Source organism: Cydia strobilella, chromosome 19, assembly GCF_947568885.1.
Source record: "Cydia strobilella chromosome 19, ilCydStro3.1, whole genome shotgun sequence".
NCBI classification, from domain to species: Eukaryota; Metazoa; Arthropoda; class Insecta; order Lepidoptera; family Tortricidae; genus Cydia; species Cydia strobilella.
Genome location: NC_086059.1, coordinates 3834712 through 3968290, shown reverse-complemented (window position 1 = coordinate 3968290; position 133579 = coordinate 3834712). Strand labels below are relative to the sequence as shown.

General features: G+C 39.9%; 8 protein-coding genes and 2 non-coding genes across 12 annotated transcripts; 7 read left to right on the top strand and 3 right to left on the bottom strand.

The window, feature by feature from the left end:
• The first annotated feature begins 2859 nt into the window (after positions 1-2859).
• On the top strand, positions 2860-12011 carry LOC134749998 (cyclin-dependent kinase 1). Its single transcript, XM_063685050.1, has 7 exons — positions 2860-3279; positions 6896-7040; positions 8974-9108; positions 9401-9510; positions 10384-10497; positions 11268-11370; positions 11509-12011. The coding sequence occupies exons 1-7, from the start codon at positions 3131-3133 to the stop codon at positions 11767-11769; spliced, it is 1017 nt and encodes a 338-aa protein (XP_063541120.1). The 5' UTR covers positions 2860-3130; the 3' UTR covers positions 11770-12011.
• An 11456-nt stretch (positions 12012-23467) lies between these two features.
• Positions 23468-44464, bottom strand: LOC134750036 (zinc finger and BTB domain-containing protein 24-like). Of its 2 annotated transcripts, none has more exons than XM_063685118.1 (11): positions 44350-44464; positions 43039-43216; positions 42225-42418; positions 41059-41207; positions 40260-40379; positions 39180-39398; positions 38504-38581; positions 37018-37083; positions 35420-35503; positions 32902-33020; positions 23468-26897 (listed from the first exon to the last, which is right to left on the bottom strand). In XM_063685118.1, exons 1-10 carry the CDS (start codon positions 44447-44449, stop codon positions 32904-32906), a joined length of 1305 nt encoding a protein of 434 aa, XP_063541188.1. In that variant the 5' UTR covers positions 44450-44464; the 3' UTR covers positions 23468-26897; positions 32902-32903. The 2 variants fall into 2 exon arrangements, with proteins under 2 accessions (XP_063541188.1, XP_063541189.1); XM_063685119.1 differs by lacking the exon at positions 44350-44464 and adding an exon at positions 44018-44126.
• Positions 44465-45638: 1174 nt separating this feature from the next.
• On the bottom strand, positions 45639-58889 carry LOC134750041 (zinc finger protein 664-like). 2 transcript variants are annotated; one of them, XM_063685126.1, is made up of 8 exons: positions 58842-58889; positions 58567-58741; positions 57499-57651; positions 56073-56213; positions 55306-55545; positions 54680-54846; positions 50037-50145; positions 45639-45863 (listed from the first exon to the last, which is right to left on the bottom strand). In XM_063685126.1, exons 2-8 carry the CDS (start codon positions 58693-58695, stop codon positions 45654-45656), a joined length of 1149 nt encoding a protein of 382 aa, XP_063541196.1. In that variant the 5' UTR covers positions 58696-58741; positions 58842-58889; the 3' UTR covers positions 45639-45653. The 2 variants fall into 2 exon arrangements, with proteins under 2 accessions (XP_063541196.1, XP_063541197.1); XM_063685127.1 differs by having other exon boundaries at positions 58861-58881.
• On the top strand, positions 47450-49330 carry LOC134749900 (dnaJ homolog subfamily B member 13-like). Its single transcript, XM_063684903.1, has 2 exons — positions 47450-47721; positions 48545-49330. Exons 1-2 carry the CDS (start codon positions 47478-47480, stop codon positions 49315-49317), a joined length of 1017 nt encoding a protein of 338 aa, XP_063540973.1. The 5' UTR covers positions 47450-47477; the 3' UTR covers positions 49318-49330.
• Positions 58890-59694: 805 nt separating the features above from the next.
• On the top strand, positions 59695-67287 carry LOC134749863 (Golgi SNAP receptor complex member 1). Its single transcript, XM_063684860.1, has 6 exons — positions 59695-59855; positions 61851-62026; positions 63260-63349; positions 63758-63903; positions 64629-64745; positions 64901-67287. The coding sequence occupies exons 1-6, from the start codon at positions 59825-59827 to the stop codon at positions 65019-65021; spliced, it is 681 nt and encodes a 226-aa protein (XP_063540930.1). The 5' UTR covers positions 59695-59824; the 3' UTR covers positions 65022-67287.
• Positions 67288-69305: 2018 nt separating this feature from the next.
• On the bottom strand, positions 69306-79719 carry LOC134749862 (zinc finger protein 184-like). Its single transcript, XM_063684859.1, has 6 exons — positions 79482-79719; positions 78638-78796; positions 77062-77187; positions 75831-75902; positions 74403-74534; positions 69306-71936 (listed from the first exon to the last, which is right to left on the bottom strand). The coding sequence occupies exons 1-6, from the start codon at positions 79611-79613 to the stop codon at positions 71670-71672; spliced, it is 888 nt and encodes a 295-aa protein (XP_063540929.1). The 5' UTR covers positions 79614-79719; the 3' UTR covers positions 69306-71669.
• A 5076-nt stretch (positions 79720-84795) lies between these two features.
• On the top strand, positions 84796-88260 carry LOC134750334 (uncharacterized). The gene is made up of 4 exons (XM_063685497.1): positions 84796-85009; positions 85276-85508; positions 86356-86422; positions 87080-88260. Exons 1-4 carry the CDS (start codon positions 84796-84798, stop codon positions 88246-88248), a joined length of 1683 nt encoding a protein of 560 aa, XP_063541567.1. The 3' UTR covers positions 88249-88260.
• Positions 88261-109038: 20778 nt separating this feature from the next.
• Positions 109039-128818, top strand: LOC134750061 (armadillo repeat-containing protein 2). Its single transcript, XM_063685150.1, has 20 exons — positions 109039-109159; positions 114247-114391; positions 114966-115077; positions 115915-116047; positions 116368-116466; positions 116666-116819; positions 117069-117276; positions 117643-117745; positions 118715-118887; positions 119289-119485; positions 119896-120064; positions 120382-120502; positions 120868-120917; positions 121021-121152; positions 121662-121806; positions 122825-122974; positions 124226-124459; positions 127081-127160; positions 127825-127973; positions 128668-128818. Exons 1-20 carry the CDS (start codon positions 109048-109050, stop codon positions 128816-128818), a joined length of 2817 nt encoding a protein of 938 aa, XP_063541220.1. The 5' UTR covers positions 109039-109047.
• On the top strand, positions 126385-126456 carry Trnaw-cca (transfer RNA tryptophan (anticodon CCA)). Its single transcript has one exon. It is a non-coding gene; the product is annotated as a tRNA-Trp (tRNA).
• On the top strand, positions 126826-126897 carry Trnat-cgu (transfer RNA threonine (anticodon CGU)). Its single transcript has one exon. It is a non-coding gene; the product is annotated as a tRNA-Thr (tRNA).
• Positions 128819-133579: the final 4761 nt, after the last annotated feature.

The window sequence follows — 133579 nt, the reverse complement described above, 5'->3', positions numbered from 1 at the left end:
TAAGTCTACATTTAAATCTATGTTAATAACATTACCACAACATATTGTAGTAATTGCACTACTATATAATTAAGTTAAATAAGTTAAGTACATATGAAACTACTAGAGACTAATGACCCCACAGTCAAAACTTTTTATTGAGTTTTGCGGGGCTATGATTATAGTAAGAATACTCTGTATTTTATTAAATAAGTAAATAGTATCTGATCTAGTAGGTAAGTAGGTATTTAACTGATCGCTAATCTTACTTCACTGCGATTCCACAGGGAGCAAGCGCGGAAGATCCGCGTGCAGCTGGGTGAGAAGCAGACCGTGATCGAGCTGGAGAAGGCCTCCATGACCACTATAGAGTTCCCGGCACATTTCTAATCCAACGTGGTGTTGACAATAAAGAACCTACCCTTCGCGCGCTTCGCGCCTACATTTTTTAAACTTGCCGCCTTTTTCTACCAACAAAGTGGCTGTGCCAGAGTATAATAATATTTTGTTCTTTTATACTTACATTTTTGTCTTGTTTTCGAAAATATATAAACAAACCAAAATATCCAAACCCGTATATTATTATTATAAGGAAAATTCGAGGAAAACGAGATGTGCCTCTTATATTTGCTTGCTATTTGTTATTTCAAAAGAGGCACGAACTGTAAAAATGTTAATTTATTAAAAATATTAAAATCTTGTTTTGTTTTCATTATACACATGATATTATATATTATAATAATATATATATTTATTGCTATATAATAATAATATATATATTTATTGCTTTCACATTGGTAAAATTACAGATGTTCTTAATCGATAATGTATCACAACATGACACCCTGTAAGGGTATTGCAATTTTATCTATCTACTCTAAACTAATACTAATGACTAAGGCCCTAAAGCCCCATTGGCACGAGAGCTTAAAAAGAGCGAGAAAGAGATATCGCTTTCTCGCTCTTACTTATGGGTGCATCACACACGCAACGCTTTTCAAGCTCTCGTGCGTATGGGGCCTTACACGATGGCGCTAGCGCTTTTTATCAAGCGTTGTTGGATTTTCAACTTTAAGCCTTGGTCTTTAAATCGAATTTAGCGTGCGGGCAGATTGAAGCGCTTTTTTAACGCGCGTTGAAAAAGCGCTCGTGAATATGAGGCCTAAGTCAAGACCAATAAGGCCTCTCCACACTCGTGCGCGAATCGCGGCGCGAAGCCGCGAATGCGAGTCTGTCAAAGGACTGTCTCATTTCAAACATAGACAGAGAGAATCATACTATCTTTGTCTTACACTAGTACTATCACCCAAAAAAGGATGAGTATAGTTTTTTTTGTTCTTATTTACTAACAATTTAATTTTGGTTTGACCAACTATATCTTTAGTATGGTATTTGTTAAGGGCCCTCCACACTCGTGCGCGAATCGCGGCGTGAAGCCGCGAATGCGAGTGTGGGGTCTAGGGGGTCTAGTTCGCTAATCAGCGAAATCGACTTCACACTCGCGTTCGGGGCTTCGCGCCGCGTAGTCTGTAGCGGCTTTACGGAGTTTACGGTTCATATGGTAACATTTAGGCGCAGTGTTTCCAACTTGGCATAAATGGTGCCAGATCTGGCATAATTTCATACCCTTTGGCATCGAAATTTTCCATTTGGCATGGCATAATTTTTAGCACAATTTAGTGAATGAAGTGAATTATGTCCCTAAGCCAAGTTTGAAACCTACTTGGCAATGATAGATATTCCATGACACAACCGTCAAAAGCCCGCTCCACACACGAGTGTGGATAGGGGCTAAGGGAAATTATATACATACGAGAAATAGGGAATATTACGCTAAACTGCGTAGGTGGCGCCAGTACCGCAATATGAGGGTCTATCGCGAAACAAGAAAATCGAAATTTCTTTATCTAACATCTCTTTCACTCTTGCATATTTGAACGATAAAAAGGCTGATAGCGAAATTTCCGATTCGTGTTTCCCGGTATGTATAAGTTTTGGTATGTAAGGTTTACAGTATGTATAAGTTACTCTATGGTTTACTATAAAGGCTAGTGCTGCACTCTGGTGGCAGAACATTTCAGTAATATCCCCTATTATAAACCGTAACAGACTAGCACACCGCACCGCGACCTTAGTGCCAGGTGGTGCTAGGTGATAGTCAACAGTTATTTAAAATCACATGACATTTGTTGTAAGGTAGGTCGGTACGTCGGTGCAGACTGACAGACCTTAACCACCTGGCTTTTGTATTTTTGTGTACGTGGACCTTAATAGTGACACAGTCAGAAATTTGCTTAAAACGGTGAAATATTGTTATTATGTTGTAGTTTTCGACGAGAAAACACAATTGTCACTTTGATAAGAAATTTAATTATAATACACAATTACATAGTGAAACCGGCAAGACAATGTCCTTGCGTTTCTTTTTTTCATACGCGTTAGCAATTAAATTGTCAATCTAATCAGATTGGTACGTAAAATTGTTTCGTCTAGACACTCACTAATCTGTTTTGTGTTATCTATGGTATGGTAATGCATCGACAGCTACAGTGTGGAGAGTCACTACAAACGTCACATTTCAAAGGCCCACTCCAAACTCGTGTGCGAAACGCGGCACGAAGCCGCGATTCGCGCACGAGTGTGGAGGGGGCTAAAGAAATTTGGCATTAGCTAACCAAGTCGGGGCAAAGTTAGCTTGGTTTGACTGTGTAAAATTTTTAGAAAGAGCATCGTTTGATTTATCTGGAAGATCCTCATTTTTTAGTTACGTACCAATATATTGTTTAGCATTTTTTTAGCACATTCCAAAATTATTTAGCATAATTCTGGCATAATTTAGAAATAAGTCTAGCATTTTTTCAAAATCCGAGTTGGCAACACTGTTAGGCGAACACAAACCAACTGCTCGTCAAGAGAATTTTAAAAAGTTTTCGTTTGAAGTCGTTATTCGAGTACGTTACGTTACCGCAATAATTATCAGAAACAAGAAGAATTGGCGGGATATTAACCATAAAAATAGAATTGCGGTTTTAGAAATCGAGTTTGTGTACTAAATTATCCATGTGCTCGTAAAATTAAAAGAGATCTATTGCTTTGTCTCTAGATCTGAAGCTGACGTTTTTTATAGGCTTAGAATTTTTTATTTAGCAAAATGGAAGATTTCATTAAGATAGAGAAAATTGGTGAAGGTACTTACGGTGTGGTTTACAAGGGAAAAAACAAATTGACCGGCCAGTTTGTGGCTATGAAGAAAATCAGGTTGGAAGCAGATGATGAGGGCATACCCTCTACCGCGATCAGGTTAGTTTACATCCCCTAATTACATAAAAAACATTCACAGAACTCTGTTACATTTCGAACGTCTACATATAAAACTAACCGTATAAAATTCGTGTTCTGTTTTCCTAACCTAACTCATTTCATTTCCTGTTCAACTCGAGCATTTATCTATCATTTTATCCAATGCAATTCAAACAAATATTTTAGTAATAAGCGTTAGAATTAGATCGTATTATAAGCAAAATATTTTTGTTTATGCTTAATTTGCAAAGTAAGCAAAATGAAATGATTAAGCTGACATAAGTATTGTTTTAATAGCTTATGAAATGACATGCAAGTTTGTTTATATGTTTACACAGCAATATTGATAAAACGTGGTTTAGAATTGCTTGGAAAGCTAGTAATGGAAGTGTTTCATCCAAGTACACTTAGTTACATGATGCATTCCTGTTATCCCTCATTAGGGACATAGGGCTCACAGAAGAATTCTCCATTTGTCGCAATCTTGAGCACCCACTTCCAGCTCTTTCCAGTCGAGTCCAGTTGATCGAGCCTCCTTCTCAACTGATCGCCTCCATGTAGAACAAGGCCTCCCCGACCGTCTACTGCCAGTGGTGACCCTGTTTGGCCAGGTTGTTGTCTGGCCTATGGAGCATGTGTCCGAATCAACATCATTTCCTTGCAAGGATTTCACTTAGACCATAGTCAAATAAAAAAAAACACTACTGTCTTTGCCATTATATTTGCCAGAAGTAGGACTGCTATCTAGACAAATGGTAGATGGACTGCCATCTAAATCAATGGGTGGGATGGTATCCTTGGATTTGTCCTAGTATAGTTTGTTCAGAGAATGTCTGAGGTGTAGGAAAACAAGGTATTAAAATCAACTGGGGAAAACTAGAACATGTGTAAAAGTAATAACTTATAGACAAAGTATGTAGTAGTAGTAGTAGTAAATCACTTTATTGTACAAAACAAAAATTGTTAACATGATTTCACATAAACATCCGACTTCATCTTTTTAACTGGCATTAGGTGGTTACTTCTACTTCTTTTAACCTTTAGCCACCGAGATGTCTCCCATTCCATTTTATTTTGAATTTTTATTTTGACAATTCAAAATTGCATTTGTCTTGGCAAGTTTTCATGTGGCTAGCAGTTAAAGGAACTTTACATTGTAAAAGCTTCGTAAAAGGTAACAGATGCCACCATTTAGACATGATTTAGTCTATGTGTATCAATGCATGCTATGCAACCTAAAAAAGTTCATAATTCTTCACATTTTTTTAAGATAATCTTTGTGCGCAATAATTGTAATTAGACATGATTACTTAAGTTCAGTGGCGGATTTGCAGTCTTGGCTGCCCTAGGCCCCGGGCCCTGTAGTAACTACTAGGCGCTCCTTTCTCAGCACCCATTATAATAAATCAATTTATTTGGCACTTCATTATAGAAGCTTCTTTTATTTTAACGTCCCGTTAATTATGTACATGCTCCAGACTAGGAAAGGCGTTTTGAGAATATAAGTCATGAGTTTCGGTCTTGGAATTAAATTTTTTAAAGATAGTGACCCCTCGAGTGGCATAAAATGCTCCTTGGTAAAAGGTTCAATCTTGTTTTAAAGAGAGATACGTTCTATTCCTTTCTTGGTCGTTAAAATGTAGACTAAAGTCGGAAGCGTGCGTATGTATCATTCGGATCGGTAGAAGAGTAGGACAAATGTACTACAAGCACAACTTCTACTTTCTTGTGAGGCAAGATTAACTGGTTGCGTTTTTGATTGTTTATTTTTAACATGACTGAACTTGTAAACTTATACTTTCAGAAATGTTCATTCTTTTGTTTGGTTTAAACACACACTACACACAGCCGCAACAAAAAAAAAAGGCACACACAGAAGGGAAGAATGTTAAAAAAGGTTCTTATTAGAGTCTAAATGCATTATTTTGAATACAATTATTTTTCTTGTTTTGATTTGTTTCGAAAATTTACTTTCGCAAATATATTGTTAATATATTTAAGCTACAGCAAATGTTGGGAGGCGATTGTAACATGTCAGAGGCTCCCTTTCCATGTTAGCATTATATGTAAACATAATATTGTTCTATTTTAAGTGGTTAAATTCCATTCTTGTGTCTCACGGTAATTCAAACAGCTTTATTTCTTTTCATATCTTAAGTGGACCTTGCTATTTGAAATTCTAGATACACCACTTGGAGAGTTTAGCTGATATAGTAAACCAATATATTAAGAAACTCATTTTTAAAATAATTTGAACTTTATTTCAATGTCATAAAGCTTTTTGCGTTATAAATTTTTGTGCAAAGTTAGTTTGGTTATTAATTTCAAGTGTTTGTTTAAAATACCAACTCGGATTTCACGGTAACGATAAAAGTTAAGTTATGACTGTAAAATATTCTATGCAAAATTGAACCATATTATTAAGAATTAAAAAAGGGCGTATCCCTACAATAGCCCCTAATGTCTTGCCGCTCTAGGCCTGGGCTCCCTGGGCCTTAGGGCAAATCTGCCACTGCTTAAGTTTGGCATTTATCAAAAATAATCTGGAGAATTCAAATAGAATGCTATTTAAAGAATTGGACTCTTTTTCTGTTGGGTGTGCTAGGAAGCCGATTATTGTTCAACACTTATGGATGCCCTTCTGCTTTCAAAGTCAAAGTCAAAATATTCTTTATTCAAATAGGCCTAGCAACAAGCACTTTTAAATTGTGTTATCATGCGAAGTTGTAAATGAATTGCATTTACAAGACTAGGTTCTATCCATCCTACTTTATGCAACATTTATGTATATTATGCTGCAAAAATCTGTCAATTTGTTTAGTAGGAATGCCAACTGCCAAGTAATGATATTTTTTTCATTTTAAAACAAAAGATTCCAGAATATTGTTCTCAGAACAATATCTTATGCACCCTGGTTTGCCCGAAATACGGAAATACATGACTACATATACCAACCATCAAAGAAGAAGTAAATAGCTTTTCAAAGAAATATAAAGAAAGGCTAACAATAATATTGTCTTCGGTTACCGCGATAGTTACTCATGAAATAAAACTATGAAAACACGCGATTCAATATACGCGATATAATTCGTTTTCATAATTTTATTTCAAAAGGCTAACAAATCATGAGAAAGAACTCGCCAGAGACCTACTAAACATCACCAATAACATCACAAGACTCAAAAGGTGGCAGATCTTGGAACTAGTCCAGAGAGAATAACCCACCCCCTCTCTTCACGTAAAAGGAATGGTGTCAATGGTGGTTAATGGACCACCATCTGGAAAAAGAAATTTATAGAAACATACAATCTGATTATGGCTAAGAAAGCCAATGGCAGATGAAAGTAAAAACAAACAATTTTTTTTTAATATTTTAGACATTCACTGTGTAACTTATGAGCTACTTCCACAGTGGCAGTCTATTAGTAAGTCTAGTTTAACCCTTAATTCGGCAACATCCAAAATACTGGACATAACCATCGACCCTGTGTTTGTATTTTTTCTTAACCAAAATCATTGCTACTATTGAGTGCGGAGGAGGTTTGAACACACCTTCCATGTTTTCTGTTGATTTAATGGTTAACTATTTATGGTGTTGTTTTTTTTTATATTACAGAGAAATATCCCTACTGAAAGAACTGAATCACCCGAACATTGTGAAACTGGAAGATGTGCTGATGGAGGAGTCGCGGCTGTTCCTCATCTTCGAGTTCCTCTCCATGGACCTCAAGAAATACATGGACTCCCTTGGCTCCGGGAGGGTAAGTACTGATGTTTTTTTTTTTTTGAGGCAAAAGGGGTAATAACGGGCCCTATTACTAAGACGCCGCTGTCCGTCTGTCTGTCACCAGGCTGTATCTCATGAACCTTGATAGTTAGACAGTGGAAATTTTCACAGATGATGTATTTCTGTAGCCGCTATAGCAGGGGGGTGTCACTGCGCAGTTTAGGTATATTTGGCCGGCGCACCGCCCGGGAAGGTGTATGGCAGTGGGCTGCCGCTCGGCTCGCACGATAGTCGTGTCACGTGGCGCTCGCGCAAAATTGAAAATACGCAATGGCTTCGAAACCTAAATCGCGATCTAATCTGTATAAAAGATAATGTTCTGTTTACGGATGTCTGAATAAACGGAAGAACAAGTAAGCAAAAAAAAACATATTTTTTCAATTCCGGACTATATTGACCGACATATTTTCAAAGGAATAAGTACTTCTGTGGCATACCTACTTCCGTGAGAATCAGACATACTATCTCTGGCTAAAAATTTTATATGTTTACAGAATCAACGTTTGTAATTCCTACATATTTATCTTAAAAATAATAAATCAGTAGGTATACCTATACCTAGCAAATTGTTATGTTCCAAAATATTATTTTAACCTCAAGATATTGTATACAAAAAAGAAAAAAATCATGTCCTAGTACAGAAAAGTGCTACTTTGATCCCCTCTAGCAGGGAAGAAAAGTGCTACTTTGATCCCTCCTAGCGGGGAAGAAAAAGCCCCTTTTCGAATAGGTGATGTGAAAATATATTAGAATTTCATTATTTTTTGCATTTCATACGACTTCACCATTTCAATTGCATTTGAATACTTGGAATAAAGGGGGTTCCAAAACAATTGAGGCTTATTCCAAATGCGGTCTAATAAGAGATCTGTGGCAAAGCGTCAATAAAACCTATTACCCATCAGACAAGGGGTGCGTTATTGCGCGTGAGTCCATACTTGTAGTCGCTTATGATGTATGGACTCACGCACGAGAATAATAGGTAAAAACTATATTCATTTTCAATTCAATTCAATTATTTATTCATAAAATTTTACATTTTATACGTCCGTCTGTTTACGATTACACATATTCATATTCATATTTATTAATAATATACACATACATTATACGTCAAAATACAAAATACAATTACAATTAGTGGAATAACAATTAAAATTTCAATTTATTTCAACATCGAAACAATAAAAGTAAAATTATTTACACATGTTCAAAAATGTAATTAACAAATAAATACTATCATATTATATTATATTCTACATTTCCAATAATTCTTGTAAGTCATAAAAGGCGTTTTCAATTAGCCATTTCTTCAATTTAATATAAAATACATTATCATGTGATATCACAGTTATATTTTCAGGGATAGAATTATATATTTTTGGGCCCATAGCATAGGTCGTTTTGGCATAGATTTGGTCAGTCTGAAGTTGGTAGTTTCGAGCGTCCCTCTGTTCCTGTTTCGTAAACATCTTAGGTTACCCGCCCTAAGAGGAAACAAGTTGAAGTTGGTTCTTCGAACGAACTTCACGATGTTAAAAATGTACTGCGATGGTAATGTCATTATTCGTAATGATTTAAAGTATTTAAACAGTTGTCGAGCCGGCGAGCCGGGAGGGGCGTTGGCTATAATAATAGAAACTATATAAACATTTCTAAGCACCTTTTATTCTGAGTTAGAGTATGTCTCGTAGCTCAGTGTGCCGCTTGGAAAAGGCCTCCTCTAGCTATTTCCATTGAGGTCTGTCGTGGTCCACTCTTCTTCAGTTCGGGCTCCTGTGAGTTTCGGAGCTTACCATCTAATTCATAGTTTGGTAACTAGTTTACAATAAACGAAGTTATAATTACACGAAATCATTCCCGCACCTATAAACGGATGGCATTATCATTATTTTTTGTGTAAACAGATGATGAGCCCTAACATAGTGAAGAGTTACCTGTATCAGATCAACAGTGCCATCCTGTACTGCCACCGTCGACGTATCCTGCATCGTGACTTGAAACCGCAGAATCTGCTTATTGACCAGACTGGCATCATAAAGGTATGCTTATTTTCGATATTGAAGGTATTGAATGAAACTGTAATGAAACCTAATTCGCTCCGTGCATGACAATGGTGCCGCCCACTAGGGTGTGGGAGATATTGCGATATTGATAGCGCGCAACGAGCGACTAGGCGGGCGGCGCGGGCAGTGCACGGAGTACAGCCGCCGCGGGCACGAGCGCCTGAGGAAGGACTCCCGACGAGTCCGAAACATAAATACTAGTGAATGTAACCGTAATCATCTAAATATAGCATTATGTGTTGTGATTGATTATGTGTTGTCCGTGCAGGTGGCAGACTTCGGTCTGGGGCGCGCGTTCGGCGTGCCGGTGCGCGTGTACACGCACGAGGTGGTCACGCTGTGGTACCGCGCGCCCGAGGTGCTGCTCGGCAGCCAGAGGTGAGCGTAACCCTACACTAACACTACACAGTACACTTCACCAGGGAGACTAAACACTAGAACACAGTGTGAACACGGGAGTCAAGACGTGACTCGTCCGAGGCAAACTCGCATACGGGCGCGATGTCGAGGACGAGACACGTCTTCACACGCTAATAGTTCATAAGGTTGATATCGGTTGTCTTAATCTGTCACATGTGTAAGAAAGAGATAAAACATAGATTAACTAATTGAGGCTTGTAAAGTTTTACAATAGCATTTAAATAACAAATAAAAATTATAGGTTAGACTCAGGCCCGATGATGACTTTATGAGCTTCAATACCCTGCCAAGACCAAAAATGCACCATTCCGGCCGAAATCGGACACTTGACTGTATCTTGCTGCGCCCCCTGATACCAAATTCCTGCTTATTTAGTATTTGCCTTTGCTGATGATAGGCGGGTCCACACAGAACGAGCCGCCTCACGAGGAAATTGCCACGCGAAGCAGCTCGGTCTGTGTAGACGTGCAGCGGCCGCATTGCCTCGGGAGAGGCACATCTCCGTCTCCACAGACCGAGCTGCTTCGCGCGGCAATTTCCTCGCGAGGCGGCTCGTTCTGTTCGCGCCTATTATCTAAAGGAAAGTTCATTTGAGAAAAGCCCGTGTCAGGCGTGGCTCACTCCGAAAACGCGTCTCTACAAGTACACGCGGCCCACACCAATTTTGGTGTCTAGCCATAGTAATTGCCGCGTACCGCTTGCGCCACCTTGCGGTCATATCTGTCGTAATAGACGCGTTTTGTTACAGTGAAACTTTTGTACATAATACGATTATTTATTCTGTGCGTGTTAAAATAGTTTTTTTTTACATTTCATGTGTTTTATTTCCAGGTACTCGTGTCCAGTGGACATGTGGTCTATCGGCTGCATCTTCTCCGAGATGTCCTCCAAGAAACCTCTGTTTCAGGGCGATTCTGAAATCGACCAGCTTTTCCGAATCTTTAGGTACATATGTCATTTTTGGCTATTTTCTATACCTATACGGCTACCACGAGTTTGGCACTGACATTCGCTAACGTCTGCGTAATTTACTTTCTATACATCTCGCTCGCACTAATATGCTAGTAAGAGCGAGATGCATAGAAAGTAAGTTACGCACACGCAAGCGAATATGTCAGTGTCAAGCTGGTAAGGCTGCTTGTCTGGCCTATCAACAGTAAAAAAGTGGCACATAAAAAAAAAATTGAAATATTTTATTAATTTAAATTTTATTGCACAATATCCAAAATGATGTACAAATGACGGATTTACGCAGCGTACTACGTAAGCGAACAACACGCGAACGCGATGCGGAGCGGGGTGAATCAATCCTTGTTGAGTTGTTCGCTTACGCAAAGATAGATATAACTCTATAAGTTACTCTATGGCTTACGTAAGACGCTGCGTTAATGCCTAATGGTATTCTCTACCGGTCAATCATCGGACTAAACAGAGACATGTAAAAATAGTGCAAGGAAAAAAGTAAGAAGATATTTTTTAGTAAATTATTACCCCCTTATTCATAAACGTCTACTAAAGTTGACAAGCCGCTAATAATCGTTTGTCCCTTTCCGACGTATTGGTACGATGGAAAGGGACAAACTATTATTAGCGGCTTGTCAACTTTAGTATACGTTTATGAATAAGGGGGTTAGTAGATATCGCGTCCGTGGGACTCGTGTTGTTAAATCAAACGACCTATAGGTATAACCTGAATGCATAATGTGTACTTGCAGGATGCTGCGGACACCGACGGAGGAGATCTGGCCGGGCGTGACGTCACTACCGGACTACAAGCCCTCCTTCCCCAACTGGAACACTTTCAACCTGCACAACCACGTGAGTATTAATTCGCTTCGCATCGCGTTCGCGTGTTTTTCGCCTACATAGGACGCTGCGTTATTGTAACTTAATATATTCGAGTAGTAATAATTTGATCCCTTATTCTTGTATCAGATTTTGAACCTTCATGTTCAGGTACAGAACCTGGACGAGCTGGGCCTGGATCTCCTCCGCAAGATGCTAGTGTACGACCCCATGAAGCGCATCAGCGCCAAGAACGCGCGCCTCCACCGCTACTTCCGCGACGTGCGCCTGCCGGCCGGCCTGCCGCGCGGTGTGGACGCGCCCCTGTCCGCCGTGCGCGGTGTGGACGCGCCCCGGTCCGACGCGCGCGGTGTGGACGCGCCAACCGCGCGCTTGGTGGAGGTGGACATCAGCCCCGCCGACACGCTGTGACCGAGATCTCTGTACTAGCAATCATATTGTACAGGAGTGGCTTAGTGTAGGAACAATTCGTGCTTCAAACACTTGATGTAGATGGCACTGTGCGTCGCCATGTGGTAGGTTACGGTCCCCCCACCTGTCGACGCGGAATTAAGTCAAATAGCGCAATGGCGTGGGCACTGATTTACCTAACTCATTATAGCGGTTTTTGTCATTTCATTTATTTTACATTAAAAGTCTCTTTATTTCACATACACATTGTCATTTCATTTATTTCACATTAAAAGTCACATTAAATGTCTCTTTATCTTATTAAATATTTTGATTTGTGTTTTTTTTTGTAAGTAGTCACACTACTATATATAAATTAAAAACTGTAATAGATGTCATATATTAAAGAAAAAGTGACGAAGCCCTCCAGTGGTGAAGGCCGGATTCGAACCGGCGTCTTTAGCTATCGCGGCTAACGCCATGAACCCCTAGGCCACCCCGCCACGGCGGTGCCCGTCCGAATTTCTCGACTATATGCCATCTTAGTAAGACTAGGCGTCTTTGTCTCTTTATCTCTTAATTTTGTAGTGAAGCTAAGATTCATTCGTTGAATTTGGACGTTAGGATGACAATTCTGGTTGATATTATGAATGCATCACGCTCTTGTGGAATATGGGCTTCGCGAAATTTCACGACCCGTCCGCAAAGCACTTACACGATGCGACGTCGCGACGTGGAAATCTACGATGCGCATTGACTTTGTTATTCTCTTTGTATAAACGGCTACATTTACTGAATTTACGCAACCCGGACAATCATTTTGCTAATAATAGTCTTTATTTTGTTAATTATTGTACTTATATACATTAAAAAAAGGTGTGCGAGTCAAAAAACTTTAGATTTCCACGACACGACGTCGCAAACCGCAACGTAACACGATGTCGCATCGTGTAATTGTGCTTTGGCCCATACGCAGTGTACAGTCAAGGGCATAAATATATATACATACATTCCCAAAGTTTCAAAAATATGTGTACGCTCTTACACCTTAGTCGTGTTTACATATTTTTGAGCCATTTGTCTGGATCAATATTTTTGCCTTCGACTGTACATGCACCATCTAAAATTGTGGTTGCTACGCAGTGATCTAGCAAAGAGTCCGTTGTAAAGAACTGTACGATTTTAAGCCGCATTTACATATTTGATGAGTCGCAAGACGAATGCAGGCGCAAGAAAAAAACCTGTCAATACTGTCACATTGTCATTCGCCTCTTTACTCATACGTACATGTAACATGTAACTCCAGCGGCGGTAGCATTTTTATTGCCTGCCACTATGTCTGCCACTTTCGCACACACGTACTTGTTAGAACGTGACAGGCGATAAAAATCCTACTATGCTACAACGCCAGTATAAGAAAAAATCGTGTTTTGACGGGTCCATACAGAACGAGCCGCCTCGCGAGCCGACCGAGCTGCTTCGCGCGGCAATTTCCTTGCCTTCTGAAGTTTGTCAAGTGTAGTCAGTAAAGTTACAGTTTCATAGGATAACGATTGTCAAAGTGGACGCATGACAATCCAGTCACAATAAAACATGGCGTCATACAGTGCCACCCAGAGTCGGATCACGCTAAGTTTTCATGCCAAGTGCTATGTCAAGTATGTTGTTAAAATGGGAGCACAATCTTTTTCTTATACTTTGCAACTCTTCTGCAATGGTGTTAGTAATAATGCCTTGGTCTCTAGGTGCTCTTGGTCTTCGCTGCGTACCAAGGCTCGGAACCGGCCTTTTTCTTCATACAAAAAATACCGGTATTATTACGTTTTTTTTTCGTTCTTTGGTTGATTATTTCATTTTTAATTGGACAATCTAATAATACGAAGTTGTTACCTAAACGCATGATTCAGTCCTACGTAAAGAGCATAAAATATTTAAAAATATTGCGATATTTCGGGTTTTTCAAAAAAACCGGTTCAAAGCCCTGCAGTGCGTACAGCGTCACACACGGGAATTTAGCAGTGTCTTTGAAACGTGACGCTACAAGCAGCGTACGACATCAAACGCATTCTCCGCGCTTGCGGTCCAGTTAGCGGCCTTATAGACCTGTACCAATAACTTCTGAGGTTATAAGAATATTAATGTTGCTTATTTTTTATATATAGTTTCCAGACCATATACTAAACCTAAAAATAATATTTTGTGTCATCCTAGGTATTTGCTTAGGTAGAAATTTAGGTATTTCTGTTTTTAATCAGCATTCTGTAAAAAAAATATTAGAGACAAAATTCTTTGTTTCCCTGTAAAGGCAAAGTGGCTTCCGACGTACACACGCATTTTGTGTCATTTTCATCCACGGGTATAATGGCATTTAATAAATACCTAATATTGATCCTAAAACGCCTAAAAAAATGTTAGAGTCGGTAAGTGAAGTGTTGTACTTTACAGAACATTGTTATATGTTATTCAAACAAATCTGTGTCAAATTCATCCACCGCTTTTATTTAAAAAAAATTTTTTTGTAATTAACACCCTGTATCTGCCACAAAAAAAAATTCATATTATTAAGTTTACGTCTACAATATTATAATACCACATTGAGACATCATTCATAATTTGGGTCATTTTGATCCACGGTTTTTTGACTATCTGGCAAAATAAAACTCAATTGAGCAAGAAGGGCGTGCGCGGGGAAGGGTACCTACGCGGGTGGGGTGCTTATTATACTTGCCGCAATATCAGCTGGCGACTGAGATCTTAATACTATCTCCTTTACCCTTGTTAAGACCAACCAAGAGATGGCATTATGAGCTGTCTCGCCACTTAGTTTTGCGATACAGTGTATTTATTTCATTCGGAGGCATAATTACATTGTCTTATCAATCTTACCGTAGTAGGTATATAAATATAATTAAAAATAAACTGTAGGCTGCACTCCTCATACTGACCAACATTTGTGACGTTCCTAATCAAAAGGTACCACTTTCTCTGACAGGTTATTTGTATAAAGATATAATCAAATTTCGTCTTTATAGTAAACGACAAAGTGGTACCTACCTTTTGATTGAGAATGTCACATCAGCGACTTAAAAATTACTTTTGTTTCGATTTTTAGTAGACTTTTTAAGTTTATTTTAAGACGCAATTTATTGTGATTTTTGTTATGTTTAAGCGTGGCAAGCAACATTAATTACATTGATGATGATGTTCATTAAATACAATATTTTTTCATACTATACTGAACTGTCACCCTATACATGAGAATGATATATTACTGGTCAGGCTTTAATATGTGTCATAATTTAGTAAAGTCCCCTTTGTGGATTCTAAGTTTCCGAGTTACAGCAGTTTAGTGAAAGCGTTTTTATTTTAAATATAAATTAAGGGTTGAATAAAGAGGAAAGAAAATTTGATTATTTTTGCGCTACGACGCACGGTTTAGGAGATACAGCCCTATAAAGTTTTTTTTATTGTTTCTGCTTTTTTTCTTTTTTACATTGTGTTTTTTGTATATTACTTTGAGGTTTCATAAAGGGGAACGAAAAAAATTTAATTATTTTTGCGCTACGACGCATGGTTTAGGAAATCAAGCCCTATAAAAAAAAACTCTTTTTTTTTGCGTTTTTTTTTGTATAAATTAATGGTTACATAAAGGGGACCGAAAAGTTGATTATTTTTGCGCTACGACACACGGTTTAGGAGATACAGCCCTATATAGATTTTTTTCTTTTTCTTTTTTACGTTTTTAAATCTTAATTAAGGGCTTCTTAAGGGGAACGAAAATTTGATTATTTTTCGCTACCATGCACGGTTTAGGAGATACATCCCTAAAGTTTTTTTTGTTGTTTTTTTTTTCTTTTTTTTGTCATCGCGTTTTTTGTTATTACTTTGGAGTTTCATAAAAGGGAACGAAAATTTTATTATTTTTGCGCTACGACGCACGGTTTAGGAGATACAGCCCTAAAATGATTTTTTTCTCTTTTTCTTTTTTTGCGTTTTTAAATCTTAATTAGGAGCTTCTTAAAGGGGAACGGATATTTATTATTTTTGCGCTACGATGCACGGTTTAGGAGATACAGCCCTATAAAGTTTTTTTGTTATTATTTTTTTCTTTCTTTTTCTTGTGTTTTTGTATATTATTTTGGGGCTTCATAAAGGGGAACGAAAATTTTATTATTTTTGCGCTACGACGCATGGTTTAGGAGATACAGCTCTATAAAGTTTTTTTTCCTGTTTTTTTTTTGTTTTTTTTTTAAGTATTAATTACGGGTTTCTTAAAGGGGTTTTTTAAATTATTTTTGCGCTACGACGCATGGTTTAAGAGATACAGCCCTATAATGATTTTTTTTTTAAATTTTGCGTTTTTTTTTAAATATAAATTATGGGTTGCATAAAGGGGAACGAAAATTTTATTATTTTTGCGCTACGACGCATGGTTTAGGAGATACAGCCCTATAAAGATTTTTTTATTGTTTTTTTTCTTTTTTTTTTTACATTGTGTTTTTTGTATATTACTTTGGGGTTTCATAAAGGGGAACGAAAATTTTATTATTTTTGCGCCACGACGCATGGTTTAGGAGATACAGCCCTATAAAGATTTTTTTTTAAATTTCGCGTTTTTTTTAAATATAAATTATGGGTTGCATAAAGGGGAACGAAAATTTTATTGTTTTTGCGGTACCACGCACGGTTTAGGAGATACAGCTCTATAAAGTTTTTTTTCCTGGTTTTTTTTTTAAGTATTAATTACGGGTTTCTTAAAGGGGTTTTTTAAATTATTTTTGCGCTACGACGCATGGTTTAAGAGATACAGCCCTATAATGTTTTTTTTTTTAAATTTTGCGTTTTTTTTTTAAATATAAATTATGGGTTGCATAAAGGGGAACGAAAATTTTATTATTTTTGCGCTACGACGCATGGTTTAGGAGATACAGCCCTATAAAGATTTTTTTTTTAATTTTGCGTTTTTTTTAAATATAAATTATGGGTTGCATAAAGGGGAACGAAAATTTTATTGTTTTTGCGGTACCACGCACGGTTTAGGAGATACAGCTCTATAAAGGGTTTTTTTCCTGGTTTTTTTTTTTTAAGTATTAATTACGGGTTTCTTAAAGGGGTTTTTTTAAATTATTTTTGCGCTACGACGCATGGTTTAAGAGATTATAGAGATATAATGATTTTTTTTTAAATTTTGCGTTTTTTTTTTAAATATAAATTATGGGTTGCATAAAGGGGAACGAAAATTTTATTATTTTTGCGCCACCACGCACGGTTTAGGAGATATTATATCTATATATATAGCTATAATAGCTCTATAAAGTTTTTTTTTCCTGGTTTTTTTTTTAAGTTTTAATTAAGGGTTTCTTAAAGGGGAACGAAAATTTGATTATTTTTGTGCTACGATGCACGGTTTAGGAGATGCAGCCCTATAAAGATTTTTTTTTGTTGTTTTTTTTTTCATTGTGTTTTTTGTATATTATTTTGGGGTTCCGTAAAGGGGAGCGAAAATTTTGTTCTTTTTGCGCTACCACGCACGGTTTAGGAGATACAGCCCTATAAAGTTTTTTTGTTATTTTTTTTCTTTTTTTTCATTGTGTTTTTAGTATATTACTTTGGGGCTTCATAAAGGGGAACGAAATTTTTATTATTTTTGCGCTACGACGCATGGTTTAAGAGATACAGCCCTATAATGATTTTTTTTAAATTTTTTGCGTTTTTTTTTTAAATATAAATTATGGGTTGCATAAAGGGGAACGAAACTTTTATTATTTTGCACCACCACGCACGGTTTAGGAGATATTATATCTATATATATAGCTATAATAGATCTATAAAGTTTTATTCCTGGTTTTTTTTTTAAGTTTTAATTAAGGGTTTCTTAAGGGGAACGAAAATTTGATCATTTTTGTGCTACGATGCACGGTTTAGGAGATGCAGCCCTATAATGTCGAAAGTTTAAAGGGCCATATGTACTGTAAAACGTACGATACACGTGCGAATAGGTAATTCGCAACTCGTGTCGATTTAAAACACTCCTTTTAATAATTAAACTTATTTATTTACTTATGTTTTTTTTATTTACTCGCACAATGCATAGTAAAACATTGTATGATACACGTGCGTAAAGATGATTTCCGCACTTGTTGCATAAATAGTTCCTGGTTTTTTTAAAGGTTTTAATTAAGGGTTTCTTAAGGGGAACGAAAATTTGATTATTTTTGTGCTACGATGCACGGTTTAGGAGATGCAGTCCTATAAAGATTTTTTCCTCTTTTTTTTCTTTTTTGCGTTTTTAAATCTTAATTAGGGGCTTCTTAAAGGGGAGCGAAAATTTGATTATTTTTGCGCTACGATGCACGATATAGGAGATACAGCTAATACAGCCCTATAAAGATTTTGTTTCTTTTTTTTTCATTGTATTTTTCATGTATTACTTTTGGGTTACATAAAGGGGAACGAAAATTTTATTATTTTTGCGCTACAACGCATGGTTTAGGAGATACAGTCCTATATATTTTTTTACAATGCATGTGCTCGAAAAGTGCGTTTCCTACGGAGCCATATCGTGCGGAAAGTACTGCTTTTCCGCACTAGTGCTTTTTGTTTTCAATTTTTTTTTTACAGTACATATGGTGCTACTTTCTCGCACTAGTGCGGAAAAGAGCACTTACCGTGCATATGTCGAAAGTTTAAAGGGCCATATGTACTGTAAAACGTACGATACACGTGCGAATAGGTAATTCGCAACTCGTGTCGATTTAAAACACTCCTTTTAATAATTAAACTTATTTATTTACTTATGTTTTTTTATTTACTCGCACAATGCATAGTAAAACATTGTATGATACACGTGCGTAAAGATGATTTCCGCACTTGTTGCATAAATAGCAATTTTTTTTTATCAAAGAATGAAAGAAAGTCACGGTATTAATAACCAAATTTTACTTTAGGGGTACCTTTTCCCTATCACTGTCACAAATGTATGTGGCGTTCACGTAAACGCGATATTTTTAAGATTTCCCTGCGCAATGTTGCCAGCTCGCTCGCAAATCAAACATGTACTTACAGTTCTTTTGCATAATGGTGACATTGTACAATACCTATGAGTTTTAAATAGGTAAAAGATAATTCGACGCATTCTTTGCTTGCTTGTTGCTTGTTGTTGTGTTGTTTGCGTAACTTCTTTGAATAAGTTGCGTTAATTTGGCGCACAGGCGAAGTAAACATGCGTTGCGTACGGCAAGGTCACGCCGCGGCCCCACCCTGCACGGCCTCCGTTGCCCATTCAGACCGCCCGCTAGCTTCGTTTGAACGCAAATAATATTTTTGTAATATTTGTTTATGCAGTGGATGCAAGTGACACAAATTCATACATCTTATTTATCCCGCATTTCAAATTAATAAGATGTAAACTCTAATATCTTTAATATTCTTTTGTAACGGTGACAGCCTGTTACAACAAAATCATCAAATATCTTATGAAGCTATGCCTTAATAAGACACAAAATCATTTAATGGACCTATTTAAACGATTAAATTCGACCTAAGTAATATTTTTTAACTCTAATTTTTTTTTGTGTCATTTAGAATATTATGACATAGTATCAGATTGCAGTGGACGTAATTGACACAAACTATGTTTTCACACTAAAAACACTATCCTAAATGCAACACAGTTACATGTTTTCTCTCGAATATTTTTTTCTCCAAAATAATTCAAAATAAAAAATAATTACCACAAAATAACAAATTACTAGAAAAGCAAATTATATATATGACACAAAACAAAATGTAAGATTTACATCTTAACAAAGTATTCATAAGCGAAAACAGAATTGACTTTAATATTTTTATAACCTAGGGGTCAAAATATAGCCAGCGGTACAGGTCTATTAACCATTTTATAAGACTTGGGAAATGTGTTCGGGCCCAAACCTTATCTTAATTTATAATTATAGTTAGGGTGGTTTTGTTAGCTGTATGCTCTATTTCTCGGTGCCTCGTGTCCGGTACGCAGGCGTGTGTGTAGCAGCGATCGGCAACATGTTATATCGAATTAGGGAACAAATCAAATTATTTTAAGAATTTATAAATTAAAAAAACTGACAGTGACAGTGAGTGGACTTGGTCACTTTTTCTTTAGTGTATGATATGTATTTCAATTTATGTTAATATATCTAATTATGTGCCAAAGTGTGAACGTGGTCAAGAGTCTGCACTAGAGATTTGAAAGTGCTTCTTGCTAGGCCTATTTGATTAAAGAATATTTTGACTTGACTTGATGCATTGGATAGTTGTTTGGGCGTATACCGAATGTTCGGCCTGACCTTCGGCCGAATATTCGGTATCCAATTTGTTTACTCCGAAATCAAGCAGTTACTATCCGGTATCCGGCCAGATAGCTATAGCATTCGTGTCCGCGAATGTGCCAAAATAAGAGCCTGATAGGCCGGATACCGGATAGTAACCGAATATCCGATGCATCTCTAGTCTACACTCGAGAGAAATGAAAACTGATCGGTTTGTATGGTATTGGCATAAAAAAGTGCCCTGTTTTAATTGTAATTTAATTGTAAAAGTGCTCTTGAGTGTAGGTATATTGTATATGTATAATTTTTGACAGTTACCCCCTAACGAAAATATTTTTGTTGAGATGTTAAAATGTCCGACGAGAGAATTTATTGTACCTATATAATGTTGTTTTTCTCCAATATGCTCGGAAATGTTTGCCTTATTGTATGAAAACTATGATGGAAAGATGTTCATTATGTCAAAATCAAATAAAAATAAAAACATTACTATACAGTATAACATTTAAAACTTACGCGTTTCGAACACGATCGATATTACACTTTAAACAATTTAAACAATATTAATGAGCAAAAAACAAAGGAATTAATCACGAGGCTACTATCAAGATGGCGTTCGAACCGGAAGTCCCGAGACAAGTTTCACTGGTCGTGGTCACGGCTAACTGACGTCCCAGCAAAATGTCAAAACAGAGATTTGTGTGACTACCCGACGAAAAGTGTATTTAAAGTTTGGGGTAGACATCACATTTTTAAACCACCCACTACACATAAATGTCAATTTTTGATGTAAAGGTTCGATTTGAGTTATGCTTGATGCTTAAATAATAATTATGTTACCTTATTTCCTCGCATGTTTGGAGAAAAGCACTAAATATGCCTCGGCAGGAATAGCAAATCTAAACTCATCCACGAATTGCCCTTTCCCGGCCTCTGCAATAATGTACTATTATTCCATAAGTCGCTCCAGACTACGCGGCGCGAAGCCGCGAACGCAAGTGTGGTCGATTTCGCTGATTAGCGAACTAGACTCCACACTCGCGTTCGCGGCTTCGCGCACGAGTGTGGAGGGTGATTTAGGAAAGTAAAGATAACTTATATTTACAGAAACACATAAAGACTGCTAATGTCCAGAAGGACATCAGCTTTTAGAGAAAATCTGTAAACACTGGCGTACCGGACCGCGACCTTGGTCCGGTCAGCATCTCTTTCGATGTCGATGATTTAGTATCACGATATTTAAGTTTTTTATTCGTTTTCTTATGTATTTTTGTAATTTTTTTTAACAGTGATTTGACAAGTTTAGTCTCGGCATACAAAAAAAATATATTTTTACATTTCCTCGAATTTAAATTTGTTCCTAGAATTAGAAAACTCGTAATGATAAGATAAATAATTGTATCCGGTCGCTGTATCTATTATATTATTGGAATTATGGAAGAAATGCAAATAAGATTGATTTAATTTGTCGGTACTTGTACTGTAATAATAATTGATATTTTTAGTAATCTGCTTTTTTATTTATATACCTATCACGTACATTTGGGGACATTCCCGGTGAAACACTTCAGATTTTTTTTACCTCGATCCTTACGATACGAGCTATACTCCGCCTCGCATAGAGATAACCAATTACGATGCATTTAGGATTCTTTGTTAACCCCTGTAGCGCCCCAGTTTCACAGTAGTATGGAACTCCTTTTTTTTTGACGGAGTGGTAAAATGCGTTACCCATTCCCCCGGCCTGGAGAGCCATTGGGGGATATGTGGGACTCCCTCCTGCAGCCATTCTCTCCTTTAGAGAGGAGGAAAGGAGGTATACCCACTAAAAGCCACTCCGGCGTCACCCGCCTTACCGTTTTGAAGGAGCCATGGGATGCCCGAGATTCTACCGTGACTCCTTCCGGCGGCCCTGGCTTATTGCGCCAGAGTACCCACACCGATGGAGTATGGAACTCCTATACTAACTACTGACACTGGTGACAATAGGGCGCTCCACGGGTTAATAATGAAAAGGGTAAAAACATGTAAGACACAATCGGTATAAGACAACAGACACCGATAGGACACCGATATCGGTATAAGGACAGTTAAGATAACTAATTAGGATGCATTTTGGATTCCTTATATTAGTTTGCAAATCCGTCACAGACAATGAACTGCAATAAACTTTACCTGAGCTAACCTTTTTCTTTCAAAACCCTCATTTTTAAGTGTCATTGGTCATCACTTTTATGACATCACCTGACCGTTTGCAAGACGTTAAAACGATTTTTGCCCTTAAGGTGGTTCACCAGGAATGCCCGATTGTACGTACAATGTATTGTACAATCAGCACCAGAATTTTTGAAGCAGGAGACATTAACAGTTTGACCGCCAAAGACGTCAACTATCAACTGACGCGCACAGCTACAGCCCAATCCGAATCCGACCTTCCTACCACAACCGTGGATTCCGACTTGAATTCAAGCTGGAATTGAATTATTAAAACAAGACGCGACGCGTGTCGAGACGATCACATTGTATTATTTTATATGAACAGATTTAATGAACACCCCACGTGATGTCGCGTTGGGTGTTCATAGTGTGATTCTGGTCATATAAAATAATACAATTTGATCGACTCAACACGGTGTCGCGTCACGTTTTAATAATGATTCCGGTTTCACGATGACGCGCCGCACACGATGGGCTGTTATAGTATAAAATAGTATATACACATGTCGATCTTCACAAATGATTTTTCGCCAAAGACCCTAATCTGTTAAACAAAAGCCTTTGTTCCTTTTTTGCGTGTGCCCATTGTTGGTGAGCGCGTAACCGTTGTGTATCAGCGAGTGGCATGCGCTCACCAACAATGGGCACACGCACGCTTAAAAGGAACAAAGGCTTTAGTTTAACAGATTAGGGTCTTTGGCGAAAAAATCATTTGAGAAGATGCAGACTATACAAGTAAAATTATGTGGCCCTAGTGAAAAAGGGTACACGTCTCGGGCAGTGTCGTGCGTCGGGCGGGTGTGAATAACACTTATGCCCTTTTACACCTATAAGTTGCGCGAGACTTGTACCCTTTTTCACTAGGGCCACAGAATTACACCTGTGTAGTGACCTAGGTTCTTTGCCACAGAATAATAAGTAATAGTATTATACAGAATGGCCCAGCACCGCCTCGCCCGACTTGAATCAACTCGCCCCGCGACAGAAATCTGGCGGACTTCTGGCGTACTCTCAGTACTATTTTTAAGCAACTTGCTCACACTATGACGCATGACGCGTGTACAGACGAGCCGTTCACACATAGAAACGCAAGTGATTTTTGATGTATAGCGTGTCCGCCCTGTGTCTGCCATTTGTAAATCCTGTATTTTTTTATTGCAGGTATTATTTAACGGTGTGTAATAAAACACACTGCATATTATAAAATATATTTATTGCTTAATGAACACTACGTTAAGTTATACTACATGACTATGTAAACAGGGCATTTGCTCTTAAGAGGCTCTTAACTTAAACTAATCACGACTTCACCTCGTGTTAAATAAAATGTTTCCTTGTACTGACAAATATATTCAATATTTCTTTAATAGAGTTGGACTAAACTAAGTTAGTTAGAAGACCGTGTAAGTGTTATTAAAACATCATAATTTGTGTCGTTTTCAAGCAAAAGGTACCACATTGTCGCTTGCCATAAGGATGCTCTAACAGGTTTTTCGTATGAAGATACAAGCAATTTTCGTCCTTATGGTAAGTTTTGATTGAAAACGTCACATTTCTATTCATAGAAGTTTGACGTTTAAAATAACACTTGCACAGTCTAAGCTATCAAAATCGTTGCGAACTTACCTTGGTCTAACTCTATTAGATTACAAAACTACTATAAACAAAATATCTAAGTACATTTTGGCAGTTTCCACTAGCTTTATTGACAGATTATAGAACAGCTAACATTTTCGTCACTGCTTGTAGAAATAGAATAGGTATAGTATGAATTTTCTCAAATGATTTTTACGCCTAAAACCCTTATCTGTTAAACAAAAGCCATTATTTATTTCATGCGAGCGGTTAACACCCGTATTAGCCACGTGGCAAAGCAACAATGTCCTTTAAAAAGCAACTGTATCGTTATAGTATTAAGGTTCAAATCTATGTAATAATATGAGCGCTCGCCTACATTGAGGTGGTCGATCGCCCTATATTACCAAAACATATATATAACATAAATTTAAACCTTAATACTACCACGATACAGTTGCTTTTTAAACGACGTTGCTTTGCCAACGGGAGCCGACCGCTTGCAAAAAAAAAACAATGGTGTTTAAACAACAGATTTCGTAACCGCATCGTACTGACTCGTGCTGACTCGCGTCTATGCAACTAGGGCATAAGCCGGCACTAGTTGCAATTTACACGGACAGTACACGAAAATAATTTACGTATGTGTGCTGTAGACGAAGATTGTATAAATAGATAGGAACATTGTAAATAAATCAGATACCAAATGTCCGTTGGTGTTTCACTACCTCCACACTCAAAACCTCTGCTAGCTCAGGGCGATTCTCTGAGAGTAGAGGATTCCTTCCCCCACATTTCTTAGTTCTTAGGTACCCTTGCTGTGGCATAAGACACCTTCAGCCTTAATCGGTCACTTGAGCCTGAGTGATCGGCAGCAAGTATCCATCCACTTACCCGATTCCTTCCCAATAGGAATCCGTCTGTTACCTTAGGTCTCACGGTAACAGACATCCTTGTCTTAGGATAAGTTAGGGCTAGGGACTTGGGCCATTAGGATCCCTTGCTATCGCTGCCTTCTTCGAGTTTTTCAATAAGGACTTTCGTAATAAATAAAAAATTATGTGTGTCATTGTGAAGAAAACATTTCTTGTGTTACGTTGAGTCTTCTCTAAAAAGGACTCAATAAGTTTTTACAGATGAAAATTTTAAAATAATGAGAGCAAGTCTTAATTTCTAACAAAAACTCTTTTTTTTTTATATATAAATTGTGTTTATAAGCCTGTTTTATTAATTATAAAGATAAGGTCTTAAGCGGTCTGTGCAGGCACACGCAGCGCAAGAGTACCATTTCATCCATTTTCCGGCTTTCCGGTAGGACAACCGTAGGCTCATGTTTTTCTTTTATCTCCTTTTTATCTCTGCTATTTAGTGTGTATGTTAACATTATGTACTTACTAATGAACCTCCAGGTCTGTTTTCTTAAGTATGTTAAGTACATTTGTACTTCAAACCCATTTGTATATGTGACTGTTTGTGTTCTAAATAAAGTAAAAAAAAAAAAAAAAAAAATTTAATCAGTCCACCATTGTCCAGGTACTCGGCCCTAGCCTGTGGCTGTACAAATGGCTTTTGTTTAACAGATTAGGGTCTTAGGCGTAAAAATCATTTGAGAAAATTCATACTATAGGAAAGTCCTTAACTCTATACAGTGGACTACGGGCTTTGTAATAACCATTAATGTGATATGGCTAATTATTACTACATTTATGTATATACTGATGTAAAAGGTATATTGTCTGTGCGTGTATGTGTACGGCTTTGTGGTATATCAGTAAACACAATATGGACTAACGACAACTGACATTCAGTTCTCCCACAACGAACTTCGCAATAGCCAATAACTGAACACGTGAATGTTGTGGAGTCGGACCAATCTAACTCTGCATGGCACTTGTAATTACAGTGTGGCAATGGCAATCAATGTCGAATTTCTATGAAAACATGACACCTCACTTTGTTCCGTTAAAATCGGTGCAAAGTTAGTTTAGACGGACTATGTAAATAGGCACAGAATAGTCTTGATTGAATTACTATTGTAATATAAAATTGTAATGCTGGTATCACCTCTATTTTATGATAATGTCACTGTTTATTGCATTAAAAAACTCTACGAACGGCTCTGTCGGATGCCATTTTTATATTGTATAATATCAAAACTGATCCCATGTAAAATGGTGTATCAAAAAGTGTTTAGACTAGCTTCTTAGGGGCCTAGCAAAAATGACAATCATTTGCAGAGAAACGATTTCGAAACGAAACGATTTCAGCAAATATTGAAAACCTGATTCTTTCAAATCTGGACATACTCAGAATCGAGAGCATTCTCCATCCTGCCATTAAAAAAGGATGTCCCAACATGTCCATTCCATTATGTCACGTTTTAGTGTTTTTTTTTTTTCATTTGTATGTGCGAGGTTGTTCCAAAAATATCACGTGAAACTGGCACTGCAGGTAGGACGCCCTAAGAGAAAACAAATCAATGTGCGTGGTGTAGTATGTAGTGGATATATGTACAATTTCCATACAAATTTTTGGGACATTTTTTTTAAATCATCTGGATTGAATATGCTTGTGATTCCGAGTCGAAATAACCCAAAAATACCAGGATCTGTGAGAATCAGGTGTTCAATATTTATTTTAGAAAACGCCCAGTCTAAGCGGAGCGTGAATCTCGCGACCTAAACGCGTAAGCGCCATGAATTTCACGGCGCTTGCGACGTTTTGGTCGCGTGATTCCTGGCCCGCTCCCCTCGCCTGCAGGTTGCGATTGCGGCAATTTCATTGTTTGGTATGGCTTCTCTATGTGAAGTAATAATAAGTGAACGATCCTCTAGCGGTCATCTTCTCTCGTGTCGAGGTTCCCCTAAACAGTGGATGCCCAGAAAGCGGCGGTGCTGATAGCCCGTCACCGTGACCGTGTCGTCTCTCAGGTCAGATTCAGAGCAGGAGTGCGAGCACGCGGGGCAGTCCAGCAGGTGGCGCATAGTTTGCGGTGCCGTGTCGCAAGCATATCGGGTAGAGTGGCCACGAAGCAGTCCCCGTTGAACCAACCTCTAGTGGTGCAGCGTGTAGACGGCGGGGTGCTGCGGCTGCTGCAGGATGATGCGGTGCGCGACGCCGCTAGACATTCACCTGCACCTCTAGTGGTGCAGCGTGTAGACGGCGGGGTGCTGCGGCTGCTGCAGGATGATGCGGTGCGCGACGCCACTAGACATTCACCTGCACCTCTAGTGGTGCAGCGTGTAGACGGCGGGGTGCTGCGGCTGCTGCAGGATGATGCGGTGCGCGACGCCGCTAGACATTCACCTGCACCTCTAGTGGTGCAGCGTGTAGACGGCGGGGTGCTGCGGCTGCTGCAGGATGATGCGGTGCGCGACGCCGCTAGACATTCACCTGCACCTCTAGTGGTGCAGCGTGTAGACGGCGGGGTGCTGCGGCTGCTGCAGGATGATGCGGTGCGCGACGCCACTAGACATTCACCTGCACCTCTAGTGGTGCAGCGTGTAGACGGCGGGGTGCTGCGGCTGCTGCAGGATGATGCGGTGCGCGACGCCGCTAGACATTCACCTGCACCTCTAGTGGTGCAGCGTGTAGACGGCGGGGTGCTGCGGCTGCTGCAGGATGATGCGGTGCGCGACGCCACTAGACATTCACCTGCACCTCTAGTGGTGCAGCGTGTAGACGGCGGGGTGCTGCGGCTGCTGCAGGATGATGCGGTGCGCGACGCCGCTAGACATTCACCTGCACCTCTAGTGGTGCAGCGTGTAGACGGCGGGGTGCTGCGGCTGCTGCAGGATGATGCGGTGCGCGACGCCGCTAGACATTCACCTGCACCTCTAGTGGTGCAGCGTGTAGACGGCGGGGTGCTGCGGCTGCTGCAGGATGATGCGGTGCGCGACGCCACTAGACATTCACCTGCACCTCTAGTGGTGCAGCGTGTAGACGGCGGGGTGCTGCGGCTGCTGCAGGATGATGCGGTGCGCGACGCCGCTAGACATTCACCTGCACCTCTAGTGGTGCAGCGTGTAGACGGCGGGGTGCTGCGGCTGCTGCAGGATGATGCGGTGCGCGACGCCACTAGACATTCACCTGCACCTCTAGTGGTGCAGCGTGTAGACGGCGGGGGTGCTGCGGCTGCTGCAGGATGATGCGGTGCGCGACGCCGCTAGACATTCACCTGCACCTCTAGTGGTGCAGCGTGTAGACGGCGGGGTGCTGCGGCTGCTGCAGGATGATGCGGTGCGCGACGCCACTAGACATTCACCTGCACCTCTAGTGGTGCAGCGTGTAGACGGCGGGGTGCTGCGGCTGCTGCAGGATGATGCGGTGCGCGACGCCGCTAGACATTCACCTGCACCTCTAGTGGTGCAGCGTGTAGACGGCGGGGTGCTGCGGCTGCTGCAGGATGATGCGGTGCGCGACGCCGCTAGACATTCACCTGCACCTCTAGTGGTGCAGCGTGTAGACGGCGGGGTGCTGCGGCTGCTGCAGGATGATGCGGTGCGCGACGCCGCTAGACATTCACCTGCACCTCTAGTGGTGCAGCGTGTAGACGGCGGGGTGCTGCGGCTGCTGCAGGATGATGCGGTGCGCGACGCCGCTAGACATTCACCTGCACCTCTAGTGGTGCAGCGTGTAGACGGCGGGGTGCTGCGGCTGCTGCAGGATGATGCGGTGCGCGACGCCGCTAGACATTCACCTGCACCTCTAGTGGTGCAGCGTGTAGACGGCGGGGTGCTGCGGCTGCTGCAGGATGATGCGGTGCGCGACGCCACTAGACATTCACCTGCACCTCTAGTGGTGCAGCGTGTAGACGGCGGGGTGCTGCGGCTGCTGCAGGATGATGCGGTGCGCGACGCCGCTAGACATTCACCTGCACCTCTAGTGGTGCAGCGTGTAGACGGCGGGGTGCTGCGGCTGCTGCAGGATGATGCGGTGCGCGACGCCGCTAGACATTCACCTGCACCTCTAGTGGTGCAGCGTGTAGACGGCGGGGTGCTGCGGCTGCTGCAGGATGATGCGGTGCGCGACGCCGCTAGACATTCACCTGCACCTCTAGTGGTGCAGCGTGTAGACGGCGGGGTGCTGCGGCTGCTGCAGGATGATGCGGTGCGCGACGCCGCTAGACATTCACCTGCACCTCTAGTGGTGCAGCGTGTAGACGGCGGGGTGCTGCGGCTGCTGCAGGATGATGCGGTGCGCGACGCCGCTAGACATTCACCTGCACCTCTAGTGGTGCAGCGTGTAGACGGCGGGGTGCTGCGGCTGCTGCAGGATGATGCGGTGCGCGACGCCGCTAGACATTCACCTGCACCTCTAGTGGTGCAGCGTGTAGACGGCGGGGTGCTGCGGCTGCTGCAGGATGATGCGGTGCGCGACGCCGCTAGACATTCACCTGCACCTCTAGTGGTGCAGCGTGTAGACGGCGGGGTGCTGCGGCTGCTGCAGGATGATGCGGTGCGCGACGCCGCTAGACATTCACCTGCACCTCTAGTGGTGCAGCGTGTAGACGGCGGGGTGCTGCGGCTGCTGCAGGATGATGCGGTGCGCGACGCCGCTAGACATTCACCTGCACCTCTAGTGGTGCAGCGTGTAGACGGCGGGGTGCTGCGGCTGCTGCAGGATGATGCGGTGCGCGACGCCACTAGACATTCACCTGCACCTCTAGTGGTGCAGCGTGTAGACGGCGGGGTGCTGCGGCTGCTGCAGGATGATGCGGTGCGCGACGCCGCTAGACATTCACCTGCACCTCTAGTGGTGCAGCGTGTAGACGGCGGGGTGCTGCGGCTGCTGCAGGATGATGCGGTGCGCGACGCCGCTAGACATTCACCTGCACCTCTAGTGGTGCAGCGTGTAGACGGCGGGGTGCTGCGGCTGCTGCAGGATGATGCGGTGCGCGACGCCGCTAGACATTCACCTGCACCTCTAGTGGTGCAGCGTGTAGACGGCGGGGTGCTGCGGCTGCTGCAGGATGATGCGGTGCGCGACGCCGCTAGACATTCACCTGCACCTCTAGTGGTGCAGCGTGTAGACGGCGGGGTGCTGCGGCTGCTGCAGGATGATGCGGTGCGCGACGCCGCTAGACATTCACCTGCACCTCTAGTGGTGCAGCGTGTAGACGGCGGGGTGCTGCGGCTGCTGCAGGATGATGCGGTGCGCGACGCCGCTAGACATTCACCTGCACCTCTAGTGGTGCAGCGTGTAGACGGCGGGGTGCTGCGGCTGCTGCAGGATGATGCGGTGCGCGACGCCGCTAGACATTCACCTGCACCTCTAGTGGTGCAGCGTGTAGACGGCGGGGTGCTGCGGCTGCTGCAGGATGATGCGGTGCGCGACGCCGCTAGACATTCACCTGCACCTCTAGTGGTGCAGCGTGTAGACGGCGGGGTGCTGCGGCTGCTGCAGGATGATGCGGTGCGCGACGCCGCTAGACATTCACCTGCACCTCTAGTGGTGCAGCGTGTAGACGGCGGGGTGCTGCGGCTGCTGCAGGATGATGCGGTGCGCGACGCCGCTAGACATTCACCTGCACCTCTAGTGGTGCAGCGTGTAGACGGCGGGGTGCTGCGGCTGCTGCAGGATGATGCGGTGCGCGACGCCGCTAGACATTCACCTGCACCTCTAGTGGTGCAGCGTGTAGACGGCGGGGTGCTGCGGCTGCTGCAGGATGATGCGGTGCGCGACGCCGCTAGACATTCACCTGCACCTCTAGTGGTGCAGCGTGTAGACGGCGGGGTGCTGCGGCTGCTGCAGGATGATGCGGTGCGCGACGCCGCTAGACATTCACCTGCACCTCTAGTGGTGCAGCGTGTAGACGGCGGGGTGCTGCGGCTGCTGCAGGATGATGCGGTGCGCGACGCCGCTAGACATTCACCTGCACCTCTAGTGGTGCAGCGTGTAGACGGCGGGGTGCTGCGGCTGCTGCAGGATGATGCGGTGCGCGACGCCGCTAGACATTCACCTGCACCTCTAGTGGTGCAGCGTGTAGACGGCGGGGTGCTGCGGCTGCTGCAGGATGATGCGGTGCGCGACGCCGCTAGACATTCACCTGCACCTCTAGTGGTGCAGCGTGTAGACGGCGGGGTGCTGCGGCTGCTGCAGGATGATGCGGTGCGCGACGCCGCTAGACATTCACCTGCACCTCTAGTGGTGCAGCGTGTAGACGGCGGGGTGCTGCGGCTGCTGCAGGATGATGCGGTGCGCGACGCCACTAGACATTCACCTGCACCTCTAGTGGTGCAGCGTGTAGACGGCGGGGTGCTGCGGCTGCTGCAGGATGATGCGGTGCGCGACGCCGCTAGACATTCACCTGCACCTCTAGTGGTGCAGCGTGTAGACGGCGGGGTGCTGCGGCTGCTGCAGGATGATGCGGTGCGCGACGCCGCTAGACATTCACCTGCACCTCTAGTGGTGCAGCGTGTAGACGGCGGGGTGCTGCGGCTGCTGCAGGATGATGCGGTGCGCGACGCCGCTAGACATTCACCTGCACCTCTAGTGGTGCAGCGTGTAGACGGCGGGGTGCTGCGGCTGCTGCAGGATGATGCGGTGCGCGACGCCGCTAGACATTCACCTGCACCTCTAGTGGTGCAGCGTGTAGACGGCGGGGTGCTGCGGCTGCTGCAGGATGATGCGGTGCGCGACGCCGCTAGACATTCACCTGCACCTCTAGTGGTGCAGCGTGTAGACGGCGGGGTGCTGCGGCTGCTGCAGGATGATGCGGTGCGCGACGCCGCTAGACATTCACCTGCACCTCTAGTGGTGCAGCGTGTAGACGGCGGGGTGCTGCGGCTGCTGCAGGATGATGCGGTGCGCGACGCCACTAGACATTCACCTGCACCTCTAGTGGTGCAGCGTGTAGACGGCGGGGTGCTGCGGCTGCTGCAGGATGATGCGGTGCGCGACGCCGCTAGACATTCACCTGCACCTCTAGTGGTGCAGCGTGTAGACGGCGGGGTGCTGCGGCTGCTGCAGGATGATGCGGTGCGCGACGCCGCTAGACATTCACCTGCACCTCTAGTGGTGCAGCGTGTAGACGGCGGGGTGCTGCGGCTGCTGCAGGATGATGCGGTGCGCGACGCCGCTAGACATTCACCTGCACCTCTAGTGGTGCAGCGTGTAGACGGCGGGGTGCTGCGGCTGCTGCAGGATGATGCGGTGCGCGACGCCGCTAGACATTCACCTGCACCTCTAGTGGTGCAGCGTGTAGACGGCGGGGTGCTGCGGCTGCTGCAGGATGATGCGGTGCGCGACGCCACTAGACATTCACCTGCACCTCTAGTGGTGCAGCGTGTAGACGGCGGGGTGCTGCGGCTGCTGCAGGATGATGCGGTGCGCGACGCCGCTAGACATTCACCTGCACCTCTAGTGGTGCAGCGTGTAGACGGCGGGGTGCTGCGGCTGCTGCAGGATGATGCGGTGCGCGACGCCGCTAGACATTCACCTGCACCTCTAGTGGTGCAGCGTGTAGACGGCGGGGTGCTGCGGCTGCTGCAGGATGATGCGGTGCGCGACGCCGCTAGACATTCACCTGCACCTCTAGTGGTGCAGCGTGTAGACGGCGGGGTGCTGCGGCTGCTGCAGGATGATGCGGTGCGCGACGCCGCTAGACATTCACCTGCACCTCTAGTGGTGCAGCGTGTAGACGGCGGGGTGCTGCGGCTGCTGCAGGATGATGCGGTGCGCGACGCCGCTAGACATTCACCTGCACCTCTAGTGGTGCAGCGTGTAGACGGCGGGGTGCTGCGGCTGCTGCAGGATGATGCGGTGCGCGACGCCGCTAGACATTCACCTGCACCTCTAGTGGTGCAGCGTGTAGACGGCGGGGTGCTGCGGCTGCTGCAGGATGATGCGGTGCGCGACGCCACTAGACATTCACCTGCACCTCTAGTGGTGCAGCGTGTAGACGGCGGGGTGCTGCGGCTGCTGCAGGATGATGCGGTGCGCGACGCCGCTAGACATTCACCTGCACCTCTAGTGGTGCAGCGTGTAGACGGCGGGGTGCTGCGGCTGCTGCAGGATGATGCGGTGCGCGACGCCGCTAGACATTCACCTGCACCTCTAGTGGTGCAGCGTGTAGACGGCGGGGTGCTGCGGCTGCTGCAGGATGATGCGGTGCGCGACGCCGCTGAGGTCGGCCCCGCTCAGCCCGGACACCGCCACGGTGCCGCCGCCCAGCTGGAAAACAATCATATTTTGCTCAAACATTATTATTACTTCGTTTTAGACAGGCAGCTGATGCTGATACGTCTAATAAGTTCACTTAGAACGATTTCACAGTTCAGATACGTTTGTCTAGTCTATTTTTGATGCTGGTACGTCTAAATCATAATTTTTAAATTGATTCACACTTGTAGAGTTCACAGGCTCACAACATGCTCGGAAATGATCGCATTTTGTTCGTAAATCGAAAACGCAAAGTGCGTAATTTTTATCTCAGCGACGATAACGCCCGGCCGCCGCGCGCCCGCGGGCAAATATGAAGTTCGTACGATTCCAGTGAAAATATGAAGTTCGTACGATTCCAGTGAAAATATGAAGTTCGTACGATTCCAGTGAAAATTACATTTCTGTCCGCTGCGCGGCGCGCACTACGCGGAGCGAACGTGTACATGTACAATAACGTATGCCAAATACACTATACCTCGGTGGAAACAGGCATTTACTGACTCGAACCTTTTGCCATTTAGGTACCTCGTCAGAAAATGCCTTTCTTCCCATCCCTCGGCAACAATGACATGAACTCAATCGTACAGTCAGCTGCACAGAAAAGGTACCCTCCTTGCATTGAAATTTATACAGTGAACTGCAATGATATGTTATACTTCGGCGAAGGCCGCAAAAATATGTGACTCTTTCATTTATTCAGTACTGTCATAGTAAATTTTGTAACCACAGTAAATTCACTGCCATCTATCGACACACTTTAAAACTAAAAATGAAGATTTATAAAAATACGATAAAATGTATTTAAATATGGATAAATGTTTTTTTTTATTTGCATTAATTATTTTTATGATTTTGACCCATGTTCTTTCACTGATATGCGTTAAAATTGTTAAATAACAAACGAAATCGTCAACGCCATCTATACGACAGTAGGCCAAAGCTAGTAGCGCCCTCTGAACGAGAATACAATTTTCTTGATTTTCGAGGCACGTTTTTTCCTTAGACTGTATCCATCTATTACGGAATTATATCTATCTGATTTATTTCATGCAAAAACCATGGTTATTTGGTACATGGTCACCCTGCAAGGGCGTAGCACTGTCGCTAAAAAGTTAATTTATACAAAACAAGATATGTTTAAATTGGTACTTACAGTGGATATATAATAATAATCAATTCGTAGTAAATATATAACATTGGTGAATTATCGTCAAACAATATTTTTTATAATTATAGCAAATTAGAATGTTAATAATTAAATACTAAAAAATATATAGTTAAATGTCAAGTCGTTTGAATTTGAATTATATAGTTAAGAGGCCGGTGTCGATTTTAGTGGCAAAAATGTAAAATTGATAGATTTAGTCGGTGAAATTGTACACCTTTTGTTACCTATTTGAAATAACAAGTACTGGTTTATATTAGCACGTCTTCTTATCTTACTTTTTATCACATCAATTTTTTGAAAACAGACTCACTAAATTAGTAATGTTTGCTTTTCTGATGAACGTTTAGGTAAACGCGCGTAAAGCACTGATTTTGTCGCTCTTATTTGTAAATTTCGTAAAGTTTGGACGGCTAAACATGGTAATTTTGTATTACACATATCCTGTACTTGACGTTTATCAGACTACATTTTTATTATTATGACTTTGAAGTAGTGTAAATTAAAGTTAGACGAAATCAATTTTCTCCAGAAATTACTCCAAAACAAATGACAATTTCTCTGAAAATCGACTTAATTTCAACGTAATTTTGATACTTAAACAATCTACAACATTTGCTGAAACTATTCTTATACATCAATTTGTATAATTTACCACCATAAATTTTTGATGATTTTTTTAAAACTGCCCCTTCTTTTCATATATTACCGGTGACGCACGCTCGCGACCTCATTATTAAAAGGCAAGATGAGAAGACGTGCTAATAGAAACCAATACTTGTTATTTAGATATTACGTAACAAAACGTGTATAATTTTAACGACTAAATCTATCAATTTTAAATTTTTGCTCCAAAATCGACTACGGCCTCTTAAATTGTCATCGAAGTACTCAGTTATTGTATAGTAGCATTTTGAGACAAGTAATTGTTTTAGACGTCTTATGAAGGTAGAGTATAGTTCTTCGTTTCGAAGTTCGTCTGGTAATTTATTGAAATTTTTTATTGCCATAACGTATGTGCTTTTTGAATGCATTTTCAATGTTGATAAGGGCAGCATAAGCATGTTTCTGTGCCCGACTGAGTGATTTCTAGATAAGACCTCTTCTCGTTTTTTAAACATACCAAGCTCTTACGGCTCTACAAATAAGATCATGTCAGATGTGTTTGCGGCCATCATTGTGTAACATAATATTATTGCAGGTGACTGTATGCAAAGGTGCTAAACTAATATTATGACTGTACCTGCAATATGTTGGGCAGCATGGTCTGGCAGCTGGACGTGGCCACGTGCAACTGCTGTTGCTGCACCTGCTGCACGCCCACCGCCTGCAACGAAATAAAACAAGTGTGCTAAGTTGCAATGGACATCACACACGAGGCGATATTGCGCTGGCGAGCTGAAAGCGAGCGCGCAATAAGGAAGCCGATGTGTGTAATGACCAATGCACACGCGTTTCATACAGTTTTTTTCCCGATTTCGTGGTTGGTCCCATAGTAAAAGTATCTCTATATAATGTATGTATGTATGTAAACACTTTATTGTACATAAAACAGATTACAAACACAATAAAAAAACATAAATATATACAATGTACAAAGGCGGACTTATCCCTATAAGGGATCTCTTCCAGTCAACCTTTGAGCAATTGAGAATGAAACAATAAACAGATCAAGATAGACAAACGAACACTATGAACAGAAAGTAAATTATGGTTCAATTATTACAAACGTAAATAATTAAAACCTGTAATCTAGAATATAAAATAAACATATATATACAATACATATCCATATAAACACAAATATATACCCATAAATATATATATATACATATATATATATATTATCACAACTAAATAAATAATCTTAGTACTCAACTAAGTACAACACAAGTCATCAGAAAGCCACAACTTATGTAATTTTCCCTTGAGTGATGCTACCGACTGGGACTGTCTAAGGGACTGTCTATAATCCCAAAACCTCCCTGGCAAAGGGAATGCACTTATTTTTTAGCCACCCTGAATATACCTTTTTTCTAAATTTAAGAAAGCCTATAACTTGGCGAATCCAATGCGCCAGTATAGGATTCTCAAGCCTCTCTGCAGTGACCTCCAGAATGCTGTTGGTACTGCCCCTAAGCCTGCCCATGTATCATCGAGACGATTTTCTTTCGCATAACCGCCTGAGAATTGTCTTCATGAGCCTCGACGAACATGAGCGATGCACTGCCAACAACATTCTGAGTGTATAATATAATGTTAAACTAGGCAGTGACCCAGGATTATTTATCCAATACAGAAGATAAAAATAGTACATTGCTAAATATTGCAAACTCGAGTCTATAAATCGAAATCGGGAAAAAAAAATTACCCTCCCAAGTCCCATAGAAAATGGACCAGCCAAAATAAATGAACCAGCCAATTTTTTTTCCCGATTTCAGTGTTGGTCCCATAGTAAAAGTTGCTCAGTATAATCCCAAAACGTCTCTGGCAACGGAAATGCACTTATTTTTTAGCCACCGTGTATAGTTGTAAATGTTGTAATATTATGTACAAAATTAACATTAGTTCTTAAGTTATACTAACAAGATATGGATGTAAATCTGAAAGAAAAAAAAAACAATTCAATAGGGTTGGCAACTGTCAAAGGTTTGCAGAGATGGCGCCATCATAGCTTGCCCCTTTTTCTATGATATTTGGCTTAAAGGGCTGGCATCCAGGGCATTAAAAAAACAAAAATTTGACACAATTCTAGGGATTGACAGGGCAAGCTATGCTGGCGCCCTCTGCTAATTATTTCGACCGGCCAACCCCATTGAATTAAATGAAAGTTGCACTTACATGAATCTGTATCGGTTGATGCTGAGGATGTATCTGTATCGTCTGCACCTGCAGCTGCGGTTGTTGCTGTTAACACATTTCAGAACACTCAAAACGATTTGCCAATATGGAATTTATATGAAAACTGCACAAGTGACGTCACGGTCAAGTTACTTTTTTAGTTACATCATAGAGTAACTTATACTAGAGCGGTACTGTCATAGTAAATTTTGTAACCCCAGTAAATTCACTGCCATCTGTCGACACACTTTAAAACTAAAAATGAAGATTTATAAAAATACGATAGAATGTATTTAAATATAGATAAATGATTTTTTTTATTAGCATTAATTATTTTTATGATTTTGACCCATGTTCTTTCACTGATATGCGTTAAAATTGTTAAATAACAAACGAAACCGTCAACGCCATCTATACGACTGTAGGCCAAAACTAGTAGCGCCCTCTGAACGAGAATCAAATTTTCTTGATTTTCGAGGCACGTTTTTTCCTTAGACTGTATCCATCTATTACGAAGTTATATCTATCTTTGGTTATATCCATTAGAGTTTTGAATGATTCACGGTTAGTTTCACTAGACTTATATTGACCGGGATATAGACCGTGATTACCTATTGTATTATTTGTGAGCTCCCGATATTTCGACGCAGTTACATGCATCATGTTCACGGGTGACTGAAGATAGCGGGTGGGTGTCAAAGTTGTGTAGACAGCGCTCTGTCTACCCTCATTCTTGTGCGTTCACTTTCAACGTTACCAACGGTCGCATTCACACTTGTTGGTCCGGTCGCGTTCACACTCGTTGGTCTGTCCAAACACACTACACTCACGGTGTCACTACGCGTGTTTGATTCGGAGATCACTGGTTTTTTACACAAACAAATCACAGGACTGTAATCACGTAACTGCGTCGAAATATCGGGAGCTCACAAATAATACAAAAGGTAATCACGGTCTATATCCCGGTCAATATAAGTCAAGATAAGGTATATCTACCTTAACTTATTAAACGCGATTAAGTTCCGTCGTTGTGAATAATACGTCTGTAAATGTGCTATTCTCAATCAAAAGGGTACTTATTGTCGGTTGTCAATAAGGCGCTATTTCCATATAGCATTAATTTGAAATCAACCTTATCGACAAGCGACAATGTGGTACCTTTTGGTTGAAAACGTCACAAATAGTTTATGTAACTTCAGATACCATAGTAAGAAAATACAGCGAATTTAAGTTTTTCATACAAATCTTGTCCTATATCGTTTGTTTTATAAACTAGAGCTATATAAACTAATTACAGACTTCTAGATATACCTCATGTCATTGTGTATGCAGTTTCGTTACAATCAAATGCGTAGTTTTAAAATGAGAACGAAACTCCGTTTGTATGGGAAGGTGAAATTCGGCCGAGCTTGCCGGGGACTCTTAAGGGCTAAGCAGTACTTTTTATTAAGTAGGTACTCGATAATAAAATATGTAAAATGGGTACCGTATTAACGTGTTGCTGCGTTTGTTGCAACTGCAACGATTGCACTGACGATATCACAGGGTACGGGGAGTGTCCAGCCTGTTAATAACGAGAAATAAAATAATTGGTTAATACATATTTAATAGGGGCGATGGACACATGTTGAATTTTATAACAAAATCTAGTAAAATGTATATATGTAATTATTATGTCGATACTGGAGTATCGATCCATAATCCATACTAATATTATAAATGCGAATGTCTGTCTTTCTGTCTGTGTGTTCCCTCTTCACGCTTAAACCGCTGAATCGATTTAGATGAAATTTGGCATAGAGATAGGTTGAGTGCCTGAGAAGGACATAGGATAGTTTTTATCCCGAAAATCATCTCTTAAGAAAGTAAAAAGCGGGGTGGAATTGAGATAATTAATGAAGTGCCCGCTAATTTGTGTGCATAATATGCTCGAATTGCAATGAGAATTTTTCAAGGCGCTATACTTTAGCTGCTGTTACTAAGCCCACGCAGACGAAGTCGCGGGCAAAAGCTAGTTACATATAATTTTTCCACTTTTAAATTCGTTGGCAGACGGTTCTGCTTGTTAAAAATAAACCTACATTTTTTTATTATCATTGGTTTGCTGCATATTACGGTGCTATTAAGCTTAGAATACTTGTTGTTGTTGTTGTTGTTGTTACCTGGACGTATGACGGTTGCTGCGGCAGCGTTAGCTGCTGCACGCCGCCGACCTGCAGCACTTGCTGCTGCAACTGCGCGCCGACTTGCTGCACCGACACTTGCTGCTGTTGCTGCACTTGCTGTTGTTGCACTTGGATTTGTGGGACCTGTTGTACTTGTTGTTGTTGATGCTGTTGTTGCTGTTGTTGTTGTTGTTGTTGTTGCTGCTGCTGTTGTGGCTATGGAATAATAACGTAAATGAGATGGAAGATCCAATATTTGGAATTAGATTGGATCATATTTCATTCGAATTGCTTGATACTGCTATATGCAAGTTAAAGTTTGCGTTAAACTCACAGGGGGTTCAGGTTCTTTTTTCACTCTCACTGAGCGTAAGCAAGAGCGAGATGGCTGTGCGTGCCCGGGAACGCGTGACATTGATGAATTTATGATGTTCGGTTAGGTTATTGTACTTATTTTATTGTAAATTTATTTATTTTATTTTATGTACCTTCATTTCTTTAAGTTTTTAAGTTACATTTAAATAATTTGCTGAGTGAACTAGTTATTTTCAAAGGGCTGACTTTTAATACGCCGTTGTTAAACGTTGAGTGATTCTAGTTCAATAGGAAATATTACGCGAAATTCTGCGTAGGTGGCGCCACTACAATCTGAGGGGTCTAACGCGAAACAAGAAAATCGAAATTTCGTTATCTAATATCTCTGTCACTCTTGCATATTCGAGCGATAAAGAGGCAGATAGCGAAATTTCGGATTCGCGTTTCCCGGCAGGTAATCTGTAAACAAACCGCCTTGATGCATCAATGTCATATTTTATTATCTTTGAATTTTTGTCAAAAAACTGTTAAAGGCACAGTATGTATAAGTTACTCTATGGTTTACTAAAGGGGCTAGTGCTGCAGTCTGGTGGCAGAACATTGCAGTAATACCTTATTATTTATCGGCCTAGGCATCAAATTGTATGCCGGCGTTTAATGAATAGTGTATTAGCTGACAAAGCTGGCTAATTTAACCAGATGACTGCGACATAAATAACACAATAAAATCCCGATGTCTGAAGAAATATAAGTAGAGCACACCTGTATATGTGTAGCCATGTGTTTCTTCAAACTGTGCAGATACATGTAAGTCTTCACGCAGATTCCGCACTTGTATCTTCTCTGCGCCTGCGGCACTTCTATTTCGATCTGCTCTTGAACCTGTACAATAGGGTTGTTTCCACATGTTGAATTTTATAACTAAATCTAGGTAAATAAACCGACTTGACACTGACAAGGTGTGTCGCAAAACTTCCATAAACGTCAAAAATCTTATGAAAGCATGAAGTGTGTAAAACTTTGTCGCTGCCAAGTCTAACTCTTTCTCGTGATTTTCTAATAGGGTATTTGACTACTAGTCAAATCAGTTTCTTTTTTCGAACTGTCAAAACGATTTAACTACTATGGAATTTATATGTAACATTAGCATAGGGCCCCGCGGTCATCATGTTGTTGGTATTGTTGTTGTGCTGTTGTTGGTGTGTTGTTGTTGTGGTGTTGTTGTTGGTGCTGTTGTTCATGTGTAGTTGTTGTTGTTGCTGTTGTTGCATAGCCTCGTCACAGTCAAATTACCTACTTTTTATAGTTTTATACCGATTTTAAAATAGAAATTGTGTCTGAAAATAACTGCTGTCTACGTTTCTAATCTTCTGGTGCTTTATTTCATGCATGGTGTAAAATAATTTATTTTAAATACAGTCAAATACCCTATTCCGAATATATTTTTATGTTATTATATTATTTTAATATATGAGCACATTACAACTGAATATAAGCGTGAGTAGGTTTATTAAGTTTCATTAATATAATTATTAAAAAATCTGAAGTAATTAATACTAACCTCGGACTGAGGACTTTCCCTTTCCTGCTCTTCCCCAGTTTGGCTGTCTTCCTCTTCCCCCTTATCTATTTCCGTGGATTCGGAAGAATCTTCAGGCTTAACTTCGTGTGTTTTAAGATGCTTCTTGTACGAACCGGATTCCATGAAACCTGTAAATTGTTTTTATTAGTATGGTTTCGGAATCGAAACTGAAAAACCACTTTAAACGTTGTATTCCCATTTGTCCCGCCAGGCACAGATGGGAATAGGCACTGCATATAAATTATTCGCATTTGTCCCCGCCTCATGGTTGGCGGCGGTCACGTGGGATAAATGGGAATACGCCCTTTAAATTTAGGTATAGGTGACTGCTTTTTTTCGAACCTTAAATCCATACTAATATTATAAATGCGAAAGTATGTCTGTCTGTCTGTTACACCTTCACGCTTAAACCGCTAAACCGATTTAGTTGAAATTTGGTATAGAGATAGTTTAAGTCCCGGGGAAGGACATAGGGTAGTTTTTATCCCAGAAGTCATCCTTTAAGGGGGTAAAAAGGAGAGGGGGGGATGTTTGTATGGGGAATCGATAAAAAGCAGATTGGATAAAAAACAAGCTACCCAAATTACTAACTCCACGCAGACGAAGTCGCGGGCAAAAACTACTATAAATCTGTACAATCATAGTTGCAATTTCAACGTTTTTCAAGTATTTAATGGGTATTTAACAAGCGTAATAATAGTCATTTGTTTTTACAAGGGGGCAATAGTTGTTGTTCAACCGCTCGTCCTAATATTGATACCCGAACAAGCGAGATAATCCAAAATCGAATCACGAGCGTAGCGAGTGGTTCGAAAAGTGGAATCTTGAGCGTTGCGTGAGGGTTTCAATGCACGAGGGTTAAACAAATTTTGCCACCGAGTGAAACGTGCTCACAACGAACGTGCAGGCGAAGTTTCTTATGTTACTAAACCTCAATAATCCTCTGTTAATATTAAACCTCATCTGGATAAATATGTATACTTGAAAATACTATTAACTATTTTTTCTATTGCATGCGTGTTGCTTTCTGTAAATTCTTGTAAGGGACTCGGCAGGACAGGCTCAGCCTAGTGTCAGAGTCACTGTGAAAAATTTGTTAACAATGTTTTCTAGCAATAAATATTTTGTATTTTTTTTTTACTAACCTCGACCACAAACGTTGCAGCTATATTTCCGTTCGCCAGTGTGATGCCGCCTATGTACCGCGAGGTACGACGCCGAGCTGAAGCGAGCCGAGCAGAGCGTGCAGCCGAACAGTTTCTCCCCGGTGTGTTTGCTGGAGTGCACGCGGAGCTCCGCGCGCGACGTGCAGCCCTTGAAACACACTGGGCACACGAACCTGAAAATAAACAGCAAATGCGTTCACACATAGAGAAAACAGTAGCTTATAAAAATAAAAATTTATGGCGTTATTCATAAACGCGTTACTGGCCTGAATTAGCTGTATTTGTAAGAGAGGGATAAAACATAATTTAACTAAATCAGGCCCGTAAAGTTTTTTGAATCCCCCTTGGGTTACTCTATATTGCCAAAATGAAACCGGAAATTCGTTCAATCGACTATGTACTTCAAAAACAGCATTTTTTTTCCAAAACCTAAATGATATGGAAAGAAATGAGGCAAACAATTGGAATGAATGCAATTGATGATTCATTCGCTTGAGAAAATGCCGAAAAATATTAGTGTTACATAACTGATGACGGTTTCCGACCAATCTAATCCGACATAGTTAAATAAAACTTATACTAGCGCCGTAGCACGCGCTCAGACTCAATGGTAAACAATGGGCGACCGCTCGCACAAATGGAACAATGGTTTTTGTTTAACAGATTACCGTCTTAGACGAAAAAGTCATTGCAAAGATGCAGACTATAAATTGGTGGTCTGACCCCCCTGTTGCTGTAGCATCCAACTTACACCGTGTGATGAATAGATAAAACGTTTATTTGTCATACTGACCTCTTGTTGCCCGTGTGTGTGACCATGTGGTTGTTCCTGGCCGACGAGGTGGTAAACCGAGCTGCGCAGAGCTTGCAGCTGTAAGGTTTTTCACCAGTGTGCGTGCGCCTGTGGTAGATGAGCGCGGACTGTTGGGCGAAGCGGCGCTCGCAGTATTGGCATTCGAATGGACGTTCACCTGATAAGATATAAATTGAGTTTAGTTGAGTTTTGATACAAGACCAGGTTTGGAACTAACTAACAACACCCATATAACGCCGCGAGAATTGTCATGGCCCTAAATATTATTTTAACATTTTGATTAACCTGTCCTTTCCCAAGGGCTCAAATATGCGACGCAAATAAAATTTCCAGATCTCCCACGATCTTCAAAACCTTAGGCTCCGTCAACTCCCACGACTCAAATGTATGCCCGCCTGTATGTATACCTATATTTCCCACGGCTGAAATTTGTTGGGCACATATGTGTCGTTTTCAAGCAAAAGGTACCACATTGTCGCTTGCCATAAGGAGAGAGGAGTAGAAGGCCTTGTTGCACACATTGCACACGTGGTTACGTATGCCTCTGTGCTTCTTCATGTCTTGGCAGAACGTTTGTCAGTCAGTAGTTTAGTTACATTAAGAAGGCTATAGAATCCCTTGCTTACCAGTATGAACCCTCATGTGCGCATTAAGCTTGGATACTTCGTAGAAGGCCTTGTTGCACACATTGCACACGTAGTCACGTATGCCTCTGTGTGTCTTCGTGTGTTGGCAGAGCGTTTGTCAGTAGTTTAGTTACATTAAGAAGGCTATAGAATCTCTTGCTTACCAGTATGGACCCTCATGTGTGCGTTAAGCTTGGACACTTCGTAGAAGGCCTTGTTGCAGATATTGCACACGTGGTTACGTATGCGTCTGTGCTTCTTCATGTGTTGACAGAACGTTTGTCAGTCAGTAGTTTAGTTACATTAAGAAGGCTTTAGAATCCCTTGCTTACCAGTATGAACCCTCATGTGCGCGTTAAGCTTGGACACTTCGTAGAAGGCCTTGTTGCAGATATTGCACACGTGGTTACGTATGCCTCTGTGCTTCTTCATGTCTTGGCAGAACGTTTGTCAGTCAGTGGTTTAGTTACATTAAGAAGGCTATAGAATCTCTTGCTTACCAGTATGAACCCTCATGTGCGCGTTAAGCTTGGACACTTCGTAGAAGGCCTTGTTGCAGATATTGCACACGTGGTTACGTATGCCTCTGTGCTTCTTCATGTCTTGGCAGAACGTTTGTCAGTAGTTTAGTTACATTAAGAGCGCTATAGAATCCCTTGCTTACCAGTATGAACCCTCATGTGCGCATTAAGCTTGGACACTTCGTAGAAGGCCTTGTTGCAGATATTGCACACGTGGTTACGTATGCCTCTGTGCTTCTTCATGTCTTGGCAGAACGTTTGTCAGTAGTTTAGTTACATTAAGAGCGCTATAGAATCCCTTGCTTACCAGTATGAACCCTCATGTGCGCATTAAGCTTGGACACTTCGTAGAAGGCCTTGTTGCAGATATTGCACACGTGGTTACGGATGCCTCTGTGCTTCTTCATGTCTTGGCAGAACGTTTGTCAGTAGTTTAGTTACATTAAGAGCGCTATAGAATCCCTTGCTTACCAGTATGAACCCTCATGTGCGCATTAAGCTTGGACACTTCGTAGAAGGCCTTGTTGCAGATATTGCACACGTGGTTACGGATGCCTCTGTGCTTCTTCATGTCTTGGCAGAACGTTTGTCAGTAGTTTAGTTACATTAAGAGCGCTATAGAATCCCTTGCTTACCAGTATGAACCCTCATGTGCGCATTAAGCTTGGACACTTCGTAGAAGGCCTTGTTGCACACATTGCACACGTGGTTACGTATGCCTCTGTGCTTCTTCATGTCTTGGCAGAACGTTTGTCAGTCAGTAGTTTAGTTACATTAAGAAGGCTATAGAATCCCTTGCTTACCAGTATGAACCCTCATGTGCGCATTAAGCTTGGATACTTCGTAGAAGGCCTTGTTGCACACATTGCACACGTAGTCACGTATGCCTCTGTGTGTCTTCGTGTGTTGGCAGAGCGTTTGTCAGTAGTTTAGTTACATTAAGAAGGCTATAGAATCTCTTGCTTACCAGTATGGACCCTCATGTGTGCGTTAAGCTTGGACACTTCGTAGAAGGCCTTGTTGCAGATATTGCACACGTGGTTACGTATGCGTCTGTGCTTCTTCATGTGTTGACAGAACGTTTGTCAGTCAGTAGTTTAGTTACATTAAGAAGGCTTTAGAATCCCTTGCTTACCAGTATGAACCCTCATGTGCGCGTTAAGCTTGGACACTTCGTAGAAGGCCTTGTTGCAGATATTGCACACGTGGTTACGTATGCCTCTGTGCTTCTTCATGTCTTGGCAGAACGTTTGTCAGTCAGTGGTTTAGTTACATTAAGAAGGCTATAGAATCTCTTGCTTACCAGTATGAACCCTCATGTGCGCGTTAAGCTTGGACACTTCGTAGAAGGCCTTGTTGCAGATATTGCACACGTGGTTACGTATGCCTCTGTGCTTCTTCATGTCTTGGCAGAACGTTTGTCAGTAGTTTAGTTACATTAAGAGCGCTATAGAATCCCTTGCTTACCAGTATGAACCCTCATGTGCGCATTAAGCTTGGACACTTCGTAGAAGGCCTTGTTGCAGATATTGCACACGTGGTTACGGATGCCTCTGTGCTTCTTCATGTGTTGGCAGAGCGTGGAGTGGCGGCGGAAGGTCTTGTTGCATTCGGAGCATTTCAGGGGCTTCTCGCCGGTGTGGAGACGGAAATGTACCTGAGAGGAAAAAGCTTTTGTTAAAAGAATACAAGTTTTTATAGACGACTGTACTTTTGAAGCGGGTATATATCGCCAGATGACAACCAAATCTCACAAATGAATCTTATTTTGGTACTAGTACGGTTCACTATGGCTCTTAAAACGTTCGCGGACAGTAAGTGACGCCATATGTCATAGGCAAAAGGAAATAAAAGACTACGAATGCTATCGCGATGCAGTTGCAATGTCACCGAATTAACTGAGCTCTGTAATATTAGCACCCGCGGCTTCGCACGGGTAGTTCAACTAATTTACACAAAACCTTTACAAATTATACATACAAACCTTCCTCTTGAATCACTATCTATAAAAAAAACCGTCAAAATCCGTTGCGTAGTTTTAGACATCTAAGCATACATAGGGACAGACGGACAGACAGCGGAAAGCGACTTTGTTTTATACTATGTAGTGACAAATGGTTAATAGTCAAATTTGAAGGTAAGAAGACGCGTAGTGCACATGTTGCTTTAGCTTCCATGGAACAAATTATTTTTTACTTACCCATACTTTCACTATGTATCGGCCTTTTTTTATCAAATACGAATATTAAATATAGATAGCTACGTGAAGCAATGTATCACCTATAAAGTGTTGGTCGGAATGAGGGCTATCGTTTTTTTGCTCACCAGTTGGCGCCTCTGTTGATGGTGGTCCAAAATACTAAAGAACAGCTGTCAGTCATTGAAGTGACAAGTGACATTTCGAACTATGGAAAAGACCACCATCTACACTAGCGCCCCTAGCGGCGAATTCATACGCGTTAGCCCTCATTCATGCGACGTGTTTAATTAAAAAGTATTGTTTTTTGTCAAAATTTTCATTTTTGATACAGTCATTTATCGCTGGCTTTAGATAGGAAATCGCTGTATCTATTTAGGAGCCCATCAACGTACTCCCTAGCGCCACTGCTAAATAATGGGGTTGGCCGGTCGAAATAATTAGCAGAGGGCGCCAGCATAGCTTGCCCTGTCAATGCCCTAGAATTGTGTCAAATTTTTGTTTTTTTAATGCCCTGGATGGCCCTTTAAGCCAAATCTCATAGAAAAAGGGGCAAGCTATGATGGCGCCATCTCTGCAAACCTTTGACAGTTGCCAACCCCATTGTGATTATTTATATTGACAGATAGATATTTAAAAAAGGGGGCAGCTACGTACTGTATTTTGTATTTAAGTACCTTTTGAATACATTATAATAGTTTTTACGTTGCTGGATTCGTCATATCTATGCGTCCAAAGTTAAAACGGTCGTTTTTGTTTTGAGTCCATAGATCAACGAATCCAGCAACATCAAAATGTTTGAGTTTGATGTATTCAAAAGGTACCTTAATACAAAATACAGTACGTAGCGGCCACCTTTTTTTAAATATTTATCGTTAAATTTAAATAATCACAATTACTTAGCAGTGGCGCTAGTGACCATGTTGATGGGTTATTAAAATTAAAAACCTTCTTTAAAGTTGTATATAACTGGCCGTTACTTTTAGACATTTGCTTGACATTTACGTAAGTTTCACATCACAACACGTTTGACATTTGGCTGACAATTTATTTTCCGTAATTTTTTAACAAATAATGGGTTTCGACTACTACGGTATTTTAGGTGTGAAACGATCATGTACTCAATACGAGATTAAAAAGGCGTATCGTCGCTTGGCGCTAAAGTATAACCCAGAAAGGCATGACGGGGATGAGGGCATAAAACGAATCTTTGCGCTGATCGGGGAGGCTTACGAGGTGCTGGTTGATCATAAGCATAGGGCTGTCTTTGACCAGTATGGTGAAGAAGGGCTTAAACGAGGGGTACCGAGCCCTACAGGTATTTGGCAGTATTATACATGTATAAATCATGATCAAATAGGTAACATTGCTTGGTTTTCGTAAATCATTGATGAGACCAAAAAATGTAAGCAGACAATTTTTAGGGTCCCGTACACAAAGGGTAAAAACGGGACCCTATTACTAAGACTCCGCTGTCTGCCACCAGGCTGTATCTCTTGAACCGTGACAGCTATAGACAGCTGAAATTTTCACAGATGATTTATTTCTGTTGCCGCTATAACAACAAATACTAAAAAGTACGGAACCCTCGGTGCGCGAGTCCGACTCGCACTTGGCCTTTTTTTTTGTATTGCTTTCAACTTTCTGAGCAGCTAGTGGTTTAGTTATGTAATGAAAAAGCGCTAGACTCAGACTGAGTTTAACTCTGCATACATGGCATTTGCAATAACAATGTGTAGCACTGTCAAATTTCTATAAAAATATGATGGTTATTATGACACTCCCTCACTTTGTCCTGTTCAAGTCGGTGAAAAGTTAGCTTAAACAAACTGGCATTTTGCCACGGCTCATGGGAGCCTAGGGTCCGCTTGACTACTAATCCCAAGAATTGACGTAGGCAATAGTTTTTACGAAAGCGACGGCCATCTGACCTTCCCACCTAGAGGGGAAACTAGGCTAATAGGATTAGTCCGGTTTCCTCACGTTGTTTTCTTTCACCGAAAAGGGACTGGTTTGAAGCCGGGGTTTGAACCCACGACCTCCGGAACTGGCCTGTTATATAATAAACTTTAATTTTACAGAATCTTTTTTCTATGCTCATGTAAACAACCTTTATGATAATAAACTATTTGTATTTGTAGAATACATACAGCCATACGCATACCACGGGGATCCGCTTAAGACCTTCCACGATTTCTTCGGCACTACCAATCCATACGCCAACTTATTGGACTACTATGAAAACCCGCCTCCAATGTTCGAGTCTCCTCTAGGCAGAGGCTACAAAGAAAAGGACGTCACTATTTTCAGACCACTATCTCTGTCTTTAGAAGAAATTTACAAAGGAGGACTGAAGAAAATGAAAATTCAACGCTTAGTGTTCACTGATGAGACTTGCTCAGAGCTGAAATTGCGTGAGAAAGTGCTTTCTATCCCGTTCGCGCCTGGCATCTATCCTAATACAGAAATACTTTTTAAATCGGAAGGCGACCAAGGACCGACTAGGATTCCAGCAGATGTAATATTCGTAACGGAGGACCGTCCCCATGATACGTACGTACGATGCGGTTTGAGCGACTTACTCATAGTCAAACAAGTAAGTTTAGAAGAAGCTCTATGTGGTCTAGATATAACCTTGAAAACCTTAGACGATAGAGTGGTCAGAACTAAAATTTCTGACGTCATCACGCCGACTTACGAAAAAGTAATAGACGATGAAGGCCTCCCAGTACCCGCGTGTCCTAAGAAAGCTAAAGGTAATTTGGTGATACGTTTCAAAATCGATTTTCCGATTTATCTGGCGCCAAAAGCGAAGAAAAAGTTTGCAGAAGCGTTCAGGTTGAATGAGGAGGAAAATAAGAAGTTTGACGATATACCGTGCGGTGCGCTCGCTTCTTCGGAGGTTTCGATTTAATATAAGTTTTTTGTTTTCAATTATATCTATATCTAATTACTAACTGTATTAATAAAGATGAAAGGAAAGTATTCACGCATCTTCTTCTCAAGACGCTTTTGAGGGTTTAGCCAAGATGTCAATTGTACAACGTCTAACGCCAAGCGAAAAGAATGTATCGCGATAGCTTATATACCGCGAACGCCGAAGTTAGCAAATTGCGGGCATCTTTCTCTCTCATTTATTGGAGTAAAAGAGAAAAATGCCCGCAATTTGCGAACTTCGGTGTTCGCAAAAGGCCCTCACTTAGCGATCAGCGATGCGGCGCGGGGTGAATCAATCCTTTGATACCTATACAAGTGTCCTGCATGGCGCGGGCGATCTCGTGGCGAACGCGAACGGCGCGGGCGATCTCATGGCGAACGCGAACGGCGCGGGCGATCTCGTGGCGAACGCGAACGGCGCGGGCGATCTCGTGGCGAACGCGAACGGCGCGGGCGATCTCGTGGCGAACGCGAACGGCGCGGGCGATCTCGTGGCGAACGCGAACGGCGCGGGCGATCTCGTGGCGAACGCGAACGGCGCGGGCGATCTCGTGGCGAACGCGAACGCCGTGGGCCCGCCGCGCCGCGCCGCGAGTTGTTCGCTTACGTGATGCTACGAAAAGTCACGTGACTATTTCCATACATTATTTAAGTTTCGATTGGCGTTGTGGCTGTTTTATAAAAGGACAAACCCACCTTTAAGTCAGTCGGGTTGTAGAAGCTCTTTGAGCACATGGAGCACACATAGGGCCGCTCGCCTCGGTGTCGCGCCATGTGGGAACGTAGCGCGTAGCCGCTGTAGAACCTACGAAAAGCAAGTCATTAAAAATAAGTATACACAAGGGCTTCCTCATAGCCTACCCAAGGAAGGGAAAATAATCCGTGTATAAGCGAGTTTTGGAATAGTTGTAGGAAAAGGTGCTTTAAACAACATACTAATAGCACTGATGAATGGGGGTGAAGCTAACGGGTAGGGCTGTAAGTAAAGGTCCTTTTTTAAGTTTTACGTAAATAACTCCTAAACGGTGACCCAAAGCAAAAAAAAGTTCTTATATCTTATATCTACATAACATCTTAACAACCACGAATATAAATGACACAAACACAAAAATCACAATTTTACAAAAAGACTTGGCATCTTTAAAAGAGCATACTCATAAGCTAGAACAACGCATCAACAACCCTGCTACCTATTCCAATGTTCTTAAATCAAATGTTGCAGTTGAAAATAATATCTCATCTAATAATATAAGCATACATTCCGAACGCCCGAAACAATTACTTAAGCCAAGTAGCGCTAATTATTCGGAAAGCGCAAGGCGACTTGTCCTGTATGGTTTAAATGAATTTGATCATGAATCGGAATCTACATTAATCGACCGAATTGTAAGAGTCTTTTATGATATTTATAATATTGATTTATCACTACAAATCGAAGAAGCTCGACGAATGGGGCGCAGAGGCCCAAGGCGACCAGTTGTTATGGAGCTTTTAAGTAAAAGAACTACAAAATATATTATAGAAAATGCTATCTACTTTAGAAACACAGGTTTATATGTGTCGCAATTCTTAGACCCAGAGAGCTTGCGAAGCAAGAAAATACTTAGAGAGAAAATGCAAGAAGCTAGGCGAAGCGGACAAAGAGCAATGCTGAGAAATAATAAATTATACATAAATGGAAGAGAAGTTACAGTGCCACCCCTAAGAAATGACATACAGAGAGAATCCCAAAGTATATCATTAAATACACAAAACGTAACCTGCAACGACTACAACGCAGAACCGGTACTCCAGAGCCACGTCGAAGAAGAGCCACAACAAACACCACTAACAACCCACTCGCAACCACCAGCGCCATCTGTCAAAACTTTTCGTCCATAAACCGAACCAATCAGCGATACTGTACCAAAATATGTGTAGTGTGCGAAACAAAATTCACCAAATTGAGTCTCTTATAGATGATAAGCCGTCCATTGAAGCTTTTTGTATATCTGAAACCTGGATAACTATGTCAAAACTTGATTTATTAAAAGTAGAGGGCTATAATCTAGCGAGTTCTTACTGTAGGTCAACCCACGAAGGAGGTGGAGTATGTATATTTTTAAAGGATACTGTAGAGTACATAGAGTTAGCAGATATAAGAAAGTTATCCGTAGAATGTATTTTTGAAACTTGTGCAATTGAAATTCGTAACCCAAATTTAATATTAATTGTTGTATATTGGCCTAACAATTCAAGAAAACCCGACATATTTTTTGAACAACTAGATAAGCTCTTACAACTCGTAAATATAAAATACAGTAAAAAAAAGGTTATTATCGGAGGAGACCTAAACATTGACGTTCTAAAAACAACAACCCTATCTCAAAACTTATTAAATCTCTTTCGAAACGCAAATTTTCACCAAAACGTAAGAGAACATACTAGAATAACGCCAAATTCACAAACATGCTTAGATATTCTATTTACAAATTTTGGTATAAAAGATACTGAAATTGAGGTAGTTGAGCTAGGTTTTTCGGACCATCGAGGAGTTTTAGTAACCTTGCAAAGCATATCGGATAAGACAAAAGCTCAGCGAAGTCAATACTCATATGTATCCCGTCTTTATACTGAAAATAACATTAATAAATTTAAAACAGAACTACAAAATACAGATTTTGCATCTTTATTTAACCCTCAAAGTACCATAAACGAAAACTTTGACCGATTCCATGCAAAAATTAAAAACCTACTTGATCAATGCATTCCAAAAAAACCGTTCAAACCAAAACTCAAACCTAAAAGGCAATGGTTAACCCGGGGATTGAAAGTTTCATCAGAACACAAACGCCAACTAAAAATATTAATCAATCAAGGAGGCGACCCAGTTTTAAAACAGCATTTTAAAACATATGATAAAATTCTAAAACGAGCAGTATATATATCAAAAAAAATTAACAATATTAATAAAATTAATAAATCCAGAAATAAGGTAAAAACAGTGTGGCAAATTATTGGCGAACAAACTAATAAAGCCAAAATAAAAAAAAAAGAAAATATGAGTCTGAACATAAATGGTAGTATTATAAACGATCCGCAACTAGTGACGAAAACATTTAATAATTTTTTTGCTTCCGTAGGATCAACTACTGCTAATAGTACACCGCGCGGCCGCCCGGTCATTAACCAAACCACCAACACATTTTTCCTGTCGCCGGTACATCCCTGCGAGACATTTAAATGTATTAAACATTTAAAGAATAAGAACAGCTATGGAATTGATGAAATTCCCCCTTCACTTGTCAAATTATGTGCCACCGAGTTAACAAATCCTCTTACAGACTTGATAAATCAGTCATTTTCCTCAGGAATATTCCCAGAGAGCCTTAAAACCTCACTAATAAAACCAATACACAAAAAAGGAGACCACTCAGACACCCAAAATTATCGACCCATTGCTTTGCTCAATACTTTTTCAAAGATTTTTGAATCCATTATGGCGAATCGACTCACATCATTTTGCAACAAATTCAACGTGTTTGATGAACGACAATACGGATTTAGGAAACAAAGATCTACTACCCTAACAGTATATAAATTTGTTCAAGAAGCCTTAACATTAATTGACAATAAAAAATATGCGTTCGGGTTGCTCCTAGATATGAGCAAAGCATATGATCGAGTCCGACATGATATACTTATAAATAAACTATACGGAGTAGGTATTCGTGGTACTGCGTATGAATGGTTCAAGTCTTACCTCAGGAACCGCCAACAAATAGTCGAAATAGAGTTCTACAATGACAATACTAAAACATTATCTAAAGTACGATCATCCACTATAAAAACAAGTTGCTCTATCCCACAAGGTAGCGTATTAGGTTGCATCTTATTTATACTATATATAAATGACTTACCTAAATTACTTGACACTATTAATATCAAATCCCTACTCTATGCAGATGACATCTCTATCATATTCCCTAGCACGAATTCCACTGAAGTTATTAATACCCTAGATACCATATTTAATACTGTTTTACCTTGGCTTGAAGAACATAACCTAATTATAAATCTGCAAAAAACGAACTTAGTTCAATTTAGACCCCACCAAAGATTAGCGTTACAAATTAATTATTCATACCAATCACAAAATCTTGAACTCACCAGCACCTGCCCACTACTCGGCTTGAGCATCGATGAAAACCTTAACTGGAAAGCCCACATTGATAAAATCTCGGCCAAAGTATCAAGTTTTGCGTATGCGCTCAAGCAAATATTATTAAGCACCAATCTAAAAACTGCTGTATCTGCGTACCATGCTTTTGCCCAGTCATGGCTCCAATATGGCATAATTTTGTGGGGAAATAGTGTAAACGTTAGTGACCTATTTTTACTACAAAAAAGATGCATACGAGTTCTAGCCAAGACAACAAGTGAAGAAAGTTGCAGACCACATTTCGCGAAATTAAAAATACTCACCCTCACATCCTTATACATCTTGGAAACTTGTAAATTTGTGCGAAGACTTATTTAAAATCCAAAACCCCAAACCACGACTACATAACTTACGTTATCGAAATAAACTTGTGCAAGCAAATCCAGCTAACCTCCAAATGTTCAGTAAAGGCCCTTACTCAATGTCCATTCGAATTTATAACCACGTCCCTCAGTTTATAAGAAATGAAACCAAATATTATAATTTTGTAAACAAGCTCAAGAGCTACCTTCTAACTGAATGCCCATACACCCTACAAGAATTTATGAATAATTAGACAAATAATAATAATAATTATGTACTTAATAAAAATGGAGCATGATAAATGTAATAGTGATATAATAATATAGACAATGTATGATTTTAATTATTGTAATACTATAAATATTTGATTTTAATTATCTATTCTATTTGTTATTATTGTTTATAGATTTATTTTATAAGACTACCTTAGAAATAAGTAGATATAAAATGTTGCTACGCCCTAGTAGGGTCCATGATTGTACTCACTTTATTTTAAGAACATCTGTAATACCATGGTTGCAACGAATAAATGAAATGAAATGAAATGAAATAAGTAATTTACATATAATTTTCTATAAAAACCGGACAAGTGCGAGTCGGACTCGCCCACCGAGGGTTCCGTACTGTTTAGTATTTGTTGTTATAGCGGAAACAGATATCTGTGAAAATTTCAACTATGAAAATTTCATCTGTGAAAATTTCAGCCTGGTAACAGACAAACAGACGGACAGTGGAGTCTTAGTAATAGGGTTACGTTTTTGCCCGGAACCCTAAAAAAGACTGTACGCTATTTCACTTTTATTTATTATTATTATTTATTTATTGTAGTACCAACCTTTTTTCACAGACTGAGCACTGGTGTGTTTTCTGTTCGAAGTGGGTCTGCCGGTGACGGTACAACAGGGTTTTGGTGGGGAAGTTCCGTTGGCAGACCGAGCATGTTGGCTGCTTGGGCGGCCGCTGCTCGTGTGTTCGCATGTGCATTTTTAGCATGCCTGGACCCTGTGAAAGAATGATTACATCAGTTAAAAGTCGTCTATCGGCTGTTTTATAAGTCCTGGTAGTCGTGTGGTAGTGATAGACTCAGACCTTTATAAAGTTATGATAAAAAAAATGATATAATAACGATATATCTCGTTTGTTTGAAATTTTGTTCAAACCGTATCGCTATTTATTCATAAAATTATTATTTATTATCGACATAACTTTATGAGTAAACACGCTGTTGCCACACTACATCTGAGCTTACGGTTGCTAGTTATTACGGTTGTAATAACTGGAGTGGGCAAGGCTCATCATAGAAACTATTAACTGTCTACCGCAGATGGGGCACATAGGCGGCTTCTTGCAGTTGGCCTTGATCCAGTTGTAGTGAGATCGCATGTGTAGTTACAGCCAACGTGTCTGTTTGAACTGTTCGTGGCACAGGTTGTTTCTCTCTCTCTTATAATCTGCACATACCTTGAAAGTCCTCTCGCAGATGGGGCACATAGGCGGCTTCTTGCAGTTGGCCTTGATCCAGTTGGAGTGAGATCGCATGTGTAATTTCAGCCAACGTGCGTGTTTGAATTCCTTGTGGCAGAGGTTACACACGTGTCTGCCGGGGGCGACGGAGGATGTGGCTTGGAAGACTACTAGTTGGAGGTAGCTTTCTTCGTCGGAGTTGAGGCCGGATTCTTCTTTGTTGGGCTGTGTGTCAATCTAAAAAGAAAAGTATATATATATATATATATATATATATATATATTGTCATCGGTTACGGCGATAATTATTCATGAAATTAAACTATTAAAAGGAATTATATTGCATATAATGAAATTAAAATACATCCCGAAGTTTCGAACCCTTTACAGCGTCAACCTCCCAACTCCCAATTGTATATCTTTGTGAAATAAAGTTAAATAAAATTGCATGTATAGTCTGGCAGACCAATTTGTTAATAGAAAAACGGTGAAAACCAAAATTTGTATGGCACATCGTTTTACCGGTGCTGTTTACGAATGCTTTATCTCTAAGAAGCACAAAAACGCTTTGCAAGGCAAGGGGTTTTAAGACACGAGGGTTAAACAAACTTTGCTACCGGGTGGAACACAAACTTTTTCACTATACCAAATTTGGTACCAATTACTTTGCCACTCTTGTGGATAAAATGCAACTTTACCATCAGTTTTTGAAGAATAAAGAGAGCTTTTACGTGCTGGTGTGGTAAAAAAGAACAAATGAAATACCTGCTTGTTGGGATCAACAAATTCCTGTTTGTCGGGCAGCGGTTCAAACAGTCCTTCTAGCAGCTGCGGCGTGTTGTTCATCGGTAGCTCGATGTACTGGATGTACTGGGCAGTGTCCGGGACCATGCCCAGGACTTTCTCCTGCAACAATGTGAAGGTATGAAAAACGTTTTCTTTCGATTGTGTCTTTTCTTCATATCTAAGAAGCTTTTGATCCCGTACAGATGTGGAATGACTCAAAAAATCAAATCAAAAAATGTATTTGTTAAAATTTATGATAAGTCTAGCTATAAGCATAGCTATGAGTCTGCCTGTGACCACGAACGTAACGTCACGTTCGAAACGTCAGGCTATAAATAAACGTAAGTTTGTACGCGATTAAGTCCCGTGTTAGTTTTAAAATTATTTATGATAAGGTTGCTGACTGTACCTTTTTCCCAAAATCTGTAAATGCCAATCGCCGTTAATTAATAACTATTAACCCAGATTAAGCCTTAAACTAAAAAAAAGTTACCCTTGGATTTTTTATGATTATTCAAAAGAGCCATGAAATGCATGCATGAGCATGAGAGAGAATTTTTGTAGTAACCAAAAAAATTTATCGGTGTAATAACACCTGGGGCCCGTTTCTCAAAAGCTTGTAGCTTGTAATACAAGTGGAAGTCCCTTTCTAACAAAAGCTGTCAAAAAGTTACATCCGCTTGTATTACAAGCTTTTGAGAAACGGGCCCCTGGTAGGTGAAAATGGGTTAAATTAAAATTTTATAAATACGTAGGGGGTATTATGCCAAAACAAAATCCATTTTAGTTTAGAAGTTTGAAATTCAAACTGCTGGATCGATTTTTATCAAACATAGCTAAGAACCGCCGCAAGGAAACTTGCTTTCACTTGAATAAAACCGCATCAAAATCGGTCTGCCCGTTTGAGAGCTATGATGCCACATACAGACATTGGCTTTTTTTTCATACTTAACACCCCTCTTTTTGCGTCGAGCGTTAAAAAGGTAGGAAAGGTATTATTTTCGCGTAACAGCACGGGATCAGGTAGCTGCCCTCAGTGCCCCATTTAAAAATTAGTAGACCAACCTATGGAGCGCAGCATTTTAGGTGTTAACCGATTGCTTCCGGAACACCACACTGTGCTCTAAAACTCGCATTGCTGACGTTGGCGAAAAAACCGTGAGGCTCAAATGGGACTGGGCCGGCCACGTCTATCGTATGCATCTGGTGGGCTAACGTAGCCACCAAGTTGATGCCGACGAAGAAGCGTGGGCGAGGCAGGCCCACGCAGGGATGCGAAACGACTTTGACGCCTTCCTTAACAACTGGCCGGAAGAAGCGCTAAATCGGGAGTTATGGAGAACCAGAGGAGAGGCCTTTGCCCAGCAGTGGGACACTCAAGTAGGCTAAGAAAAAAAATACCAACCTCATTGTTACGCGCCTCCTCAGCAGCGTTCTTGGCATGCTCACGCAGCGTCACGTCGTTTCGTTCCACGAGCTCCTTGAAGGCGTGGCAGCGCGAGATCTGGTGCACGCACTGTAGGCACAGCTGGGGGGGCAGGCCGTCGCCGACGGATACCTGTTTAAAAAAAATGTTTATAGCTCAGAAGTTGAAGGGCCTTGTTCCACGGCATTCTTTAAAGTAATAACACAATTAGGTTAAGAAATAGTTAACATTTAAAAACTCTCCACAAAAACTCTGACCACTGTGTTTTTACTATTTTTTTAGGAAAGGTCAATACACTATTAGTATGGTAAAGGACGTCAACATCAACATGTCAAGGTCCAACGGTCCAATCCAACATCAACATGCACTTGCAGTTAAACCTCTTTTACTGTTTTTTTCTTTAACTTTAATTGCCATGTAAAATTGGAATAATACGCAAAACTCGTGATATTTCTTTGATTGCAGTCCATTTTAGTTTTATTTTTTTATGGAACTGTCTGACGCAACGCGACACTTCATTTCTACATCCGAGTTTTTGCACCAACGTCCATTTCCCATAAATATATTTTACCATATTTACCTAAAATCTGTATCGAAAACGGGATATTTTACTATTTTAATATACATAACTTCATTTAAAATGCTTTTACCTTCCTAAGTTTCAAACAAATTAATTCCCGCCATTCTTGTTATCAATTTATCACTCAGTTGTGATAAGGATGACAACACGAGATAAGTTATTCAATTAAATACCCGTCTCGGTCCCCCATCTCCCAGTACTTAAGTTATCATACATCGACGTTACACTATCTCACTCGCACCAATGACCACGCTCGCGCCAGACTGTGACAGAAAGATATTTCTCAATCGAATTTGGAGAATGAGCAATGCTGCCACAGTAGTACAAATTGGTTACTGAATTCTAAACAAAGATGACGCGATGCGTGGACTTCTGTCGGTCAACCAACGTTATACACTTTCCCCACGGGTGCGAAAGAGAGCAACACATTCCCAAAATATCTTAAATATCACAATTCGTCATCTCACCTGCACTTTAGAAATGCCCATCAGCATCGTTGCAGTAAGTTGCTCGAATAAAGGCCTCATGTCTTTCTTGATTTGCAAGCACGCCCGACATATTTTATCAAAATGCAAAGGTTTGTTAGCAGCAGCCATTTTGGCTGGCTATTGCGCTGATTTCGTCCTTGCCACTAAAATTGTACTGAAAAAGTCACGAACATATTGTATGACTAAATATTAAACGCCCAATCTTAGCTAAAAATTTATACACTATACAAAATAAAGTTTATCGTAATAATTACACTTTACAATTGAACACACACCTCACTATGTATCGCACTACACTGCACTTGCGTTGCGAAACAACCAAGGGGAAATCGACGTCGACGAATCGAAAACAAAGAACACACGGGTGGGTGGGGGAGATAAAGAGTGAAGGGGAAAACGATAGTTTAGCATTATTAAAAAATATATCGGTAGTAATGGTACTTTTCCAATGGTTTTTACTGACTGTTTACTAAATTGAGAACATATAATGTGCGTGTATAAAAAATATGCCCTTTTCGTAAGAAAACCTAACAAAAACTTGCTAAAATTGAACGAAGAAAAGAGATAGACAATGACAAGTTGAATCAGTTCAATACAAGATGACAGGGTCAATGGGTTTTAACCTCAAAAAAGATCGTGGATATCGGCTTTTTATCAATGTTTTGGTTAAGTTAATAAACTGAAGATAAGTAGTTAATTCAGAAGCAGTTGTTTCGTAATTCAAAACATAAATTAAGTGAGAATACATATATTATCGCTCAGTTAATTTTTAAATAAAAAGATGTTGTTGTCTCTTTCGCACTAGCATGATTGTACCCTTTAGTACGAGAGAGATATCACTAGGTATATTAAAAGCAATATACGAATATACGTATAAAAATAGCACTTACTCGATATATTATATTATTCTAGTTTTGTTGATATTGACTTAATTTTTTTTTTCTTCCTGATTATATTTAAAGTAAGAGTATAATAATAAAAAAATTATAAAATTGAGGAAAGTAAAAAAAAAAACATTTTTACGATATCTTTACACATAAGGCAATACTTATTTATGAAACGTCATTTTGCACTTTGTGCTTGTCAAATAAATTAAAAAATTATAATATACGAGTAGTATTAACAGTAGTAACTAGTACTTCAATTATTGTAAATTTATAATTTTCTCCTGAAATTGGATTAAAGTAGTGAAGATAAGTCATAGAAAAAGTGATAATTGTGTTATTAAAAAGGAAAAATGGCTACTCTCGGAGGCTCCTCATGGGAAGGTACCGTTGTTCTTTAGTGTAATTTTATTATTGTAAACAGTAATAAGTTGACATTATCTTATGACGTTGCATGAATCACTGGTCGTTTAGTGAAATCTTACCGGTATTGAGCACAAATATTACAAACCAGAACAATTTTGTTGCTATATTTAGGCACCGTATGGTTTATTTATTTGTTTTGATTTTAGCAAAGAGTAAACAATAAAACTTGTCAAAGTAATGGCCATCAAAAAGGTTTCATTCTCTTAACACTGGTGTTATCTCACTTCGACTAGTTTACTTGATAAGTGATAGCATTAGAACATACAGCATTAGCATTACAACATACAGTATTAGCATTTCAACATACTTGCAAAGTGTGTCATCACCAAACCCCGTTATTAATGTTGCAGTTAATCAAATCGAAAATAAGGGTAGCCAAATTTACGTACTAAGACGTACTAGAGATGCATCGGATATCCGGTTAATATCCGGTATCCGGCCATGTATTTACTATCCGGCCGGATACCGGATAATAATTAAGCACGATATTTGTGAATAACATAATATGCACTAAACACTTGTAACATCTTATAAATAACGAAACAAAGTTAATTAACTAAAGAACTTGCAAAGAAAACTGTAACATACCTAGGGGTACTCAATGTGTGAGAATTTAGTTTAAATTTATACCGTAAACAAATGCCTATAACTAGAAACAAGTTGCAACCGAGACAAAACCTTTTACCCGGGTATCCGGCGGCCGGATACCGGATATTCGGCGGACCCGACGGCCGGATATCCGGTGTCAGGCCAATCCACTATCCGTTGCATCTCTATTACGTACCCTAAATTCACTTAGTACATAACTTCGCCTTAACTAGCATGAGATCCAAATTCCTCGACCAATTGTATCCCTAATTCATGGGCGCGAATAATTTTTGAATATAAAAACCATAATGAAAAAAATGCTACGACGAAGTTGGGGACAGGTGGCAGTAACACGTATTTTCCCAGAAAACCATGCCATGAAAACCTGCTGGAACAATTTCTTATCTGTAAATTATATAATATAATTAATTAATTATATAATTATACTGATTCAATTTTTTCGTATTTCTGCCAAACGATATTTCTACCAAATAACATTATTGTATTGTATTGTATTGTATTCATTTAATTCAAGCAACATGGCTCATAAAAGCTTTGAAACATAAAAATCTATTAAAGAACTAAACTATGCAATATAAAAATATGTCAAAAAAACAGTGCAACACAATACCTTCTGCACCTTAAGATATATAATATTTTTTCTTTTATAGCCTCGTTTTTTAGCATTAGAAAAATGGTAAACAATCTTGACAATAGTAACTATTACAAGAAACCAAAATAATTTAAATGAATGTATATGCGTCCCTGGTGCGACGCGTCCGCGCCAGCTCCAACAGCGTCCTAGAAATGATTGCGGACAACTTTTGTCCGTATATCACATTTTACTGCGGACTTCATACGCCTGGCAGCACTGTGGTAAACACATTGAGAAATAGATGAAGGGTGTCAATGTGTTTACCACAGTTACCTACCTTAATGTAATTTTTGTAGTTTTTTGTTTAATGTTTGTGTTTTGTTTAATGATTGTGTTTTGTTTAATGTTTGTATTATGTATTATGTACTTATGAGTCACAGATATTCGAAATAAATGAATTTTAATTTAATTTTTAATTTATTTTAATTTAATTTATATCCTTGTTACATATTTGCTGTAACTTATTTTTCAAGTGTTTTTCAATAAAAAGATGCGTCAAGATTGTTTACCATTTTTCGAATGCAATAAAAAACGAGGTTAGGATCAATCAAATTCTTTAACTTGTTGGTGTACTTTTTATAAATGTTAATGAAACGTTATATGCCACCTTTTTTGTTTTATTCCATCTGCATTTTTCTATGTTGATAATATCATAATGATCGTAGAGGAAATGTTATAGGCAATCATCTAATAACATTCACAACTTTCAGAGCTCCGTAAACAAGCTCGGACACTAGAAAATGACATAGACATGAAACTGGTGGCGTTCAGCAAGCTGGGCATCAGCCCGGTGACCTCAAGTCTCAGCTCCGAGTCGGTGCCGCTCATAAACAGCGAGGACATGTTTGACACCATGTCTATGGAGCTGCAACAATTGTTGAATAAGGTACATTTTATTTTTTTATTTATAGCCTTTCCATATTCTTTCTTATTGTTTATTTTTTGTATTTTTGAGCAAGTTATTTTATTTCGTCTTTATGGATCCCTCTCTGGGTGAAGGCCTGCTCCAGTTTTTTCCAACTTTCTCTATCTTCTCCTGTCTCCATCCAATGTCTTCAGACCAGCGTTTCTTCGGCCTGCCTGTGGGGCGTTTTCCGTGTGGTCCCTTCCATTTTGTGGTTTGTATGGTCCATCTTTTGACTGTCATGCGGGCTACATGGCCAGCCCAGTTCCATTTAAGTTTGAGAACATGGGTAAGAGCGTCGGTTACCTTGGTTTTTTCTCTGATTCTTGCGTGTCTTATTTTGTATATAATAAGTATCCAATAAGGTACATACTGGCAGTAAATCTCGACTGAGACAGATTGCGCTGCAATCGTTAAACATAAACTTTTGTCTTTAGATATGCCTAATCCAAGTCAAAAACCAATGCCCAATCTTTAGTAATATAATTCACAGTCTACAGAGTTTTGTTTTTGTCTAAGACAGTTGGAATGGAACCTTTTATAATCTGTGTACCTGCTAGTTGCTGAGTGATAACTCTTTAAATATAATTATAGAGCAGCTGTTCTCAAACGTTCTCAGAGCGGTTTTTTTTTTCTTACTATTACAATTATTCTTACGTAGTTCCCACAGAGGCTTTGAGGAGCCCTAAGGCTCCGCGGAGTACACTTTGAGAATGGGTGCCATAGAGAAATAAGTAAGCTGAGAGTGTTCACTCTATACATCGATAAAAATCCATTTGTAATAAGTTTTAAGCGAGTTTTGCGAAAACTTATTTGTAATAAGATTTATGCTTAACGGCTATTAAATTTTAAGCAAGTTTTAAAGTTATCGTAATACGCTTTACCATACCTCCTATACAACTTATTATTATTACGTAAGAAAACTCCGGTATAGTCTGACAAAAAAGCGTAGAAATTAAAAAGTGGCAAAACTGTAGTGTCTTCCTTTTCAAATCAATCAGAGAAAAACGGGACGACACTACAGTGTTGCCACTTTTTAAATTCTACTCTTTTTTGCCAGACTGTAAGCACTCTATGGTCTATGGTATAACTAGCCCCCGAATTTTACTCTAGCTTGATAAAAAATTACCTATAAATATACATTATAGGTAGGTACTTAATGTTTCTGGATCGACATGTACTTATCACAAGTTAATTTTGTGTTATATTTCTCAGCTATCATCAATAAACGACAAAATGGGTGAAATAGCCCCAAATAGCACGGCGACAATGCACACTATAAAGAGGCATAGGGAAATCCTTATGGTATGTATTTTACCTACATATTCGAATGAAATACAGCATTTTCTTCAATTTGATGTTATTAGTGTTCCGTACAAAACTTTGTTCACGGAACACTTATGGGATCACTTCGGTCTTGCAAATCGGTTAAATGCGTTTTTCTCAGAGACCGTTTGACGTAGATAGCTAAAATTTGGAACAGTTTTTTTTTAAGTTTGTGTAGTTGAATTGAATCTAATATTCTAGCTTATTGTTATTGTCGGCTTTCATCTAATAATTTAATCTATAAATTATATTATAAGGAAATAATGATTATAATCCTATCAAAACTAGGCATATACTTATTACTTTTAAGTCTGAGGAATTGAGAACTTCCTCCTTTTTTGAAGTTATTTAACAAAAAGGGCCTGTAAAAATAATTTCTCTTTTCAGGACTACCAGCAAGAGTTTTCCAAAACCTCAGCGCGAGTGAGCGCGAGGCGAGAACGTGAAGAATTACTGCGAGGCTCGAGTCCGCCTCCCGCCGCCGGCCTCAGCCGCCGCGACCAGTACACCAAGGAGGCCAACCATCTGCACAGGTAGCGTCGATTATTAAACTGTCCCTTTACTACCAGCAAGCATTCTCCAAAACCTCAGCGCGAGTAAGCGCGAGGCGAGAACGTGAAGAATTACTGCGAGGCTCGAGTCCGCCTCCCGCTGCCGGCCTCAGCCGCCGCGACCAGTACACCAAGGAGGCCAACCATCTGCACAGGTAGCGTCGATTATTAAACTGTCCCTTTACTACCAGCAAGCATTCTCCAAAACCTCAGCGCGAGTAAGCGCGAGGCGAGAACGTGAGGAATTACTGCGAGTCTCGAGTCCGCCTCCCGCCGCCGGCCTCCGGCCTCAGCCGCCGCGACCAGTAGGTACACCAAGGAGGCCAACGATCTGTACAGGTTGCTGTAGATTACTATAGAGTCCGTTCCGTCTAAGCTAACTCTGCACCGACTTTGACAGAACAAAATGTGGAAGATATAAGTCATATTTTTAAAGGAAATTGTAATTTCTGATGACATTTGCACACTTACACCCTTATTAATAAAACTACAAGCCTAAGTGAGTACAAGAATGGTGAGTTCTAGTCTCACCCAAGGCAGTAATTTTTCCACTTTTAAATTTATTCTAAGCTTAATAGCATCGATCGCAGACGTTTCTGCTTGTTATAAATTAATTTAAAACACAAAGATACCTACACAAATCAATATCACAATAAATTCCCGTAGTCACATACAAAATTTAAATGTATGTATCTTTTTTGTTCTAGTTCTCACATACTAGTTGACGAGCAGATCAACATAGCGATGGAGGCGCGGGAGCACCTCACCTCGCAGCGGCAGACCTTCAAAAGGATGCAGACCAGGTTCAACGACATCACTAACAGGTATTCGACCATATACAACAAGATACTTTCATCCAGTTCTCACATGACAGTCTTCCCTGCAATACATTTCATATGCCAGTCTTCACCACATTGACTTTACTCGTACCTATTTGTCTCGCAGAATGTTTTAAAATGATATTAATGTTGGTTTCCAGGTTCCCAATGCTGAACAGCCTAATGTACCGGATAAACGCACGGAAGCGGCGCGACTCCGTCATAGTGGGCATCGTGGTCGCAGTCTGCACATTCTTGATGCTTCTCTATGCGTTCCACTGATTCTACTGTTCACTAGAAAAGTGTTACACACACACAAACCGAAAGGGGCTACTTCAATCCACTCTTCTACACCGTTTACTGGAAAAGTGTATACACACAAACCGAAAGGGGCTGTAATAACATATACTAATCTATGGGGCTACTTCAATCCACTCTCTTCTACAACGTTCACTGGAAAAGTATATACACATAATCTATCTTATATTAACAGAGACGTGCATATACACGTACACCCATCTAGAGAATAATAAATTTAAGGGTGCATTATGTTTGCTATAATTTTAATTGATGTTTGGTATGAGTAGGTAACATTTTAATGTTATTATTAACCTTTTCGATACCGTGTCAAACACAAAAGCTGTCACTCGGACGCCACGTTACCGAAGTGTCAAACTGAAATTGAACTTTATGCACATGCACGTAGGTCTATAATCGGTCTTTGGCGTTGAACCTACGGTGCGTATATATCGGTCATTGGCGTCCAAAAGGTTAAAAAAATATATCTAACCTAGTTTATGTCTTAAGAAAGAGATATATTGCCAAATCCCCGCAATATAAATCTAACGTTAAGAATGAATATTTTTGGAGTTATGAAAAATTAGAATTCCTTAATTAACTACAGTCCAGTCCGCTTACGTTGTGACATGATTTTTTTGGGTGTCCCATAGAAATCAGATCAGCCGGAATGTATGAAACAGCCAAAACATTTTTGGCGAATTCGGCATTGGTCCCATAATAAAAGTTGTTCAATGACCTTTAAATTCACTACGCAGAGAATGGCTGGTGAAAAAATTTCACCTGTATAAGGTCAATAGTGTGGCTGGCCTTCACATTACTAAACGCAAATAGCAAATGTTCATGAACTCGCAATAAACACTCACAATGTGTAAACAGGCCCCAATGTAACGGCCAGCCAGACTTACCCGTGTTGATCTTATTTAATATGATTGCACCTTATGCACCTGCTGGACTGCTCCGCGTGCCCGCACTCCTGCTCTGAATCCGACCTGAGAGATGCCACGGTCCGGGCTGTCAGCACCGCTGCTTTCTGGGCATCCACTGTTTAGGGGAACCTCGACACGAGAGAAGAAGAAGAAGAAGAAGAATATGATTAACGTATTTTTTACGAAAGTATGACATTGGTGGCGCTGTACACATGTCGCTGAAGGATTGATTTAGACGCGACTCTAGTTAAATAATTAACTCGAGTCTTTTACCTCTTCATTTGAATTAAATTTTCTGTGATATTTTCAAGGCTCTAAGACAATTTTAGCTCATTGTAAAGCGCGCTCCAGACTACACCACGCGCGAAGCCGCGAACGCGAGTGTGGAATCTAGTTGGCTAATCAGCGAAATCGGCACCACACTCGCGTTCGCGGCTTCGCGCACGAGTGTGGAGAGGCTTTAAAAGTGTAATTCGGAGGAACTCTTACCATAGAAATTATCTATCAAATTGTTATAATAGTTTATTGATCAGTTATATTATATGGTCTACGTGTAGTAATAAAATAATTCAATGTATTACCTACATGTTTAAGCATTTTTTCTTACCGTAATTTACGAAATTCGGAAATTGACTATCTTTGTACATTGCGTTGTCACCATTGGGTGGGTAATTTTTAGTTTATTTTATTAGGGGGCACAGCTAAAAAAGGTGCGATTTAGTAATTAATTATTGCACGTATTTTTATTTTATTTTTAGCTTTAATTTTACTGCCTCCGGATTTTAGTTAATATGTATGGACGTGAAAAAAAAATCTTTTTTTTGAGTACCTTTTTTTTTAATTTATTGGCTCTGATTAACCTTTACCATGCTATTTCGAGCCAATAATGGTATATCTTTTTAGCTACTTTGAATAAAGAGACAATACATACATATTCTCCGCAGACGATACAAAATGTAAGTAACAATATTTATATGAAAACTTTTAAATGGATCCGGAGGCAGAAATTGATCTCCGATTACAAAATAATTTGAAATACTGTTTATTGGAATTATTTCGCAACTTTTTATAACTGTCTCCGAAGGATAATTAATACTTTTTTTTTCTCCATAATCAAGTGACCAACCCTAATTGTACATACCTACTACATGCATTTTACCACTAAAAGTGGAAAAAACTAGGTGTAATATTTTGAAGAGATATTGTAAAAACAATCAATGATTATAGTGGGATAACAGAATTAGGTAAAATGTTATTGTAAATATTTATAATGTCTATGTAAACTTAATAATCACAGTACCAAAATAAAAATACATTATTTATTATAGTTTTTTATTGAAAGTATATTTCAAACAGATTTCGCCTAAATTATTGAGAATAAAAAATAAACAATAAATGCCCACCACCACAATGTATATAAAAATCAGTCAATCATGATATACTTAAAAATACCTCTAATTGGGTACTTGGATATTAACCTTTCGAGACCCGTCGGCTCCCTGGGGAGCCAGCTATATGTACCCTATAATATGTCGCCATATTGTATGTTGCTATATTTCTCCGGGTCTCGAAAGGTTAAGGGCGTCCGCTAGCTGGCGTGGGTGCACGGAGCGAGACGAGCACGGCGCGGACCCGTGCGGCGGCATCCGCACGCGTGCGCCCGGATCCGCCCGCTCCTGCTGGCGGACGGTAACTATAGTCCACTCGTGCCGAGTCTACATATTGGGCCAATCTGAGGGAAGCAGTGCGTTAGAGGGAACAAGTGATATTGCTATCTCATTCCACCGCATAGCTGCGTCCCTCATATTGGCCCAATATATGGACTCGGCATTAGACAAAGGATACGGCTCAGTGGGGTTGGCCGGTCGAAGTATTTTACAGATGGCGCCAGCATATTTTTACCTGTCAGTCCTAAGAATAGTGTCATTAGTGTCTAATTATGGTTTCTATATGGGATTTTTTTTGCCTTTAACCCAAATCTCATAGAACCAAACTAGAGACAAACGTGGTAAAACCTATGCTGGCGCCATCTACACAAACCTTTGACAGTTGCCAACCCCATTGTAGGAACTAACACAACCGTTATAAAATTTGAATTTCGATCCATCAGTCTCAGCGTCAATATTTTGACTAGTTAGTAAGCTGCAGAGATAACTGACCCCCCTGCAAACAAGTTTCTATGCAGGTGGCTCAGTTATGTCTGCAGCTTACTGTACATATTACTAAACATGGACTCTTAAAATAAAATAGTTGTATATCGTAGTCGGTATCGTACAGTTGCCATCAGATATATCGAAGCGACCGAAGTGCTCACAAATATCTGAACACGCCTCTATTGTCAAGGCGTTAGAGTGCGTGTTCAGATATTGTGAACACCTCGGCCGCTCTGATATATCTGATGGCGACTGTACAACGTTCTACAGTACATAATTTCGACATAGGCATGTAAAGTGCAAGTTACCGCTCTAGTGCAGTAAAGTAGCACCGTATGTACTCTAAATAATAAATATATTTACACGACCTTACTGACAGTTTCTTAGAAGCGTGTAAATATATTTTTCGAATATTTAACTTTACGTTACAACAATAATTATAATACTTAATTTCACGCGGCATACCCTCTGCTATATGTTTTGAACATACAAACATTCACATTTACAACAATAGTTGGATTTCTCTATGATCACAGATTCACTGATAATGTTTTAAACTAAGGTCATAATTTTGGATTAACCCTTTTCTAGGCATAGTGTTAGTATTAGTACGATCAAAGATAGATATACCTCCGTAATAGATGGATACAGTCTAAGGAAAAAACTTGGCTCGAAAATCACGAAAATTTGATTCTCGATCAGACGGCGCCACTTGCTTTGGCCTACTCTCGTATAGAGGGCGCTGACGGTTTCGTTTGTTATTTATAATTTTAACGCATATCAGTGAAAGAACATGGGTCAAAACCATATAAAAATAATTAATGCAAATAAAAAAATCATTTATCCATATTTATACATTTTAACGTATTTTTATAAATCTCCATTTTTAGTTTTAAAGTATGTCGAGAGATGGCAGTGAATTTACAGTGGTTACAAAATTTACTATGACCATAGAGTAACTTATACTAGAGCGGTACTGTCATAGTAAATTTTGTAACCCCAGTAAATTCACTGCCATCTGTCGACACACTTTAAAACTAAAAATGAAGATTTATAAAAATACGATAGAATGTATTTAAATATAGATAAATGTTTTTTTTTTATTTGCATTAATTATTTTTATGATTTTGACCCATGTTCTTTCACTGATATGCGTTAAAATTGTTAAATAACAAACGAAACCGTCAACGCCATCTATACGACTGTAGGCCAAAACTAGTAGCGCCCTCTGAACGAGAATCAAATTTTCTTGATTTTCGAGGCACGTTTTTTCCTTAGACTGTATCCATCTATTACGGAGTTATATCTATCTTTGCTATGACAGTACCGCTCCATCTTATTATATCCTCTTATTGACAACATATACGCGTATTATGCCGAATTACGAACCAAATTAAGGTTCAAATTAAATTGTACTTTTGCAAAATGAGATTCGTTTTCAAATGAATCATCTAACTTAAATAAAATAAATAATTATCTCTCTCTCTCTCTCTCACTGATGAAAAATAAATACTTAGATTATGCATTGCATTGCACTGTTAAATATATACATAATTAAGTTATAGATAAATGGTTAAACCAAGAGTTTTCACCCGGCTGTGCGTTGTTTCCGTATCTATACTACAGGCATTCCAAACTAACAACGTACTTGACATGTTGGCGGCCGATTGTAAAATCCGCCGGATCATGAAATTCCTAAGCATATTATAAAACACCGCCATTCCGTGAGCTGACTAGCGACCACCGGCCATAATTTTCCTAGCGAAGTTTAGACATCGAATAAGAAGGGTATCCAAAGCTTGAGCAAATTAATTTATCTAATCAAACAAAAAAACCTTATTTTTAGAATTGAACCTTAAAAATGAAATTGTCAAACGTTTTATAATAATCATACTAGTTTAGTGAGACCAAGGTTTTAATTTTACAGAAACTTGACTACAACTAATCGGTATAGGCTTACTAATCTTATGAAACTTTATTTTTGTGTTCCGCATTTTTATGATTTTAATGTAGATGCCTGATTTTATTATATTTCATTTCATTTCAAGTAGCCTCGAAATTGACGCTCTGACAACAGCGCATGCGGCGGCCGCCATTTTTAACTATGAAAACTGGCCGCCTCGAGGCTGTGCGCCTCAAGTGCGAAAATAATAGCAGCTGCCGGTATGACTGTCGCCAGGTCAGACGACACAAAATCGTAGAATTCTTTAATAAATATTTTCCCTTTTTGTACATTCGAAAAAAAAAATAAACTATACTACCCCCAATTTTTTTCCTATTTTAAACAGGTATCCGTATCCTTTAGTTTACTTATTTGAAGCTTTCCATTAAAAAAAAAACAATAAAATTTTAACATAGGTACAGATGTAGTGCATAATTGTTTTCCATCGTATTTTCTCGGAAACGTTCGTATTTGTCATGCTACTTCAGTCAACCTCAGTACTTTTTGTACCGAGACTGACTCAATATTTCTTGGCCGCCCAAAGGGGTTAATACTTTTTCTGTGGTGTTCTCACATACTGATGTTCAAAAACATTTATATTGATCGCTGCAGAGTTAGCTTGGTCTAACTTGTCTTTTGGCGCTACTGGTGGTTTGGTGTATGATCCCGCCAGTCTCTACAAAAAGCGTGTAGGTCGTCCCGCAACCTATATACCTACACTACACATTAAGAGGGCGCCGCCGTCCAGTGGCGCCCTCATTAGGGCATTGTGTTTTCTAATAACCTCGTAAAGTTCAAAACTCGAATTTAATTTGTACAAGTACACGGGGACTTCCGATCACATACCTATATACCTACACTACACATTAAGAGGGCGCCGCCGTCCAGTGGCGCCCTCATTAGGGCATTGTGTTTTCTAATAACCTCGTAAAGTTCAAAACTCGAATTTAATTTGTACAAGTACAGGGGGACTTCCCATCACATACCTATATACCTACACTACACATTAAGAGGGCGCCGCCCTCATTAGGGCATTGTGTTTTCTAATAACCTCGTAAAGTTCAAAACTCGAATTTAATTTGTACAAGTACAGGGGGACTTCCCATCACATTCCTTTATACCTACACTACACATTAAGAGGGCGCCGCCGTCCAGTGGCGCTGTGGCGCATTCATTAGGGGATTGTGTTTTCTAATAACCTCGTAAAGTTCAAAACTTGAATTTAATTTGTACTTGTACAAGTACACGGGGACTTACGAGGATAAACAAGTGCATTTCTGTGTAATTCAGTAGGTATATTCAAGTTGTTTTCCTAATTATTCCCCAATTTTTGATCATGTGATATAGTTTTATATTACTTACTTTTGAATTCATCACCTAAACGGAAAAAAGCCACGACGCTTACTACAAGGATTTTCGTACATTGACCCGCCTGTTGCTATCTCTATTGCACGCGCATAATTATATTACTATCACGCTCGCACCGTGACATTGATAGCCGGCATCATGGGCGGGACAGCTATATAATTATGCGCGTGCAATAGAGATCGCAACAGGCGGGTCGATTTACAAAAATCCTTGTAGTAAGCGCCTTTTCTTTAGACCGAAATCAAAATTCAATACAATCATCATCTTTATCATTGGGGCTGTGTAAGTTTGACACATGCTGCCTTAAGCTTACGCGCTGCGCGAAGCTCTTGTTACACTGTTTGCACTTAAACGGTTTCTCCCCCGTGTGTGTCCGGGTATGCTTTTCCATATCGCCTTTGGTGGTGAATTTTTTGCCGCAGGTGTCTAGGGGGCAGACGATTTTCTTATTGTGCAGCCTCCGGTGTAGGTATAGTTTCTTGGGTTTGTCAAAGCCTTTGTCGCATTCCTATAAAACACTTAAAGGCTCAGTTTCATTGGTCGATATGATATATCGATAGGAATAGGGTCCGCATGCGGGGTACGATATTTTTGTTAACTTAATGCATGTTTTAACTATAAAACTCACGTGACACTCAAACATATTGTTATGTCGTATTTAGTAAGTAATAGAGTTCATTTTTGTATGCATTGCGTGATTCGCCCGATGGACGCCGCAGCGTAGTATATAGTCAACAAATTCGCGCGTCGGACTAATAGCACTGACGGCTCAGCGGTACAACGTCGGACTAGCGATCGTATGGGCGAGGGTTCAAACCCCGGTGGCGCATCATCTTTTTCTAAATTTTTAAGGATATTTTTAATACTTATATTAATGCATTACATTCGGCAAGTCATTCCAGCTCATGTCTTTGAAAGATTAATACGGTTGTTGTGTAAACAATGTACCCGCCATAGACATCGAAATTGCAAATGTAAAATTAGATTGCAAAATGCAATCACCGTTTATTAACTAAGTTTGATACTTATTACGGACATTATTATTGTTTTGTTTTGTGAGTGACATTACGGCGAAGGGGTAAGTGCTATTAGTGGCTAAGCAAACACTGCTAATGTACATTAAATAAATAATATAATATAATGCCTCTAAAAGAGGACTGGCATAGTTAAAGTAAATCCTTTGTTTTAGCCTGTGGACATGCCCTTCAAGGTTCGGTCGAAAATACGACCACTAGCTCAATAAAGCACAGTTATCACGCTAGCCGGCGTATCTTAGGAATAGCAGGATTCCCAGACCTTAGCAGTTTAAACTCCTCTTGGCGTCCAACACATAGTTTTAATTTAGTTATAGGATTATTAGCATTTAGTACCCTCGTGTGTGTTTAGAATATAATCTTAAATTGGTCACCGATGTTTCATTAGATATTATTCCCTGGCTTCAACACGTAACATGTTTTGTTTGTATACGAATATTTGTAATGTTTTCTTGGTTAGTTCAAGTATTTTATGCTTAAAATTCCAATATTCTTAATTGTTATATTTAGCATCCTGTACGGCAAGGTTTTTTTAGATTATCTTAGGTTATCGTTCAATTTTACGAGGCCGTGCCGTACAGCTGCGATCATGGCCCACAAATGGACTCGCCGGAAGATCAGCGCCGACACTTGGGTCGGCATTATGCTGAGGCGAGGCCATTTTGTGGTAAACACTGCAAATATGTTTTTTTAATTTTCCTTGTAATGCTAGTATGTAAGTTTATCACGAAATAAATGATTTATGATTTATATTAAACTAATTTTAATATGTTAATGCATGTTAATTATAAGATGTAATGTTCTGAAAAGAAGTGTCCCGCCAAATGTTTCTACGGTCCTATATTGGGATACCCTCATCTAATTGTGGAGAGATTTAAATCTTCTCGGGCAGAGGTGTAGGGTTAGAGCCGGCGTAGCATTATTTGACGTTCATAAGCGCATTTTAATATGCCTACTTGAAAAATAAACTATCTTTATTTACAGGAGCCCACTGACTATCAGTCCGCCGGACGATATCGGCCTGTCAGTTAGAACAAAAATTTGACAGTTCCGAACAACTTACAGGCCGATATCGTCCGGCGGACTGATAGTCAGTGGGCCCCTTTATGCGAGACTTCCATAAAGCATGCCATAGGGCCCGCATTCTGGAAACTGTTTTTATTGGTCGACAGGGCCCGCGTGCGGGGCAATTAATTATTTATTATTATGTTAATAATAATGAAATCAATGAATTATTAGGTAAACCGTATTTTTTGACATTTAGATTTTTATTATTATTATAGAGTTTCTAGACTACTATTTTTTATACAATTTTGGTGTTTGATTATTAAGTTTGACATATCTAGGTATAATAATTCAATGTTTTTAAAAACAATAATAACTGCATCAATAAATTGCTCTGATATTTAGATTAAGGTAATATTTAAAACTTGACAATTTAAAAGTGCTTGTTGCTAGGCCTATTTCAATAAAGAATATTTTGACTCTTGACTCTAAGGGAGATTTCCAAAACGCAACGGGACAGTTGATATGGCCGATGGCCAAGAGGAGGGGGAGAGGCATAAGTACATTAAAAAAAAATTATACCACGTCGGTGGCAATCAAGCATACGGCCCGCCTGATGGTAAGCAGTTACCGTAGCCTATGGACGCCTGCAACACCGGAGATATTACACGCGCGTTGCCGACCCTAACACTCCTCTCCCTCGTTGAGCTCTGGCAACCTTACTTACCGGCAGGAACACAACACTATGAGTAGGGTCTAGTGTTATTTGGCTGCAGTATTCTGTAAGGTGGAGGTACTTCCCCAGTTGGGCTCTGCTCTAGATCTGGAATGACATCCGCTGTCCTGTGCCCTACCACACAAAGCGAGATGTCATTCACAGTGCCCATACCTCTCTTAAAGTTCTCTAAAATTTCTCTAGTACCTACTATACTTACATTGCAATAAAATGTTACTGTTTCATTATCTCCTATCTTTATCCGTTCGCATCGATTTTCTCTTTCCACTTTTACTTTTAATAATTTTACAGGTGTATCATTTTCTACTGCAGCTTTTGCTTTAGAAGGACTCTGAAAACAGTAATGTAATTTACATGAATATTTATATCACATTCACTTTTGTTTTATGAAATGAAATGAAATGAAAAATGCTTTATTGCCACAAAAAAGTAGGTACAGAATATAAAACTAACCTAATTTAAATAAACTATTCTAATAATATTAAATATACCTTATAAATTTTTAATATATATATTTTCTAAATAATGTGGGAAATGGTTTTGGCGTCAGCATGATGCCGAAAATGCCCGCCCATATGGGTGGCACTTACGCGCTGTTTTTCAGCCAGAACCAGATTCCCTACGCACCTCCTCGATTAATTAAAAAGTGTACACCGCGTTTCACCATTAACTTATACTAAATTAAATTAAATTAACGAAAAAGAGGAAAAGATAGTCCTTATTAAACCGGACAATGTAATCACATCATATACTTATGCTAATATTTATCTTAGGTTCGCCGCTTCAGCCTGTTTGTTAAGAGACCGGTGTCGATTTTAGTCGCAAAAATGTAAAATTGATAGATTTCGTCGATGAAATTGTACACCTTTTGTTACCAAATTGAAATAGCAAGTACTGCTTTCTATTAGCACGTCTTCTTATCTTGCCTTTTATCAGAATTTTTTTTTGAAAACAGACTCACTAAATTAGTAATGATTAGTTTCTAAAGGACGTTTAGGTAAACGCGCGTAAAGCACTGATTTTGTCGCTCTTATTTGTAAATTTCGTAAAGTTTGGACTGCTAAAAATGGTAAATTTGTATTACACATATTCTGTACTTGACCTTTATCAGATTACATTTTTGTTATATGACTTCGAGAGAGACTAGAGTTCGAGAAAATGAAAGTTAAACGAATTCAATTTTCTCCAGAAATTACTTCAAAACAAGTTACAATTTCTCTGAAAATCGACTTAATTTTAACGTAATTTGGATACTTGAAAAATCTACAACATTTGCTGAAACTATTCTTATACATCAATTTGTATAATTTACCACCATAATTTTTTGATGAATTTTTAAAAACTGCCCCTTCTCTTCATATATTACCGGTGACGGACGCTCGCGACCTAATTATTAAAAGGCAAGATGAGAAAACGTGCTAATAGAAACCAATACTTGTTATTTAGATATTACGTAACAAAACGTGTATAATTTCAACGACTAAATCTATCAATTTAAAATTTTTGCTCCAAAATCGACTACGGCCTCTTAAAAAATAATATAATATTTTATCACATAAATCTATATATTAATATGGATGGAGGATGGGTATCGTAGGTATATATATAGGTAACATAGGTTACTTACTGAAGTGGACTTAGGTGAAGGGGGAAAAAGATCTTTCCTCAAAGCTATTGTTTGTCTATTCACAGGGATAGCCTGCAAAAGTAAGATGACGATTTATAATTACTGATGATTGGATAATATCATAGGTATACATATTAAAGAAAAAAAATGGAATAGCCCAAGCTTAAGAGTCTCCGGAAGCTCGGCCGAATTTCAGCTCCGTTCTCGGAGTTCCGTTCTCATTTTAAAATTACGTCTTCAATTCTTATGAAACTTTGCACATACAATGACATGAGGTATATCTAGATTTGAAATTAGTTTATATAGTTCCAGTTTATCAAACAAACGAAATAGAGCAAAAATAAGTTTCGTATGAAAAACTTAATATTTGCTGTATTTTTTTAATCTGAAACCTTATCCTATTGTAAGTACAAAGTTTCAGAGCAAACTAGCTACTCGTTTTAAAATAAGAGCGGAACTACGTTTGTATGGAGAACCGAGCTTGCCGGAGACCCTTAAGAAAATTGTCATGAGAAAGGTCACACAAGTTGATAGTCCATAATTTGAAATTTTACATAAATTCTAAACCAGTTTCGTACACAACTATCTATATAAAGACATTGACTTATAGAGCCTTAAAGACGGGCCTTACGAACACTAGGAAGTTGGCCAGTTCTTTAGTGCGCAAATGGTGTTTGTGCACATTTTCATTGGTTCGCATATTCGCTCGGAATTGTATGAAAGGGCCTATCCTTACTTTTGAAATCTGCCTGGGGGCCTTAGCAAAATGAAAATGATATAACGACAAACGAAAATAAAAAACCGGCAAAGTGCGAGTCGGACTCGCGCACGAATGGTTCCGTACCATTACGCAAAAAACGGCAAAAAATCACGTTTCTTGTATGGGAGCCCCACTTAAATATTAATTTTATTCTGTTTTTAGTATTTGTTGTTATAGCGGCAACAGAAATACATCATCTGTGAAAATTTCAACAGTCTAGCTATCACGGTTCACGAGATGCCTGGTGACAGACGGACAGACAGCGGAGTCTTAGTAATAGGGTCCCGTTTTTACCCTTTGGGTACGGAACCCTAAAAAAACGTATCCGGATGACAGATGCTCCGAAAAGTCACGTGACTATTTCCATACATTATTAGTTTCAATTGTTGTTTTCTGTCAATGTCATCTTGTCTAGGTCCCGTGTGCAGGTGTAATTCTGTAAAATTCTATAATAATAATGATATTATATACCTTAGTGCTGTTTTCTACTTGGCCTTCTTGGAGGAGAAAACTTAATTTTTCTTTTGAGCTTATAGGAAGTTCTGAAGTTTCATAACCTGCTTTAGATGCAGTGTCCTGGGTTGTCCGAGTACTAGGCTGCAAGGAAAGCCAGAATTTATGGGATAATCCTGATACCTATACATTTAGCCTTTATAAGGCAGTGGGAATACATTTCCCACCTGATATTGAACTTTATTTCAAAGTGACAGGGTTCAATTTTGGGGCCATTTAAAGGCAATGGGATATTTCATGCCTTATAAAGGGTTAAATTGGTTTGTTGAAAAATAAAAATCCAATAATATTCCAATTGGAAATGACTTAGATTTCAATGAAGGTTAATGTAATGGGTAATGGGGCATTCCAAAAAAGGTCTACTTTCTCGAAGATACTGTTGAATTTAAAGGTAAGTTACCAAACGTTATCATGCCAAATATTGGCTTCCTAGCTTTATCAGAAGTTTAAAAAAAATTGCATCACATACCTAACTTCAGGCTGTGACTTCAGGCAAACTATGCGTTCCTAGAATTAATAACTACTACGGGGATAGAACCCTTAGGAAAATAATTCCCGAAGCCATAAGATGTGAAAATAAGAAATCTAAATTTAAATCTATGTTAAAAATACACTACCTCAATATTTTGTACAAAAATACAAAAAATACAAAATACAAAATATTTATTGTCAGAAAACATTGTTAACAAATTTTTCACAGTGACTCTGACACTAGGCTGAGCCTGTCCTGCCGAGCCCTTACAGGAATTTAACAGAAAGCAACACGCATGCAATAGGAAAAATAAATAATAGTATTTTCAATATTTTGTAGTAATTGCACTACTATAAAATTAAGTTAAGTACATATGTAACTAGAGACTGATGACCCCACAGTCAAACTCTTTATTGAGTTTTGCGGGGCTATGATTATTGTAAGAATACTCTGTATTTTATTAAATAAATAAATAATAACACTTTTCTGGAATGCCCCTAATACACAGGTATGTCTTATAATCACCATCAGACGTATAGGAGCGGCTAAGTGCCCACAAGTGATTTAAACAACAAAGCATGTTTAGGAGTGTTATTTAAAGTGAATATTCTGTTATTTTTGAACTTTTTGCTCCAATAAATCTAATAGCAATTGGCAACTGCACTCACTTTAAAACCAGAATGTTATATTTGTTGCCCTTACTCAAACTCGAACATTTATTAAGGAAGATGCAATTTACATACAAGCAATAAAAATAAATCATCAACAATTACAAAATACAATTCCAAATTCAATAAAATATTATAATTACTTAGAGACATATAAAGTCTCTAAATATCGAATTACCTACACAAAAAATTACTAAAAAATCTAAGATTCATTAGAGGTGAGAGGTCTTTAAGTGTCACAAGTATATAATTAAAAAAACTAGTTTATCAAATTATCCTTAGAGATGTATAGGGTCTCCAAGTGTTGAAATCTTATCTTTTGTTCCCATAGTATCTACATTTTACTAACCTTTTCTGTATTATGTATTTTTGTCATGAAACAAAATAAACTTACCTCAAGGATAACAGTTTCAGCATCAGAACCAGAATCGCCAAATAGAGTGTGTAGATGCGCATTATTCTTCGTAGCAAGCATTCTTAACTCCTTAGAGCTTTTCACTATGTCTAAACATTTTTTACACACTTTGTGTGGTAAGTTATCCGCATGAGTGAGCTGAAATAAAATAGGATAATATTTAAGAAATAAAACTATGAAAACGGATTATATCGCGTATATTGAATTTATAATACATCCCAAAACTAAACGGGGAAGAAAGATATACGCGAAATAATCCGTTTTCATAGTTTTATTTCATGAGTACCTATCGCGGTAACCGAAGATAATATTAAATAATTTTGTATTTTTATTTTGTTTAATGTGGACTTGGACATGTCTCGGATATACAATGACAGACCAAATTGAAAACAAGCTGGCATACATAGGATAGGCATAGACATACCGGAGAAAGAGGATGGTGAGAATACTTAGATTATATATAAGACCTTGTTCAGAACAGGGTAGGCATGGAAAAGGAGAGGCCTTTGCCCACAAAAAAAAATTAATAACAATCAACAACAACAATATTACATAAATATTTAATTGAATATGAAAGAGATATGAGAAATAAACCCGAACAGTTCTCTATTTGCAATTTTAAGGTACATATTCATATATCTCCGCAGGGCATGTTTGCCTTTCTAGGCCATTTTAGAAAGGCAGCGTAATATATCTGTATGTGTCTGTTAATATTATTTATATAAAAGTGACACCGACAGAAACTATATGTAATCTTTAATAAACCGGCATTTTGGGAGCTCAGGTCGCCATGTAAAGCAAATTATTTCACAATGCGACTTACTTTTACACCTGTGCAAGCATAAATGTCATCAAGGAACTCTCCAGACTCGAATACATCAGTGGCGCCGGCATTCTCGAGGCACAGCCTGCATAACTCGTAAAAGAAAAGATTTCTCGTTGCCTCGGTACTCATAATTCTTATTAAACACAAAACTACTGAATAGAACTAGTCACCAACACCGGAACAATTTCTAAACATGGTATACGTATACGGGTAATATATGCAATACTATACTACCCTTCGTAATCGTATTTGTTGTTTGCTTTACTGTCACTTTCACATATCTTTCACAGTTGCTAAATGTCATTGACATTTGTGACGGTGTCATGGACGGTGTTGGTTTTTTTGAGGTTTTTTTCTTTTCAGTAAAAGTGCCCTCCACACTCGTGCGAGAAAAATAAATTATGTATCCGGGCGTTTATCTACGAAGAACGAAACGTAGCCGTAGAGACGGCCTTGAGACGTCAGACCAACTCGATAATGACGTTTAAGTCCTTTGCTATTGGCTAACTCCCCACCGGTATTCGTACTGTCACTGAGCACTGTCAAATCGCGTCGCCGTTATTTTTTACGTCATTACAGTTTTCGCGTCGAGTTGTGAAGTGTTTGCGTTGATTAATTTCCGTACCTTTATTTCTCCGTGATAATTGTAATATTCAGTGCTACGTTTCATTTTGATTTTCAAAATGCCTCGCAAGTGCTGTATACCCGGCTGTAATAGCAGTAGTATACGAAAGGACGTTATGCTGCACAAAATGCCAGCGGCCAGTGAAAAAGTTTTATTGTGGCGGAAAACAATTTCAGCAGTTCCATTTACCATCTTTGAGGGTTTGACATCGGGTGAAATTAGTAAACTACACGTTTGCCACAATCACTTCGAGGCGAAATACGTGTCTTCGAAGATGCGGTTAAGGCCGAATGCCTGTCCAACATTGTTTACCCTCGAAGAAATCACCACTGGAACGCCTGCTCACTCATACTCAGGAGGTATGTAATGTTTATATAGGTTAACCATTTACTAATATCTTTTAAATACCACGTGGTATTTATTTGTCATTATAATTCTGTTACAGTATACAGGTACCTACGCGGAATTATTAAAACGGACACAACTTCAAGTTTTCTCACTCGATGCCGCCGCTGACATGGGTTTTCCACTTTTTCTAAATGGTTCGTGTATTCGTTATTCTTATTGTTGATATGAGTTTGTTACGTTTATTTGCATTCAGTGTTAGTCTGGCCTAGTGGGTACAATTTTATTATTCGTGTGATGAGCATGGATGGATATTTGTTCCTGAGTAATAATGGGTGTTTTGTATGAATTTAAGTATTTATAAATGGTTATATAACATATATTATTATATATGTATATGTATTTTTGCCCAAGTACCCACTACACAAGTTTTATTGCGCTTACCGTGCGTGGGACTCATTCATCAATCAATATATTAAATGATGAGTCAATCTGTCTAATAATGTTTGTAATATTTTATAGTTTTTAGTATTGGTCTTAAATCTTATATAGATACAGATGTAGTGCATAATTGTTTTCCATCGTATTTTCATGCTACTTCTGTCAACATCAGTACTTTTTGTACCGAGACTGACTGAAATAGCAAGACATGTTCGTATGTTTCAGTGACATTATTATACCTATATGTAACATCATTGTATAAAAAAAGTATTTTTTATTTTATACCATATCAAACAGAAAAAAAAATATGTTTTGCTTTTGTGTTAATTATTTTTAAGGCATGGTATTTATTTTTATTGTCTAATCGTTAGTACCACCAAATTTATTACCTAAGTATATGTAATGGGTATTTATTTTATCAGGATCCATGGAACTTGAAAGCATGGGAAATTCTGACCACTCTTATGCCAGAAAACGCCATTATGACCACACCTATGCTATGAATGCACCAATGAATGTATCAAATGATGCTGCTGCTGTACTTGTACCGTCACACATAACAACTGTAGTTGATACAGGTAATTTTATCATTTCTATTTTATATCATCACATATGTGTTGCTGTGAACTTCAAAACCTTTTCTGCAAACAAAAAGCAGAAATTATTTATTTGCATTGATAGTAACATACTGGCTGCAGTAATAGTAGTAATCGGACAGGCTATACCTATTGATATTTTTACCTGCTGATATACCTAGATTGTCAATATAATTAGTCAGTGATCCACAAGAAAGTTCAGAAGGCTTTCTCTACCTGTAGTACCTGTTAACCTTTGGGCCAAAAAGAGATCAAATAGTAATAGGTGCGTGAAATATTTTCAAAAGGTATTAGAGAAATTGAATACTAAATAAATACTATACTTAATTAGGAAAAAAAAATTATGATACATTTTATGTTTTCAGCAGATGGTTCACTGGAATCCATGCCACCTATTGCGGGACCGTCGACTGAGGCATCTCATCGAAATTCAGGTACCAATAATATTTACTTTCGCTCAGTATTCACAAACATTATTAATTTTAAGTTTATTTCTATCAATTTGTTGTTCCTGAGTAATTGTTGTGTAGTTAAATAAAATGGATTGAATTCTCTTTTTTAATCCAACATCTTTACACAAAATAAATGCTACTGGGAAACAAACAGTTTTTATATCAGTAAATATTAAATTATAATTATTACGAATTATTTATTTATATTTATTTAAGCCTTTATTTTTCCTTAAATGGTTTTACATGATAAAAAAAAGTTTTCTAATATTATTGTTTTCCATTTTTACTATTTTAAGGACCCCTGTTGGGTATAGGCCTCCTCCATATCTTTCCACCTTTCTCGGTCTTTTGCCTTGATTAGCCAATTTTCTCCGGCTGTGGCTATAATATCCTTGGATCGCCTTGTTATGGGTTTTCCCGCCTTCCTTTTGCCATGGGGTCCTGGCCACTTTGTGACTTTGTTGGTCCATCTGTCATCTGTCAATCTTCCTATGTGGCCGGCCCATCTCCATTTCTGTTTCAGCACAAACTCGAGGGCATCTATGATGTTTGTTTTGGATCGTATGTACTTGCTGTTAACCTTGTCCTTTAGTTTTATACTGAGAATGCTCCTTTCCATGGCTCTTTGGCAGGTTCTTATCTTTAATTTGTCCTTGTTTGTGTGCACCCAAGTTTGAGAACCGTATGTAAGGCATGGTAAAATGCACGTGTCCATTACTGTTTTCTTATGTTTTAGATTGTAATTTCCTTTTAGAAGCTCTTTAAAACTCCAGTACTTCCTCCAGCTGTTATGGATTCTACGGTCTATCTCCTGGCTGTTGCTGTCAGTGTCGAAAGATATTCTCTTGCCCAAGTATATGTAACGGTCTACATATTCAAGTTCTTTGCCTTGTATGTGTATTTTTGTAGGGGCTCCGTTAGTCATAACTTTTGTTTTTGTATGGTTCATTTCTAATCCGACTTTACAGCTTTCCTCGTTCAGCTCATTTAACATTATTTGTAGAATGCTGGTATTTTCTGAAAATATAGCTATATCATCCGCGAAACGCAAATGACTTAAGTGTTTATCAAATACTTTAATTCCTTTTTTATCCCAGTCCAGTTGACAGAATATGCTTTGTAGCACAGCTATGAATAACTTTGGTGATATTGGGTCCCCTTGTCGGACTCCTCTGCCTATTTTGAATTATTTTCCTCTCGTTTCGAGTTTGACTCTGCTAGTACTGTTTTCATATATATTCCTTAGAGTGTTGATGTATTTAGAGTTTATCTTGCAGTCATTGAGGGCCTTCCAGATTGCGTTGTAGGAGATGCTGTCAAATGCCTTGGTGTAGTCTATGAAGACTACATAGAGAGGTTTGTTGTATTCTTTGTATCGTTCTATGATTTGTTCCATTGTGTGGATGTGGTCTGTTGTTGAGTAGCCTGACCGGAACCCCGCTTGCTCTACTGGTTGGAGATTGTCAATTTGTCTTGTTATTCTATTATTACGAATACTTGTAAATATTATTTTAAAAAATCACAAATATTTTTCAGAGCCCGTCTCCTCTGCAGATCAACCTTGCATTGCGGTTGTGGAGCCATCATTTGAGCAAACTCCACCGCAAACAGGTAACAAGAACATAAATGTACATCAGATCTAAAAGGGCTACATTTTTTGGACTGAGGCTGGCAAATAAGACTCGCTCACTAAAGCATCTAAGAGCAAGACAACTTATGCCGGCCAAGTATTGCAGAAAAAGTCCATCACAAATTTGTGACATTTCATTTAACAATTTAACAAGTGCACAGTAATTTGTCTAAATATGATGATGAGGAGGTCTTCTCTTTCTTGTGTGCCTCCACTGCATCCTGCTCATAGGTTAATGCAGGACTTGCTTTTTTTACTAAACATTTGTTATTAATCTGGAGGTTCTTAGTGCGAAGGGCATTTATTTGTGTGATATACATGAATATACCACACATGATAGGTTTCTGTAAAATAAAATTACTCGGCACTCCCCTTAAGGGATTTTTTTAAGAACTGCGGGTCAAAAAATTTGTTTTGACCTAGTATGCGTATGCCAAATGGCTAAACTGTACATCGATTCGCGGTTTTTATTTGAAATTGGGCTCATACGGCTTCCACTACAATTAAAGTGAACTCATACAGTAAAATTTATATTATTTTCAGAACTCGCACGGACGTCGGGTGTTCAAGAACAGAACACGAGAAAGGAACGAACTGCGAAATGGGCATGTCGCAAACGACTTCGAGTTGTATCTCACGCGGATCAACTGTCGCCAGAGTGCGAGGCTTTGTATAAATATTACAAAAAAGCCAAAAAACAAGTGGACTACTTCAGACGAGCCAAGATGGCGTCTAAGTTGTCAAAAGAGGCTTCGTTCAAACAATTAGTGGCAGGAATGAACTCTGTGGCAAGAAAATTTCTGTGGATGCAGATTAAACTCTGTACTACGAGTAAAAAAGGCAGAAGATTTAGCCTAGAGGAGAAAGTAATTGCACTTTCAATTATGAAGCAAAGCCCGAAATGCTACAGATTCTTGCAGAGAATATTCATCCTGCCATGCAAAACGACACTGAACAAGTTGTTATTAAATGTGAACATTGAAGCTGGCATTAATACTCAAGTCTTTAATGTCATTAAACAAGAGGTATGTATGAATAAAAGCTATCTACTTATTCATAATTTTATAAGAGGTATCAAGTATTTTATTGTAAAAGGGATAAATAAGAGCAGGTAATGAACTGATTGTAGTTTCAAACATTAGAAATAAACCATGCACGGTGAGAGCTCGTACCTATGAGTTTCCCGGAGCTGAAGTACGAAATATACCAAAATATACGAACAATGTACGAAAAACCTAGTGCTTATTATTTCTCCGAAGGTGCCGCGTCGGGTCCGCAGATGAAGGCCATCATCAAGGCAATAGTGTCGGCCGTGTGCGAGACGGGCCTGCAGCCGATCGCTGTGATAAGCGACCAAGGGACTTCGTTTCAAAGCGCCTTTAAAAGCCTTCAAGAGGATACTAGAAGATCACAAATCTTAGCAGGCCAGGAGCCCGGTAAATATCTCGTACATATTTTTAATTTTATGGAGATTAAAGTATGTGTGAATGAAACTCCTCTAACAAAACGGTTTTGAAACTCTTTGTGTAGTTCTACGCTGACCAGCTTGTGCTTCTTCTTTTGAAATTGCTCTGTTTTATCAAACCAAAATTAATGTTGTAATTTCACAATTTAAAATGCGTACCAAACAGTATAAAACGTTTTACTTTAAGGTTGTAGTGTGGTTATATTATTTATATGTATTTTTTTGTATATTTTCCAGATGACACTATACACTTAAATGGCCAAAGCCTTAGTGTGTTGTATGACCCGCCACATTTAATTAAAAGAGTCAGGAATAACTTCTTAACGAAGAATATTGTAATGGAGGATAAAGTCTCTAAGTGGCAGGACTTGGTGGACGTGTACCGCACCGACTGCGGCCACGCGCAGGCTCGCCTGCTGCACAAGCTCAACGACGAGCACATACTCCCGGAGAAAATTAAAAAAATGAAGGTATAATTATTTATATAAGGGAATAAGCAAACTCTCTTGCTTCCAATCGTTTAAGATGGAAAAAAGATAAGGCTAAATCAGAACTACGAGCTTGGCGAGTAATTCAAAAAGAAAAGCTAGCCTTTAGTATATTATGAATAACAATGGTTGCTTTCATCCCATAGTTAATCACTCTACTTATACTTTTCATTTCGGTTATAGGGAAAGTAAATTACTTAACTACATCCACAAAAAATGTATAAACTTGTTGTACCTACTATATTTAATTATATGAACGGGTCTACCGCGATATATAATTTCTATCCGTACCACAGCTAGTGCAACTCGGCTTGAACGTCGGATTTAGGGTAAAAACAATTACATATAGTTAAAATTGTGTGCAAAACGCGATTTCGCGTTTAAAGTGCTATATTGTTATAAGTTATAACTAATGTCATGCAACGTTGTTGTAGCTTACATTATCTCCCTTGCGTTATCCCGGCTTCTTGCCACGGCTCGGGAGCCTGGGGTCTGCTTGAATTAATTTCAAGAATTGAAGTAGGCACTAGTTTTTTTTATGGAAGCGACTGCCGTCTGACCTTCCAACCTAAGTTTATTGGGATTAGTCCGGTTTCCTCACGATGTTTTCTTTTAATGAAAAGCGACTGGCAAATATCAGACAATATTTCGTACGTAAGCTCCGAAAAACTCATTTTTACGAGCCAGGGCCTGAACCTGCGACCTTCTGATTTAAAGTCACGCGATCTTACCACAAGGCCACCAGCGCTTCCTAGTTGTAGCTTACATAGATTTTGAAACCCGATCGACAGGACGACAGATATTTATATTTATTATTGTTGTGTTTCAGGTGAAAAACTGTGTACGTGTTTTCAGTCAAACCATGGCAGGAGCTTTATCCTACACAGCTTCATTTTGTGAGTACATGTAATCAATAATAACAATGTCCCTGCACTAAGCAGATTTATTGGGTCTTGTGCGGTTGCTTCACGATGTTTACCTTCATCCAAAAGGCAAATAAAATAAAATAAACGTGTACGTGTATGGCCCTCCTAGCCTAGTCAGTAGTCCCGGGTTTAATTCCCGGTACGGGCATTTATTTGTGTGTTTATCGCGAATATTTGGACCTGAGTCATGATCATGAATGGTTTTTATTTATCTAAGTATGTATATCGTCGCCGGGCGCCCGTAGTATAAGCTTAGGCGAAGGGCCCCCGTAGCGGCGTGGCACCGTAAAGCTTTGGTTTCCTAGGAAAGCGGTGCCGGCATATAGCGGCCGTCATATAGTGGACGCAAAAAGACGGCCGTCTTTACGGTGACGACATGTGGAAAGTTCCGGGGCCGTATAACACACCGTCGGCCACCAATCATTTATTCATATCTCGTGGTACAGAAGGTGCATTTGAAATGTCGTCGTCCTCGCTGCTTCCAGTTGGAGTTGGCACTCTTTTCGTACGTCGGTCCGGTCAAAAAAAACCCCCAATACCTAATGGCTTCACCGCTATCCAAAACACGTGTATCACAAAAGAGAAATTGCTGCACAGTTTCATAACGATTTTTGTAACATTTTCCAGCGCACTACGCGGACGGCACACCGGTCAGCGCGACGCTGGCCAACACGGCGGAGCTGGTGGCGTTCCTCGACGACCTCTTCGATAGCGTCAACGGTGCCAGCACGCACCACAAGCACACCAAGGGAAAGAAATTACGGACTGCAGTGACAGAAAACTCTGAACATCACGCTTTCTGGGCGAAGGCCATACCTATCATCGAAAACATGAAATTCTGCGATCAGAACGGCAAACTGACCACAGTGCCGAGCTTAAGAAATTGGGTGACGACGTTAAAAAGTTTTCAAAGGCTGTGGCAGGTCATGAAAGATAAAAACATAAAGATAATGCGCCCGCGGTATTTTAATTCTGACGCGATCGAAAATTTCTTTGGAAGAGTGCGGGCATACAATGCCAGAAATAATGACCCAACCTGCTACGCCTTTGAGTGCACATTTAAGTCATTACTAATTACTAATTTTATAAAATTTCACGAAAATACTTATAATTGTGAAGAAGACTGTGCTGAGCAAGTTATTAAAATTCAATCATTGTTTTCGCACACCGAAGAAACCAGTTTAATGGACGAGAATACTGCCATATCAGTTGATTCTGCGCCTTCCTCATTTTCGGTCTCCAACGATCGTGAGGACGGCGCAGAACAACTATTGGTTCAAGCCACACGGGAGCGTCTACATGTACACTCGCGGGCATATACCGCGGGATGGGTCACTAGAAAAGTATTGAAAACACTTGGTTGCAAAAACTGTGAAAAAGATTTAACAACAGAAGAAACAGATATCCACAAATGGATATCTAAAAGAGAATATAATGTAATTAAAAAAAATAAATTGACCTATCCCTCGGAGCATGCTGTGGCGTCTTTTGGCAACATTGTCGAAAAATCAAATGAATATTTGGAACACAACGCGCATAAATCAAACATAAAAAAACAAATCACTCAAATTTTAATGTCCAAATATTCATTTGATTTTATCAAATGCGAAATTCACCGTGATTTGGCTAGGCAGACGTTCATTTCTGTATCTTTAACTCTGAGCATTTTTAACTGGTGTAATACAATAAATAAAATTTTAAAAGGCACCGATGTATCGAGACTGAATATTAAGAACTTGCCTCTCATGCAAGCACAGGCTTACAGGAAATATAAGAAAAGGTTCAGAAATAAATGATAATAAGTATTACATGGTTCTTTCATTTAAAACGTTATTTCAGATTATCTGGAAAGATTCTGGATAAACTGAAATAACTTTCCCTATACTCTGATTTGTAATTAAATTCCAAAAAACTAACCTCACTCAGATCCTTTTTCTTTCGTAATAATGCAAAATATGTAAAGAAGTAAACTTAAAACATACGGAAAAGAGAAAAAGTGAGGTTAGATTATTGGAATTTAATTATAAATCAGAGATTTATAAAAAAAAGCCTTTTTATGAAATTATGGTAAAATTGAATTTTAAAATTCCCGCGCTGTGAGAAGCGTAGAATTCAAATTTCTTGATTATTCCCGCCATTTGCATTTAAAAAAAAACAAACGTCATTATCGAGTTGTACTGACCACAGATACTTAACGACTAAACTACAAGTAGGCCAGACGTTTGTCTGATACGTAGTATCTTCTTAGTAGTTTGTGTTATGTATGCTTGTGCGGGTCAAATAAAAGCTTGAATAGTTGGTCAAACATGAATCTAGTATAACTGGATCGGTCATGAGGGGTGGGGGAAAATGACCGAACGGGATAGTCTTATGTATCTTTCAGTAGGAGTAGCAGAGAAAGCGCTGTTATTGTTTGTCCTTGTCATAGTTTCACTTTTCCACCGCTGCCACAACCGAGGTTGTGGCAAACAAATAAGTACGTAACATGTCATGTTTGTTCGTTGCTTGTTTAATTATCGTTGTTTTGTATGAAATTGTGCTTTCTCTTATTAAATATAGTAATGGTTAGCGTTTTGAATGCTTGAACTTTGATAAAATACTGGTGAATTGTTCTGTAATCGGCTGTAATAGCCGCTCTGAGCAAAAATATGAGATCATAACCTTTCACACGTAAGTACGGTATTTTACACCTTCCTCTTGACGCAATATGTGAGAATAACATCGTAAAATTACGTTACACTCAAAGCAATGTAGAATCAAACGATTTCTATAAAAATATCACAATTATTTACGCAAATTAACAAAACATTATTTGTAAAATTATCCGCCCAAATTACGTAGGTAGGTAAGAGTCTGAGGTCAGCCATTTTTAAACTTCTTCTTAATTTAGCTGCATAACAATCATGTTAGGGATACCAGATGAAAATATCATAATTTTATGGGTAATTTTGACCTCGAAGTTTTTTCGTACTTCTAATTCCAAAAAATAAATAAACAAATGTTGTGAAGATTAAATGTGGTGTACATTAATTGGTGTGATTGCGATTTGTGATTTCTTTAAATTAAAACCCATAATACATTTTATTTTACGTTTTATTTACTAAACATGTTTAGTTTTGTACCACCTGCGCGAATTATAGGAGGTATTTCATTGTTCATACGCCTAAAAAGAACGGCCCATTGACATTTTATTTAACAATTTTTTAATACCGTCAAAAGCTAACTTTGCCTCCAGGGTAATCGCCCCAACGTGATAAATATCAAATATTGGGGTAATTTTTACCAATATGGTATCCCCACGTTTATGACGTCATCTATGTCTATCCCTTACGGGCGCACGCGTATAGCTGGTCTATGTAATGCTAGGTCTATGTGGTCAAACCAAATTATCAGTAAATAAGAACAAATGGCTTAAACCAAAAAAAAAAAAACAAGAACAAAAAAACTATACATTCTTTTGGGTGCTAGTACTAGTGTAAGACAAAGATAGTATGATTCTCTCTGTCTATGTTTGAAATGAGACAAACTATAAATTAAATTTGACCCACTTCCTGGTTTTTTTTTTTCATTACAAAAAGGCAAGCATTTGACCGCAATCTCACCAAGCTGAAAATTTGTGTCGGATGATAGACCTAGCATTACATAGACCAGCTATACGCGTGCGCCCGTAAGGGATAGACATAGATGACGTCATAAACGTGGGTATACCATATTGGTAAAAATTACCCCAATATTTGATATCACGTTGGGGCGATTACCCTGGAGGCAAAGTTAGCTTGTTTCACGGTATTAAAAAATTGTTAAATAAAATGTCAATGGGCCGTTCTTTTTAGGCGTATAAACAATGAAATACCTCCTATAATTCGCGCAGGTGGTACAAAACTAAACATGTTTAGTAAATAAAACGTAAAATAAAATGTATTATGGGTTTTAATTTACAGAAATCACAAATGGCAATCACACCAATTAATGTACACCACATTTAATCTTCACAACATTTGTTTATTTATTTTTTGGAATTAGAAGTACGAAAAAACTTCGAGGTCAAAATTACCCATAAAATTATGATATTTTCATCTGGTATCCCTAACATGATTGTTATGCAGCTAAATTAAGAAGAAGTTTAAAAATGGCTGACCTCAGACTCTTACCTACCTACGTAATTTGGGCGGATCATTTTACAAATAATGTTTTGTTAATTTGCGTAAATAATTGCGATATTTTTATTGAAATCGTTTGATTCTACATTGCTTTGAGTGTAACGTAATTTTACGATGTTATTCTCACATATTGCGTTAAGAGAAAGGTGTAAAATACCGTACTTACGTGTGAAAGGTTATGATCTCATATTTTTGCTCAGAGCGGCTATTACAGCCGATTACAGAACAATTCACCAGTATTTTATCAAAGTTCAAGCATTCAAAACGCTAACCATCACTATATTTCATAAGAGAAAGCACAATTTCATACAAAACAACGATAATTAAACAAGCAACGAACAAACATGATATGTCACGTACTTATTTGTTTGCCACAACCTCGGTTGTGGCAGCGGTGGAAAAGTGAAACTATGACAAGGACAAACAATAACAGCGCTTTCTCTGCTACTCCTACTGAAAGATACATAAGACTATCCCGTTCGGTCATTTTCCCCCACTCCTCATGACCGATCCAGTTATACTAGATTCATGGTCGGATGACACTGACCATCAACTGACAATGCAATATTATGGTCATGGAGACTATATAAAGGAGCCAAATCTCTATGTATGAAAAGTGTCCATCAAAAAACAGTAATTAGGCGGCGCCACCATACACCGAAATACTACCAAAAACAACCTACGTAATTTGGTCGGGTTATTTGTTGCCTTATGTCCCAGAGCCTAACTAGCGCCACCGGAGAGATTAGGAACTATTATTTAAAGCTAAAAGCGATCACTTTTGCAACAATTCTGCCTTAAGAGATTGGCATCCTTTCTATACCATCCATAATTATGGTAGCAACCATCGAGTTGATCTAATGATGGAGACAGGAGGTGGCTATAGGAACTCTTTGATAAAATAACCTCTGTGATCTAATTGTGTTTGGGGTGGTTTGGGGCATGTTTGGGGTTTGTAAGCCCTTCCAGACTATGCGCGTGAATCGCGGCGCGACTTCGCGCAGCGAACATATCGCGACGTTGACGAAGACTCCACACCAGATGGCGGAAAAGCATCAGCTGATCGAGTTTAACTGTTAGTTATCTACGCATCACACGTACACACAAACACACGGGGTTTCTCTAAACGGGTATCCATTTGTGTCATTTAAACGCGCGTTGTAAAAGCGCTCGTGCGATGAGGCCTAAAGGGCCCCCACACTCGTGCGCAAAAGCCTAGTTCGGTAATCAGCGAACTAGGCTCCACACTCGCGTTCGCGGCTTCGTGCCGCGATTCGCGCATGAGTGTGGAGGGTTATATTAGTAAAATTTTCGTTTAAACGGCTGTCCCTAGTACCTACATTCTTTGGTACCTACTAAAAACTATAACAGACGGGCGTACCTGACCGCAACCTTGGGCCGGTCCGAGGCCTGTTCGATCGTGTGTAAGATGGTCCGCCGTACGTCCGTTAAGGCACGTTAAGGACGCAGCTCTATGTCAGAGCGAGAAAGAGATATTTTGACCGGTCCAAGGTCGCGGTCCTGTACACCCGTCTGTTACATTTTCGTACTACAGCGAGGTGCCCTATAACAGCGGTCAGGCATGTATGGAAGTTTTTATCATCAATACTCCACCTATACAATGACGAGGCATGTGCGGGACATTCGGGGGTGTCGTAAGGAGGTTGCCAGTCTTCCATATTAACAAGTCTCTGGGCATGGGCTCATTGGAGCTCCATGGAGCTTCAAATAGAAAGATAAAACCTTTTTAGAGCAGAATTTCTATGTTTTTATGTTGTCATTGTCATCGCTCAAAGTCAACCTATGAGCTCTGCGTTACGAAATTCACCGTAAAACAATAAGTCATAATCATACGAAATGTGAAAATTACAATGCTTGTGAATTATTGGAAACTTATTTAAAGTTTTAGGAGTCCTGACTTAAAGGTGGAAAAGTAGACAACGAAGGTACGAGATTTCTAGGTAAGTAGTAAATAGCTGTATGGTAGGTAGGTTGTACGTTCCTGTCTGTTTTAATATGTAAATTTAATCTGTTTTCATATTTTAAACATCCGTAGAAATGTATTTAGTGGTTTTTTTCGAAAAAGCATCAACAAATCATCATCTCTGACGCGGTATTAAAATAGTAGATTGTTAACCAAGGGTTGAAAGGCACCCTGTCGAGGTAGTTTGGCGCTCGAACGCAGTGAGAGCGCCAATAGTCCGAGCCGGAAATGGTGCCTTTCACCCTAGTTAAACACTCTACTTTTCATTTCTAATACGAGGAAAGTAAAATGCATGTTTTTTTTAAAACTAAGTATAATTTTTTTACAGTATTTCTTGAGGGTACTTTCAATTAACAATTTAGGCAAAAATATCGTTATTTATGGAATGGAGAGTCAAATATCAGATTGGAAATTGTATAACAAATCCATTTAAACTCGAAATTTAATTGCTTGTCGCAAAAAAAAAAATTATGCTCTAGTGCAGACACGTATCATGCATTTTCTGCACACCTTTTAGAACAACAATGACCAAGAATTTCAGAGCATGAGAAATGAAAAAGTATTAATTAACCAAAGTAAGTATACAATATAATATATTCGGCGCTTTGAACGGATATATCCAAGCGTTTTGCTGACAAAGTTTTGCGGGCATCTCTGTCACTCTAATTGCGCCTTAATTGGAGTAAAATAGAAATAATGCCCACATTTTGCGAACTTCGGTGTTCGAGGTAGATCCTCCGGTCCAATTCTTAACAGTTAATTAATATGAAAATTTTCTTTTCTCGATTTATTTTGGAAAATTTTCAAAACGTCGAGGCCACCTTATTACCTACGCAAGGTTTACAGCTCATAGTGCCACTAGCTTTAGTATCTGAGGGCCTACCGCGAACCACGGTCGACGTGTTGCCTCTCTGTCGCACTTGTAAATTCGTACGTAAGTGTGACGGCACATGGGAGCCTGGGGTCCGCTTGGCAACTAAACCCAAAAATTGGCATAGACACTAGTTTTTACGAAAGCGACTGCCATCTGACCTTCCAACCCAGAGGGGAAACTAAGGCCTTATTGGGATTAGTCCGGTTTCCTCACGATGTTTTACTTTGCCGATAAGCGACTTGTAAATATCAAATGATATTTCGTACATAAATTCCGAAAAACTCATTAGTACGAGCCGGGGTTTGAACCCGCGACCTTCGGATTGAAGGTCGCACGCTCTTACCGCTAGGCCACCACCACCAGCGCTTCAGCTATAGATAGGTCAAATCACACATCAAATTGCGTTAACATATTTACTATAATGTAAAGCCCGACCAGAAATATATGATCATTGTCAAGAGGGCGCTGTTATTCTCATGTACAGTGGTGACAGTTCAGTTTAGTATGAAAAATTTAGTTCCAATGAAATTCCGCAATATGGCGCGTGATCATATTATTTCTTTATTTAATCTTTATTGCACAAAAGAAAATACAATCGTACAAAAGGCGGACCTAATGCTATGAGGCATTCTCTACCAGTCAACCTTCGGGCAAAGCAGAGAATTTGTAGGCGGTGAAACATGAAACATATATACGGGTATACTTAAATAATGCATAGGCATAGACATACATACATATATCGGTATATATAATATTCATATAAATACATACAATATACATACATACAAATACATAAGATATCAGATGAAACTTGCAAAACAGAAACACTAAGAATTCATCGTTCTGCCAGCAAAGTACTCACGTGTAAGGATTTTTTAAATGCAAATCTATTCGGACACTGTCTAATTTTAACAGGGAGACTATTCCAAAGGCGAGCTGCCTGAATAGAGTACAACGAAGTTGACGGACACGAGAAACACCATGGTAGGTTGAAGAAAGATTTGAGATATTCGGGAAATTGGGGATCATTAATAACAGAAAAGAGGGTGCAAAGCATGAGAATATTTCGACGAACACGTATAGGAAACCAGCCGAGTTTAGAGCGGAAAGAGGAGACATTATATTACTGGTCAGGCTTTAATATTCAGAGAGGGAAACGGGGACCACGTTCATATGCAGAAACGGTCGTACCCTTTTATCTAAAACATAGCAGTTTTTATCACCCGGGCGTCATGTATTTGGCGACGGGCCAAACAGAAGCCTATCCTTTGTTTACAAATGGCTGGTCGCCAAGCGACGCCCTACGGCGACGCATCGATCGAGGCTAGCTTACTTCGAGGGACTAGGCTAATTACTATGCTCTCGTTTTAGGAGCATTCCATGAAATTGTGTACCATTGTCCCGTACAAGACAACCGCGAAATTTGCAGGATTTGCAGGTATAGGAGTTTTTTTTCTGTCCGAAAAATGCTTAGATAAATAATCATACTAAAGAGAGGATAGACTTAAAACGCTGACAAAAAAAATCTAATATTTATAATAATAAAAATAAATATCATTATATAATATATTATGTTCCCTTATCCCCTGATACGGGAACATCTATACTCACTTTGATGAAGTGTTTACTATAGCAAAGGGACTGTCTCATTTAAAACATAGACGGAGAGAATCATACTGTTTTTGTCTTACGTACTAGCACCCTAAAGATATGGATGAATATATTTTTATTGTTCTCATTTAATGACAAATTTGGTTTCCCAGACTTGTTGTCATCAGCGGTGGAGCGTCCATCGACTTATTCGCAGACTTCACAGTTAAACAGAATGGCCACTTTTATACTTTATCGCGTCACGACACGATTTTTATCGTCGCGATACAGCTTGGGACGTCAATGTATGGGATTGGATGCAGACGCTTTTATACTATCGTGGACGGTAACGCTAAATCGAGGACTATATCGTCGACGATAAAGTATGGACGCTAAACACGAAGAATTTCGTTACATTGATCGTTAGTTTCCCGCTTGCATCGCACATAGTCGGGACATCATGTAGCATCTCATACCTGGGTCCTAACTCCCAGTTCTTACTCCCACGGGCTGATGCTCTGGATTCTCCAATCGGCTATAATTCCTTAACGCTTTTGCGTTCTCTTTCTGTCTGATTCTCGTCTTCCAAATTACTCCCTGAAACTTTTGATATAAAATGTTTACTTTCTGGCTATCATTTCTAAATTCTCCCTAAACTCCTTCTACCCTAATACGGCCCTGACCCGTCCGGTTACTTACCTTGCTGTTTTTCTAATCATTTCATGTTTTTATAATAATTTGGAAGCTAATCGACCTAAAATTCACTATAAATTTTCCATTGACATATTTCTTTCTTTGTTTTGACTTTATCCGTCAAACTAATAATTTACTCTAAATTCTTTAGCATGAAGTTTAGGTCGTATAGTTTTCAAGTAGTTTGTTCTAAATTTATCTAAAAATTGTTACTGGTGAACAAATATTTTCAAATATTTTCAAAATTAATAATAAGGTAAACAATAATTCTAGAAAATGTTATCGCTAGCTATATATGCGGCCCAGCGGACATCTGAATTCAGTTTGCTTCTAGTTCCCAACAAAGGAACATCAGTTGTAAGGGTCCGTGCGGGGCCAAGCCAGGCCCCGCACCATCAAGAAACCCTCGATCGCGCTCATTAAAAGGTTACCTGTGTTCCTGGCGAAGTCTGGCGCTCTCTGCACGCACCCAAGTCCGGTGGTGCTTTGCAGTTGCTCTAGCGGAGCGCCTCGTCTCCTAGGCGCGCGCTATCGGCGCGCCTCGCCTCAACAGGCGCGTGCTGTCACCGCGCCTCGCCCGCTATCGGCGCGCCTCGCCTCAACAGGCGCGTGTTGTCACTGCGCCTCGCCTCTTTGAAGAGCGTGCTTATCAGCGCGCCTTACCCAGCGCGCCTTACCGTGCGCGCGCTATCAGCGCGCCTTACCCAGCGAGCCTTACCGTGCGCGTGCTACCAGCGCGCCTTACTGTGCGCGTGCTGCCAGCACGCCTCACCTTTGCGCGTGCTATCTGCGCGCCTTACCTTTGCGCGTGCTATCTGCGTGCCTTACTCTTGCGCGTGCTATCTGCGCGCCTTACTGTGCGCGTGCTACCAGCGCGCCTCACCTTGCGCGTGCTATCTGCGCGCCTTACCTTTACGCGTGCTATCTGCGCGCCTTACTGTGCGCGTGCTACCAGCGCGCCTCACCTTGCGCGTGCTATCAGCGCGCCTATCCGTGTGCGTGCTCCTGCCTTGCACGTGTTATTAGCGCGACTATAAACTTTATTTTATTCTTTTTGTAATTTAAACCATCTGTAGCGTGTCATATTTAGACAATAGCCGTTAAATAAAGAACCTACCCCTGTTATATCTATCTTTTCCTTTCTACCTCCTCACTCCCAGCTCCGTTACTCACTCCTCCAATATACGTGGAGGAGGGAGTAACGTGATAGTTTTGGCGCCCAACTTTTAAATTTACCGGCTTTCTTAACCCTCTAAATTCTAAATTATAGACAGAATCCGTGTCTTTAAATTTTAAATAACTTTTCGGCCTCTTTCTGTTTAATTTTCTATTTCCTTAGTCAATATGGCACGTTTTTTTTTAGATTATCTTATTATAGCAATCAGACTAGATAGCTACTTTTTTTATCACTTTTATTTCTAATGATGTATTTTTTATAGGTCTTTAACTTTATAATAATTGTACTTCTTTTACTCTTCAGCTCAGCCCGTCCTCCTCCTCCCCTTTGTCCTTCTTCAAGCTCGTTTTCATTCTTCATTAACTGTCATTTTCCATTTCTTTCATTTTGTGTGATTGTATTCATCTGTAAATATTTCTTCATTCTCGGGTGGCTTAATAAGCCAGGTGCCCTTCTTTTTCTTTTCTTCACCCTGCAGAGCGGTAGTCCAACTCTGAAGAAAAAAATAAGCCTTATGGTCAAACACTCTTCTTTTTTACTCTACTGTGGTAGGTCTACCCCTACCACAACCTAGAAGTAGGTTCTACCCCTACTCTCTATTCTCTCGTCGGCTCTAAACCGACGAGAACTTGTACATAAACTTATCTTCGCGGAGCGGCTGACTACTCCCTTAAAATAAGCCTTAGGTCGTTCATTATTATCTTATTATCTTTTCCAGTGGAGCGGCTGACTACTCCCTTCTATAAAGAAGCCTCAGGTCATAGCGAGGACTTCTTAGGAGTGTGCGTCATAGAGCGTGAACCACATCCCCTTCCTTTGCCAGAGACTTATGAATGCGTGATTATGACAGGCGATGTATGAGTGCAGGGAAGTTCCTCGATCTATTCATCTTCTTCTCCATTATATCACTCATCCTCTCGTTCCATTTATTCATCCCCATTAACGAGCTTGCTCTTTCTTTCTTCTGACTTACTGACTTACCTACCTACTTACTTACTTACTTACCTGCTTACTTAACTACTTACTTCCTTTACTTTCCCCTAAAACTTAACTCTTCACAAAAAAAAAACTTTTCCGTTTAAGATTACGACAAAGTTTTTTTTCCGTGGTTTTTGGGGTAATGTAGCATCTCATACCTGGGTCCTAACTCCCAGTTCTTACTCCCACGGGCTGATGCTCTGGATTCTCCAATCGGCTATAATTCCTTAACGCTTTTGCGTTCTCTTTCTGTCTGATTCTCGTCTTCCAAATTACTCCCTGAAACTTTTGATATAAAATGTTTACTTTCTGGCTATCATTTCTAAATTCTCCCTAAACTCCTTCTACCCTAATACGGCCCTGACCCGTCCGGTTACTTACCTTGCTGTTTTTCTAATCATTTCATGTTTTTATAATAATTTGGAAGCTAATCGACCTAAAATTCACTATAAATTTTCCATTGACATATTTCTTTCTTTGTTTTGACTTTATCCGTCAAACTAATAATTTACTCTAAATTCTTTAGCATGAAGTTTAGGTCGTATAGTTTTCAAGTAGTTTGTTCTAAATTTATCTAAAAATTGTTACTGGTGAACAAATATTTTCAAATATTTTCAAAATTAATAATAAGGTAAACAATAATTCTAGAAAATGTTATCGCTAGCTATATATGCGGCCCAGCGGACATCTGAATTCAGTTTGCTTCTAGTTCCCAACAAAGGAACATCAGTTGTAAGGGTCCGTGCGGGGCCAAGCCAGGCCCCGCACCATCAAGAAACCCTCGATCGCGCTCATTAAAAGGTTACCTGTGTTCCTGGCGAAGTCTGGCGCTCTCTGCACGCACCCAAGTCCGGTGGTGCTTTGCAGTTGCTCTAGCGGAGCGCCTCGTCTCCTAGGCGCGCGCTATCGGCGCGCCTCGCCTCAACAGGCGCGTGCTGTCACCGCGCCTCGCCCGCTATCGGCGCGCCTCGCCTCAACAGGCGCGTGTTGTCACTGCGCCTCGCCTCTTTGAAGAGCGTGCTTATCAGCGCGCCTTACCCAGCGCGCCTTACCGTGCGCGCGCTATCAGCGCGCCTTACCCAGCGAGCCTTACCGTGCGCGTGCTACCAGCGCGCCTTACTGTGCGCGTGCTGCCAGCACGCCTCACCTTTGCGCGTGCTATCTGCGCGCCTTACCTTTGCGCGTGCTATCTGCGTGCCTTACTCTTGCGCGTGCTATCTGCGCGCCTTACTGTGCGCGTGCTACCAGCGCGCCTCACCTTGCGCGTGCTATCTGCGCGCCTTACCTTTACGCGTGCTATCTGCGCGCCTTACTGTGCGCGTGCTACCAGCGCGCCTCACCTTGCGCGTGCTATCAGCGCGCCTATCCGTGTGCGTGCTCCTGCCTTGCACGTGTTATTAGCGCGACTATAAACTTTATTTTATTCTTTTTGTAATTTAAACCATCTGTAGCGTGTCATATTTAGACAATAGCCGTTAAATAAAGAACCTACCCCTGTTATATCTATCTTTTCCTTTCTACCTCCTCACTCCCAGCTCCGTTACTCACTCCTCCAATATACGTGGAGGAGGGAGTAACGTGACAATCAATATAATAGACCGCGGGCCAGGAACAGATTTCCATGACCAATCGCCTCCCGGGCGAAAACTCGTATAGTGGTTAACGGCTATGTATGACCCTCCCTCCCACTTTTCCTCAACAAAATTTCTCAACCCACCAACGGAGCGGCAGCTGACGTTCACGAGGGTTCATCATAACATAGCCGTTAACCGCTATACGAGTTTTCGCCCGGGAGGCGATGACTGACGAAATTTGCGCCTGGCTCGCGGTCTATAATTACGCGCGTGCAATAGAGAATGGAGCAGGTAGGTCAATGTATGAAATTTTCGTGATAAGCGTCCTCACTTTAGTATAAAAGCGACTGTATATACCTACTTGGGTACAATTCATACTTTTTAGGCCCCCGCTGTGTCGTGACAATAAATCGTGTCACACGATAAAGAATAAAAGCGGCCGATAGTTACGTTATAGGAGTATGACTAAGCTATTCTGCTAAATTACCTATTCTAATTACTAGTTATTTCTGACTAATAACCTCCTAAGGTCCAGCATTCATACAAGAAACAAATACTAAATTTTCCAGCGAAATTTTCACCTACATCGTAGGAAATAAAGTTGAAATGGCATTGTTTAAAAATTAATAAACAAAACTAAAGCCTGTTCCAACTGTTAATAAGTTTTTGGAGTAACAAACATACATACTTTCAAATTTTTAGGGTTCCGTACCCAAAGGGTAAACACGGGACCCTATTACTAAGACTCCGCTGTCCGTCTGTCTGTCACCAGGCTGTTTCTCATGAATTGATAGCTAGACTGTTGAAATTTTCACAGATGATGTATTTCTGTTGCCGCTATAACAACAAATACTTTCTTTTCTTTCTTTCTTCTTTTTTCGGAGCAAAGGAATTTTGTATTAACTATAAGTGGAAACTCTTTTGGCCTATGTTCTTACTATATCTTTTACCTTATTGTTTCCTTTATTTATTTTAAATCTTAGGTTAGGGTTTTATAACATGCATATAAAAGTAAAATACAAAAACACTTACAAAACATTACAAAAAATATATAAACACATTATAAAAAACCTAACCTAGGGTGCCGCCGGCAGCGGGGTAGGGCCCAAGCTGCCGGTGGTCAGGGCCGTAGAGAGAGGAACCGGCGGACTATCCGCGCCGTGTCCAAGATCACCGCCTTCTGCATCTGACCCTTGATCCAACCACCTAGCGAGAGTCTCTCAAGGTGTTGGTCGAGACTCTTCGCTATGAGACCGTTCGCTGAAACGACTATCGGGACAATGATCGTCGAATCAACATCCCACATGGCGGTTATCTCGTGAGCCAAGTCTAGGTACTTACTGGACTTGTCCTTCTCGGCTTTCACGAGATTCTCATCATGGGGGATGGTGATATCGACGAGCACGGCCCGGCGCTGCGATCGATCTATTATCACAATGTCATTACCTTATTGTATTATTATGTGCTGTATGTTTCTCAAATAAATAAATAAAAATTAAATACTAAAAAGTACGGAATCCTCGGTGCGCGAGTCCGTCTCGCACTTGGCCGGTTTAATTTATAATACCATTACGTAGGAATTACTTACTTCGTAGGATTTAAGTAATATGGTGCCTGGTTAAAATAATCTGTTGAAGGCGTACCTATACGTCATATCTGTGCCTATAAGCATATCAAAATAATGAAATTACAATGTTTGATTAAAGCCATATTATCGATACGCTCACTCGATGTGTTGTTTAGATAAAACGGGAACTATAGGTACTTGAGATCCGTGGTTTCAAGGTTATCTCTGTTATCAGGGAAATTGCATGCCAGCCACAGCCAATCCCTGACAATGTCATACTCAACTAACGAAATATAAGACAACGTAGTTAATGTATATATAGTTGGTTAAACCAAATTGGCAGTAAATAATAACAAACAAAAAAACCGGCCAAGTGCGAGTCGGACTCGCGCACGAAGGGTTCCGTACCATTACGGAAAAAAACAGCAAAAAAATCACGTTTGTTGTATGGGAGCCCCATTTAAATATTTATATTATTCTGTTTTTAGTATTTGTTGTTATAGCGGCAACAGAAATACATCATCTGTGAAAATTTTAACTGTCTAGCTATCACGGTTCATAAGATACAGCCTGGTGACAGACAGACGGACAGACGGACAGACGGATGGACAGGCGGACAGCGGAGTCTTAGTAATAGGGTCCCGTTTTTACCCTTTGGGTACTGAACCCTAAAAACTATACTCATCTTTTCTTTTGGGTGCTAGTGCAAGTGTAAGACAAAGATAGTATGAGTCTCTGTCTATGTTTGAAATGAGACAGTCCTTTGACAAACTATATGTATTATGTCTGTATGGTTTAGGGGGATCCTAGCCATGATGCCAATTGTATAACGCCACGTGAAAAGATTCATTACCTATTGCGAGCAAATACCCGTCTCTCTTTAATTAATACAGTTGGAAAAAGGTGGGCAGTCTATCTCGCGGGCGAGATACTGTTGCGCCCATCCTGTGCTAGGCCTACAGGGGCCCGTTTTTCAGAAGCTTGTAACTTGTAATACAAGCGGATGTCACTTTTTGACAGCTTTTGTTAGAAAGGGACTTCCACTTGTGTTACAAAGTTACAAGATTTTGAAAAACGGGCCCCAGGACTATACATTGTTGTAAAGTGAGGACTTTATAATTATAAATGTATTAGATAATTGCATACAAATCACTACATAATATAAAACAAAGTCGCTTCCTGCTGTCTGGATGGATGTCTGTCTTTATGTATGCTTAGATCTTTAAAACTATGCAATGGATTTTGATGCTGTTTTTAGGGTTCCGTACCCAAATGGTAAAAACGGGACCCTATTACTAAGACTCCTCTGTCCGTCTGTCCGTCAGTCTGTCACCAGGCTGTATCTCATCAACCGTGATAGATAGGCAGTTGAAATTTTCACAGATGATGTATTTCTGTTGCCGCTATAACAACAAATACTAAAAAAGTACGGAACCCTCGGTGGGCGAGTCCGACTCGCACTTGTTCGGTTTTTTTTAATAGATAGAGTGATTCAAGAAGAAGGTTTATAAATTCGATCAGCATTGCACCCGTGCGAAGCCGGGGCGGGTCGCTAGTTTAATATACATATACAATCCCTATAAGACAGGTTTACCTAGTTTAGGGCTCAGGACACTATTCCTAGGCTGTCTAACAATAGAATAGAATACTCCTAAAAATGTAATTCTACTTTGTAATAAGCTGCATTTTTGATACACAAATAAATCATTTTTCATTTTTTCATTTTTCATTTTTTCAATAGACAAGAATCGAAATATATCCTTATATCAACTTATATACAAAATCTTAAAAAATAATCTAGTTATATGTAAGAAATCCGCACCGCAGGCTTCGTCCGGTGGCAACAAATGCAAATCAGCAACATGCTTTGTCCCAAAAACACCAAAGATGATATCCGCAACAGGCCTCGTCATTTTTAAGGGTTCCGTACCCAAAGGGTAAAAACGGGACCCTATTACTAAGACTCCGCTGTCTGTCTGTCTGTCCGTGTGTCACCAGGCTGCATCTCATGAACCGTGATAGCTAGACAGTTGAAATGTTCACTGATGATGTATTTCTGTTGCCGCTATAACAACAAATACTAAAAACAATAAAATAAATATTTAAGTGGGGATCACACACAACAAACCGAACAAACGTGATTTTTTTGCCGTTTTTTAGGGTTCCGTACCCAAAGGGTAAAAACGGGACCCTATTACTAAGACTCCGCTGTCCGTCTGTCCGTCGGTCTGTCCTTCTGTCCGTCTGTCACCAGGCTGTATCTCATGAACCGTGATAGCTAGACCGTTGAAATTTTCACTGATGATGTATTTCTGTTGCCGCTATAACAACAAATACTAAAAACTGAATAATATAAATATTTAAGTGGGGCTCCCATACAAAAAACGTAATTTTTTTGCTGTTTTTTTCCGTAATGGTACGGAACCCTTCGTGCACGAGTCCGACTCGCACTTGGCCGGTTTTTTGCATAATGGTACGGAACCCTTCGTGCGCAAGTCCGACTTGCACTTGGCCGGTTTTTATATTTAAATTATTGTTTTAAGCACACTATCGACATTTATCTAACTACTAACTTACTCATCCAAAATATTTGACTTGTACAAAAAGCGAGCCCCTCTACGCCGCTTCAAGCCTACGCGGCAGTACCGCGTAGCGCCCCGTCCGTAGCACCCGCTACGGCATGGTTACAGAATACCGTAAACAAACATTGTGTTGACGATTTTAGGTACGTCCCTGTTTACATTTATTTGGTTTGTTTATTTGATTTAAAGTGGATTTAAACTATTTTTTAATTTGTAAGTTTTGGTTTGTTAATTCGTTCGTAGATTCGAGTGCTTTCTTATAGTGTGAAGATTTAAAGTAAGATTTGAATAGGGTGTGTAATATACTGCCGAGCTATTGTAAGGTTTGATACAATTCGTTTGCAGCCTAATTATAAGTTATCTATATCCTCCTAAGTCCCAGAATAATTTTTTCTGTTTTTGGAACTTTCTTCCAAAATCTTCTTCTTCTTTCTTTTTTTCTTTCTTATCTTTTATTCCAGTATAAATATTATAATTCAAAATTCGATTCGATTTTGTCCTTTTATACATCGGAAATAAGGAAGTATATAATATAAGGTTTAATTCAACTCGCCCTTCAAAAACATAGTTATTTTACAATTGTTTTACTGTCTCCTTTATGAATAATTTCGGGGGTAAAGATTTCATGGCGTTATTTATAAATGTTTGTCAAATTTAACAAACCGTTGATAATCGTTTGTCCCTATCCGTCATTCTAAAATTTCTGTTGGTTAGAAAGAGAAAAAAATATAACAGAAGTTTGTAAAAGGTAAACTGTCATATGGGGCATTTTCTATGAAAAGGGACCTTATTGTTGATGGCGCTTACGCCGCACAGCGTCGCGCGGCATTATATTATATCGGAGCATCGTTTATAATGTCGTAAGCGCCATCGACAATAAGGTCCCTTTTTATAGAAAATACCACATATGTGTAGTGGTGAAGGCCGGATTCGAACCGGCGTCTTTAGCTATCGCGGCTAACGCCATGAACCCCTAGGCCACCCCGCCACGGCGGTACCCGTCCCAATTTCTCGACTATATGCCATCTTAGTAATACTAGGCGTCTTTGACCAACTCTAAGGGCAAGCAGTGCGCGCTTGCACCTACTAAACGAATTCCTTACGGAATTACGTTATAAAGAGAGAGACTGGTGCTGCCATCAATGAACAACTTTTGGAACAAATCTAATTATTTTATTAAATTAGTTTATAATTTATATATAGTAGTGTGACTACTTAAAAACCGGCCAAGTGCGAGTCGGACTGGCGTTCCAAGGGTTCCGTATATTACACAATTTAAACAATGTTTTTTTTAAATGTGAAACTTGAGTGAAATGTCTTTAAAAAACCCGTAGGGGTCAGATCAAAAAATAAGTAATTAAGTCCGATTCACGCTTGACTGCAATTTCTAGTAGGTTTTCCTGTAATCTATAGGTAAAGATCTATTTTGTATATTTTTTTCAATATTTTAGACCCAGTAGTTGCGGAGATAAAGGGGAGGGGCGGGGGGATTGTCATTTTTTGCCTATTTTCTTGAATAACTTCAAAATTCTTCATCCTAAAATTATAAAAAAGTATATATTTGAGATTCTCACAATGAGCTCTTAATTTAAGATCATTTGATATATAACACGATATAGTTTGAAAAACTTTATTTTTTAATTTTCTCATTTACCCCCAAAAATGGCCCCCATGTTTAAAATTAATTTGATTGCGTTACATGTCCGTCTTTGGGTCACAAACTTACTTATGTATACCAAATTTCAACTTAATTGATCCAGTAGTTTCGGAGAAAATAGGCTGTGACAGACGGACAGACTACAGACAGACAGACAGACAGACGCACCAGTGATCCTATAAGGGTTCCGTTTTTTTCCTTTTGAGGTACGGAACCCTAAAAACAAATCAAAATATTTAATATAATAATTTGATTTGTTCCCAATGTTGTTCAAAGGTTACTTATTAAGTTTTATGAATAAATTAGGGTTAGTAACGCTGTGGAAAATTAACTAAATCCATTTTGCTGATGCGTAGAAGAATATCAAACTTACATGCATTCACCCTCACAAACTGCATTAGTAAGATTAGGGGCCCGTTTATCAAAAGCTTGTAGCTTGTAATACAAGTGGAAGTCCCTTTCTAACAAAAGCTGTCAAAAAGGGACTTCCACTTGTATTACAAGCTACAAGCTTTTGATAAACGGGCCCTAGGACGATTACATATTTACAAGTAACGGGAAGTTTCCAAAAAGTTGGTGCAAATATACAGTTTACGAAATTATCCACGTGTAAACTTTAACATTTAGTAAGGACGATACAAGACTTAAAATAATGACATAGGCAATGAATAAGAATTGTGAAAGCTAAATTTCTCTAATGAGGGCTAACGCGTATGAATTCGCCGCTAGGGGCGCTAGTGTAGATGGTGGTCTTTTCCATAGTTCGAAATGTCAAATGTCACTTGTCACTTCAGTGACTGACAGCTGTTCTTTAGTCTTTTGGACCACCATCAACAGAGGCGCCAACTGGTGAGCAAAAAAACGATAGCCCTCATTGCCTTAGTACTTTATGAATTGCTGTATTTATAGTTTGTCAAAGGACTGTCTCATTTCAAACATAGACAGAGAAAACATACTATCTTTGTCTTACACTAGTACTAGCACCCAAACAAAAGGATGACTGGGATGATTATAGTTTTTAGGGTTCCGTACCCAAAGGGTAAAAACGGGACCCTATTACTAAGACTCCGCTGTCCGTCTGTCACCAGGCTGTATCTCGTGATCTGTGATAGCTAGACTGCTGAAATTTTCACAGATGATGTATTTCGGTTGCCGCTATGACAACAAATACTAAAAATAGAATAAAATAGAGATTTAAGTGGGGCTCCCATACAACAAACGTGATTTTTGACCGAAGTTAAGCAACGTCGGGCGGGGTCAGTACTTGGATGGGTGACCGTTTTTATAGTTAATGGTACGGAACCCTTCGTGTGTGAGTCCGACTCGCGCTTGGCCGGTTTTTTATTTTGTTCTTATTTACTGACAATTTGGTTTGACCAACTATATCTATGATTCATCATCATCTTCCTCGCGTTGTCCCGGCATTATGCCGCGCATTTTTTTTTGTATTTATCTATGATTAATGTTTTATTTATTCAGGGTGGATAAACTACATAAAATTAATATCGTGAGAACTAGAAGTATAAGTTTAATTGTTTGCACGTGTGCGTGCCCTGTTTCTTTTTATAAATATTTTATTTCAAGGACTTAGTTTGTATTGCATCGTATGTTTAAACTTCACTAGCCCCACTAGCTTTATTGTATTTTTATAAATTGGAAATAAGAAGTTAGAAGCAATGATAGTAAGTTAATAAGTATTTTTTCATGGAAAATATGCAGATTAAGTAACGCATTTTTACTGCTTTCGAGAAACATTTAGTTACCTAGTGAAAACAACATACTTACACGAATTCAAGCATTTGCGGACGTCTAAAAAAATGCTGATTGAAGAAGCTTGTGTAGCCTCTTACGGTTCTTTATATTTATTATAATTAAGTTGAAATAGAATTTTATTTGGGACAGAGTTGCATTTGAAAAGTTTCATTAAATTTTTGAACAAAACAAACTCAACTAATCTATTGAATCTATGGTAAAGGTATAGTGTAGTGTAGTGTAGTGACACTACACTATAACTTTACTAAGTAGGTATACCTATATATTAAAATTCCACTGGCAAATTTGGGATTATACACAAACACCAGAACACCACCGTAACTCTGGGTTTACAAACTCCTGAACACGCCAGAAATCGTCTGTTGCTATCAGGTATGAGTTTTATTAGAGTCGTTTTTTAAGCAAAAAATCATTCTTACCCCTTTAAATTCAGGTAGGGGTAAACTCAGTTTCAGACGACCAAAATCAGTATACATTTTTTGTACTTACACAAAACTTTAAGCCACCGTTGTAAAGCCACCCTGTTGTCATTCATTGTCAACCACCAACAGAAAGTAATTGTAAATCGTAGACATTCACCGCAGATCGTGTGTTCCTCCAACCATAGACAATTAGACAAGGAGACACGCGGCGGCCTTGCTCATGTCCCAAATGCCCCAGTTTTACTAATCGAATAATTTATACCTCTGTACCATAAACACTGTTAACTGACAATACATAGTCCTTGTTGCCAAGATATAAGGCTCACTATTGATCAGTTGAGTGTTGTTGCTATACCTCGCGTGTATGACAGTTCATTTTTATATGGAACAGTCAGGCCCGGATTTGGAGACCTAGGGCCGCCTAGGCACTTAGGTAAGCAGTAGTATGGCACTAGAATTTATGGGCCCCTTCTCCTTCTCAAAACCATTGCTAGGTTGCCTCGGACCTTGTTAGGCCCGGGCCTTGTGGGCCTAAGAGGAAATCCGGCCCTGGGAGCATAGCTGTCACTTAAATTTTTTGGAAGTAAATATTTAACACGTTAAAGTAATAAAAATACGTTAAAAACATATTTTTAAATAAATAATTATTAAGGGACAATTTCTTTCAATTCTTTTTTTAAATTGAAGCCTATCCAAAAGTGACTTGGAGGAACTGTCATAGGAATTATAGTACCTTAGGGTCATAGAGTAACTTATACTAGAGCGGTACTGTCATAGTAAATTTTGTAACCCCATTAAATTCACTGCCATCTGTCGACACACTTTAAAACTAAAAATGAAGATTTATAAAAATACGATAGAATGTATTTAAATATAGATAAGTAAATGATTTTTTTTATTTGCATTAATTATTTTTATGATTTTGACCCATGTTTTTTCACTGATATGCGTTAAAATTGTTAAATAACAAACGAAACCGTCAACGCCATCTATACGACTGTAGGCCAAAACTAGTAGCGTCCTCTGAACGAGAATCAAATTTTCTTGATTTTCGAGGCACGTTTTTTCCTTAGACTGTATCTATCTATTACGGAGTTATATCTATCTTTGCTTAGGATGAACCAGTCTGTTTATGTTAACGACAATCACAATACAGGCTTTATTGTTGTCAGAATGTGTGTAACATTTGCTGTAATTTACCTTTTCATTTGATTGTCATTTAGATTCTAGGTCTAAAATTGATTAAAATTTGGGGTATAGGTAATGTAAATGTCCCAGTGCTGGACACAGTTCTATTGTCCCAATTATTGCCAACTTTTCTTCAAAGTAATAAAGGTGACAAACTGACTTTCAACTATACTGAAATTGGGCTGTTAAACACCATTTCCTTTGTCTTATAGTAAAAATAAAACCATAACTCTAAATGCCTAAGCCCATAGTTTGTTCTACACTTACGAACATTGAAAACGAGTCACTCTGTGTGGATATTTCTTTACATTGTGACCTGTTTCCATTGCACTTTAAAGTTTGTATAGTCAGAAATGTTTGTGCAGAAACGGAGGCGATGAGTGAGCGAGGCGCGCGGCGCGGCGCCGGCGGCGCACCGTTCTACGCGCCGCCGCGGCGGAAGACATCTGCCGAGATCATCAGCGAAGCGCGGGCGGCGCTTTATGGAGGTAACTTCACATTCACAGGGCGCGAGGCGCGCGGCTCGGCTCCGGCGGCGCACCGTTCTACGCGCCGCCGCGGCGGAAGACATCTGCCGAGATCATCAGCGAAGCGCGGGCGGCGCTTTATGGAGGTAACTTCACATTCACAGGGCGCGAGGCGCGCGGCTCGGCTCCGGCGGCGCACCGTTCTACGCGCCGCCGCGGCGGAAGACATCTGCCGAGATCATCAGCGAAGCGCGGGCGGCGCTTTATGGAGGTAACTTCACATTCACAGGGCGCGAGGCGCGCGGCGCGGCGCCGGCGGCGCACCGCTCTACGCGCCGCCGCGGCGGAAGACATCTGCCGAGATCATAAAACGCGGGCGGCGCTTTTGGAGGTAATTTCACGTCCTTAGGGAGTAAGGCGCGCGGCTCGGCTCCGGCGGCGCACCGTTCTACGCGCCGCCGCGGCGGAAGACATCTGCCGAGATCACTAGCGAAGCGCGGGCTGCGCTCTACGGAGGTTAGTCCTACATGAGACACATACTTACGTGCAGTGAGTTCAGGTCCTTCTCCGAACGTAGCTCGCTGAGCACTGAGCGAGATGTTCGTGCATGCCCGGGATCGCCGATAACATTGGTACCAATTGAAGTGTTATTTTTAACAAAAAAGGAATCGAACATTACGTAATTTTAGAAACAGTTTTCACTAATAGCTTTTGTGTAAAAATAGTTGATTTTTTTTTAATTGGTGCGTTTTAAATCTTTTTTCATGATTTATTTTATAAATGTCAAAGTATAAACAAAACAGCCTTTAATTATAAGTTACAACATCAGATCTTCCATTACGATTATCGCCTTAGTTATAATGCATTTCTTAGCGAACCTTTTTTCATTTTCTTTTCGCTCCGCACGACATCGTGGAGGTGAATAAAATTATATCCAGGCACGCAAAACCAGGCGGCCGGCTCTGTCTTAACATTTTGATTTGATTTTGAGCTTTTTTTGATACGACCACCACCAATAAGTGCGAGCGAGATGCCTTCTGATTCTTTCGTGAATCAGCGTTAGCGGCTCACGTTGATTGGTGCAGCGGCGCATACTGACGTAAGGTATTAAAATAAGATGAAGACCATATCAAATTCAACTTTGGGAACAAATCAAATTAAATACCTACTAGCCTTGCTCGAAATAATGATGATGATTTTTGATAAAAACTACCATATGTCCTTCTCCGGATCTCTAACTATCTCCATACCAAATTTCATCTAAATCGGTTTAGCGAATTAAGCGTGTACTTACATAGCGGTAACAGACAGACAGTAAGAGTTATTTTCCCATTTATAATATTATTATTAGTAGGGATTTTGCCTTGTGTTTCGTGTAAGTATTTTGATTTGCCACTTGGGGGCTTGGTCACTTTTCTTTAGTATATGACCTTTATTTCAGTTTATACCATATCAAATTGTTGAAATATAATCAGCCTCCAGCTATATTCTCAAACTATTTTTGTTTCCACTGAGATATCATTCTATTAGCGTTACTTGTCTTGATCTTAAAATCAGTAGCGAATATAAGGAATCACACACGTACCATGGTTCTTCTGAAGCAATTGATGTTATGAGAAAACTGCTGCCGTCATTTCTATGCAAAATTGAACGACACTACACCTTATAATAAGCCTCATGCATGAAGTTTATATTTGAACGAAATATGTTTTATTCGGATGTTTGTTACCGTTATATCATGTTACAAATGCATTTCCGTTTTTAAATTACCATTTAATTACTTAAAATTATAAATAAAAAGTACAAAAATTTGCCCGCGAAAAGCTAGTGAGCGAAACGCTCGAAACGCCACGTGACGTCACGCGTTCGACAGATTAGTGGCATTAGTAGCAAACGTCAGTTGGGCCGCCCAACGTGTGACGTCATCACGCTCTGTCGAATTCGCGCCAAAAATTATGAGCGTTTCAACCGCTCAAAAATTTTCAACATTTTAAATAATTTTTAATAAAATAATGTTAAGGTTTACAAAAGTATTTTTGTCATTTCCGGTGTTCCAACGATATAAATTATGAATCCAAAAATAAAAATAAATTCATGCATGGAGCTAATTTATTAGAATCCTAAGTTTAAGCCATTGTAAATTGTTGGCTTAATTATTAGGACGATGATAATAATCTAGCTTTAATGTCAAACGAAACTTTTAAATTAGTAGAGTTATAAATAGGTAGAATAATTATTTAGGGCTGCAACAGGCTGCAGGTAGTATAAACAACGTTTCTACATTTAAGTGAAATTTTTAGGTAGCGAGTTAGTCATAATGAACATCCGATTGAAAAGAAACGGAACGCAAACAAACAAACAATTTATTTGCAAAAAAGGGTAACCTTTAAAGGTCTTAATGTAAGTAAACAGTAGTTTGTTTTACGTTTTCAGTTGTGTACAAACAGCATGCAAATCCATGAAGGCATCTTAAAAATAATTACATGTGCTTTTTGGTTGCTCGTGACTAATTTTGTTTATTTATTTTTATTTTTGTTTATTATTATACATATCAGCACTTACAGATAAACCTTACGTGCTAATAGTGTTGTTAGTAATAATTTCATGTGATTATACACTAACCCTAATATAATTCTACATATTCATCTCTCTGTTATTATACAATTCTATCAAATGTTTCAATATAGTATAAATTAATATGAGAAATAGGTAGACTAACAGATGTCAGACTCGACTTATGAGTTATGACGTAGGTTGCGGCGTCAAGGACCATATAGTAACCGCCGAAACCGTTCAGGGCAGCGATTTTGCTTCTTTTTACGAGTTAATTTAACTCATTCACGCAAAGAAAGCAGAATGGAAGCTCATAAATATGGAAAGTTTCGCAATGACTCTTCGTAAGTGGCTTTATCAAAGCTAGTAATAAACCTGCGTCATTCTAAATGTGGATTGTGATTGCTACATGTAATATATACCTATCAGGTATCTATTTGATTGTTTCGATTCTTCTGGTAGTCAGTGGGCCCCTTTAATTTCATAGAAATTCGACATGAGTCATTCTGTCGTCAAACATATGTTTACATTTTACGCCTTTATTACAATGGGGTAAGTTGAAAATCCATCCATCCATAATGTGCATTAATAAATAAATGATAAGTACTTTTTTTAATTCCATCTACCTATGGCAAAAACCACAGCTCGCCTTGGTAAGCGTTACCCTACATATGTGTAGTCCGCGTAACCCTAACGTAGATGCATTTGCCGTAGAAAAATTACCGGAAATGAATGTTCATTTCCATTTTCTTTGAAGTTGGTTATTTGGAGCATTTCTGCTCGTCGCGGGCGGTGTTTGACCCCGCGGTCAACACGCAAACGCTTCCTACTTAAATATTGCTTGCCCACTTGAGTAGTGACGTAGCGAAGCATGAGAGGAATATTATAGGAGTGGGTAATGTAAAGTTATTTTTTTTAAATACCCTATTTTGTGTCCCACTGCTGCTGGGCAAAGGGGGTCCCTTTGTTTGACATATTTATTGAAAGTCATAATGTAATGATTGTCATATTATCATTAGTCATAATTCTGAAATCGTTAACTTTTCAGGATTTTCTTCGGGTTACCCTATAGATAGGTTAGGTTAGGTTTAGGTTAGGTTTTATGGCAATCCTGAAAAGTTACGCGTTTCTGAGAAAAACCAAATTATGACTAATGATAATATGACAATTATTACATTATGACTTTTAATAATTATGTCAAACAATAGAGACCCTGGGCAAAGGCCTCCCCTTTCTTCCGCCACTTGTCACGGTTTGATGCATGCTCATGCCAGTCGCTGCAAAATGCTCCAAGGTCGTCCCGCGATCTCATTTTTGGTCTGCCTCTGCCTAGGCTAACCTGCGGTGTCCATTCAAGCCCGATCTCGATGCATTCGGCAGACATGTCCCGCCCAATCTCACTTGAGCTTGCAATTTATCAATATCCCTATTTGGAAAAAATATTGATCGTGACAAAAATAAGATACTTTTGATGCTGATTGTAGTTATATGCTAAAAATCTATTTTCAGGCTGACGTTTGCGTTACGTTTATACGAACTGTATATAGGAACATGCAATTCAAGAAGAAACCAATTTTATAATCCGTTAACCCCAATTCACCCCATTGAGATTTGAATTTCCAAAAATCAATTTTGCTCGTACTTTTTCGTACCTACATATCTTGGCGCGAGCAAGACGCACGGGCGAATGATAACACATATATTATCATTCTGATATCGGAATGTATGTTCAAATTGGCTTCTAGGTCGCCATTAGGTATATTGCTGAAAGTTGAATGCACTCATAGTTCACACTACACACTACACAGTTATTGTTGCGGTAAGCTACAGCTCTACACTACTACGGTCTTGTTTCTTTGTTGCCACGGTGAGGCGGCAGTACACGCCACTGCCCGCCGTAAATGGCAACGAATTATTTCAAGTTTTAATTATTCAGAGAGGTTATAGAACTCGGTATACTTGGCCGATCGTAAGTTCGTGAGTTCGAAACCGACTCACAAACAACTAAACGTTTTATTATTATTGTATTTTTAGTTATATAGTTCGATATCCACAAATCATAAATAAAGTGCTGCTTGAAAATTCTCATTCATTTAGAAGATTTACCATATCATGAATGGCCAGATTTTTTTCGTGTCCATACTTTAGTTAAATAATGATTAAAGTTTCCAGATATTGAATTAATTGCTGCTTGTTATTTTATTTAAGTTATAAATGTCTCAAAAGTAGTATTTATTTTATATTTCGAATATGAGGTTAATATATTTGAGTAGGTAAACGATAGATTTAGGGTCGATTGCACCAAACCGTCTGTCACCGTTAAAGCGTTCGCAAAATTTTATTGTATAAGAATTTTCATACTTCTCTTTCGAATGATGTTGATCAGTCTGTTAAGTGTAGTTACTAGTTAATACATCTTTTCCTATGATGTAGAGTTCATAAGCGATCGGACCGGTGTTCCCAAAGGTTGCAATTTCGAGTTTGGCCCGAAGCGGTGAATTTTTAGATTTTTCTGTTAATATAAAAAAATATCCTCTCAGTATGCATGTCTACAGATATGAGCGGAGCGTCGAGCAGCGCGGGTAGCGGCGGCGCGCTCCGTCCGCTGCGTACTCGCCGCCCGTTCACACCGAGAGAACCACAGCGCGTGTTGTTTGGAGAACGGGCAAGGAGGGACCCACGCCCACCCAGTGCGTTCGAGTAAGTTTTTCTTCCTACCTGCGTTCCATACAGTGAACTAAGCGTCAAGCAGCGCGGGCAGCGGCGCGCTCCGCCCACTGCCTACTCGCCGCACGTTCACACCGAGAGACCCACAGCGCGTGTTGTTTGGAGAAGGGCAAGGAGGGACCCACGCCCACCCAGTGCGTTCGAGTAAGTTTCTCTTCTCACCCGTGTTCCATACAGTGAACAGAGCGTCAAGCAGCGTGGGCGGCGGCGCGCTCCACCCGCTCACACTGAGAGAACCACAGCGTGTGTTGTTTGGAGAACGGGCTCGGAGGGACTCACGCCCGCCTATAGTGCGTTTGAGTAAGTATATATTCCTGTGTTTAACAACATCGCCTCAAGTGTAAGTGTACTAATGTGGCACATATGTAATGTATACCTAAGTACTATTTGGAATTTAGTTTGCAATTTAACTACCTTTGCGTGTGTATTGTACTTGAAATTTTTTATTTCGAATTTAGTTTGCAATTTAACCACCTTGGCCTGTGTATTATACTTGATATTTCTATGAGATTATAGTAAGAGTTTTTTTGTATTCTGTCACCTGCAGCCTAAAATACCTGAGCCTGTGCGAGAGCAGCGAGGATGCTCGCGTCGCCGGACTCGAAGAGGAAATCAACCACGCTATGCATCCCGAAATGCAGAACATCAGGAAGAAGGCCGTAAGTTTCCTTCTTTCAGCCATTGCTCTACACAAAATTTCCATCTTCACCACTTAGATGGGATGGTGAACTTCGCGTTTCTCCAGACACTTCCTGCCTCGCACAGCTAAACTGTGGAATGGACTGTCGCCTGCGGTATTTCCGGACCGATACGACCTTCAAACCTTCAAAAAAAGAGCGTATGCCCATCTTAAAGGCTTGCAACGCAGTTCCAACATCTCTCTGGTGTTGCGGGTGTTTATGGGTGATGGTCATTGCTTACCATCAGGCATCAATTGATTAAGATTTAAAAAAGTTAGGTTAGGTTAGGTTAGTTAGTGTACGAACGACTTGATGACGTCTTCTGGCATACCACCGATTTGATACTAGTTTACTAGTTGAAGGTACAAAGGAGGGAATTGCGAGCTACTGTCCGCGCACCAATTCCGTGCATTCAAAGGCAAAGGAAGAAAATGACACCAGTCACCATCACTCTTCATGACGCCCAACATTCCTAACATTCCTCAGCCGTGCACGGAATTCGTGCGCGGACAGTAAGTAAGTACTTGCGAGCGAAAGTTAATGTTAAGGTTTGCAAGACTTAAAAACCAATAAAAAAAATTAAGTCCAATGTACGGCGTGGTGCGGCTAAAGCCCCCCTTACAGGTCTATAACCTAGACTTATTTATATCGCGTGATCCCCGCGATAGTTATCAAAAAAAGCTTTTATCACTGAACTCGATTAGTCCTCTAGTCTAGACCTTTTGAATTAGACATTTTTACTGGACTATACGTACTTAAATCAAAACCATCATATCATATCTGTACCTATGTTAATGCCGCGCTTCTTATGTTCAGGCCCGTCAGCCGGCTCATCAGACTACAGAAAGAGCTGGCGAGGGTTGGGGCGCGTTCCCAAAGCTTCCGCACCTCAGCGGGAAGAGCAAGCCTCTGCATCGCAGAAACACTACGGGTCACACCACGCCTGATGGTGAGTCCACTAACTTCGAAAAGCTTCATGGTTCGGTTTTAAATACAACCACAATTACAGTTTAAACTTCTCTTGGCGTCCAACCATTACTTTTAGTTTAGATAGAATAGGAAAATTTGCATAAAGTTCCCTTGTGTATTTTAATTATGTCTTATATATTTTTTCTTTTTCACAACTGAGACTACAAATTTTTCTTTGTTTTTTCTTGAGTTATTCACGTGATGCCTCATTGCCTTCTTTTGGGATCTGAATGAATTCACCTTTCGATAAAATTCACGTGCAAATCAATTCTACAAAACCTAGAAAATGGAATGTTTCAGGATCAAAGGACGATGTAGACTTGGCCAATGCTATATCGATAACGCGCCCTTTGGGAGGTGAAAGTGGCGAAGATTTTAGTAGGGTACTCAACACCAAATGTAAGTATATTAAACATAATTTTGCTACTTTTAAATAGTCAAAGAATTACATGTTTAGTGTCAACCTTTTGCCTAGCTTTGTGCAACTTGAAAGTTCAGTTCTTGTAACTTTTAATAGCTTCCTAGAAATGCCTTTATAAGGGGACTCAGGACTCTATAGGACTCAGGAGGCTATAATCTTAACTCTTATTTTTCGCAGCTCTGAGCCCAGACCCTGGGATACGTCGCAAGCAATTTGCGACGACAAAGGCACAGTCATACGACGTTGGAGGTGGATATCCGCTGGGGAGCATACCCGTCAAACATCTCGCAGTTCAACTCCCGAATGCTTCAACATCCGAAGACGTGGAGAAGTACGGATTACTACGGATATAGTCGTCAATGATTTATTTGCACTTATGAATCTTATTAGGGTTCCGTGCCCAAAGGGTAAAAACGGGACCCTATTACTAAGACTCCACTGTTCATCTGTCAGTCACCAGGCTGTATCTCATGAACCGCGATAGCTAGACAAAAAGAGATAGCTAGATTGTAGAAGAACAAAAAGTTCTTTCAATAGCATTCGTTTGTTTTAAATTGTTTATCAAGCCTTTTTATTCCAGTATGACAGTGCTAGAGCTCGCCGAGGCTCTCTCCCAGCGCAGCCGAGACGTTGAACGAACAGTGCTGCTGATGGAGGCGCTTCAGAACTGCCTCGAGAAGTCCATGCCAGCTACCAGTCTCAGAGATATGGTGCTGCGTGCCTTCTACACTCACATAGATAGTGATGATGAGAGGGTGCTGGTCGCTATAGCCAGGGCTATGCTTACGGTAAGGAGAAAACAAGTCACTAATATTTATTATTCTAAATATTGGCTGGCCACTTCTTTCAGGCCAAGTTGAATGGGTCTTATTTTCCAATAGGTAGGCATCTTGACTCAATATTTATTACAAATAAATTGACCAGGTGTAAGTAAACCGAACACCACAGTTTTTTATAATTTCATCCTCGTCGCGAATGTAATAAATCAGAAGCCGGTTGATAGCTGACTGACTAAATTGTGTATTACTTTCAGAAACAACATACAGGTGGGCAGTATTGATTGACATTAATACATATGCCATACCTTTTACCATTTTCTGCAATCATACGTGTACAGTACAGTATTATTTGATTTCATACGTAACTAATTTCAGATGAGAGTCACGGGAGCGCATTTAGCGGCCGCTTGCAAACTAGTCTTTAAGATTGCAAGAAATGACAAAAACGATCACTTCTTCAGGAACACTAATTTGTTAGGTAAGTTAGAATGTATATTGTCTCCGGTTACCGCGATAGTTTCTCATGAAATAAAACTATGAAAACGGATATATCGCGTATATTGAATTTATAATACATCCCGACGTTTCGAACCTGAGGAACGACTGAGGAAAAACTACAGAGTGCAAAAATACCCACATACTAAAAATAATGCACCATCATAAAAATAATGAACTTTAAGGCTGGTTGTACATGCAAAATCGGTTCATAAGGCTAGTTATACAATACAACTATTTGCAAGTAAAGATATGTATATACGCGATAAAAACTACGCCGGCTCCAACCCTACACCTCGGACCCGAGAAGATTTAATTCCCTCCTAAATTGTACCTATAGGAGGGTATCATATGGGACCGGCAACAAACTCGGCGGGACACATCTTTTCAAAACATATTATGCTCAGAATGTCCAACATCATCCAATACTCGTCGTGTAATACCGGTCCCCCCCCGTCCGTCCCGTCCGTACCGTCGTCGTCGTGTGTGTAACGACGTGTAATACATCGGGATGTATTATAAGTTCAATATACGCGATATAATCCGTTTTCATAGTTTTATTTCATTAGAATGTATTGTTAATAATCTCTGTAACATTGAGTCAAATAGAGGTTGTTGTGATTAATAGTCACCTGAACACCTCGGCCTCAGCTATACCAAATATACCAATCCGGAGCCCAGGGTCCCGTGGACGCTCGAAGCGGAGCGTTCGGCGGGGCGTGCAGCGCGGCGTCGGGCTCACAAGTGATTTGAGCAGCGTGCACTAAGGCCGCTCCTATGCGTTTGCATTTGTTTAACATGCACGCCGCACGCCCCGCCCCGCTGCACGCTCAACCCGAGCGTCCACTCAGGCTTTTCACTTCTATTGCATGGAACCAGGTTTTCGCAAGACGTGGTACAAAAATCGTGTTCATTGTGTTCATTAGCAACTTAGACCATTACTTGTTAACAGAGCTGCTAGTGGAAGGCTGCGGGCGCGCCGACCCGCTATCCGAAGGCGAATGTTGCGTCTACGGAGCAGGCGCGTTACGTTTCCTCGCGCTGGAGCCGCGACTGTGCGCCCTAGCTCACCGCGCAGGCGCGCTACATCTGGCCGCATTGCATTTGAAAATATTGAACAATGCAGTAAGTCAGAACCAGTTTTTATCAACCTGAGCGCCTAGCCAAGATGTCAATCGTTTGCCTTGCAAGATGCAAACCGGTAGGTAATATCTTTATCACTCTTCCATATTAGTGCGACAGAGAGACGTTTCGTTCGATATGGTTCAAATGATTGGCATAGGCCTCCTGGAGTGTGTTCTTATGTTCGCTCCTAGCTCAGTTTTTTGCAGATAGACTAGACTTCAGACTGCAGACTCCGTTGCCATGCGGTAATCTATCTTACCACTTCACTTTTCTACTCATCCGTATTTTGAAGAGTGTGCAGTTGAAGGTACCTAGGTACTTATTGTGGCATTACAATTAAAGTAACGCAGTACTATTTCTTGCTGGCAAATGGCCAAAAAGATTTACCATGTATGTTGTAGAATGCCGAGAACCCCCGAGGCGTGTCAGAGCAGTCCACACACGCGCTCTACCAACTGACGGGCGCGCTACGAAACTTGGCGAGTGGCGAGCGCGCGGCGCGAGCATTCGTGTCGAGCGGCGCGCTCGGCGAGCTGCTCGCAGCGCTTGCTCACCATACCGACCGCGCTGTGCTCACTAACGTTGCGCGGTGTCTTAGGTGATTAAAACATTAAGCTTCTTACTTTGATAAGTTCAAACTTAATCGTCGGCAGCTCTGGTGTCTAAACCAGTGCAAAAGCACCTTGACATTTTTAACTGACTTTGAAAAAGAGGTACCTATAGGGTCTCGAACACGGATTTGGATTTTTTAAAATTCATACTTGGCCATGGGGCCAACGCCATTCTGATCTGATGACAATGGTATCATCAGATCAAAATCTGACGATGTGATCTTGGAGAAACTAAAGAACCCTTGACCTTTCATCTGTGGCTTGTCAAAGATTTGCTATTTAGAGAGTGACCTTTAAGTTCAAACTTTCAATTTAAAATTGTTGCAAAAACTGATGCCCGATTCGGGTCTCCCACAGATGAAAGGATAAATAATTCTAAAAATATTGTGTTTTCCAGTGTCCTTTCAGCGAACGAGTCGTGCTGCCTCTGGCTATGCGGGGCCCCATCAAGCGCGGGCGCGCTGCTCCGCGCGCTGGCGGCGTGCGCGGCGCGGGCGCCGCTCGCTGTGCGCCTGGCGTACGTGCTCGGCAATATGGCCGCCGCTACTGACCAAGCCAGGCTGAATGTAAGTTCCTCCTTGCTATCATTCTCTTGGTCAAAAACAAAAACAAAATACCGATGATTTATCGTAGTAAGCCTTAAATTATTTGATGTTCCCAATCGTCATCATTATTACAGATCTGGGCTCGATGGAGTCATTTCCTTAAATGTAGTCTATCCTCCGCCTACTTTGATAGCCTAACTTGCTACTATGGTTGCCTTATACGACAGGACGTTGACCTTTCACGTTCAGCTTGGTTTCGCTGACTGCCTCTTTGCTTCAACTCTTCTATGATGATTCTGGTGACTTTGTTAATATATGTGTACACATGTTTGTTGTAGATTTACAATGAAGAGGGTGGAGTGGACGTTTTACTGACGATCCTGGAGTCGTATACTAAAAGGAACAACGACCACGAAGCTAATAGGGACTCGGATAGCGATCCCGATATGCATTTAGTAGGTGAGTCGACTGACACACAACATGAATTATATCCGAAGGCAATCGATATATGGACAGAAAATGGCAATAGGATCTCTGATGGAATCTGGGATGGCTCCATACCTATAGCCTGAAAAAAGGATGGCTGTTGACTTGTATTAACATCACGACCATGGACAGGAAATCACATGGCGGCTATTACAAAGTAAACAGGTGGCCTCATAAAGGTCTCTGGAAGAAGTTGATGCGGTCAGCGCAGGACCGCAATTTGTGGTGATCTATTGGAAAGGTTCAGCAATCAGTAATACATTTTTGTCGCTGGTAGATTTGTAAATAATAAAATGTGTAAAAATCCAGAATAATGAGGTTATTTGGTCTAATTGCAGGCACGGACATGGGTGGCTCAGATGGCTCCAACGAAGATGTGCTTATCAAGGTATGGTCGGGTACTTTCAACTGTCTTAGAGTAGTGGTTGATTTGAATGAGCCTATGGATATCATTGGAACTTGAAAGTGTCATATGATGATAATATTTCCAGACAGTTCGAGTGGTAGCCAACATTTGCCTGACGGAGCGTGCTGGGCGTGGTTTGTGTGCGGCGCATGCTGAACGCACCGTGCGTGCGTTGCGTGCCTGTCTTGAACTAGCTGAGAAACCCCATGAACCAATGGTAAGCTAATGATGATGTACAGGCACTGATGAGCAGGCGGAAAGTTTCAAAAATTGAGAAAAAATTAACATGGAAATTTTACATGGAAAAACGAAATTTTCCATTTCTAAAATCAAAATTTCCTTTGATTTCTGTATTTTTTTTCCTGAAATTTCCAAGAACTTTTCCAACCTTCTGGAAAATTTTTGCTAGGTACTTGTACATCTGTATGTACCTACCTGCAGGTCGTCCCTTCGTCGCCTTAACTTGTCACCAGCATACGTACATTAGGATCTCCCTTTTACTTACGCCGAAATTTTATGTTTGAAAGTTATGTCCATGTCCAAACACAAATGTTTCGTTTAACTCCAACTCGGATAAATCCACTCGGCCCCCTCAGCAAATATCTACCATATATCGCATAATATAATACATGGATTTATTCGAGTTTGTAGTTAAGCGACTCAAATATGCATAGTGTTAAAGTTATCTTCACGCAAAAACTTCACTTTAATTTTGAAACTACATAGGACAAAGAGGCTGAGGAGGGTGTGATGGATCGTCGTGAAGAGTTAGCTACAGCAGCGCTAGCAACCCTCAACAATGTGACGTTCTATCGCGAACCTCCAGCGCCACCCGACCCTCTGGCAGAACCGCTTGATGACATCTGCAAAGGTATACTTACGACGGGTCTTAGAAGAAATACAGAACAGAGCTGTTCAGTTATATTTTTAAAGCAAATGTAAGTATTTCTTCTGGCCAAAGATACATTGAATTACAATCAATTCTCTTTGTTCTGGCTTAAAAACCGTCATAACAGCATAACATGCGACGATGATACTATAATCAAAAGCCAAAAGTAATTGGATTGCTAGCTTGCCTAGCACGAATAACCTAACGTCATACATGTAAGATTACAAAGAAAAAAAAAACAATAGGCGGTCTTATCACTTAAAAGCGATCTCTTTGGGATATACCTATACCGACTAACGTAGAAAACCTCAACAACTGTTTCAATCGGAATGGCAACTGTCAATTTGATTGTCGAATTCCTAACAAAAAAAGTACTATCATCGAGAGCGCCATTTAACTATTTAGACTTATATTGACCGGGATATAGACCGTGATTACCTTTTGTATTGTTTTTGAGCTCCCGATATTTCGACGCAGTTACATGCATCTTGTTCACGGGTGACTGAAGATAGCGGTCTATATCTCTGTCAATATAAGTCTAGTGAAACTAACCGTGAATCATTCAAAACTCTTAGCGCCCTTTTAGTCTAGTTTTTTTTTCCGTTCCTCGCCACATATTTCTTCTTTTCTTTTCTTTTCTTGATGGACTTGAGGGCGGTGTTGCCCGTAGCTAATGTCACGTAAAAGGGTAGGAACAAAATAAATGCTCTTAGAGCACGACGCTGTTCGGTGGTTGTAGTTGTCTCGTAAAACCGATAGCTGGATTTTACGAGAAGCACGTGGACTACCGGCCGTTGACTCCAAAATGGTGGTTAAACACGCTTTGAGATTAATTCTCCATTCACTGCACACTACCACATTAGATTATTGTATAATAAAGCTATCGACATTACACTTTAAACAATATTAATGAGCAAAAAACAAAGGAATTAATCACGAGGCTACTATCAAGATGGCGTTCGAACCGGAAGTCCACATATTTCTTTCTTTGTTTTAAAAGCAACGTGTCGATGGCTGGTCGGCGGCGGCGGCCCGAACGCGGCGTGCGAGGCGGTGCGCGCGCTCGGCAACCTGTCGCGCTCGCAGCGCGCCGCGCAGCTCATCGTGCTCGAGGGCGTGCTCGACGCGCTGCCCGCCTTCCTGCATCACGGTAACTGTAGGCTCCTATATATTCAAGTGATACAGACTATACAGAGACAAATAGACGAACGAACGAGATACCTCTATAAATGATCGTGTAAAACATGATTTACCACGCCTAATAAATGATCGTAGTTATACAGAAAACAAACTCCATTTTTTTATCAATGCAGAAATGCTACTGAGTGATGGTGACAAAAGTAAAAAGTTGGTCGTTTCTACGACGGTCAAGTACCTGTTATAGTCAGTGTAAGGTCCGAGTGGACGCTCGAGTTAAGCGTGCAGCGGGGCGGGGCATGCAGCGTCCATGTTAAACAAATGCAAACGTATAGAAGCGGCCTTAGTGCACGCTGCTCAAATCACTTGTGAGCTCGACGCCACGCTGCACGCCCCGCCGAACGCTCTGCTTCTAGCGTCCACTCAGGCCTTACACTTACGCATCACACACTGGGAAGTTTTCTCGTTGAAGTTTTTTCATAATCATAATCATAGTCATAAATGTTTATTGCAAACCATGGTACTTATGTTGTTACAGATGATTAGAGTTTCACATGGACCCTGACACATATATTCTTAAAAATTGTTCGTAAAGCTAGTTTTTGAAACTAATGCAATGGCGTGGAGAACAATTTTGCCTTTATAGATGCTGGTCTTCCAGGAACTGCAACAGAGTAGGCTTTATGAATTAAAAGCGTTTTTAATTTTGTAGTTAATATGTTGTTATTGTTACTTGTGATATTTCGTATACTTATTGGTATTTGGTTGTATATTAATATGGGCCTTTTTTTGTAAATGTATAGTATCGGTTCTGGCGGAATGAGTTTTTTAATACAGTTGCTCAAAAAGTGGTACTTTTTGTGGCTGCGTAGCGTGTGAGAAGCTCAATTTCTCGAACTAGTGCTTTTTACTTTTTAGTTCCAAACTATACTTTCGAAACGCAGTTAAAATTGAATTTAGCGCGGAGCAGGTACCAGGGCCTCATGAGTTATGAGGAGGTGTCGTTGACCAACCCGCGCCGGGCCCGCGGCGGCCGCGGCCGGGGCGCGCACGAGTATGAAGGTATCGCGGGCTGCGGCAGCTCGCGTATCTTAGCTGTATAGGTACTTTTGGTTTTGGTTTGGTTTGGTGGTATGATTCTACTAATGATATATTAATTTATTATTTTTTCGCAATTGTATTAAAAAACGTCGTTTACAACACGTGTGAAATGTCTTTTCACACTAGTTGTAAAATGTACTATTTTAACCGCCTATGTAAACAGAGGAAGCCAGCGTCCGCTGCGCCGCCGCCGGCGTCCTCGTGAACGTGTGCGGCGCGGGCTGCGAGGCGCGCGCGGCGGGGCAGGCGGCGGCGCGCGCGCTCCACGCGGCCGCGGCGGCGCGCGACGCGCCCGCGGCGGCCTTGCTGGCGCGCGCGCTCTGGAACGCGTACGCTCATTGCCCGCTCGCGCCCGCTAGTACCAAGCAAGCTGCAGCGGCACTTGCGGCGTTTATTGGTCAGTATTGTTGCTTAAAGCAGGATTTACATTACGAAATTAGTGGAGTGAAATTAATGCCGTGACAGTAGTTTTACCAACAGTGCAGGGCCGGATCTAGGGTAGAGCGAGTGGAGCGGCCGTTCTAGGCGCCGGATGCCAAGGGGGGCGCCAAAATGGCAAATGAGAAAAAAAAAAGTTTTAAAAGACGCGAGTGTGACGCGGGCCCAAAATACGGTTCGTTTTACTTTTGGGTAAAAAGCTTCAACGAAAGGCGCCAAAACCCAATTTCGCTCTACCCTGATCAAGGACTCGTCATGCGTTAATTACGAAATGCATGATGTATTACGAAAGTATTAAATTACACGTGAAACTGTTGGTAAAACTACTGTCACGACATTAATTTCACGCCACTAATTTCGTAATGTAAATCCCGCTTAAGGGTCTCCGGCAAACTCGGTTCTCCATACAAACGTAGTTCCGCTCTCATTTTAAAACTACTAGCTAGATTGATCTGAAACTTTGTACTTACAATAGGATAAGGTATATCTATGTCTGTAATTAGTTTATCTAGCTTCAGATATCATAGTTAAAAAAATAAAGCGAATTTAAGCTTTTTATACAAAACTTATTTTTGCTCTATTTCGTTTGTTTTATAAACTGGAGCTATATAAACTAATTTCAGACCTAGATATACCTCATGTCATGTATGTGCAAAGTTTCATGACAATCCAACACGTAGTTTTAAAATGAGAGCGGAACTACGTTTGTATGGGAAGGTGCAATTCGGCCGAGCTTGCCGGGGACTCTTAAGCTAGTAGTGCTTGGTAGTCATACATCTGTAGAGTTAGACCAAGCTAACTCGGCAGCGATTTTGATAGCCCACTGTGCAAGTGTTATTTTAAACGCCGAACTTCTATGAAATAATTAAGGTTAAATAGCACTTACAGTCTGGGCTATCAAAATCGCTGCCAACTTAGCTTGGTCCGACACTAGGTATAGTGTCTAGGTAAGTAAGGTAGGCCATCAGGCGGGCCGTATGCTTGTTTGCCACAGTCGTGGTATAAAAAAAAAGGTATTCGTGAAAAAATAAAAAAAAGCAAAAAAACCTGCCTTAAGGCATTATGTTCGCAATTTGTTAATTCAACTTTTGAATTTCGGTTCGAATCCGGCCTTAACCTTGCCTTTAAAATGTGATTTCTATTTCAGATTTCAGTTCAACATTTGCACTTTTTATTTTATGTGCAATAAAGTTTAAATAAATATTTATTTGTATAAACTAAGTAAGTACTTTGTAACTTGTAAGTACCTACTGGTAAAACTACATTAATATATACATTCCAATCTAAATTAATTACAAGTAAGATCATTGGATATGCATTAAATTATCTTTGACCACTCGTTGATTACCTTATTCATTTGACTAATTAATCTTGTTACCATAGAGTAACTTATACTAGAGCGGTACTGTCATAGTAAATTTTGTAACCCCAGTAAATTCACTGCCATCTGTCGACAAACTTTAAAACTAAAAATTAAGATTTATAAAAATACGATAAAATGTATTTAAATATGGATAAATGATTTTTTTTATTTGCATTAATTATTTTTATGATTTTGACCCATGTTCTTTCACTGATATGCGTTAAAATTGTTAAATAACAAACTAAACCGTCAACGCCATCTATACGACAGTAGGCCAAAGCTAGTAGCGCCCTCTGAACGAGAATCATTTTTTCTTGATTTTCGAGGCACGTTTTTTCCTTGGACTGTATCCATCTATTACGGAGTTATATCTATCTTTGTTGTTACTTACTATCTTATTGTGGAACGCCATTATCTACCAAAATTATTATCCGTTAATCACACTGACAATTATTTTTGCGATCGACCATACTGTAAATAGCTACATGAAGTGATCAGTAATTTCGCAACTCATGCTATACGACTCCGTGGCGCAACGGTAGCGCGTCTGACTCCAGATCAGAAGGTTGCGTGTTCAAATCACGTCGGGGTCACATTGTAACTTTTTGTTTCTTTTTGTGATGTTTTGAATGTGCAATTAGTACCGTCGTACTGTTAATATAAAATCGGCTCATATTTTATAAACTAACTTATGAAGAAAGGAACTGGTTTGTTAAAAAAAAACAGTTTGTTTTACCTATTTTTAATTCCCGACGCAAGAAGAGGGTGTTATATATTTGATGCCAATGTATATGTCTGTCTGTCTGTGGCATCGTAGCTCCGTAGCTCCAACAGATGGGCCGATTTCGATGCGTTTTTTTGCGTTTTCTTGTCGTAGTTCTTATTCTTAGCTGTGTTGCATAAAAATCGATGCAGCAGATTGAAGAGTATCAGCTCTTTTCCAAAATTATGTAAGGCATTTCGGCCGGGTGGTCTAGTGGTCAGGACGTTAGCCGCGTAAGCTAAAGACGCGGGTTCGATTCCCGCCTCGGCCACCGGTGTACTTGGTCACTTTTTCTTTAGTGTATGTTATCTATTTCAGTTTATAAGGCATTTTTGGAATAAATTGATTTTGTCGGCGGTAGGGTTTTTTTTGTAAATTTTAATTAAATTAGGCTAGTGTAAAATATTTCCGCACCTATAACCCCAGGGTATGCTTATGAATGTGATGTTTTCAGACGACGAATCCGTGTTCGCCGCGTGCGAGGCGCCCGCGGCGGGCGAGCGGCGCGCCAGCGATCCGGAAATAAAACATCACGTTAGTATCTGCTAGCTGTACATTACCACGGAATATCTAATAGTACTACCGTATTACTACTGGCCAACCAGAAAAACACACCTATTTATAATATAGTCCCCCTGAGTTCTCTACAAACATAGCTATATATCTAATTTAAATACGCAGATTAAATAAACAACGCTTTTGTTAAATAAAGCATAATTTATTGTTTCCCATTTCACTCTCCCAAACACAATACGATCACAATACGCTAAATGACAAAATTTTCATTAATGGTATTGGTATCAATCGTTCAGGTTTGTTTTTAGGATCAAATGTCTATATGGGACCCATTGCATTAAAGCAATACAAAAATTAGTCAAAGTCCGACAGTCGTATTTCACTCGCGAAAAGCTCCAAACTTTTTGTCGGTCAAATATTGCGTTTATGCATATATATATAGTTGCTATACAATCTTTTTTTGGATCAAATTCAAGGAATCGAATGGTATCTTTACATTATTCCATTATTCCTTTTTGGAAGTAGAAAAAAAACTTTAAATTTTGAAATTTTAGATCCTGTATTTTTTATCATTTCCATATATCATTTTAATATCCACATTATTATGATAAATTGCTCATTTGCTATCTATTTTACTAGATTTTGTTATAAACTTCAACATGTGTCATCATCCCTATTACAGGTGAAGTTCGACCTCGACAACAACAACTATTCAAACAAAGAGTTTCACCGGCCTATGTTCGTTAAGGCGCACAGCGTCGAACACGAGTTGCATCTCGAGGGCTGCTCGGACGAGGACAGCGACCATGCGCTTTCGGGAGAAGATCTCGGGTTAGTATATCTATTCAATTAGCACACAGCGTCGAACATGAGTTGCATCTCGAGGGCTGCTCGGAGGAGGACAGCGACCATGCGCTTTCGGGGGAAGATCTCGGGTTTGTATATCCATAGAGTAACTTATACTAGAGCGGTACTGTCATAGTAAATTTTGTAACCCCAGTAAATTCACTGCCATCTGTCGACACACTTTAAAACTAAAAATAAATATTTATAAAAATACGATAAAATGTATTTACATATGGATAAATGATTTTTTTATTTGCATTAATTATTTTTATATGATTTTGACCCATGTTCTTTCACTGGTATGCGTTAAAATTATAAATAACAAACGAAACAGTCAACGCCCTCTATACGAGTGTAGGCCAAAACTAGTGGCGCCATCTGATCGACAATCAAATTTTCGTGATTTTCGAGGCACGTTTTTTCCTTAGACTGTATCCATCTATTACGGAGTTATATCTATCTTTGGTATATCTATTCAATTAGCACACAGCGTCGAACACGAGTTGCGTCTCGAGGGCTGCTCGGAGGAGGATAGTGACCATGCGCTTTCGGGGGAAGATCTTGGTTACCAGTACAATTTGACACTGGTTTAACGGTTTAACCTCTTATCCCGGGTTAGTGGGATGGTGCAACTGGTGCAAGTGGGCCTTAATGATTTACCCATTAAATACACTTGCAGGTTTGAGGAAGGAGACATGCTGGTAGAAGACGGATGCGAGTGCGGGCCGTGCCGCAGACTGGCGGCCTGGGAAGAGCTCGTGGGCGTCGCTATCCCATTGCTGGAGAAACTCAAACCGCCGAGATCTGACGCATCTGTTGGCACAGACTAGAAACTAGCAAACCCGATTACGGGATGGAATTTTTTTATAATATATGTCAGCTCATAGCGCCTGATGGTTAGCAATTGCCATCGCCCGTGGGCACCGGCAATACCAGAGGGATAGTGCGTTGCCTTTAAGCCTTTATAAGGCAGAGGGAATATATTTCCCACAATGATTTTGAACTTTGTTTGAAAGGGATAGGGTTCAAGTTAGCATAATTTCAGACACCCTTGTGCCTTATAAAGGGTTAAAAGAGAGTACGCTCTTTTCTTGAAGGTCGTAACGGTCCGGAAATCCGCAGGCGATACTTCATTCCACAGTTTAGCTGTGCGAGGCAGGAAGTATATGGAGAAACGCACAGTTGAGGACTGCCAACCATTTCAGTGGTTGATTGACATGTCTAATAGTAAAATTGATATTATGTATTTGAAATTAAAAATGGCGGCCAACAAGATACTGTCATCGTTCGTTTAAAAATTTGTTTCGCATGAATGGTCACAATAACCGAGGTCTAAAGATCTAAAGGCTGTAATTGTTTAAGCACTTTTGCAGCTTGGTTCTCGTACGATCGAGTTCATAAACATCTTACAAGCCAACGTTCCAAAAATATATTTACACGACCTAACTTTGAGGCGTGTAAATATATTTCTAGAAAGTTCGGTTGTAAATATGTTTGTGGACTCGACTGTGCAAATAGTCATTAAATATACATATACGAATATCTACGTGTATCTAGGAATTGTAGAAAGTGGCTAGGTAGATAGCTTTACAATTTTAAAATGTACATCGACATTGCAAGACTTGATACTATTAGAGAATTTGATGAGAGAAAATTAGTAAAACAACTTGTAGTTGTCTAAATAATCCTTATATTTAGATTAGAGATACCTATTTTGCTTGTCATTCGTGTAAAATATTATTTTTATATTTTATATCAATCTTAACCGTTAGTTGACGGCAGCGAATGACCGTTCGTTGTGGAGATCCTTTGTCTTTGTACAGCGGTGGAAGTCTTTTTCTGCTGAGTTGATGATATTTTATCAATCACGGTCTTTATATCCGTAATTTTTAATCACTTAGGGCCACTTGCACCATCCAACTAAAGCGGGGTTAAGCGGTTAAACCGTTATTAACCCAGTGTCAAATTGTACTGTTACCATATATGGTAACTCCAGGTATAACCGGTTAACCCCGGGTTAGTGGAATGGTGCAAGTGGCGCTAAAGTACTCACTGTAATTACTTCCTCGTATTCTTAATTAATTGTTCATACCGTAAAATTTCCGCACACTAGAATTGTCTAATGTGTCAGTAAGTAGTCAGTACCAAACTAGTTATCAATGCTATTTTAAATACCTACTGTACAGACCCTGAATTGTAGTTGTAACAATTAAACGAATAAATAGCTCATTAACTGTGATTCAGTTCTGTCGTAGTATATAATTGTACGTGATATATAGGGGAGTCATACCTTATTCCTCTAGTTGCAAAGTCAGATGGCAGTCGCTTTCAAAAAAATAGTGCTTGCGCCAATTTCCCTAATTCTTGGGATTAAGTTTAAGTTTTGGGATAACGTTACCTCAGAACTCCTCCCCGATTTGTCCTCTTTGTTATGTTTGTTAAGTAAGTTCTGAAGGAACATTTGTGCTACATGTTGAACTTTGCCGATTTAATTGAAAACAAAATTAGTATGTGACGTCACACCAGGGGGGAGGGGTTTGCCAAATGTGACCAGATGTTACAAGGAGGAGGAAGAGGTCAAAAAATGTAATTCGTAATTTATGGATGACCCCTAATTGGTAAATTGAGCTTATTTTCAATTGTACTTAAGTGCAGTTGAAATGCAGTTCGTCTGTGTAGACTGTAGATCTATACTTTAGAGCTTGAAAGCAAACCTACGTTGTAAACGTTGTTATTGTATTTTTTAATTATCTATTGTAATGTACTCGTCTACTCGTAGTTAATCTTTGTAAATATAAATTATAGATTCGTCGTAGTTATTTACATGTACAGTCAGCTGCAGCGAAAAGGTACCCCACGTCCATACTAATTTACAAAACTTTGTATGCAGGGGGGGTGCCTTTTCTCTGCAGCTGACTGTACCAAAGGTAAATCCGTCCGATTATGTTTTATTACCTACTTATAAATGATTATGAAATAGATACTTACTGAATTAGTAAATAAAGTTATTGTAACAAATAGTGTTTATATTTAACATTTATAACTTTCGAGTTTTGAACACATATTAAATCACATATAAAATCGGGTCTATCGCGAATTTATTTTGTTACCTTTATTTACCGACGTTTCGCCACAGGTTTCACTGGTCGTGCAAATAAATTCGCGATAGACCCGATTTTAAATGTGATTTAATAAGTGTTTATATTTATTAATTATCAGTGACATGGAGTCGGTGTTATTAATAGGGGGTATTACTGCAATGTTCTGCCACCAGAGTGCAGCACAAGCCCGTTTAGTAAACCATTGAATAACTTACACATACTGTCCTTTAACAGTTTTTTTGACAAGTTTTCAGAGATAATAAAATATGACATTGATGCATCAAGGCGGTTTGTTTACAGAGGACCTACCGGGAAACGCCAATCCGAAATTTCGCTATCTGCCTCTTTATGGCTCGAATATTATGCAAGAGTGACAGAGATGTTCGATAACGAAATTTCGATTTTCTTGTTTCGCGATAGACCCTCAGATTGTGGTAGTGGCACCCCCTACCCCTACGCAGTTTCGCGTAATATTCCCTATTATACTTTCCTTTCGCATCAGTTCTTTATGTGGAGTAGCTGCCACGTTAAATGTTTGTAGTCATTTATTGGAAGCTTAGCACATAAAAATACGGTAGTACCTATTAGAAAATGAGAAATTTATCAATCACAGCAACAGCCCTTGAACACACTTTTGAAGTAAAACATCTTTAGGCGCGACTAGAGGGTAACTCAATTTTTTTTCTGACGGAAGTAACGCTCAGTAGTGACACACGCACAATAGGACACACGTCAAAGTGCCATCATAGCGATAAACGTCATCGTCAAAGATGTGTTACTTCAATCGCGCGTAAAGATTTTTTATATAGCCTAAAAAACAATCTAAATAATATAGCATTTAAGCTAAATCGACAATGGACTTTCAAACGCTGACATTAAAGCACTTAATTTAAACATACCGCTTATTTTTCTTAATAATATATAGTAGTGTATAAGTGTCCATAACGAGCAGGTACGCCATGTAAATAATACCGATACCGCCTCGGCTGTCCCATTCACGTGGGGGCGCGTGTCCATTACACAATCCTATGACAAAACGGATAGTGGTAATAGACGAACATTAGCCGTGCCACAGTCATCATCTATTCTGACCTGCTAGCATGAGTTGCGTTTTCGCGCGCGACTCCATACATCTAGCGCGACTTCAAGTATGGACTCGCGCGCGAGAACGCAACTTATGCTAGACCGCCTGTTATATAAAAAAAAAATTCAGGCAACTACGTATTGGCCAGTAGATAAATAGCTTATAACTACCATACTTACATATTTTTTATAAAATATATCTTATAACTTAAACACTTAAACTTACTTAAGTGCTTTTTTTTTGAGTGTGTTTAGGGCTTTTTGGGCACGGTTAGTGCTTGAAAATGGAGACCTAGGCTCTCCGAAACATGTCGCGCGAGTGACTAAAAATACGTGAGTGAAACCGCGAAGTTAGCTAAACTAAAAAAAAATTATGGCTACGACGCATTCGCAACCCCGCAGTGTCAGAGAGCCGGCCGTAGAACTGCCGGAACTTAACACCCTTCGGCCAACACTCCTCCTTAGTAAAGGTCGCTAGACGTTTAGTCGGAGTCGGAACGCACAGCACAAAATTATTAACATTCGTTGTCGACATTCACATTATGTTATTAAACAAACGGGTTAAGTATCGCAACTTCGAAACCTTATTTGCCCTATTTTCATTTGCCAAATTTTGATTTGACCAAACGCGTCTTTTTTTAAAGCCTTTGAAATTTTTTCTAAAATTTCAGGTCCTAACCTAACCCATGGGCCACCCAAAGTTTAGATAAAAAAAAAAGAGTGTGCGTGTAATCTTTACGCGCGAATGAAGGAAAACTTCTTTGACTTTATCGCTATGTTGGCACTTTGACGTGTGTCCTATTGCGCGTGTGTCACTACTGAGCGTTACTTCCGTCAGAACAAAAAATCTGAGTTACCCTAGTCGCGCCTAAAGAATTTTTACTTCAAAAAAAAAAAACGCGTTCGGTCTAATGAAAAATTGGCAAATAAAACATCGGGCAACCATATTTCGAAGTTACGATATGATACCGTTATGGCTCCGTCCGTCCGTGGTGTCCGTTGGCTCGTTGGGTCGACATTCGGAAGACTGCGGGTCACTTCTGGATGAGATTGGCTCAGGACCGGGATAAGTGGCGTACTCGAAGAGAGGCCTATGCTCAGCCGTGGGCGATAAAAGGCTGATATGATGATGATGATGACCGTTATGACTGTGTATGATGGAAACGCACCATGCCTCGGGAAGTGACCGCGAGGAAGCGCGATAATTTGCGGAACAGCGACGCGTTGGTTTGGCAACTCGAGTGCCGCAACTCAGGCCTTCCAGCCATCACGCCCCCTCTACAGGCTGATGTTTACTGGCTGAGCGATAAGTATTATCAAATATTGATATAACTCCGTAATAGATGGATACAGTCTAAGGAATAAACGTGCCTCGAAAATCACGAAAATTTGATTCTCGATCAGATG

Bases quoted from the DNA above. Each gene is read 5' to 3' on its own strand.
- LOC134749998 (XM_063685050.1), top strand. From the start codon at position 3,131: ATGGAAGATTTCATTAAGATAGAGAAAATTGGTGAAGGTACTTACGGT. The intron at 3,280-6,895 runs GTTAGTTTACAT...TTTATATTACAG, and splicing joins ATACCCTCTACCGCGATCAG to AGAAATATCCCTACTGAAAG. The intron at 9,109-9,400 runs GTATGCTTATTT...TTGTCCGTGCAG, and splicing joins ACCAGACTGGCATCATAAAG to GTGGCAGACTTCGGTCTGGG.
- LOC134750036 (XM_063685118.1), bottom strand. From the start codon at position 44,449: ATGAAGAAGCACAGAGGCATACGTAACCACGTGTGCAATATCTGCAAC. The intron at 41,208-42,224 runs GTTAGTAAAAAA...AACAATTTACAG, and splicing joins CTGCAACGTTTGTGGTCGAG to GTTTCATGGAATCCGGTTCG. The intron at 39,399-40,259 runs GTGTGCTCTACT...ATTATTCCATAG, and splicing joins ACATGGCTACACATATACAG to CCACAACAGCAGCAGCAACA.
- LOC134749900 (XM_063684903.1), top strand. From the start codon at position 47,478: ATGGGTTTCGACTACTACGGTATTTTAGGTGTGAAACGATCATGTACT. The intron at 47,722-48,544 runs GTATTTGGCAGT...TTGTATTTGTAG, and splicing joins AGGGGTACCGAGCCCTACAG to AATACATACAGCCATACGCA.
- LOC134750041 (XM_063685126.1), bottom strand. From the start codon at position 58,695: ATGGCTGCTGCTAACAAACCTTTGCATTTTGATAAAATATGTCGGGCG. The intron at 57,652-58,566 runs GTGAGATGACGA...TTTTTTAAACAG, and splicing joins TGGGCATTTCTAAAGTGCAG to GTATCCGTCGGCGACGGCCT. The intron at 56,214-57,498 runs GTTGGTATTTTT...ACATTGTTGCAG, and splicing joins AGGAGGCGCGTAACAATGAG to GAGAAAGTCCTGGGCATGGT.
- LOC134749863 (XM_063684860.1), top strand. From the start codon at position 59,825: ATGGCTACTCTCGGAGGCTCCTCATGGGAAG. The intron at 59,856-61,850 runs GTACCGTTGTTC...CACAACTTTCAG, and splicing joins CGGAGGCTCCTCATGGGAAG to AGCTCCGTAAACAAGCTCGG. The intron at 63,350-63,757 runs GTATGTATTTTA...TTCTCTTTTCAG, and splicing joins GGCATAGGGAAATCCTTATG to GACTACCAGCAAGAGTTTTC.
- LOC134749862 (XM_063684859.1), bottom strand. From the start codon at position 79,613: ATGAGTACCGAGGCAACGAGAAATCTTTTCTTTTACGAGTTATGCAGG. The intron at 77,188-78,637 runs GTAAGTTTATTT...CTTTCCTTGCAG, and splicing joins CTGAAACTGTTATCCTTGAG to CCTAGTACTCGGACAACCCA. The intron at 71,937-74,402 runs GTAAGTATAGTA...AGTGTTTTATAG, and splicing joins CAGTAACATTTTATTGCAAT to GAATGCGACAAAGGCTTTGA.
- LOC134750334 (XM_063685497.1), top strand. From the start codon at position 84,796: ATGTACGAAAAACCTAGTGCTTATTATTTCTCCGAAGGTGCCGCGTCG. The intron at 85,509-86,355 runs GTATAATTATTT...GTTGTGTTTCAG, and splicing joins AGAAAATTAAAAAAATGAAG to GTGAAAAACTGTGTACGTGT. The intron at 86,423-87,079 runs GTGAGTACATGT...AACATTTTCCAG, and splicing joins ATCCTACACAGCTTCATTTT to CGCACTACGCGGACGGCACA.
- LOC134750061 (XM_063685150.1), top strand. From the start codon at position 109,048: ATGAGTGAGCGAGGCGCGCGGCGCGGCGCCGGCGGCGCACCGTTCTAC. The intron at 115,078-115,914 runs GTAAGTTTCCTT...TCTTATGTTCAG, and splicing joins AGAACATCAGGAAGAAGGCC to GCCCGTCAGCCGGCTCATCA. The intron at 117,277-117,642 runs GTAAGGAGAAAA...AACTAATTTCAG, and splicing joins TAGCCAGGGCTATGCTTACG to ATGAGAGTCACGGGAGCGCA.